This window comes from Phycodurus eques, chromosome 4, assembly GCF_024500275.1.
Source record: "Phycodurus eques isolate BA_2022a chromosome 4, UOR_Pequ_1.1, whole genome shotgun sequence".
In the NCBI taxonomy this organism is placed as follows: Eukaryota; Metazoa; Chordata; class Actinopteri; order Syngnathiformes; family Syngnathidae; genus Phycodurus; species Phycodurus eques.
The window spans coordinates 20,265,324-20,383,875 of record NC_084528.1 but is presented as its reverse complement, the minus strand read 5'-3'; the positions used below and the strand labels follow the sequence as shown (position 1 = coordinate 20,383,875).

General features: G+C 41.3%; 8 protein-coding genes across 20 annotated transcripts; 4 read left to right on the top strand and 4 right to left on the bottom strand.

The window, feature by feature from the left end:
* Positions 1-2,904: 2,904 nt before the first annotated feature.
* Positions 2,905-5,879, top strand: cdc42ep5 (CDC42 effector protein (Rho GTPase binding) 5). 4 transcript variants are annotated; one of them, XM_061674532.1, is made up of 3 exons: positions 2,905-3,051; positions 3,606-3,623; positions 3,823-5,879. In XM_061674532.1, exon 3 carries the CDS (start codon positions 3,825-3,827, stop codon positions 4,662-4,664), a length of 840 nt encoding a protein of 279 aa, XP_061530516.1. In that variant the 5' UTR covers positions 2,905-3,051; positions 3,606-3,623; positions 3,823-3,824; the 3' UTR covers positions 4,665-5,879. The 4 variants fall into 4 exon arrangements, with proteins under 4 accessions (XP_061530516.1, XP_061530514.1, XP_061530513.1 ...); XM_061674530.1 differs by having other exon boundaries at positions 3,820-5,879; XM_061674529.1 differs by lacking the exon at positions 3,606-3,623.
* On the bottom strand, positions 5,787-14,441 carry grwd1 (glutamate-rich WD repeat containing 1). Its single transcript, XM_061674527.1, has 7 exons — positions 14,150-14,441; positions 11,029-11,146; positions 9,615-9,789; positions 9,323-9,533; positions 8,946-9,091; positions 7,704-7,895; positions 5,787-6,533 (listed from the first exon to the last, which is right to left on the bottom strand). Exons 1-7 carry the CDS (start codon positions 14,394-14,396, stop codon positions 6,225-6,227), a joined length of 1,398 nt encoding a protein of 465 aa, XP_061530511.1. The 5' UTR covers positions 14,397-14,441; the 3' UTR covers positions 5,787-6,224.
* Positions 14,442-17,955: 3,514 nt separating this feature from the next.
* On the bottom strand, positions 17,956-25,710 carry zgc:174888 (uncharacterized protein LOC558116 homolog). Of its 3 annotated transcripts, XM_061674525.1 has the most exons (5): positions 25,297-25,710; positions 23,402-23,502; positions 22,053-22,124; positions 21,776-21,922; positions 17,956-20,865 (listed from the first exon to the last, which is right to left on the bottom strand). In XM_061674525.1, exons 1-5 carry the CDS (start codon positions 25,307-25,309, stop codon positions 20,506-20,508), a joined length of 693 nt encoding a protein of 230 aa, XP_061530509.1. In that variant the 5' UTR covers positions 25,310-25,710; the 3' UTR covers positions 17,956-20,505. The 3 variants fall into 3 exon arrangements, with proteins under 3 accessions (XP_061530509.1, XP_061530508.1, XP_061530510.1); XM_061674524.1 differs by lacking the exon at positions 25,297-25,710 and having other exon boundaries at positions 23,402-23,518; XM_061674526.1 differs by lacking the exons at positions 22,053-22,124; positions 25,297-25,710 and having other exon boundaries at positions 23,402-23,518.
* Positions 25,711-30,446: 4,736 nt separating this feature from the next.
* flcn (folliculin) lies at positions 30,447-45,190 on the bottom strand. Of its 2 annotated transcripts, none has more exons than XM_061674517.1 (12): positions 45,088-45,190; positions 43,213-43,416; positions 41,992-42,150; positions 41,658-41,879; positions 40,380-40,546; positions 37,011-37,102; positions 35,172-35,311; positions 34,951-35,064; positions 32,628-32,751; positions 31,546-31,668; positions 31,019-31,121; positions 30,447-30,936 (listed from the first exon to the last, which is right to left on the bottom strand). In XM_061674517.1, exons 1-12 carry the CDS (start codon positions 45,184-45,186, stop codon positions 30,729-30,731), a joined length of 1,755 nt encoding a protein of 584 aa, XP_061530501.1. In that variant the 5' UTR covers positions 45,187-45,190; the 3' UTR covers positions 30,447-30,728. The 2 variants fall into 2 exon arrangements, with proteins under 2 accessions (XP_061530501.1, XP_061530503.1); XM_061674519.1 differs by having other exon boundaries at positions 42,004-42,150.
* Positions 43,892-53,795, top strand: leng9 (leukocyte receptor cluster (LRC) member 9). 2 transcript variants are annotated; one of them, XM_061674521.1, is made up of 8 exons: positions 43,892-43,993; positions 44,122-44,248; positions 45,867-45,984; positions 46,679-46,791; positions 46,870-47,220; positions 47,299-47,500; positions 48,058-48,160; positions 50,526-53,794. In XM_061674521.1, exons 2-8 carry the CDS (start codon positions 44,143-44,145, stop codon positions 51,156-51,158), a joined length of 1,626 nt encoding a protein of 541 aa, XP_061530505.1. In that variant the 5' UTR covers positions 43,892-43,993; positions 44,122-44,142; the 3' UTR covers positions 51,159-53,794. The 2 variants fall into 2 exon arrangements, with proteins under 2 accessions (XP_061530505.1, XP_061530504.1); XM_061674520.1 differs by lacking the exon at positions 44,122-44,248 and having other exon boundaries at positions 43,930-43,993; positions 50,526-53,795.
* Positions 50,957-92,832, top strand: ttyh1 (tweety family member 1). 5 transcript variants are annotated; one of them, XM_061674513.1, is made up of 15 exons: positions 50,957-51,041; positions 61,886-62,051; positions 69,309-69,538; positions 73,253-73,364; positions 76,025-76,362; positions 78,179-78,274; positions 78,346-78,418; positions 83,523-83,598; positions 83,709-83,764; positions 84,189-84,281; positions 84,361-84,453; positions 85,268-85,407; positions 86,200-86,367; positions 88,807-88,885; positions 91,256-92,830. In XM_061674513.1, the coding sequence occupies exons 2-15, from the start codon at positions 61,917-61,919 to the stop codon at positions 91,337-91,339; spliced, it is 1,773 nt and encodes a 590-aa protein (XP_061530497.1). In that variant the 5' UTR covers positions 50,957-51,041; positions 61,886-61,916; the 3' UTR covers positions 91,340-92,830. The 5 variants fall into 5 exon arrangements, with proteins under 5 accessions (XP_061530497.1, XP_061530496.1, XP_061530500.1 ...); XM_061674512.1 differs by lacking the exon at positions 50,957-51,041 and adding an exon at positions 54,007-54,891; XM_061674516.1 differs by lacking the exon at positions 50,957-51,041 and adding an exon at positions 54,007-54,891 and having other exon boundaries at positions 86,200-86,260; positions 91,256-91,347.
* On the bottom strand, positions 92,728-100,469 carry josd2 (Josephin domain containing 2). Of its 2 annotated transcripts, none has more exons than XM_061674522.1 (4): positions 100,061-100,469; positions 98,901-99,026; positions 96,354-96,551; positions 92,728-95,303 (listed from the first exon to the last, which is right to left on the bottom strand). In XM_061674522.1, exons 1-4 carry the CDS (start codon positions 100,180-100,182, stop codon positions 95,132-95,134), a joined length of 618 nt encoding a protein of 205 aa, XP_061530506.1. In that variant the 5' UTR covers positions 100,183-100,469; the 3' UTR covers positions 92,728-95,131. The 2 variants fall into 2 exon arrangements, with proteins under 2 accessions (XP_061530506.1, XP_061530507.1); XM_061674523.1 differs by having other exon boundaries at positions 92,728-95,300.
* A 2,996-nt stretch (positions 100,470-103,465) lies between these two features.
* Positions 103,466-109,009, top strand: ube2s (ubiquitin-conjugating enzyme E2S). Its single transcript, XM_061675675.1, is given in 5 exon segments — positions 103,466-103,644; positions 105,238-105,385; positions 107,471-107,661; positions 107,746-107,877; positions 107,879-109,009. Coding segments are annotated over 5 exon segments (696 nt in total). The 5' UTR covers positions 103,466-103,641; the 3' UTR covers positions 108,101-109,009.
* Positions 109,010-118,552: the final 9,543 nt, after the last annotated feature.

The window sequence follows — 118,552 nt, the reverse complement described above, 5'->3', positions numbered from 1 at the left end:
TCAAAATAAAATGAAGTATAATTATACAGTATATCATAAATGCTGCGATTGTGTTGACACTGGATCTCGCCCATCATCAATAGAGATACATTTCACCTCACCTGTCACCATAAAGAGAAATTACCTACAAAATGGACAGACAAATTCAATAGGTGGTGGTTTGGTGCATATACTGTATTTTTGCTCTGTCTGTGCATTCATAGATATTTATAGTTTATATATGGGCAGTCAGTCTAGTGGTTAGCATACAGTGGTTTATAAGAAGTCTACGCACCTCTATTCAAATGTCAGGTTTTTGTGATATCAAAAATGAGACGAAAATTAGATTTCAAAACATTTTCCATCATTAATGTGACCTATAACCTATATAACTCAATTGATTTCTTTATAATATTTTCGAGAGGGGGGAAGCAATATTGATTTCTTTATAATATTTTCGAGAGGGGGGAAGCAAAACAAAACAAAAAAAACCCAACTGAAATAATGTAGCTGCACAACTTTGCACACCCTCTTGTAACTGGGTGGGATGTCACTGTGTTCACAACTAGTCCCTTTTATTAAGCCCAAATAAAGTTAAGATGTTCTAATAGGCATTTCCTGACATTTTTGTAGTCGTACCATGTTGATTAAATAGTGATGTAGTGTTAATGTGTAGAGATTATATGATTTTAATGTGACAGATTATATATTTTTTAACAGTTTTTATTTGTATTTCCTAATCATAAAATATACCATAGCTACACAAGTAGCATCTTATTAAATCAATATATTTTACTGCTTTATAAAAAGACATTTGAGGTTACTATGTTGGTGCGGCCCTCAACAACCTTTTAAATTTCTCACATGGCCCCTTTGAAAAATTCTTTGCTCACCCCTGGTCCAATTAAACCGCTGGACAGACATATGCTTGGACAACTATGTCCTTGGACAACTGGTCCTCACTATAAAATTACATTATTTTTATTAAACAATTGTAATTACTAATTTATTTTTGTAACAAAAACGAAAGACCATAAATTGCTAACAAATCAATCTTTATTACATCTAAGTATCCATCCATCCATTTTCTGTACTGCTTATCCTCACTAGGGCAGCGGGCGTGCTGGAGCCTATCCCAGCTATCTTCGGGTGAGAGCCGGGGTACACCCTGAACTGGTCGCCAGCCAATTGGAGGGCACATATAAACGAACAACCATTCACACCTACGGGCAATTTAGACTCGTGAAACGCCTATTTTTGGGATGTGGGAGGAAACCGGAGAATCCAGAGAAAACCCACGCAGGCACGGGAGAACGTGCAAACTCCACATAGGCGGGATTTGAACCCTGGTTCTCAGAACTGTGAGGCAGATGTGCTAACCAGTCGTTCACCTTGCCGCCAGTAATAAATATAAATTAGTTAATTATTTTGTATTATAAATAATGTGGCGGCACACTGGACGACTGGTTAGAGTGTCTGCCTCACAGTTCTGAGGAGTGAGGTTCAATCCCCGGCCCCGCCTGTGTGGAGTTTGCATGTTCTCCCCGTGCCTACGTGGGTTTTCTCCTGGCACTCCGGTTTCCTCCCACATCCCAAAAACATGCATGGTAGGTTAATTGACAACTCTAAATTGCCCGTAGGTGTGACTGTGAGTGCGAATGGTTGTTTGTTTGTATGTGCCCTGCGATTGGCTGGCAACCAGTTCAGGGTGTACCCCACCTCCTGCCCGATGATAGCTGGGATTGGCTCCAGCACGCCCGTGACCCTAGTGAGGAGAAGCGGCTCAGAAAATGGATGGATGGATATAAATAATGTTTCACAAAGAAAAATGTCACTTTTTTTTTTTGTTTTTTGTTTTTTTTTTACTAATCACAGATATATTTATCATTATTATATGTAATCTCATATACTCAGGTGTGAGCCTCCTAGTGGAGGTGTGATATAAGTAGCTGTGAATAGTTTTTGAGCAAAGTTAGTTTTATAATTATGAACAGTCCGAAAAAGCAGTCAGTGTTGTTAGCACAAAACTTTAAGTCTTCTACTACAGCAAAAAAAAAAAAAAAAAACACAAAACAAATTATTAGTATTTTGTTTGTTTCTAATCGAGAATTAAAAAAAAAAGTTCTGGTTTTGTGGCCAACTGGCCATCCTATCATTATGCTGATGTAAATTTCAATTTTCAGAGCACCATGTACTTTTTTTCATAGTTGGGTTCAGAATTACGCCTTGACCTCAAAGACAGTAGGGTCAACTCTGTTGCACAGTATTCAAAACAAGCATTATGGATTTCCTGCCACTTAAATTATATATCTTCCACTCATTTACTCATTATCCTCCAAATCCCACAAGAAAACCCAGAACCAGCAGTCACCGTCACTGTGCATGTACAGTATGTTCAGGCATCCAAAGTCTGATGCAGCTTTCCCCCTCTGTATCATATCCCATTGTCCAAAACTATTTTAACAAAGATGTTGTATTGGTTCACTTTTCCCCAAAACATTTTTTTTAATGTGGTGATTTTGAGTTTTATTTTAAGTAAAAACCACATTGACCATCCTGGCTGTCAAGACCAACCCCTTTCTCATTGCAGAGTACAAAAGCCACTAAAGAAAAGGGGGGAATCCCCAAAATACTGTTTGGTCAACATCATAAGTTTAAGACAATTATTTCATTTGGAATTTTTTTTTAGCTTGCTACTTCAGTGCTGGTAAATTACTTGGATAACAATAAGAATAATAAAAATAAGCACAACATACAGGTAAAAACGTCACACAATTCACCACAAATAAAGACCAGCTTTTTCCATAATTAAACCGAAAAGCATGGGGCAAGTAAAACGCTTTTTAAATAGGAGCTGAGAAAGTTTTTTTTGCGGGGTAAATTATTCTCCCAACTCCCCACATCGCGTCACTTCCTTGGCTAGCGCCCATCCCTTTGGAAGGAGAAAAAAACGACGGCGAGGGAAAAGAGACTCGAAAGTCGAGAAGGGAGACAAATATCCAGATGTAAAAGAAAGTCGGATATACAGACGAGAGAGGGTGAAGCAAACAGCAGAATATTATCCCTGTATAAGTAAGTTCTTTTATGAAAACTTCACGTGTTTTTGTGTGCCATGTTGATTGGGGAGTAGCCTTGTGGCTACTAGCTTAAAGTTAATATAGCAGCGGTATTAAAGACTTTATCATCTCTATAATTCTTACTTTATTCGGGATATGTTGGAGGGGTTCCTATTCCTAAACTGAGTAACAACAAAAGTCAAGTACTGTATTTGGTAATGTAAAATTTGTATTTCCCTCAGGGGATGAACAAAGTATCTATCTATCTATCTATCTATCATCTATCTATCTATCTATCTATCTATCTATCTATCTATCTATCTATCTATCACTACTGTACATTATACCTACACTAAGCCTACATTATATACACTAAGTTTATATATATATAAAATACTTAGTCTTGTTTTGCACCCCAAAGAAAAATATAGAACCCACCAAAACTTATTTGACTATAAGAGTCTTTGTTTTTGTTCTAGGGCAATTTAACACCTAGCAAAAGGTTGCGACTTGAGTAATTTGACTGTAAAAGTATTGTTGTCATGTTTTTGTCCACATGCAACTCCTGAGGGCAGAGAAAAGTATGCAGTGAGTGTGTTCAAGTACAAGCCTCAGCATGGCCTTCTTCACAGTGGCAAAATGCTCATTGGCTGCCCGCCGTATTGCACAACACTGTTTGCTTTCTAATCAAGAGAGCATGTTCTATCCTGATATAATCTTTATTTCGCACCGCTTTCACTTATTCAGTGCCTTAAATTGACCCTAACGTCCAATTTTTCTTTAGCAGTCATGCCGCTCCACAAATCAACCCGAGCGTCTCGTTTGGACCCCACCATGATCTCAGCCCCTTTGGGTGACTTCCGTCACACCATGCACATTGGCAGAGGAGGTGACGCCTTCGGGGACACCTCCTTCCTGTCTACGCTGGGTCCAAGCCCACCCATCTCCGACCCGGGGAGCCCGGGGTCTTCGTCTGTGGACTACCCAGCAGCTGTAAACCACAGTGATCTGTATCAAGAGCCTACGGGGAGCCTACAAAACGATGAACACGAGTACTCCGTGTCGTCGTTCACCCTGGATTTGGATCTAGATCTGGGCCCTTCCATGCTGGGGGACGTACTAGGTGTGATGGATGGATTGGGACTGGACTGCAACAAAGAGGATGTGTTCAGTCCCAAAAGCGTTACGTCTCCAGTGGAAACAAAGCCCGGCAAGGAGATGTCTGTTGTGAACAGGCACAACGAGCTGAACGGAAAGAACCTGAATGAGAACCAGACGGGCGATGGCCGAATACCAGATGGGATCAAGCCGAAGGGGCTGCGACCCAAGGTGAGATTCAGTGACAAGCGGGAGGAGATCATTCGCCAGGCCTCTGAGGAGGAAGAGGGTCAAGGGTTCGAATTCCAGGAGGACCTGACGGTGAGTCCGACGAGGGGTGAGACGGAGTTCGCCGCCCACAAAGATCTGCCTCCGAGCCCCGCCTCGTCTCATAGCTCCGACTACGAAGGAGTGAGTGCGCTGGACCGGAGGAGGGTCGGCAGCAGCCACTCGGAGACTGACTCAGAGGAAGAGGAAGTAGGGCGGGGCTATACATTTGAAGATGAGTTTGATGATGAGATTGGACTATAGGACCAGTCAAGTGTGTATCAAGTGTTAGTTATACACCCCTTAAGAAAAAGTTAGGGATATTGGGCTTTCAGTTGAAATTTTGGAATAAACCTAAAATGCACTGTAGCCTTTGTGAACTTAATTTGAGCTTCTCTAAACCTTTGACTGCACATGTTCAACATTTGAGTAATCTTTTCACAACTTGCTATTCTCTAACAAGGAGCTGAACAGCAAAATTCACAACAGGTTTGATCCATGAATGGACCAATACATTTCCAAGGTTTACTTCCATGGCTTTCTGTGACTCTTCCAATCTCTCTGTTGCAACCTTCTGATGACACTGTCAGCTCAGAGGCCACTTCTCGGGGAGAACATACAGTTAAAAGTTCTGAGGAGAGATATAGAGAAGTGGACATCCTTGGAAATATTTGCCATAGAAGAAAGTAATGCAACATTGGACATGCGCAATCAAAATTGGTCAAATGAAGCTCGACTGTGAAAAGATTATGGTGCATTTTAGGTTCACCCTGATCTTTCACTCAGACGACAAATATTCCTAACTTTTTGTGAGTAGTGCACATCTTAAATTACATGACAAGGGGTCAAAGTGATGGATGTGAACTTGATTTTTGTTCTCTCCTGAAAGCTGTACATTGTGAAGACGATGTTGCTCTGCTGGAAAGAGACTTGTTTTATCGACAAGGGTAACATATGCCAAAGACCCATATTATTACAAGCAGCATTTGTTTTTGTACAGTGAAAAAGTTGTAGCACTTCCCCCCACACCCCATTCACCCGGAGGCCTTTTGAATCACAATTTCATCTTTTACCAAATGTTCCATCCATGTTTTTAAGTGCCTTAAACTGAGCAAGTTTAGTATTATTGTAGTATGTGCTGTCTACGGCTTTCCTCTCTACCATTGCATGTTTGCCTCCATGTCTGTCATTCGTTTTGACCGTCGTGGCAGATTTTGTGAACGTGTAACATTCCATGTCTAGACTGAGTTTTCTGGATCAGATCTTGTCAGATCTAACTGCAGAGTGCAGTTTTATTATTATTTTTTGCACGTTTTCATACACTACCAAAGCTTTTTCCTTTTTGGGCTGCAGGGCTGGAAAAAAATGGGACATGCTGAGACAATCAAATATTTTTTTGTGTTTATCCATTGAACTTGCTGGCATTTAATGTCCTGTGGTTTACAATGAAACAATAAAACTATTTGGGATATCAAATGAGCATAAGCTTTGTTTTCTCTATGTTCTTTCACCTTCACACATTTTATCTTAAGCATGCAATAGTGCTTAAAACACATCTGTAAACTACAGTCGTAAGGTTTAGTGGAAAAGCTGACACATGGCAGCTATATTTGGTTGCATCTGTCAAAAATAAGTCCATTATAGAGCATTTCATGTTTGTTAAGAGGAGCTAAGACACTTCCGGGTGGCATAAAAGTGACTACTGCTGAAGTATGTGTGACTTCATAGTGAAAAGGTCTATAGAAGTTCCTCAAGGGCAAGGTACATTGGGAATTATATATTTTACATATGATGAAGCATGTACTAGCCATGCGTCTGAACACACTACACGGATATTGTTCTGAACACGTTGAATCCGGACAGCGCCGTGGAGACCATTATGCCAGGAATCTGCGGGTGCCAGTGGATCTCCTTGATCTCAGACTGGCCCTGGTGCAGGAAGAGCAGCTGCGGGGGTAGGTCTTTCATGCCCGCCACCCTGGTGCCCACGTCACACGACTCCACTGACAGATCCCACTGGCTGACCACATCGTCTGCGCCGGATGCGGCGAACACGCTCGAGTCCACCGGGTTCCACTCCACCGAAGTGATGGGGGCGCAGTGCTGTTTGAAGTTGGCCACGGGGTGCCCGGTCTAAACAGGACCCCAACAAGAAGATTAGTTTACATGGGTAAATTGATTGATTTCTAGTGTCCTAATTGGTAAAATGTATAAATCTCAAATGTATCTTTCTAACAAGAATGCACAGGGATAAACTGATCTGATGAGATTTGACAATGTTAAATTGTGTTTTTCATATTTATATTTCTGCCAACTGCTAAATCCAGGTCAGAGCTGGATTATTTTAAATCTTAAAACCTATTTTTTTTTTTTTTATTAAACAATTGTACATGGCTACACGCATCTATGTTAAATAGGATTTTACATATTACATTGCTGCAGAATCTAGATCAGATATGGATTAATCTTGGTTTGATGTTAAAACTTCTAACCCTTGCAACTACTGTATACCCATCAAATTTGTTCAGGCACTTGAATGTTAAATGTGAGTCTCCTTGTTACATTACTGCCAAATGCACAATCTAACCAGATTGTGCATTTGGCAGTAATGCAGTACAGCTATATTAAAAATGGTTTGACATAGCTTCTGACCTTGCATATACAGCAAATTTTGTTCAGGCATCAGGCTGTGTCAAATGTGATTTTTTCATGTGAAACTGTTGCCAAATGCACAATCTAGATCAGATCTAGATTAAATGTGGTTTTACATTACAGCTTCAAACACTGCAATTTAAATACGATTTGACATGTTACATTGCTACAAAATGTGCAATCTCAGAACAGTTCAAAACATCAGATCAGGTTTGACTTCCATTTTACAGAAATGTAGATTCTTTAAATGAATACAATTTGACAGATTTGTATTTAAAACTTATGTTCCAAAATAATTGTTTATCACATACCTTTTTATGTGGTAAACAATGTGTGGATGCGTACAATAACTGAGAAAGTCATTGGAAGAATACTCATCTTTTATAATAAATTGAAGTTTATATCAAAAAGCTATACATTATCAAGACAAACCACACCATTAAAAACATACCCAATTTAAAGTGTACTCATTTGCCTTAATCTGGTCCACATGGGCAAACAAATAATCCCCAAAAGAAGTGATTATTTCCTGCCGACTACACTTATGTCTAAGTAATCAATGACCAGAATGATGACGAAAAAAAGCAGAGTAATCCGATGATGTCATACACCATTACAGATCTTGACTAAGGCTCACAGTGAAAACCTTACCTTAAACTGCCGGAGGTCCCACACTTTGAGAAGCCCATCGTCCCCCCCCGAGAGGAGGAACGGTTCGGTTCTGTTCCAGCTGATGACATTGATGTCTGACTCATGGGCTTTATTGGCTGACAGCATGGAGGTGGGCGGGGCGCGGATATCCCAAACACGGATGGACTGATCTACTGAGCATGACGCAAAAACCTGGAACAGACGACAAGAATGAATCCAGGTCAGTATGGAAAGCCGTTGGGGCATTTATTCCATATCTTTGATGTCCATCTTAAGGTCCAGGTACTAGTACGCTCTTTGTCCACACTAGTAAGCCAATTTCAGCTCACTAGTGGGGTGACTGTCTTATTTATAATGTTTTTTTCCCCACTACTGTATGACATTATTGCACACTAGGCTGGACACCTTTGGCATACCAGTAAACAGCACTAGTTGACGTCTGTGCCCTACTAGCAGGACTAGTGAAGTGCTAGATGTTAACTAGGACAATTGTATGTCACTAGTAGCACACAGTTGTCAACTAGTGCAGTTTTGCCTCACCAATAACATATACTTTGGTATAAAAAAGTGTACACACCCCTGTTCAAATGCTGGGTTTTTGTGATATATATATATATATATATAATAAAAAAAAAATAGAGAGACCAAGATAAATGATTTTGTGCTAACACTGACTGCTATTTACAACTGTTAATAATTCCTTCCACCATGTCTAAGGCCCCAGTTCCAGATGAAGAAAAACAGCCCCAAAGCGATATGCTGTCACCAAAATGTTTAACTGTAGGTATTTTGTTCTTTTAGTGATGAACAATGTTCTGCTTACGCCAAACATACCTTTTGGAATTATTGGTTTTATTGGACCATAAAACATTTCCCCATGTGCTTGGGAGATTTTGTTATGGTCAAATATATCACAAAAACCTGGCATTTGAACAAGGCTGTGTCAACCTTTTTTTCTTTTTTTTAAATACCTAATGTAATTGTCCTACTCAAGGATATTCTGCTTAAGGTTGTACTAGTAGGCCAAAAATGTAACTGGTGTGGAAATTTTTTTTACTAGTAAGACAGTCGGTGTACTAGTGTGCCGAATTGTTTTACGAGTGAGGACAAAAAGACTACCACTACATGGACCTTAAACTGGATATCAAGAATATCAAACAAAAAATAGCTTTTAATAGGCCGGCTTTCCTGTTCACACAAAAGACTTCAAGTTGCATGTCTCCCAGGATCAAGAAAAAGTACCGTAGTTTCAGTAGGTGACCACTGCAGGTCCTCGACAGACTTGCTGTGCGAGCTGAAAGGCCGCTGATCGATTCGCCACGAGGCTCCACCCTCCTGTGGCTCCCACACGTGGATGTTCTTCTTGCAGTCGCCACTGGCGAGACGACCTGTGAGTACACAGCCAAGCACACTTGCACTGAGTCACATGCTGAAGATTACAGTATTTGACTAAATCTTACAGGAAAAACATACAACTTTAAAGGAGACCAAAAAAAAAAAAAAAGGATCGAGAATTTCTATGGTAGCTTGATAGAGTTTAATTCATTCCATGACCAAGCCTGTAACTTACTTTATTTATAAATCAAATACATTTCACAAGTTGCGGAAACGTCACCCACCAGGTACCATGGGCGACCAGTCAATGGCAAAGCCCTCAGTCATGTGACCTGAGAAGCTGAAGAGCGCTGCGGCTTCCTTCTGCTGCTGCATGAACGTCGCCATGGCCGCAGAACTGTGGACGGCCTCCAGCTGAGGTTGCAGATCAAATATTTCCACCTGTCCCTTCTCGGACCAGACAGCAGCCAGAGACTGGTCTCCATGCCGGGTCACCTGGAAGAAAAAAAATTAATAAATAAAAACTGAATCTTCGGGCGCAGGAAATATTAAAGTTTGTATAAAAAGTCAACATACTCTGACTCTGTTAATGCCGCCAAAGTGAGGCATCATGGCCAGTTCCATCTGCGGCTTTTTATTTTCTTCATCCTCCTCCTCCTCCTCCTCCTCACTGTCTTCATCACTGCTTTCCTCCTCTTCCTCCTTTTCTTTCTCTGTTCCGTGAAGATTGTGCATGCGCATGACCAGCAGTCTGCAGAGAAATAAAAAACATGACTTGATATATTTTTCTGCTGTTGCAGATGCTGTTTAAGCAGGGACGAGCAAAAGATGGATGTCATGAAGAGGAAACGAGAGTCCAGGGGCTCTCTCACTGACATGATTTACTCAGACAGTTTGTGGACCGAAGCCATCATTAAAATTAGTTATTGTTTCCATCTGTGGTTGTGCTGCTTTCAACCCTTGTCTGCTGTGAAAAGTAAATGTTAAACTTACGGAAATAAAGCAAACTACCCCATGAATATGCCTGTAAGTTATTGGTTAGAAATGAAATATGTAGCGCAGAATCAATTGAGATTTATCGATTCTATAGCCTTGACAGATATTACAAATACCATTAGGTCCAGAAGTATTTGAACAACACAGAATTCGTATAATTTTGCCTTCATACACCACGGCACTGTATTGTAACTTGCTCTGCTTTTATTTAAGAAGTTTCACAAAACCATACACCATTCACTATTTAGGAATCACATCCCTTTTATGCAAATTACCTGCATGGGCTCAGAAGTAATTGGACAAAGTGAGACAATACCAGATATAAACAATTGTTTAAATCCTTTGCAGTCAATGAAAGCCATAAATGTGGAAATCTCCAAATTCTGAGTTTCCTCCCTGGGAGATACTTTGCCAGGCCTTCAATTTTTGCTAGTTTGTGGGTCCTGCTACCTTCACTTTTGTCTTCAGTAAGTAAAAATATCCTCTAATGGAATGAGATCAGCTGACTTATCCACTGAAAAGTATTATATTAGTTTTTTCCTTAAGAAGGTCTAGAGGTACTGTCACAGCATGTTTGGGTTCATTATCAATGTATCCTATCAGTTTTGTAGGATGTGAGCAGAGTAGATAATCCCATAGATCTCAAAATTCAGTCACATCAATAAACACCAGTGAGCTCATTCCATTAGTAAGCCATCTTAAATTGAAAACACTCAAAGTTTTCACCATCAGGCTATATTAGATTCACGTTTCCCCCCCCCTTTCTTGCTTGATTTTTCTTCATGTAACAAAGGAATGGATTTGGGGTCAACTGTTCAAATGCTTTAGAGCCCCCAGAAATGGAGGCACTCACACTGAAATACCACTTGTAAATGTTTTTTTTTTTTTTGCATGCATTACTCATACAAGAGATTTCACCACTTACCACTGTATGCAAGTGAGAACAAAGAGCTGTTGTGGCGTGTTTATGTTGTGTTCATGAGACAACACCAACCTGTTGGCCATGGCTGTGTCAGCCTGTGTGCCCGCACACAACAACATGGATAGAGGGAACTCTTTCCTGCCGTCTCCATCAGCGTCTGTCACAACGTCGAAGCTCAAACATGGTGCGCCTGCACGCCAATACGGTATAATTAACCAAAATATAGTAAATGTAGAACGTGAGTATTAGAACATTTTAAAATACTAAATTATGGTACTATGTGCACGATCAACACACTTTGCCCTTTATTGACCTAATATTTCTAATGAGAATTGCTCAAATATTAACAGTGAATAATTCTGTAGATGTCCTGAATAGTTTGACGTTTGGAATGGTTTGAATCAGTTGAGAGATGTGGAAAGGTTATAGGTAGAACACAGTTTTCTCATGACATCACACACTGCCATATTGGAGGTTGATGCGTTGTTTTGTTCGGGTGATTATTGAGTTTGAATACAAATCCTCTCGCTATCCACAGCCAACATGGCGGACAAACACATACTAATCATGGGATTGAAATCTATCTATAGGTAGGATATACAGTGGAGCAAAAAGGTATTTAGTCAGCCACCAATTGTGGAAGTTCTCCCACTTAATAAGATGAGAGAGGCCTGTAATTTTCATCGTAGGTACACCTCACCTATGAGAGACAAAATGAGAAAAAAAGAAATCCAGAAAATCACATTGTCTGATTTTTAAAGAATTTATGAGCAAATTATGGTGGAAAACAAGTATTTGGTCAACTACAAACAAGCAAGATTTCTGTCTCTCTCAGACTTGTAACTTATTTTCTAAGAGGTCCTCTGTCCTCCACTCGTTACCTGTATTAACGGCACCTGTTTGAAATCGTTATCAGTATAAAAGACACCTGTCCACAACCTCAAACTGCCACACTCCAAACTCCACTATGGCTAAGACCAAAGATCTGTCAAAGGACACCAGAAACAAAATTGTAGACCTGCACCAGGCTGGGAAGACTGAATCTCCAATAGGTAAGCAGCTTAGTGTGAAGAAATCAACCGTGGGAGCAATTATTAGAAAATGGAAGACATACAAGACCACTGATAATCCATGCAAGATATCAACCTGTAGGGTCAAAAAGATCACAAGAATGGTGAGCAAAAATCACAGAACCACACGGGGACCTAGTGAATGACCTGCAGAGAGCCGAGACCAAAGTAACCAAGGCTACCATCAGTAACACATTACGCTGCCAGGGACTCAAATCCTGCAGTGGCAGGTGTGTCCAGGCCCGTCTGAAGTTTGCTCGAGAGCATTTGGATGATTCCGAAGAGGCTTGGGTGAATGTCACATGGTCAGATTAAACCAAAACAGAACTTTTGGGTAAAATCTCAACTTGTCGTGTTTGGAGGAGAAAAAATGCTGAGTTGCATCCAAAGAACACCATACCTACTGTGAACCATGGGGGTGGAAACATCATGCTTTTGGGCTGTTTTTCTGCACAGGGACCAGGAGGACTGATCCGTGTAAAGGAAAGAATGAATGGGGCCATGGATCATGAGATTTTGAGTGAAAAAACCCTTCCACGAGCAAGGGCACTGAAGATGAAACGTGGCTGGGTCTTTCAGCAAGACAATGATCCCAAACACACCGCCCGGGCAACGAAGGAGTGACTTCATAAGAAGCATTTCAAGGTCCTGGAGTGGCCTAGCCAGTCTTCAGATCTCAACAACATAGAAAATCTTTGGAGGGAGTTGAAACTCTGTGCTGCCCAGCGACAGCCCCAAAAAATCACTGCTCTCAAGGAGATCTGCATGGAGGACTGGGCCAAAATACCAGCAACAGTGTGTGAAAATGTTAGACCTCTGTCATTGCCAACAAAGGGTATATAACAAAGTATTAAGATTCACTTTTGTTATTGACCAAATACTTCTTTTCCACCATAATTTGCTGATAAATTATTTAAAAATCAGACAAGGTGATTTTCCGGATTTTTTCTTCTCATTTTCTCTCTCATAGTGAGATATACCTTTGATGAAAATTACAGGCCTCTCTCATCTTTTTAAGTGAGAGAACTAGCAGAATTGGTGGCTGACTAAATACTTTTTTTTGCCCCACTGTATAGGACATTTGTAAAATGTCTCCTTCAATTTTATCATGGAAAATGAGAAATACTGACAAATTGGGAACACGAAACTTGTAAATATATTTTTAAATTGGAATAATAAGTCAATAGAGAAATATGGAAGGATGAGTTAGATTTGGATGTAATTTTTTTCATGGAAAATGTGGAATTGTGTGGGAAATTATGGAGAATGTAATAATTCGGTTGACTGGAATTGTTTGAATCAATTGAAAAATATGGATGTTTGAAAAGAACAAAAAAATGCCAAGATAATGGCAACAATTCACAAGGGTCTGAGCCATGAATGTACCATAAATGTCTTTTTCACTGCGTTCATATATTTGATGTCATATGACCAAGGCGAGATCTAACAATTTATCAACAGTACCATGCCATCATTGAGATCTCATAGTCATCAGCAAGTTGCAACAGACTCAAAGAGTGGCAAAAAGGTACAGAAGTGGATGTCCTTGGAAATTAGAGAATAGTAAATCGTGCAAATAGTACTAAAACAAACAGTTGAACATGTGCATGCAATAGTTTAGAGGTCAAATTAAGTTGAACTGTTACAGGTTATAGTGCATTTCAGATTCATTCAGAAATTTCACTGATCAAAGGAGACTTATCTCCAAACAGTTAAGGGTTGGGTAAAGGTAATTATGGTGTATTCTCATTAAAGTAGATTTTCTCTGATTATTTATGATTGTATAATCATTATATTGTTTTTTTTATGTATATGTTTTATGTACAGTTTGTGTACATCACATTGTACAGTTGGGTGTAGAGATCGTTATTTGTATTTACTTTTCACTTGCCTTGTTATTCTGTGCTGTGTGAAGCCAGGTCGGCATTGTAAAAGATAAATCTGTTCTAAATTGCCTTACCTGGATGAATAAAGGTTAAATAGATAAAATGAAACTGTGTGAACACTGAAGAACATTCACACGTTATTTTGCACTCCAAAAATAAAAGGAACAACAAAAACAAACCATAAAATAATAAATAACGTTATCTTGGAGTGTTCACAAAAGTTTTGCTCCCACTCGCCTGTTTGACACTCGTGGTACATGCGGTACGCAGACTGGTCCATCTCCAGCTCCTCTCCCGGCTTCAGCGGCTCGATTCCGGGTACGTACACTTTCTTGTCCCCGTCTCCGTCCCCATCTTCTCCTCCGTCCTCCTCCATGTCCACTCCCTCGTCGTCGTCGTCGTCGTCGCTCACGGCCTCGTCCTCCTGCTGCTCCTCCATGCCGTCCGCGTCCTCGGCAAACGTGTCTTTGTTGGAGGCGGACATATTGGCGAACGAGGAGAAGCGTGCGCACTTCCGGTCACATGGTTTAACTCCCCTTCACGTTTCACTCCCACTTTCTTTTTCTCGTCTCCTCGTCGTCGTTTACGGGAAGTCAGCACACAATTAACTGGCGCCTGCTAAAATATGTCCCGGAAATGTCGTTAAATGTTAAATAACACTTACTCCGTTTGACCAGAAGATTTATTTTAAGGCACATTCATTATGTTCACGTGGTGGAAAAAGTCCTCCCACTCTGTGTGATACTAGTATCAGTGTGAACTGATACTTGCTCAGTTCAGATTCTTGCGTATTTAAAAAAAAAAAAAAAAAAAGCAAGTGCTGACTGCTTAAATATACTTAAGTACAAAAGTAAAAAAATATTTTCACTTCCCAGTTATATACAATTATCAAGAGTCCTGTAATGTTTGTTGCATTAGTTAAGCTGTTTTCCTAAAATTCGTTAATTAAACTATTTATTAATTGTAATATGTTTCATTAAAGTGGCACTAAGCAGAAATCCGTGTTTTGTTTCTAAATATATTAAATATGTTTGAAGATAAGGGCTGAAAACATGCAACGCTTTATTGCAATATAGTGCTGATTTGTTGAGATCTCGCTTAAGCATCTTTTTCACCGTTCCTGATTTGTGGGCGGGACTAAAACACACGGGGCTGGGCCGTACACTTTCTCGCGCGAGTTCCCAAAAGGACAACGTGACGTCACTTCGTTTGGCTATGCTGCTCAGTTGTGAGTTTGCTCTGCTTAGCGTCCATAACAAGGCCCATTTACCACTCCAGCGTGCAGTTAGCAAGCTAATGATGGCTACACCCTGAAAATGCGTCTTCACTGGATGCCTCAATTCACCGAATAGCTTGCTGATGTTATTTAGTCTACCCTCCTCTCAGTATGTTTGATTCCTTTTGGCGCATCCATTCGACACGCCCACAGATGATTGAGGGCTGAGAGGTGGCCCTTATTATTCAGATTTTGAAGCCTTATTCTATATACTTAACGATTTCTAAAAATGATTATTCATTGAAATTTGGCAGGCTTGTTAACATTACTCTTCTCTGTAGTGTGTTGAATTTACATGACAGTTTTTTGGGCCTGTTTAGTGCCACTTTAATTTACTTCCATGAATAGTTTGTTAATTGATTTAGAGGCATGGTATACCCTGAACTGGTTGCCAGCCAGGCACGGTGGACGACTGCCTCACAGTTCTGAGGACTGGGGTTCAATCCCCGTCCCTGCCTGTGTGGAGTTTGCATGTTCTCCCCGTGCCTGCGTGGCTTTTCTCCAGGCAGTCAGGTTTCCTCCCACATCCCAAAAACATGCATGGTAGGTTAATTGATGACTCTAAATTGCCCGTACGTGTAAATCTGAGTGTGAATGGTTGTTTGTTTGTATGTGCCCTGCGATTGGCTGGCAACCAGTTCAGGGTGTACCCTGCCTCCTGCCCGATGATAGCCGTGACCCTAGTGAGGAGAAGTGGCTCAGAAAATGGATGGATGGATGGATGGTTGCCAGCCAATCGCAGGGCACATATAGAAAAACAAGCATTCACACCTACGGACAATATTAAGTCTTCAATTGACATGCATGTTTGCGAGTGTGGGAGAAAACCCACACAGGCATGGGGAGAACAGGAAAACTCCACACAGGAAGGACAGAACCTGAATTTGAACCCACAACCTCTGCACTGTGAGGCAGATCTTCTAACCAGTCTTCCACCGTATATTTAAATTATTATAAATATTTAAATTACAATTTTGAATGATTCTCTATACTGACTATATATTTTTCACGTTTCAACTTCTCTCCAAATGACCTAGCGATTTAGCAATTAAACATTTCGCAATTAAACAGGGTTGGTGTTCCAATAAATTTGACTTCATAAGAATATCTGAGTATCATTGGCAAATTAAATTAAATAGACTCCATGTTCAAATATAAAAGATTGTAAAAATAAAAATTCTAATAAAATATTCAATAGAATAATATAACCGATTTCACAACGTTTCACAAATGTTCGATACGTGCACCAACTGGGACATGATATACGTTTAAAATTTTTGTGCCATATTCAAATCTGCGTTGCACTTTTATTTTTATTGATGCATACTGCAGTTTTTTAAAACTGTTTGAAAATACTATAACACAAAATGTCTTTTCATTGCAAGTGAATGTCATTCTTCCCCTGAAAGAAATATAAAGCATTAAACATTAAACAAACAACAGTTATTTCAGTTTTACATTAAACATTAGTTTTTACTTATCTCTTACAATTTGAGATCATGTAACTTAGATTTGTCTCTCTGTGCCTACATTTCAGCCTTTTGTTATGGTTGACAAGGCAAGTACAGTGGTACCTTGACTTACGAATGACCTAACTTACAAGTTTTTCGAGATACAAGCCAACGCTTGGGCAATTTTTATGTCTTGAGTTGTGAGCAAATATTCAGGTTACCAGTGTTGGCTATAGTGGCAGTAAAATTCACAATTATTGCCACTCCCAGTTGATGGTCACCTAAAAACTAAAGAGAATTCCACATTTTGTATTTACCCAAACACCAGTTAACTTTGTCTGACGAAAGTCTGTGAGCTTAATGCTAACACATATTGCAAAACACCATAGCCAGGCTAGTGAAACTCGCATAGATGAAGCAACGGGTATTTGAACAGTGCAGCAATACATTTAGATAGACAATATAACAATATTTACAAGCATATGTTGTTTATCCTCTGCGAAAATGATTAATATTACTGCAGCTTACTGTGTCTCTTAGTTGTGAAACTCTTTTTGTGCATGTACGTTTGCATGTATTATACTGCTGTCTTGGTGGCCAAGGTGTGCACACCAGAAGGAGCTGCACAATCAAGGTATGAAATCGTGATTCACAAATTGTTTAATTCTTTGTATTCAATTGAATTATATTCTTGTAGTATTCTTTTTAAAGTACAGTACTGGAGAGTGCCTTTTTTTTGTTGGGGTCCTGGAATGGTTTCATGGCATTTCCATTCATTTCAATGGGGAAAGATGATTTGAGATACAAGTGTTTTGAGTTGCGAGAGTAGTCATGGACTGAATTAAAGTCATAAGTCAAGGCACCACTGTAGTTTTTGTCATAAATGATATATCTCGTAACATTTCAAATTAAAAAGTCGGATAAAAAATGAAATTTGCAGAATAAAATAAAAAAAAGAGCCACAAATGGCCCCCGGGCCGGACTTTGGAGAATCCCTGTAGAGTCCTTCGTGCCTTAAACGTTTAGCTTCTCAGTTCTGACTTCGTTGTCTTTAGTGCTGATGTTGTAATATGTTTGACCCGTTCTTGGCAAAAAACAAAACAAATCAATGAAACATTAGCTCCCACAGTGTCCACGGCAACATGCCTCTGCATTGTCAGGCTTGCGAAACAACAAGGAGGGGTCTTGTTAGGACAAGGGTGCACATTACACGTGGGTGTGTACAAGCAGAGGCAAGTACCAGCTGCAAGTTCCTTTTACATGAAGATCCTGATCCACAAAAACACACAAAAAAAGACTCATCCACAACACATTCCTCACTTGGTTATGATTAGTTGTTGGCAGTTTTATTTCTCTATCCCAGACTTACAAAAAATAACTGTAAAACTATTTCTGTCATGGAATGACTTTTTCAGCATGAATAGACTTTGTTTCCTGGAAGCTGACATGTCTAATCATTGACAAAACTCTTCAATTTGGAATTAAACAAACAAACCGACACAGGCCACTGTAAGTCCAACCACATTCTGGTTGTGCAGTTTTTCTGCAGTCCTGTTTACTAACCCAATGAACAAGGAGTGGAGTACAGTGGAACCTCCAAAAGCCCAATGTCCTGAAAGTGGTACAACTAAAAAGTGAGTTCCATCACATTTACTGTACAAAAATGCCTCAAAAGTCAACCATCACGTAATTGTTTTTTTTCCCTGAAAGATTAACAATACAGTGGTACCTTGATTTACCATTTTAATTTGTTCCCTTACCAATATAAATATAATAAAATAATGTAACGAGAATGTAAAGAAATAAACTAGTTATATAAAGTGTAATTAAGCCAAAAGTCTAACTCACTGTAGTATGTGTGTGTTTATGTGTGCTTAAAAGGGGCGTGGTCTTGTGAGTGACATCAGTAGTTGAAGTCTGGCTGGCCAATTGTGAGTGATGTTTGACTGTTTGTCCTGTTCAATAAACGGCTGAAAGTGCATAGGCAACTGTAGCCCTTCTTGCCCACATGTTAGGCCATTACAGTACCTTAATTGCTCAATTATTTTCCCTTCCACTTCACATGAAGCCCTCAAATTTTGGGTCGCAACACAAAACAAAACAAAAAAATCTATCAAGTGAATGCTCTTATCTCAAAGAAATTGTCAGTTGCGGCACTCGTAAGTCAAGACACCACTGTATATTTATCTTTTTCTTTGGCTTTTTTGTATTTGTTCCAAGTACATGATAGCAGCGTCTTATTAGAACGACAGTCTTCGCAGTAGAAAAAAATTCTCACTACTTGTGCCACTTAAGGCCTCCGAGTATGGAATTAAACCTTATTAGTAAACTGTTGTGCTGTGCTAGTTCCACTACTAGGTGTCACACACTAGTGCCCTCCTGGACCCTACTAGTTGCAGCAAAATAGCTTTTGCATCACTAGTAACATGTAGTTGTCCTACTAGTGTGCAGAAGTGCCATACAAAAGTGGAAGGCAGTAGTGGATAAAAAGTTATTAGTTAGACGCAATCATTGTACTAGTGGACCCTAGTCGTTCTACCAGTGTGCTGACTTGTCCTACTAATGAGGACAAAGAGAAACTAGTTAATAGACCTTTAGCTGCATATCAAGGCTATCACATAAATGCTCAAATGACTTTCCATAGTTTGGCTTTAGGAGGTTCAACTGTACTTCAGCAGGCCTCGTCTTGAAAAATCACAAATATATCTAAATGGCTTTAATTCACTTTTTTTTTTTTTAAATACAAAAGTAAAAGTCTACAGGCGTCATATCTTACAGTTACGAAAACAGTAATTGTAAACAAATGTGACAGATTTCATATCAGACACACGCAAAGGCATATTGTGCATTGGCTTGGTCAGCATGTGTCGCTTGTTAGCACAAAGAGCTTAGCTAACTGGAGCTTGGCGGCATGTTCTACCTCGGTAGGCTAGTACTATACTACGCTTATATGTAAGGTGTGTTTGCACCAGTGGAGGGTGGTCACGGCCGGCAAGGCCTTCTCTGCTGGCCTAAACACAATCAGAAGCACTGATATACATTTGCAACCTAAATCCTAATATTTGTTACATGAAATTGTATTCATTTACTCCCACAAAATCTACATTTTGTAGCGTTTCTCTTGGCTACACTGCTTCCTGTATGTTTATTTTTGTCCAATCAGATTTCAGCCTTTGTGTTGCCATGACAACCTTATGTCCTTCAGAATCGGTAATGCTGGCTGTTAAGGATCGGTAGTGCTGGCTGTTGTAATTTAAACTATATTAGCAAAGGGACTGTTTCTTTAACCAATCGCATTCCAAACTCAGCATATTTTCATCTTCTGATTGGTTGGTAGGAACAAAACTTGTTAAAGCCAACAATGACTAGCAAAACACGTCTGTAGCAATATGTACACACTAATACCTTTAATAATCAGCATCTCTGGTGAGTATGATGTATTTTATTTCATTAAGTAATGTTTTTGTCCTGTTATTAGATAAATACTGATTCAGAACTGAACTGTACTTGCAATGTTGTGTAGTATTGATGGTTTCTTGCATGTGTGACGTGATAGTGGTGGTATTAAGAGGTGGATTAAGTGCACACTGAAGGTCCAGGTACCAGACGTACGACCCATCACTGGCTTGCACGGCTTTTGCACTGTCGTAACAGTGAACGTAGCAAAAAACAAACAAACAACAACAACAACAAAACAAAACAAACTTTGGGCCTTAAAAAAATGCAACCTGCGCATGTCACTTCATATCGTAATCCCAGCATACTGCATCACGACACAACACAAATAGAAAGGAAACAATCTTTCAGTGCCAGGAAATCTTGCATTTTGTGTGCATCGTCCAACAAAAAAAGATCCTTTTAGGTTCCTATGGCAACAACCACCAGTAGAGTCTGAACAGAAGAAGGCTCCATGCACAGGCAGGATGCATGGAGAGCGAGGTCGGACCACGGCTGGACGTAGGCTGGATAACGTCTTTCATCCGGGCCAGCTCGGCCTCCTCCATGCGGCGGCTGATGGCCCGGGTCGTCAGGAGTCGGACTCTGGACGGACTGTACTCCTTCTTCTCGGCAGAGGGGGGCAGAGTGGGTAGCTCGCAGATTTCCATGGAGGGGGAGCATCCGACCTCTAGCCACCGGGTGAACAACTCCGACGTGAGCTTGAGGAGCTCCTCAGGAGAGGAGAAGAGTGGGGAAAACTGGGATGGGTCCAACTCATCCCGTAACCTCTACAGCAGACAAATACAGGAAAACATTTAGAGCAGTACTTAAAAAGTGGGAGGTGTAGCAGCTTGTTAAAAATCAAGGAAAGCCAACTCTTTGTACGGTAATTTGTAGTTCCTATGGTGAGAGATAGAAAAAGCAGCACTGTGCACGGTGGCCAGTGATGAATTTTGTAAATTTTTTTAGTTTCAGACAGAAATTTCCCAAAGGCGAGGGCTGACATTGAAAAGATTTGCATACGTTGTTGACAAGGTAATGTGAAATGTATCACTATACACGGTGCACAGCGATAAACTATTTTAGTGTCAGACTCTGACCCCCAAAAATGTACGAATTAAGTTGGTGTCAACCCCTCTTCCATAGGTTAGAAACAATTCTCTCACTTTAAATTTCCCAAAGGCGAGGGCTGGAAAGGGTTTAAAATTTGCATGGTAATACATAAAGTAACATTTTGCACAGTGTGCAATGATGAATTAATTTGATCTCCAACCTACTTTGATGTGTTTAAAAAAAAACAACTAACTTGAAATTTCACCTAGTACGGACAGATTTACATACAATGTTGAGAAAGCAATATTAAAAGTCACACTATGCATGGTGCACTTATTATCACATATTTATTTTGGTGTCAGACTCAGAATCTACTAGGATAGCCTATAAAAAAAAAAAATCAGTCTTGAAATTTCACTAACGCTGCAGTTGATATTTAAAGGGTTGACATGCAATGTTAAGACAGTACGACACAAAAACGGCACTGTGATGAATGATTTTAGTTCTGAACCTACTGTGGTATATTTAAAAAATAATCAGTGACTTCTGATTTCACTGAGCGCTAGGCTTGATATCAAATTGACTCACATCCGATATTGTGACACAAATTCACTTGTTTGAAAGCAAGGGTAAAACAAATCCTACCTCTGTGTTTTTATTCTTTCTGATGATTATATCCAGTGTCTGCTTTAGGTCGAAGATCAAGGAGTGATTTAAGTGCTCATCCCAGAGATTTCTCAAAAGGACATTCCATGATTCTACGAGGACTATTGCCGCAGGGAACACACAACACTGCAGGGAAAAGCAGAGGAAGAGGAAAACCACCACCACAACAACAAGTTAGTGTTTGGTGCGCCAAAATATGCAAGAAATCTCAATTGGAGTCAACTTCGGGTAAATGCCAATCTGAATTGCGGCTCACCGGATCAGTGTCACACAGCATGCTTTTTGTGTAGTGGTGCAACACATAGTAATCTTTGGGAAATACGGTCCGCTGAAAAGGGAAAATCGAGATGAGAAATGGATGATGACATGACCTGCAGTATTGACTTTGGTGGAGCTGCACAATGATGTTGTTTTGCTTTGTCATGTGGTTACATCACACGTTGCAGCTGATCAATTGCTCCGCTTTGCTGTGATGACATCATTTATTTATTTAGCGCAGTTAATCCCAACAATGAGTCATTTTTATGAGAAGATCAATTGTGGGGAAGCTTTTTACTGTCAGAAGCCATTTCGTTTTCTTTAAAGTCCTCCGAGGGCTTGACTAAATGTATGACAAAAATATGATGCAATGTTTATTATTATACAGGGTGTTCCAAAAATCATTTGAGAACTCGAGTGGGTTAACTCAGTTTTTCTTATCTTTAAGTTAAGTACATCAATAAATAGAAAAAAGGAATATCTTTTCGCTAAACACTGGTCGAAATCATTGTCCAGATCTAATTTTGGCATTCTGGCAGTCCTTTGTTGCACTCAGCACATTTCCTGATTCATCAGTGCAACAATGGGCCAACTCCCATTTCCAAGATGGCAGCACCCATGAAAATAGGCTTTACCTTCCGCATAAACATCCCAGAAAGTCAGGTTCAGAGGTTGACAGAAGAGTCAGAAAGTAAGTAGTGATTAAACTTGGGTGCTAGTGCATCTGCATGTTAGTAGAAGTGAGTTGACGGACTTAGACGAAGGTTTTTTGTTTTTTTTCTTCCAGGCAGCCTAGATGATACTGAGCGGGATCCAACCTATGATACTGAATATGATGACAGTAACTCAGTTGTGGAGACGAGTGAAGCCAGGCTTCAGCTTCCGTAAAAACGGTTCAGAGATTGATAGATAACTCAGAAAGTAAGTAGTGCTTTAGCGTGGATGCCACTGCATCGGCATGTTAGCATACATCAATGTTGTCATCTTTCATGCAATATTGACAGATTTGACAAATTTAGACCAAGTATCCAGAAGAAGTAATCATTGCCATATACATGACCAAAACAGAAACCCAGTGCTTTTAGGTTCCTTTGATCCAGAAGTTATTGCAGGCACCAAAGTGTAAATGTAAAAAAAAAAAATGGAGTTAGCCCACTCTGGTTCTCAATGGTTCATATGGTAGTTTAATAATACAGCCAATTCTCTCTCAAATTATTTGAAGTTATAACAGGTTGTCTAAAAACTAAATTTGTTGTTGTTTTCAAACGTTGACCCTCAAGATGCAAGCAGACAAACATAAATTACATTGCAATTACAAGAAAAAAACCTCAAATGTCTAGAACTTACAAATCCGGTGGGGTTTGCGTCGATAGCCGTCTTAACGTTCTTTACCACCTCCCAGTCACATCCACCACATTGGACAGTCAAGAGTGATAGCAAGAGCAAAACTGTCAGAGGACACATGACACTCAAGAACAGGCCGACTTACTAGATCATTATCTGGAAACTTTCTGTGGTTTGTCACCCTGTTTGAGTTAAATAACCAGAGGTGTCAAAGGTACTCACACGCTGCCTTTGAATAGAAGTACAGATAAATTGTGTAAAAAAAAAAGTGCGGACTCTGAAATATTTAAAGGGGAGTTTGTACTTTGTACTTTCCTTCATGTTTGTTAAAACTGTCAGTATCAGTTGAGAGTACTATATGACAAAAATGTGAGGGGAAAACAAAAGTCAACCCTTTCCAGCTCCATTTTGAGCCACTAATTTAATCTGAAAGAAACCACTGCACCTGAGGAAAAACAACCAATCAGAGACGGCAGGCGTGACTTGTATGTTTTTTTCTTCTTCAGATTTGACTGTGAATATTTGAATGCCACAAGTCAGTGTTTTTAGACAATGCTTTTGCCAACAATATGAAAAATTAATCTCTTAAATAGGGCCATGAATTGAGAATATCTTGTTTCCCCAAATCTGTTGTGCCATTGTTTAATTAGTAGTCATGTAGTTTAATTAGTAGTCATAAACATGCAAAAGTGCAATAATAAGCCAATAATAACAACTAATATTTTCTATCCATTTGCGTCTTTTTTACATAATGTTGACGTCCTTTGAGGTTGAAAAAAAACAACCAGTTTATTATGGCATAATCCTCACTCCTCATACACTAAAAAAATAGGACTTCATTTTCTGTTATACATCAAATATGTTAGTTTAACACATTTTAATCATGTGCAACTGATGTACATGTTCAAATTAAGTGATTTCTTTCAGTGAATGAGTACTGATAACTGTTATTTCAAATGTAGTGAGGAAAAGTAAAACATGGTCTAAAAAAATAAATAAGTATGGCCACCTGAAAAATATATTTATGTATTTGTACTTCATTACTTCCCACCAGTGTGACAAACTAGTGAAAACATCATTTTTTTTTTCCACAATTGGGCTATTAAGTTGTTACAATGGCACACAGCAGTTTATTAAAAAAAAAAAAAACTACTACTACTAATAACTAAGAATTTTTATGTCAAAAAAGTAACAAACCTATTTTGACAGCATAACAGATATAAGTACAGATATAATTTTTAAAATTTAGTTATAAAGTAAAAAGCTGTAAAAAAAAATCTCAAGTACAGCTACCTGAACAATATACTACTATAACAACGTATTTTGTACTTCATTCCTTCCCATCAAAGTGACAGATGTGTGAAAAACGACTTTTTGCCACAACTGGGGTATTATTACTGCAGAAAGCAACTCAAAACTCGAGTACATCATTTCACGGAAAGTTGAGTATGTAATGCATACTTATAAACATGCAAAAGTGCAAAAAGCATCATGCAACATTACTGCAGAAAGCAACATGAAACTCCAGTACATCATTTCACAGAAGGTTGGGTGTAATATGTAGTCATACAAAAAGTGCAATAATAAATTCATAACAACAGCTAATATTTTCTTTCTATTTACATTTTTTGTACACAGTGAGGTTGAACAAAGTATCAGGTCTATTATGACAGCGTAAGGACTACAGATATCTATTTTCAAATGCAGGAAGTAAAACTGAAAAGTGGTCAAAAATAAATATAAGTCCAGCTACCTGAAAAATCTACTTAAGTACTCATTACTACCCACCAATGTGAATAACATCACTTCCTACCAGAACATGAAACCCTTGTACATTATTTCACAAAATGTTGTGTACATATACTGTATCGTCCTATAAAGCATGTAAAATTGCTCACCTGGCAGTGACATCCTTTTATCTTTCTAAAAATGGACACTTCTCCATTTCTCTGGTTGACAGCAATCCCTCACATGCCCCACGCGCGCGCACGCACACACAGACAGGCGGGCCTTTCTGTGTCAGTCTGTGAAAGGCAAACTTTGGTCCTCCTTCCGTGCCTTGTGGCGGGGTCTTCGACACCGAGTGCGTTGCTGCGTGCGCTTTCTTCCACTTCAGAGCTTCTCCCCTGGTCCTGCTGACATCCCTATATAGTAATCCTTGCTTTGGTACTTTCCAGCATGGATCCTCTCACGCCATCCTTGGGTTTCCCCCACTGCAACCTTGTCAGAGCTTTTGTTTAAATTGCTGTTTCTCTCTTTCACTTGCCCCCCCCCCTTTCCCCTGCTGACCTAGAAGCTTCCCCGAGCAGCCTAATTTGAATCTGCCCCCCCCCCCCCCCCCACCACCCTTTTGAAAAGTGGCTAATGGATGAGGCAGTGGCCTCCTGTGCCTGTGGCCTTCCTCTACTCTGCCAGCTGCTGTGTATCCTCCGTCAGACAGCTCAAAGTGAAAGTGCTACGGCTGACTGGGGCTGCTGCCTGCTCCCTTTAAGTGGCCGCCCCTCCCACTGTGCACACGTTTTACCTCACTATTGACTGACCCGGCCCCCTCCCCCCGTTGCTCCCCACATTCCCTGACTCCCTCCTATTCTCCTCCTCCTCCGGTGAGGCTTAGTCATGCTGTTGGATCGTATGGTTTTCATTTGGACTCAAACCCCCCTACTCCGACACCTCTGAGCTTTTCTATCCCATCGGGGCCTGCGTGTGCGTAACGTCCGCCTGCTGCATCATCCTCACATGATCGGCAGATTAAAATTGGAATATTTATCCAAAGGAGAGCAGTTGCAACACACGGCATGTGACTGCAATGAAAGGTCATTAATGGAAAGCTGTTTGAGCATTAATTCAGTATCCTTGATTTTACAGCTTAGGGTCCATGTACTAGTACGCTCTTTGTCCTCACTAGTAAGACAATTATAATGACTAATAGGATGACTATGGAAGGCTTGTAGAATGACTGTATCTTACTAGTTACTGTATGATTCCCCCCCCCCCCCCCCCCCACACTTCCAGTGCCACTTTTGGCCTACGAGTGCGACCTTAAGGTCAGTAGCTTTAATATCCATCTTAAGGTCCGTGTACTCATTCACTCTTTGTCCTCACTAATATGACAATTCCGTGCACTAGTAGAACGACTTGGGCAAACTAGTAGAACACCTGTCTTACTAGAATTGTTTTTTTCTACTACTAGTGCCATATCAGGCCTGCGAGTATGACCTCGAGCTCAATACCCTTGATATCCATCTTAAGGTTTATGCACGAGTACAAATAAGACCCTTATTGCATACAAATACAATATAACTTTTTATATGAAACATGCATGGATCGAGAAAATAAATTTACATGTTATGAATACAACTATCAATATATAAACAGTATCAATAGAGTAAAACAGAAGGCCTATTTAGATGCATGCTGAGTACTTTGACTGTTCAACTTTCAGTAGTCCTTCGCACTACCACCGGCACTTTTCTAAGAAAACTAACTTATTCCTACTTTGATATAATCTCAATTTGCAATCGTTGATTGTCAAGCAGTAACGAGACCATTGTCGCTAATTGTCTTGCGTATTGAATGAACCGTTTGGCAAAGAAGAACATAGACGTGGCCATGACTCTCTCCGTCACTTTCTACCATCAACAAGCTAACCTAAGCTCCTCCCCCAAATAAAGTCATCAACAGGTGTAATACTTGACATTGATAACCTCTCACTTCATTTATCAGCAAAATCTTTGAAGACCTCAATGGTCTGCAAATACCCTATACAGATAACCATAATTTATACAAAAATACAATAATTTCATAGAAAACCATTTCACATTGCATTTTTTTTTTTCACAGAGGGGATATTGCCTTCCTCCCTGAAATGCCGCCCTGTGCGGCCTCACATATTGCACAGACCAGAAACAGCTCCTGACTAGTAGAACGACTTGTGTTTTATAGTGACATTTTTCCATAACTACTGCCACTTTTGACCTGCTAGTATGAAATAAACATTACTCGTAAACTACTGTGCTGCATTGCTAACACTACTATGCCCAACTAGTAGGCATGTGTCATGCACTAGTAGCCTTGTGGACCCTATTAGTAGTTTTTCCTCTTGCGTAACATGTAGTCCTACTAGTATGCCAAAGATGTCCTACTAGTGTGAAGAAATGTCATACAGTAGTGGAAAAATCATGACGAGTAAGCCACGGTCATTTTATTACTTCTCATGTACCTGTATTTATTTGATATCCAGCTGAAGGTTCATGTATTACTAGTAACCTTTTTTCCCTCACTAGTAGAACAACTTTTGCTTGCAAAACTGTGCACTAGTTAACATTTAAGTTAATCGCTAGATGTTTACTAGTAGAATTTTATGTCTTTCGTATTACTAGTAGACTGAGTTGTAAACTACTGCACAGTTTTGACTCACAAGTAACGTGTAGTTGTCCTACTTGAAAGCTGCACAACTCGCACCCAGACGCTCACACTGAAAAGCCATCAATATTCTTGATAAGGAAACTACTTGTACATGAAACATGTCTACTAGTTAACATTGAGTTTCACAAGTGTTACTAGTAGCATAAAGATTGTGCAGTTTTGCCTCACTGGAGTAACATTTAGTTGTCCTAGTAGTATTAAAAATTTGCCCTACTGGTTTGCCGACATGTCATACAATAATGGAGTAATAAGTTACTAAGGCACAGTTGTTCTACTATAGTGCAATGAATTGTCTCCTTGTGAGGGAAAATAGCATTCTAGTACAAGGACATTAAGTTGGATAACCAGTATAGGAGTACATGCTCAAACGGCTTTCCACTGCATTGCAGCGCTATAAATCTCTGGTAGCTCACATCTAGTGCTTCACTAGTAGTAGTAGTAGTAATGTGCAGATGTCAACTAATGCAGTTTTGCCTCAATATCAACAGGTAATTGTCCTACTAGTATGCCAACGTTATCCTACTCGCGAGGACGAGTGTACCAGTACATGGGCCTCTAGCTGGAAGTCAATGATAACGGGTACATGCTCAAACGGCTTTATGTAAAGTTATTTAATCATTTATTGGATATCATACTAGTGCGCTAAATTGTCTTACTAGTAGATAACATCTGACACGCTCCAGTTCCCTCTAGGTATCACACCTGAGGCAGCGAGGCCTATTAACAGATTCGAGGAAATCGTCATTTAAACAAAGCATGTTTTCCCCCTCAACAATATGCCTTTAAAAGCAAGAGAGCTTTCCAAAGGCAAAAAAAAAGGAACATGCAAAATTCCCCCAAAGGAATCATTACAGTGCGACCTTTGCACCTACACTGCATCTAAATCATTTGTAAAATATCCCAGCCCTTCTTCCTGTTGGATCAACACATGCATATTTGTGGAGTAAATATGCAACTGATTATCAGAACCAGCGGAAATCCTGACCATGCCTCCCATTATCGACCTCGTTAACCAGAAACAGATCCATTTTTTTCTTTCATGAGTATATTTTCATTCTCTCCCAGTGTTTAAATGCGACACGCAATTTACACAACAGGTACACCCCTGCGCCTCGCTCTCGCTTCTAATTTCAACAGCCCTATGTTTTGACTTATGTTTATTGACTGAATGTGCAAACGTCAGCAAAGCAAAATGACTTGCATTATTAAAAAAATAAAAAACAAAAAACGAAACAGCGGATCAGTGTCCAAGATGTGGCTAATGAAGAGTAGGGCTGCTGGGGGTGATTTAGCTGACAATGTTCCCGTCAGGATTCAAGTAGAACCAGACAAAGCGTCAGCTTAAATCAATTTTGATTTGTGGTGTGTTCAAACCCTTGGGGGGAAAAAAAAGTGCGTGGGAGCATTCCTCCATCATTTCACTCCCTTCGCCCCTCTGCCTTGCCACAAGAGGGCACCAATTGTAAAACAGAAACGACGACGTCATTCAAGGCGGGCAGCATTGTGTACTCGCCTTGGCACGCCTGCCTTACGGTGAAGGTTCGAATCTATGCTCTGGAGTTTGCCTGCTCTTCCTATAGATATTACGGCTTCCTGCCATTCCAAAACATGCATGTTAGGGTCATTTGAAGAGTCTAAATTGTCCATAATTTGAATGTGAGTGGCGGCACGGTGGACGACTGGTTAGCGCGTCAGGGTTCAATCCCCGGCCCCGCCTGTGTGGAGTTTGCATGTTCTCCCCGTGCCTGCGTGGGTTTTCTCCGGGCACTCCGGTTTCCTCCCACATCCCAAAAAACATGCATGCATTGGAGACTCTAAATTGCCCGTAGGCATGACTGTGAGTGCGAATGGTTGTTTGTTTGTACGTGCCCTGCGATTGGCTGGCAACCAGTTCAGGGTGTACCCCGCCTCCTGCCCGATGACAGCTGGGATAGGCTCCAGCACGCCCGCGAAGCGGCTCAGAAAATGGATGGATGGATGTGAGTCTGAATGGTTGTTTGTCTACTGCCCTGCGATTGACTGGCGAATAGTAGAGGGTGTTCTTCGCCTCTCTTTTATTAAATTTTTTTTAAAGAGCACTTTTAATTCTTTATTTTTTGAAATTTGTACATTTTCTGCAGTCAATAATAATGAAATGATGTCCTGTTTTTGAATAAATTAAGGAATGGAAATTTTTAAAAAAAATTTGATTTATGGATTGATTAATTGAAAAAATAATTGTCAGATAAATTGATTAAAATAATCGTAAATTGCAGGCCTAGTTATCAATAGAAAGATATCTTAGTGATTTTTTTATGTTGAATGTTTTGCAGCTTTATATCAGCACATTCTCTTCAAACTTCAGCTTTACAGATGTCATATCTGCTGTGCACAAAGTGTGACGATAGGGTATCAGTCTTTTCACATTCCAGTCAAGCCCACATTCCAAAAACATGCATGCTAGGTTCATTGAAGACTCTAAATTGTCCACAACGTGAGTGTGAGTCCTTGTTTGTCTATATGTGCCCTGCGATTGGCTAGCAACCAGTTCAGGGTGTTGCCCGAAACTCAGTTGGGATAGGCTCCAGCTCACCCATGATCCTAACAAAGACAAGCGCTATAGAAAATCGATGGATTAATGTCATTCAAGTCAATTCAATCATTTTATTACCAAAGCAGTAAACAAGCATTTTGTAATAAATAAAAACTGACATATTAGTACAATTCCAATACAAAAATACAGAAGTCTAATCTCAGTAGGACAATAATCAAAGATAATTCTCATTACTTAGGGGAAAAACCCAGGGGGGCCCTTCATTCATTTCCAGTAAAAGAGGCAAACAGCTAACACATCAGGCCATGAAAGAATTCTTGCTTTCACTTTCCTTTCTCCAGGACAATACTTCTTTGAGTCTTTCAGTCTTTTTCACTGGCTGGGGCTCCTCTCCCCTCCCCGGACGGCGCTCATCAGATGGCTCTTGTAGGTTTTGCTAAGTCCCGTCATCCAGAACTTGAGCAGCCGCACGTTGTCCTCCTCGCCGGGCCCCGTGGTGCCGAGCAGGGCCAGAACCTTGTGGGTGTCCTCCCTGCCTCTCCCGTCCACTTTGGAGAATTTAAAGAGCACTTTGACCTTGCTGAAAAGGAAGTGAGAACAAGGCGTATGAGTTGAGGGATGGCACATTTGAACGGAGAGTCAAAAAAGTTGGGGTGTCTCACTTCATCCACTCCTCCTTCAAACACAGCAGACAGTGAGACACCACATCCACAGACAAGTTCTCGTTGGACAGCGCCACCTCCAGTTTGTTCAGTAATGTCGGACCTAAATGAGAAAAACAGGGATCGTCACATGGTAGTTTTCGGAATTTTAAGAAATGTTGGGGTTCAACATGGATTGATGTTTTAAATGTAATTATGTTTGAAATTGTACCGTATTTATATTTCAGTGTTATTTTATTTATTTAAAAATATTTCAGAAGTATATGCATAATTTTATTTGTATTATATAAATAAAATACACTAATCCGTGAGCACCAGTTTATCACATGTGTTCCAAACCCACCTGCAATAGGTGAAAATAGTATTATTGAGGTGGTTAATTTTGATATTATTCCATAATTGTGGAAAACAAAGAAGCACATTTTGATGTTGGTCTGTGTATTGCTAAGGAATGTGCAAGTCGCCGCAGCTGTGAGTGCAAGTGACACCTGACCCAGTCTATTATTGTCACAACACGGTATGCTCACCTCTGTCTGTGGGCTGTGTGTTTGCACTGCTCATATTTAACTGATAAAGCGAACAGATATTGTCTTCTGTCGACAGGCTTTGACAGCCAGGCTCTGAGGTGACGTCCACCAGCACTGAAAACTCTACAGGAATGAAACACAAGGAAGGCTTTTCATTAAACTTGTGCCAGTGGTGGGCTGTGCATTTGGTACCTCGGCCTTCAGTGGGGACTTACCTTACTTATTCCACCTATAATACAACCAATATCACATCACAAGTTTTGATCGGTAAAGTAATATAATTATCTCGTTCGATGTGACTGTCGCTGAGACAGCCAGGTAGCATTTGTACAACTTGGTCAAATGGGGAAACCACCCCTCTTTGTGGGCCCACCACAGCAGCGGGTTCTCCATGGTGGGAATATGCGGTTGACATCCTGCCCGAGCCCAGATTAAATCAATTATGGTGACGGATTTGGCGGAAGATAGGTTAGCACATCCGCCTCACAGTTCTGAGGACCCGGTTCAAATGCGACCTCGCCTGTGTGGAGTTTGCACGTTCTCCCCGTGCCTGCGTGGGTTTTCTCCGGGTAGTCCGTTTTCCTCCCACATCCCAAAAACATGCATGGTAGATTAATTCAAGACTCTAAATTGCCTGTAGGTGTGAATGTGAGTGTGAATGGTTGTTTGTTTATATGTGCCCTGTGATTGGCTGGCGACCGGTTCAGGGTGTACCCCGCCTCTTGCCCGAAGATAGTTGGGATAGGCTCCAGCACGCCCGCCACCCTAGTGAGGATAAGCGGTACAGATGGATGGTGACGGATTAATTTCATTCTGCGTACTCAGCTGTTGCTACAAGCGCTGTGCCTCCGCTTCAAGCCTAAAACCCATGATTGCCGACTTGTTGATGTCAAGCTCTTTTTCTACTTCATTGTGAAGTAGAAAAAGCAACAAGTCGACTAGTCTGTGTATAGGACAGCCAAGAGAAACGATAACAAATATTCAAATTTAGGATGTAAATGTAAGTCACTTACGAGCTGGCAAATAATGGCCCACTACTGACCTGTGGACATATATGACTAACTACAGTGATTGTCTTTTACCTGAAGAGATGACATGGGCTGGAATGGCCACATCTGGGCTCAGACCCAAGAAGTTGCACTTGTAGGCTTCTTCATAGTGAGCGCTGTAGGGAACTGAACGCACACAGCCTACCGGGAGCAACGACTGATGGGAGAAACAGACATAGACAGACCATTTGTATGCAACACTGTTTGATCTTTTATTCGCTATCCTTTATATCCATCTTAAGGTCCATGTACTATTATCCTCTTTGTTCGCACTAGTATGAGAATTCAATGCTCTGGTAGAACGAGTTTCCATAAAACCATTTGATCATTTACATCCAGATACTGTCCATGTACAAATATGCTCTTGGGCCGTATTCTCCTTTGTAAGAAAAGTCGCGCAGCTACACATTTTTCTGGTTGCAGGGATTCTTCCATCCACTTAAGTCTCATTTACGCACCTTTATGCCAGATACGCCCTCTGGGTGGACCAACGGTAAAATGTGGCCGTTCACTGTAATATTTGCCCTTCCCAAATTCTCCCATCTACTTAATCACTTTTCCTCTTATGTGCTCCAGAGGCTGCAATAAGCAAGGTTAAACATCATCTCTCATAAGGCAAGTCACACGTGGCAACACCTCTTATCACTATGCAACTTAAAAAAAAATCAAGTGGAAGAAAAACATCACAGAAATGTGAATTAGTAAACATCTACTCATATCAAAAGCACCCAATGAGCCAACAACACTCATAAGAGGTAATAGAGAACCACGGAAAGTCAAGTGACTCAGGAAGAACATACTGGAAGTGTGATTGTGTTGTGTGACTTTTAATTTCAATCCTCAAACTCACTGAATAAGTCATAGGAGAAAGCACAGGTGCAAATTCATTTCTCTCCTATTCCGATGTATGTGTCACCAATGTCCATTTAAAGTTGTAAATCCAAGCCAATGTTGCGTGTACTTTACTGAGAAAAAAGAAAATAATAATAATAATGTGCTATAACAGCTGCGTGCTCTGGCTTGTCTCTGTCTCAGGCAGGAGCAAGTCAGTGACACAAGTAGAGGCAAGGAAGACATAAGGGTGCGGAACGGTTACCAAATAATAATAATAATCTTATAGCTACAGGCAGGAATTAAAAACACATTTCTTAACAAATGCAGTCTTGTCTGTCAGTCATCATCTTCGGGGGTTAGTTGTAAGTTTTAATAAAATGTTACAACCAACATCAGTTACATTTACTATCTCTTTCGTATTTGAAAAAACAAATTTCTCCATTGGAAATAATGCAATTAAAATAATGTCGAAATGCAAAGTGTTTAAAGTAATGTTTTAACACACCTGTCATACGAGTGTAAAAAGAAATTAACCGCTGCATAATAGGGCTGGGCGATAAGTCTTTAAAATGAAATCATATTTTTTTCCCCCACAAAATCCAATATCCGATTTTAATGTTTTTTTCCTCTTTCGCTTATTAAAAAAAGCAAATGACAATATTCAAAACAAGTTTTGATTTTTGTTTTTTTTCTCCTTCCGGGATTAGCTTTATTTGTCATATCCTGATTTGTTTCCTTGTTTCCTGTGTGGAATTTTCCTTTGTGTTTGCCGGTGATTCCTGATCAGCAGTGCATTTAGGCATGGGAGATAAAATTATACATTGCTTGTTGCCGTTGTTTTCCTGCCTTGGCTCTCCGTCCACCTTCCTTATTTAGTACCTGTTTGTTAGATTGCTTTCACGTTGGCATCTGTTACGTCACTTCCTGTTAATGGTCGTTTTTTTTCACGTCAGCGTGCTCCTTTTGTTTAATAAAATTTGTAAACCTGCTCCTTCTGTTGTGTTATTTTGGGATCCAAATATTTGTGTGTTGGACGCAGCTGTGACAATTTCTCCTGATATCAAAAAGCTATGAGTTTTTTAAAATATTTTTTTTCTCTGCATTAACTGGCATCAAGTTCCACAGATAATCGAAATAAACATTTATTTTCACGTTTAATAACATGAAAATGAGTGAAATGTCCCTTTTGTCAAAAAGGTGTTTGAGCCACGAAAATTTCCAAGGGACGTCCTTGGAATTTTTCTTTTGAAAAGCTCTCGGAACGATTAATCGATTATCAAAATCGTTAATTTGACAATCGATTAGCTGTTGATTAAGCGGTTAATTGTTGCACCTATACAATAGTGCAATTATGGTGCTTTTTTGCGAGGGGGGGCGTTGGAAAGGATGAATGGGATTTCAATACAGATTTAAAACTGATCTGATATACAAGTAATTAGGAACAAATTAAACTCCTAAAAGAAAGTACCGCTGCCACAATGGTATGACCTTTAGGGGAATTTGACTTGCTCGGCAGTTGTACCTTGAGTACGGTAAAAGCAGACTGGATGAGCTTGGAGTCGACGCCTCTCCATATGACCTGATTTCCCATGAGCACATGCCACGCCACCTGCCGGAACTCAGCAGCCCCAAGCACCTGCACGTACGACAAACCAGACGATGACTCACAAAAGCTCATGGCTAAGAGTCATGTGGTAGTCTATGCAAACATGACCCTACTTTTTAAATTTCTTATTCATCTACCTGTCTCAAATGCCTCAGTGACCTAAACCTGGGACCAGGCGACCCATCGTCGTGACCTAATTCGCTGTCCAACTGATGGCCCCGTGGCTTGGAAATGCCTCCTTCGGCTCCTTCCCAGCAGCTCATTTCCTCCTCTTGTTCTTGTGAAAGCAGATAAAACAGAGATTTAGAATGTGTTATTATGACAGAGGGGATATTTCGCAGTAAATACAAAGACTGGGTGAAATGTATCAAAGTTTATAAAGTGTGTCATGGGAAGCCGGTTGAACATTTATTCAATATACTGGATATCCATCTTAAGGTTCATGCACTTGTATGCTCTTTTTCCTTACTCGAGATAATTTGGCACACAAGTAAGATATCGAATAAATGCTCAAGCAGCTTGTGAGAAAGCATGTTTTAACATTTATTCCATATCCTACTCGTGAGTTGCGAATAAATGCTTAAGAATAAATGCTCACATGAGTTTGTAGCAAGCCGTTTGAGCATTTACTCTTGATCCTCGATATCCTTACTTGGAAGACAATCTGGTATACGCGTAACCCACTTCCGCAGTCGCCAAAACGGGTCTAAGCACTTCCTCCCAGGTCGAGTGAATGGCAAAGGGGGCAGTGACAAAGCAAGCGTAGGAACTTTAAACGTCTACAATGTCTTTTTTGATAGGCGAGATGTCAGGGTTACGCTTCCTTCGTGTTTACATAATTCACATTTGTATAAATGATATACATGTATTTAGCCTCAATACGGCTTGAAAACAGCCTGCCAGAAAGTGGATAGAGGGAAAGCGGATATTTGATATTCTACTAATGGCTGAATTATGAAGGAAAAGTAGTGTGCTGTGAATAAATGCTCAAATGGCTTCATGGCAAGCCGTTTGAGCATTTATTCGATATTCTTGAAATCCAGTTTAAGGTCCATGTACTAGCAACTGTCCTCACTAGTAGGTGGCATACTAGTAGGACAACTGTATGTTACTAGTTAGGCAAACTTTGCACTAGTTGACAACTGTGCTCCTTGTAGTACTAGCGACATTATAAAATTCTAGTGGTTAACATCTGGAACGTGGCACAGTGGTTGACAGGTTAGCACATCCGCCTCACAGTTCTGAGGACCCGGTTCAAATGCGACCTCGCCTGTGTGGAGTTTGCACGTTCTCCCTGTGCCTGCGTGGGTTTTCTCCGGGTAGTCCGTTTTCCTCCCACATCCCAAAAACATGTGTGGTAGGTTGATTGACGACTCTAAATTGCTCATAGGTGTGAATGTGAGTGTGAATGGTTGTTTGTTTATATGTGCCCTGCGATTGGCTAACTACCAGTTCAGGGTGTACCCCGCCTCTCGCCCGAAGATAGCTGGGATAGGCACCAGCACGCCCAGGACCCTAGCGATGATAAGCGGTACGGAAAATGAATGAATGAATGAACATCTAGCACCTCACGAGTAGTAGTAGTATCGTGCAGATGTCAACTAGTGCACAGTTTTGCCTCTCTAGTAAAATGTAGCTGTCCTACCAGTAAGCTACCATAGACCCCAACTCACACGTAGACGCTCACACTGCAGTTAGCGATATCCTCGATAAGGAGGCTGCTAGTGTGTGACACATACCTACTAGTTGGGCCTAGTAGTGAAGCGCTGTAGTTTACTAGTAACATTTAATTATGTACAATCAAGCCAAAAGTGGCACGAGTAGTGGAAAAAAAACAGTACTTGTAAGACAGTCATTGGTGCGCCTTTGGCCTTGCCATAATGTGCAGTCATTTGCATGCTCATCTACTGTATATCCAAAAACTAATCTGAATTCCGATTGATTGCAAAATACGTTGATTCCTTGACATTTGGCACCTGTCTGCCTCTCAATGAGCACCAGTGTGTCCTCAGTGGGGGCTCCTTCCAGCAGCTTCTCTGTCAGACGACTCCCGCAGGCCTTCAGGAGCCTGGAAAGCAAGAAAACCACAAGTTTAACGATTAACAATTAGTCACAGCACTGTCATGGGACGACAATTATGGTGACATGACGCGTCTTTTTAGAAATGTTATTTTGGTTATTCAACAAAATAAAAATACCATTTATCGTCACTGAAAATGTGCTGCGTGTACGGTCATCTCTTTATAAGAGCTGATTTTATTAACCCTTTACTCAAGTGTGATATTGAGGATTAACTCTACTTAACTAATAGTTGACACTTTGGATTCTTTAATATTAGTATTAATATTAAATAGTACTATTACAATAACAAAGTTGCATTTTATGGCAAATAATATGCAATGCAGAACTGCCAACCTATAAAAATTTATTTTCAGAACAATTGTCTGAATTTCCATATTTTGAAAATGTTGTCAAGAACATTTCTGTGTGACAGTCATAATCACAATTGTTAATAAATATAGTTTCAATATTTTTCATTTTAATGTTTTTATTACATCAAACTTGTAATGGTGGATGCAGCTACAGCCTGAATCAAAGTACCAGTATATGAGACTTTGACATTCCATCATCAAAAATATCTGTCTATGGATTAATTCACCTTGGCCAATTCTGTTTTCAACGCTGGTAGAATTGTTTTTTTAAAAAAAAACTTTATTAAAGCAGATTAATCAGATGTCAAAAACGTCAAAATTAAAACTCAGCGCACTATTTTGCAAGCAGAGTAATAACTGGACTTTACACCGATTTGATCGGGCTGATCGGTATCGGACGATATTTAGCATTTTATGATGATCGGCTTTAATGTCATAATTCGCCATTGATCGGCTCTGCAAAAGACATTAACTCTGCGTCGCCGCGTGCACAGTATATTTGAATCCAAAAGCTAGTTTACTTTTAGCCTTGTCGCGTGTCTTTTGATGTAGTACTGTAAATATCTGACGGCCAATGAAGTTATTAAAAAAAAAAAACATGTCGGCGGTGTGGGACAGGCAACACGTAACGCCCGGATCAGACTACAAAACAAATTTGTAATTTCAGACTACTGCAATAAAATCTTGTATTCCGATACCACCGCATCCCGTTTTTTACGATCATTGAGCTTTATCTTGCCACATCTGATTTGGATGGGACCTCTTGTGTTGGAGACCTGGGGAGTTGTAGTGTCCTCCAGAACTGGACTGGTGTTGCGATATCTCATAGATTTTTGTTAATGAATTTTTTAAATCCGTGGTCATGACAGTGAAATATACCAATTTCAGGGGACTTTTATTTTGAAATGCCACATCAGATTTGGATGGGACCTGTTTTGTTGTCAACCTGGGGTGGTGCAGTGTCCCCCAGAACTGGACTGGTGTCCTGATATCTCTCAGATTCTTTTTAATGAATATTTTAAATCAGTGGTAGTGACAGTGAAATATGCAGAGTTGAGGGGACTTTTATTTTGAAATGACACATCAGCTTTGGATGGGACCTCTTTTGTTGTAGACCTGAGGTGGTGTAGTGTCCCCCAGTACTGGACTGGTGTTGCGATATCTCATAGATTTCTTTTTTATGAATTTTTGAAATCCGTTGTAATGACAGTGAAATATACAAATTTAAGGGGACTTTTATTTTGAAATGCCACATCAGATTTGGGTGGGACCACTGATGTTGGAGACATGAGGTGGTGTAGTGTCCCCCAGTACTGGAGTGGTGTTGCAAAATCTCATGGATTTTTTTAATGAATGTTTTAAATCAGTGGTAGTGACAGTTAAATATACCAATTTCAGTAACTTTTATTTTGAAATGTCACATCGGATTTGGGTGGGACCACTTTTGTTGGAGACATGAGGTGGTGTAGTGTCCCCCAGTACTGGACCGGTGTTGCGATAGCTCATAGATTTCTTTTAACAGATTTTTTCAGTCAGGGGTAATGACAGCAAAATATGCAGTTTTCAGAGACTTTTATTTTGAAATACAATATCAGATCTTCATCAAACCTCTTTTAGTGGAGTCCTTGGTGGTCTGTCACACAGATCTGGATTTGTTTTGCGATACCAATGGGATTATTTTAGGGTGGCTTTGGCTCAGTAGGTAGAACAGGTTCGGATCCTTGCTACGACTGTCCGCATGTGGAAGTGTCCTTGGGCAAGACACTGAACCCCAATTTGCTCCAAGTGGGCCTGGCATTGCCTTGCATGGCAGCAGTCGCCCTTTGGTTTATAAATGTGTGTGTGAATGTGAGGCTTTGTAAAGCGATTTGGACACTGTGATGATGTCGATAAAGTGCTATATAAGTGCAGTCTATTTACCATTTATTTTTCATAAGATATCAAATAAACTATATTTTTTAATGCATCTCAAGATTGAAATTAACTTTGCTGGTTGCAGTCCTTAACTGAAGAGCATTGACGTCCGTGTTATTGGGAAGCTTTTATTTTGAAGGTGGCTTTTGCCGCGAATTGGCGACCTATTACCGTAATGCCTAGCATGAACAAAATTAGGGGCGGCTGGCTTGACTGCTACTTTACGAGTGGAGGCTGGCTTGACCGCAGTCACTCCTCGTCCTCCCTTCTTAACACTTGTAAGAAGCATGGTAAGAAGTGTAGCTTATTCGCTACAATGGAGCCGATGATCAGTGATTTGCAATGCGTTGACCCCGGAACCAAAGAAGACTTTCGCCTCCGCGGCTTGGCAGCCGGGGTGTAATCGTGTGGACCAAGCAGCTGTTCAATGTGGAATTTTTTTTTGTCCAATATCCCTAACAATTAGTGTTACGGTCGTAACGAGTCAATGTTCAGTGATTTCCGGAACAAGATACGGACATTCCGTAACATTTGGCAGCTCTGGCAATGATAACTGAATAAACTGGGAATATTAGATCCTTGATCACTGTTGTTCCCTTTTTGGACATACCTGTAGCTTTGGATTGGCTAAAATGGCAAAAAAGTTTGACGTCATTGAGGTGTGGGCAGTAGGATGAGTTTGACATCTGATTGTTTAAAGATTCATAATAGTCCCATTCATAATAGTTTAAGTTACATCAGCCAGCATTAGATTGACATGGCAACACATGGAGGCGAAATCTGATTGGACAAAATATCTAACATCAACACACATTTACTAGAAACAGTGCTGTCAAAAGAAACACTACGAAATAAAGAGAATAGACTGTTGAGAATAAATTAATATAATTTTAGGGAAGTAATATAATAATTTAGTTTGTAAATATACTGTAAGTTAGTGCTTCTGCTGGTGTTTCAGCCAGCAAATTAGGCCTTGCTATATGTGCATAGCTGACTGACCAGCTGAAGGAGGAGTGCAGGGTGGCCCAGAGATTGGGATGTTGCGTGAGAGACGTTAGGGAGCGGGCTGCATTTCCACTCCTCTGGTGCGGGAACACAGCAGGTGAGAACACGCTGTTCATCCTCACTGCTCGCTGGGGGCAAACGCCATGCTCGTTGTCAAACACCTAATGGAGTAGGTTGGAGACATAATAGGCAAGTCATTTGATTGCCTTTGGAATTACAATATTGTTGCTCCTCAAATAGTGGCCAGGTGCACCGTACACGTAAAACAAATGAACGCCTCCCTTTTCCTATCAGGAAAAAAATAGTAGTAAAAACAGGTGAAAGTGTGAATAGTTTCTTATTAATCTATATTCTTTCTTAATTTATTGGTTACTGTCTTTCGGTTTCCAGGTAGCCCACTGGACAGCGGCAGTTTTACGTTTTCTTGTTTCTCAGTAATGTCACTGTGATGATGACGCCGAAGCTGCCATATACAATGCTGCCTTGATTTCCGAGTGCCCCATCTTACGGGTTTGTTTTAATTAGAAGCTGTTGCTGATGCACTTTCAGCTGTTTATGGAATGGTCAAACAAACAAATACAAAATGAGAACATTCGCAAGGATCTGCTGTAGGCCACCACTCACGCACAGATGCACACATGCAGACGACTTCAGCTTCTGATGTCACTCACTAGGCCACGCCCCTTAAAGACACACAGACTCAACACGCAGATTTTTAGAGAACTGGAATGGATTAATGACATTTCAATTACTTTCAATGGAGAAAATTTATTTGATATACAAGTATATTGAGTTACTAGCTCAGTTAAGGAACAAACTAAACACGTAAGTCAAGGTACCACTGTTTGGTACTCGTAAGGTAAAGTATCACTGTACATGTAACATTATTTAATATTAGGGATTTCATTATCACATTTTAGTTTGTAGTGTTTTTTGGTTGGCCCGGACTGTCGGCCGTGTAAGCAAAATTTTTCCACTTCTTATTCCTTGCCTATTTAAAGGTCCCATATTTTGGCTATTTAGAACTCCATAGAGTGACTTTATAAGATGGACTTAGTATGAAAGTGTCAATTTCATAAAAAAAAAACAAAAAAACACCTTGGTTTGGTTCATCCCAAATATTAGAAAAAGGTGGCTTGGTAAAATATGACACCTTTAACGAGCCGCTGATGAGAACGAAAGCTTGCAGCTATTTTTATTCCAAGCTTTGGTGACCAACTATTTGTGAAAATATGGCATTTTAAAAGCTGGAGCGAGCAAACACAAGCCAACCTTCAAGGCGGTGCTTTGCAGACTCTGTATGGTCAGTCGGAGATGGCGTAACAGAAAAGGCCAGGAGTTAATGAGGTAGATCCTGTCCATCGCCACCATGACGATGCTGTACCAGCGCTGGAAGCCTCTGGCGAGACTATCCTTGATGAAGAAGGTATGCGAGAACACAAAACCGTGTTGCTCGTCCCCAAAGAAAATTGGTCCTTCGCGCCCGGGGCACACCTTGCAAACAAATCAGGATGCATATGAGAGGGAATGAGGATACGCAAAGGTGAAATTTCAATGTAGTGGTGCATGAGATGTGTGACTCACACACACATACAGGTAGACATACGTCACCAGTTACCTCACAGCTGAGGCTGCGTACGCAAGCCTGGCGCACGACGCTAAAGAGCTGCGGCTCTCTGGGATGCTGGTGGCTTACAAAACGAATGCCCGTCTCGTTGTCGATGCTCATGAAGCCTGGGTGGGATGCAGGGAGGGAGCGACACCCCTGTCAGACAACAGGAAAACTGTGAGACACATGCTAGAACAGGGGCAGTATCATCCATTACCATCCATTTTCGATACCACTTAGGGTGCTGAGGTGGAGCTTATGCCAGCTGACTTTGGGTGAAAGGCGGACTACAACCTGGACTGGTTGGCAGTCAATGAAAGAGCAGTGCTCGCATCAGCCTTGTGAAAGTAACATACACTCATTTTTTGCTGTTACGCAGTAATGTAACACCTTACTAACAACATTTTGGTAATATTACACAATCTTTGTAATGGTAATTACTGATTTCTGATTCACAAAAAGCTTCCCACTGGCATTTTAAAATCAGGTGAGTGTCCTTTAAACTTAGGCCCACAACACACTGAGGGACGTGGCCGAAATGGACCATTTACATCTACATATACTGTACTTTTGGACAGTGTACAAGACTCTCCATCCTTTGCTTTTTAGCCACAGGTAAATACAGTGAAGTATTATTGGTAAACAATAAATACATAATGTTTATACTTTATTTGTATGGCTTGGACTGACCAGCTGGATGTTGCTTCATACCAGGACACATGATTTTTGTTGTGAAAGCTCATGTGATACGAAGTGGAATTTTTGATAGGCCGTTACATCTGCAACATTTAAATGCCTTTTACCCGTGATTCAAATTTCGAATCGCAGCAAAACTAGTGGCCGATAGTCAACCACTCACGTAAACTAGGGGCAGAACCCGACACACTGCGCGACTGTTCAGTGGCCTTGCTTGATGTGCGGAGTCTTAGTCGACAAGTATTACTCTTCTGGATGTGACTTGGGTTTCTATTTATGTCCGAATGATAGTGGTGGTATTAAGAGGTGGATTAAGTCACGCAAGTCCCTACTGAAGGCCCAGGTACCAAATATATGAACCACCACTGCAAATATTTGTATACAAACATTAAAATCTCAATTCCATAATTTCATATTATGACCCTTTTAAAACTACAATAATTTACTCAATTTATCCCAGAAGTTGCAATAGTTGTGTGACGTATTCATGGAGAGCTGTCCCTCAGCCCTGACTGAGCTCACCTCACACATTTCTCCCCTCTGTGTGGCCGAGTTGTTGGCCCTCATGGTGAGTCCCTCACCGTCCCGGTCAACATCTCTGTCCCCGCCGGGCACTGCGACGCCTGCCTGGGAGGACGGGGACGGAGGGTGCAAAGCCTCGGTGCAGAACAGTGTCCTCGGCCCATGGAGCTCACAGAAATGACAGAGAGCCACCAAAGCGTTCATCTAAATGGAGAGGGAGTTCGAATTACAAGTTAAACATCATTGTTTCAAAAGTAATATTAGCATATGGGGTGATACACGGTTGTTATCGCCGATACTGACAGCTCGCTTCACCCACCTTACACGGACAGAAGTTCACGCTTCACTCACTTTATAGAAATACATCCATCATTCGCCGTGTCCCCAAGATATGTCGCTTAATAATCAGCATTTTGAGTCGGTTAAACCAACAATAAAATGTCTTATTGCTTGCACATATGCTACATTCTATTGTGTTTACATCCGCACTGTTTTGCTTGAGCTAGCATGACGTCATGTGAGTGAGACAGAGTCACGCGCTCGAGCTCAGGTTGCGGTTTTCCACCCCCCCCCCCGCAATTTAAAGACTTCTACACATTTATATCTTTTCATGTCGAACTAGAATGTACTAATATGTTTATTTGTTTGTATTATGACCTTTACACCACGTCTGCAGCGCATCTTTTCCGGCGAAAACAAACGAGTACTACATTACCCATAATCCCTCATGATATGACAAACTTGGGGTCAAAGGGTGAGTTGAGGCGAAGCTGCTACGTAGGTGAGTATGCAGCGAGAACATATTTTCTTTGTCTTTAAAATTAACCACGCCATCCTTTCACGCCACGTACGCGCCAGCCACAGTCGAACAAAACAAAGTTGAAGCCTGTGTCTCGGTATTTTACTCAGGCTTGCCTTTAAATCGACAGCATGGCGTCGGAATGCTCTGGGGTGTCCTCAAGCACAGAGAATGCTGCTGTCCAAATAGACACAAGCAGAGCAGAAGGTCCAGCTCACCCAGAAGATGTCAAAACAGGTAGAGCGATAACAGACTTGATTTGTTTTGGGGGGTATTCTTGAGCTGTGACAATTAAGTACTCACTCGAGTATTTAAGTAGGACTACAGATACGTTTGAAAAATAAAAAATAAAATACAGTACTCTGATAGATGTGTAACTGATTCAGTTATTAAAGTACAAACTCTGAAATGTACTTGAGAACAAAATTAAAACTGAAATTTTACTATAAATTGTATAAAATACTGGTTTTGCTAACTTTGCACAACGGGGGGAAATGTTCGCAAAGTCGTTTCCTTCTTTTGAGAAGAAAAACAGCTGCCTGGAAATGTGTGACTCAAGAGCCTCGTGTGTTGTTCTCACATGAATGTGTCAGTATCTGCTTATCTAACTGGGTTTACATTTTAAAAAAAAACACACACACACACAAGATAGCTCCTCATTTCAGGCAGAATAACTCAAAAGTACAGTGTATCATAGCCTGACTATGTGAACCTTTCACCTTTTTGTGAATTGAGGTGAGTTGTGTGTCATGTTCACTTAATCTGGAAGTTGCATTCCCAGACTTTTACGCTATGCAATTGTTTACAGACAGACACCTCCAATCTCTCTGATACTGACGTCAATGACATCTTACACCAGACATTATACCCCCCATGCTAATAGTAAAAGAATAGTGAGGCTAATTCTTTTAATTTTTGACATCATCTTTAGACAAGAAATCTACTTTTCAGCTTTTATTTCAAAGTATTCAAATCTGGATCTGATACAAAACTAGCAAATTTTGTTTGAATCTAGCCATTTGATTTGGGTTTTCCCTGTGAAGACTACATCAATACTAGTTAGAGGTATAACTTACATGAAAATCTGAGAGCTGTCTATGGGTGAAGAAACAAGCAATCCCGAAGCTGAGAGAAGATGGAAATTCAATCAGAGCCATGGAATAAACATTGGTCATAGCCAGTACAACCATTTGGAATGTCCTGAAAGGGTAAAAAAAAAAAAAAAAAAAAAAGAACACGGATGTATCAAGGGAAACAGCAGTTGGCGACAGAAACATTTTGAGAGCTGGAAAGAAAGACTCTAAAACAATTGTTAGTGACATTAGCAACAATATCCAAGGCCAAAAGACTCTTCTGACATATTCAACTTTTGTTTTCAAACCCAAATGTTTTCGGTCTTCTGCAAAAATAAAGGAATTGTTCTCACAGTTCCAATACTTTTGGAGGGGAGTGTGCATTACGGAGAATATGAATGCTTAACCACAGTAGGACCTCTAAAGTTAAATGCCGATAAAGATGCAGTTGCACAATTTTGGGAAGAAGAGGAATGTACATTGGAGGTTTCGCGAAGTGAACAGTTTCACTCTGGACGATGGTGTCCTGATACTTTTGTCCAGCTACACCATAGACACAGTTAACTTATTTTTATTCATCTTAGTCCGTCCATCCCTCCCTCCCTCCCACCCACATTTTCTATAGAAAATGGATGGATATTTAAATTGTGTCCTCTGTTCCCATCTAGTGTTGTCTGCTTTGTTTGTGTTCCTTTTTTCCCCCATGAGAGAATCAATGTACAGCAGACATAGTGACACGTCCATTGACCTTAGTGCTGTCTCTTTTTGTATGGCTCTGACAGATGAGAAAGGAGTCGACGTGTGCCCGTTCTTCCTGGAAGGGAAATGCCACTTCGGTGTCAGATGTCGTATGTCTCACAGGTTAACACAGCTGATCTGTGAAGTAACCAGCAGCTCGCTGTAAGATTTTCTACTGTAACTTCTCCCCCCCAACTTTTGCGTTATCTTAAATAAGCTCGCTTTGTTTCGCCGTGTCTGATCTCTGTGCTTGTGATTTAAGTCTTATAAATGGCATACAAAGAGATTTGGAAACTTATCACAGTACAGAGGTACCTTGACGTACGAGTCCACCAATTTAAGAGTTTTCAGAGTTACTGTCTGTCGCTAGGTGTATTATTATTCTTTTTTTTCTTCTTCTTCATTATTTGCTTTGTCTTGCAAGCATAAAATTTGAGGTACGAGGGGCTGTCAGCTACGCCGCCGCCCACCACAACATCCGCCCAGCAACCCATAATTTGAGATACAAGCTTAGGGAGGTATGAGCTCTGTCACGGAATGAATTAAACTTGTAAGTCAAGGTACCACTTTACTACAATTTGCCTGGCAGCAGAATAGAATTGGTTGTAGTTTGCAGGTATATCTTGTACCAACCCCAATTCCAATGAAATTAGGGCGCTGTGTAAAATGTAAATAAAAACAGAATACAGTACAATGATTTGCAAATCCTTTTCAACTTACTGTATAGTCAGTTGAATACACTATAAAGACAAGATATTTAATGTTCAAACTGATAAACTTTGTTTTCTTGCAGATATCCACACATTTTTAATCTGATGCCTTTACACGATGATGCGTTTGTTCCTTTCCTTCACAGTGACCCAGCTATGGCTACTGCAGACGTTCTTCTTCACGACCCGGAGGAAAAACGTGATGAAGAAAAACAAAAGAACAAAGACCATAGGCACAAAACCTCTAAGCCTAAAGAAAGTGAGGGAAACGGTCATTCTTAATTCATTTGTTTCCTACAAGGATTCATATATTTTGTTATTCTCTTAACCTCAATAGTCTCTTGGTACCCTGTTCTCCCCCCAGATGTCAACAAAAAGTCTCGCATGCGGACAGCTGATGATGTAATCTCTCGGATTCTCTGGGACTCTTCGGTGGACGTGTCCCAATTCGTAGTGGGATACGTGGACCGTTTCTTGGGCGTGATGGAGCGCCCCTTCTCTGACTTCAACTGGGACACTAACCCACGTGACTGCGACTACACCGAGATTGCCCTCCCCAGACACAGGATCCAGTACTTCACCTACAGAAGTCACCGCGTCTGGGACCGGCACAGCAGGACTGACAGGGTGTTTGGGTCCACCGGTCAATCTCTGGCTCCCCCCTTTGGAGGGGAGGAGGAAGTAGGAGGTAAGCAAGGAGGACCCTGTGTTGCTACACATACAAAGAGTAAGTGGACTGACCAATTGCCATCCTTTTTATGAAAAGAAACACAGCCTGACGACCAAGAGCAAAAAGAGAGAGTAACTTTGGATCACCCAGAATCAACAAGAGCGCAGCCACCTGCCGCTGTCGGGCAGAGAATGGAGTGTACTCAGGCTGAGAACACACATCTGGAAGAAGACAAGCACAGTGAGATGAACGCTTGCACCTCTGAGTCGGCATGTGACGTGGAAGAGGCTCCAAATAGGTCTGTTTTTCATTGAAAATAGATGACACATCCCATCCATCGCCGTTATCTTCAGCCCACATTCTTTGCTAAAAGTGCCAACTTTATGTCACTCACTTAAACGTCTCAATTTTTACCCATTGTCTCAAGACTGCTACTCATTTTTACTGTGGATGTTATGCACCTTCTAAAACAAACAGAACAGCCCAGTTGCAATTAATTCAATGCCCTGTGATTGAAATGACTTGGATAAATGCGACTGTTCACAGGCAACCTTTCAGGTGATGTTAAATTTAGTATAAATTCCAATGTAGTGGTTTTGAAAACAAAACATTTTATAGGGGTGCGGCATGTAGAACAGGTTTGTGAGCTTCTGTTTTACCTGGAGGAGGAACTGCATTAATCAGTCCTTGTTTCGAAACCAAATTTCCAAGCACAGCCTCCACAATCAAGATTTAGAGTAACAGACAAGAGGTCAAACATAGTGTTATGTAATCTGTGGTTTGCTCCAAATTGTGACGTTAAGAAAATCCTGAGAGGCTCTCTTGAGTTATCCTATGTTTTGTTTCTCATTTCAGCGTGAAGGCCTTGACAGATAAAGTAGGGCTGGGATTAAAAGACGGAGACACCAATGAGAAATTGGCCAACGGGGAAGAAAGTTTTGAAGGCCAGAACAATTTGGTAGGTACACCAGCGTTCACTGCCTTGCAATCTCACAATGGCCTCTGCTTTAATAGATGCAGTGCCCAATTAATCGCTGTGTGAGTCATCTACTTGAACAAATAAGTGTGTGAGACACTGGTGCTTCAGGAAAAAAAACAGCCCAGTCAGGGTGTGCCACTAAGATAGTGTAATAACCTTTATGTGATTGCCAAACAAATATGAGCGTTCATCCAAAGAATTCCATACCGGATCGGTCGTGGCCCAGTTCAACAACGTCTGCAGGGCGCCGGTGTAAATTCAGCTACTGAGGGTCGAAGTCGAAGAAGAAGAAGAGGTGGAAAGTGGGTTCTTCGGCAGAAAGAGAAGAGGAAAGCACAGAGCCTAGAACTGAATGTGGGGACTTTGAATGTTGGGACTATGACAGGAAAGTCTCGGGAGTTGGTTGACATGATGATTAGGAGAAAGGTTGCTATATTGTGTGTCCAGGAGACCAGGTGGAAAGGCAGTAAGGCTAGAAGTTTAGGGGCAGGGTTTAAATTATTTTACCATGGTGTACACTACAGGAAATAATACAAGGAAAAAGGTTAGCTAAGAAGAAGTGGGACACTGAGAGGACAGAGGAGAGGCGAAAGGCATACATTGAGGATGTATACAGGTTGGCCAGACAGAGGGATAGAGATGGGAAGGATGTGCAGCAGGTTAGGGTGATTAAGAAATGAGCTCATCAGAGGGACAGCCAAGGTTCGATGTTTTGGAGACAAAGTTAGAGAGAGCAGACTTCGATGGTTTGGACACGTCCAGAGGAGAAATAGTGTGTATATTGGTAGAAGGATGATGAGGATGGAGCTGCCAGGCAAGAGAGCTAGAGGAAGACCAAAGAGAAGGTTGATGGATGTCGTAAGGGAAGAAATGAGGGCAGTTGGTGTTCGAGAGGAGGATGCAGGAGATAGGCTTACATGGAAAAGGATGACGCGCTGTGGCGACCCCTAAAGGGACAAGCTGAAAGGAAAAGAAGATGATTCAAGGGGCAGCATGGTTGCCGATTTGTTAACACTTCTGCCTCACTGTTGAGAGGTTCTTGGTTTGAATCTCACCTCCGTCTTTCCTGTGTGGAGTTTATATGTCTTTCCCGTGCTTTGTGGGTTTTCTTCGTTTACTCTGGCTCCCTCCCACATTCCAAAAACATTCATGCTAGGTTATTGAAAGACTTATAATTGCCCTTAGGTGTGAATGTGAGAGAGACTGCTTGTTTTGTCGACAGTATATGTGTCCTTCCATTGGCTGGTGACAAGTCCAGGGTGTATCCCGCCTCTCGCCCAATATCAGCTTGGATAGGCTGCAGCTCACCCGCAACCGTAATAAAGAAAGCACAGTAGGAAATGTCCAAATTGTACCCAGAGTGTCAATATTTTGTTTGGCCACCATTATTTTCCAGGACTGCATTAAGGCATTGAGTTTGTGAGAGCTTCAAATGAGCACTTAGGGCTGTACTTCTTTTTATTGCCAGCGATTTAGACATTAATGGTTGCGTGTTTAGTTATTGTTACGCAAGCTATAGACTGACTGATCGTAGCAGAGTGTATTTTCTTTAGTGTAGCCCCATGAAATATTAGAGGCGTACACAGAGGTGGGTAGAGTAGCCACAAATTGTTCTTAAGTGTACTGTTAATTGAGAGTAATATGACTCAAGTTGAACTAAAAAGTATCCCTACCAATAATTACTCAAGTATTCAGTGAAAACAAAATACTTGTTGAGTAACTGGTGAGTAATCTTTGATTTGTTTTAAATCAAAGCATGAACGTCAACTAGACAAAAATATAAACAGCAGGCAGCATTTACATCACTGGTTTTTTTTTCTCTGTTGTTTTTACCAGGTTTCATGGAAATTAGTCACTTTGAAAACTTAGCTTATGTGTGAGGCGGTGGAGGCTTTGTGTGAGGTCATGTGACTGCCTGGGATTGGTCAAATGGAGTCAGACGTTGGTTACTACCAGTTCCGTTGGATGGGTGAAACAGCTATGTGATAGCCTCCAAGGCGAAAGTTTTTCTGACAAACCAAAACATAGATTGCACAAGCAGTAATAGATAAATAAAAATAAAGATGGTGAACCGAATGTAACACAAGGTAACGGCGTAAAAGTACCGTGTTTCTTCTGAACAAAAATACTCAAAAGTAAAAAGTATGTTGCGTTAAAACTACTCTGACAAGGTCTATTTATCTCCAAAGTTACTTAAGTGAATGTAATTGAGTAAATGTAGTGCATTACTACCTGTCTCTGTAGGGGTGTATTCATTTTTGTGAAGTATATGAGCAATATTTAAATTCACTTGGGTTCTTATTAATTCCAGCTGATATTTGATTATTTTATTTTTATGTCCTAGAATCTCTCGGCACCTCTCAAGCAGCGAGAAGAGAGGTGCGGTCATTATCGCCCTAAAAAGAAACCCACACACTTCATCACGTTCAGGGCCAACACTCCTGCCATCCTCAGCTGTTTCCAGCAGCTCCAGGAGGAGATCTGCGCCCTTCTCCCGTCATCCGCCCCTCACTGGCAGGACTCCGCCAGCCTGCACGTCACCCTGTGCCTCCTGGTCCTGCCGGGCCCGGCCGAAGTGGAGGTCGCAGAGGAGATCCTCCGACGCTTTGCCCACTTTGATCGCAACCCCCCGGTGACCGTGAGCTTCCCCGTAAAGCTGAAGCATTTCAACGGCAGGGTGCTGTACCTGAGCCCCCAGCCTCAGCTTCCGCTCCAGCAGCTCAATGGTGGCCTGCAGGAAGCCTACAGGAGCAAGGGCTTGCTCCACAGGAACTCCTACAACCCGCGCTATCATCTCACCCTGGCCAAAGTAAAGGACAGGGAGGGAGAACGCATCTTCAATGACGTGGGCGACCTGAAGGTGGGCAAAGGTTTAAATTTTGGCCGTTTGCCTGTGAACTCCTTGCACCTTTGCGTCATCGACGGTGCCGATGTGGACGATTTTTACGAGACTGTGTGCACAGTAACGCTTCGATAACACTGGGGAACAAAATATTTGTTGAGTTAGGTCTGACAGCTGTTTTTAACTAATTTTTGAGTGTGGAATCCAAAACTGATCTCAGTTTTTCTCCATCACGTCAAGTTTTTGAACTATAGATCCCCGTTTTCTTAAAACATATGAAAAATGCTGTACTTAACGGATATGTGCTTGCTTTATAAAACCTTTCAAATATTAATGTCAATGAAATATGAAGGAAACAGGCATGACTGCAGTGTTTATTTAACACTATTATGTTTTACAAAGAATGTGTTACAATTCCTCTTAATTCCTACTATGCGAGCTTCCTGTTTGCAGATATTGATAGTACTGACCTATTGGGAGCTGCACACACCTCACCGCACTGTCTCAATTGCGACTGCACAAACAAGTTGCAACGTAGCTCTAGAGTCTTACTACAGCTAATCAGTGGAATTGTGCTTATCTGGAGGGTAAGCTGTGGAGAAAAAACATGAAGTGCTAGAAAATAACTGACTGCAATTTTGGAATCAGCGTTCCAATTTTATTTTAATCAGCATAAAAATCTAACTCAACAGAATTTTCTTTTCAAATTGTTCCCCAGTGTAATAGATAGCTCACGTGCAGTGACTTCATGCACTCACTGGACGCTTCACCCGGACAACACAGCAACATCTGATACAGGACCTGTATCATAAAGTCTGCCTTCACAAAAATAATCATGCTCAGTTTGAGGTAATTATTCAGCATTATGTTTATGGTGGACTACTGCACTGCATTACTCAGATTTAGGGGCGTAAAAGATGACAAACAGCTCTCAGTATGATTTAGTGCACTGTAAAATGCATCCACAATAATAACCATATTCTTAAACGAATTCCTCTCATAACTGTATTTTTATCATTGTAGCAGTGGAATCATTTAAACAGCCATTGTATTGGATCTCATTAATTCATTAGTATGTAATGTTGTGGTCGATCAATATTTGTATAAGGATGTTCTTATAACTTACAGATCACTGGATACAAGAACATGGGGATGTGAGAGAGCAGATTGCCTGAATCAATCATTTTTGGGGCATATAATTTATATGAGTTGTAAACTTTTAAATGGTCTAATAACAAGTCTATTAAAGGGTGGACATGAGGAAACTATATGCTAGGCATCAGGACAGGCTAGGGTTTTAAAGATTAATCTGTTAGATATCTGAAGATGAAACAGGGTTACCAGATAAATTATGTAGGGAATTTGCGTTCAAAATTATTATTTTTTTCATTGAAAAGTATTTTATTTAGGTGGGATAAACTCCTTCAGATTTTGGATCTCCTGGCAGAATAATGTCTGGAACTCAGGAATGTGTGGATGATTTTAATTAATATTTCACATGTAGGCGGCACGGTGGCCGACTGGTTAGAGCGTCAGCCTCACAGTTCTGAGGACCCGGGTTCAATCCCTGGCCCCGTCTGGGTGGAGTTTGCATGTTCTCCCCGTGCCTGCGTGGGTTTTCTCCGGGCACTCCGGTTTCCTCCCACATCCCAAAAACATGCATTAATTGGAGACTCTAAATTGCCCGTAGGCATGACTGCGAGTGCGAATGGCTTTTTGTTTCTATGTGCCCTGCGATTGGCTGGCAACCAGTTCAGGGTGTACCCCGCCTCCTGCCCGATGACAGCTGGGATAGGCTCCAGCACGCCCGCGACCCTAGTGAGGAGAAGCGGCTCAGAAAATGGATGGATGGATGGATGGATGGATTTCACATGTATACTGAGGCACCATAGAGCCAATATTACATCCCAAATACTAGAAAAAGTTGGTTTGTGAAATATGGACCTTTAAATAGGGTTAGGGTTAGGTATGTATTTTTGTATTTGTATTAATTTTAATCAGAACTTGCAGGAATCAAAAGAGATTTTACATATTGATCATTTGGCATATTCACCTCACTTTACTGTGAGTTTATTATTCAATATTTACACTGCTTCATTATTACATGCAGTACTTTCAAAGAAGACCAACCGTTAGGCACACTTTCTATGCGATACCTTTTGGTAAACAGCTCTTGTATGGGATTACAATGTGGAGGTCTACTTACTATGATGGCTTGTTGGTGTAAAGCAATGTCAAATCCCTAATGGAGACCATGTTAGGCACAGTAGTATTCATATGCTTCTTTCTTTCTCATAACCATAGTGCTTCTGAGATACACTTCATGGTGCTATGTACAATCAATGTACTGTATTGACACAGTATATGCACCTGCAATAAATGTTTATGTGCGGCTCATAAATCGTTTGAGGCGAAGAAATTGCGTTTATTTTACATCAATGACTTAGCCAAAGTGCTTGTATTGCGTGGCTCATCATTCCAGGATTTATACAATTTCTTTTCGATGAATATTGAATGGACTATGTTCCACAAGTGTAATTCTTTTTTTGGGAGGTGGGGGGGGCAAGACCAATTAAAATCAATATATCGTCAAGGTTGTTCATTATTTAGCTGTGAATGCGAGTGGTGGTATTTTATGTGGTTGATGAGCTGTATTGGGTTGTGCTGTGGTCGAGCATGAGGAGCAACTCTTGCATACATAACAACATTTTCTGTCTTTGCCGTCTTCTTCCTGGAGACACACACACTTGCACACTATACATAGACTCCAAATGAGTCAGTGGGCATGCTCTGTGGCTCGCTACTGTTTGCTCGCTCGCATTATCTCCCTTCCCCCACTCTCTTTCAGTGACACAGAAAACCAGCCCCCCCCATTCTCACTCCATTTTTTTTTTTTTTTTTTGGCATATTCGCTTCTCCCACCCCCTTTCCCCACCTTTTCAATGCCCCTCTCCTCAATTCTCCCACCTCATCACTTCACCCATATGGTCACATGTTCTCCTTCTTGTTACTCTTGTGCAGCCTCCATGCCAAACTGCTTTTGCACCCCCCTGTTCCCTCTATTCATTGTTCGCTCCATCTCTCTCAGCATCACTCCCTGGGATCCCCCCCCCCAAACCCATGTTTGCCAGAGTGCTTAGCTGCCACTTTCACTCATTTAATGTGCATCTCTCGAGAACATTAGCTCTCCTGCTTGACCAGGAGCGGACTGTTTTGTATCCCTGCATGTGAGTGGATTGCTAAAATGTCCCGGACCTCTGTAATCTAGTCAAGGTTCATTCCGCTGCTCTGGATGGAGATTGGTCAGGTTGATGTGGAGTGGGGGTCGAAATGAGAAGCAGTCCACCACCCCCTCTCGCCTACCTCCTTCCGTTAAATCCCGGTTAACAGATTAATAATCTTTGGGCAACATCGTGCCGGGTGTGAACAAACGGAGGGCAACAATGAAATGATAGAGTCCCTGTGGGGTGTCTCCTCAATCTTAATCCCTTTTTCCATCCCTATCTCTCTTGCTTTCTCTCTCTCTCCTTCTCTTTCTCTCTCGCTCACTCGCCCTCACTGAGAGCTCCTCTCCCATCCATCAACACGAGCGGCTCTCCACTGTCACTTGACAAACCTACAATTATTGGCTATTTAATATTTCAGGAGCTGCAAGAATTACTCTCTCTCTCTTGCGCTCCTCCTGTCACATTTTGACTTATTCTTTGGCATGTCCCCAAGCTTTTTTTTTTCTCAGCAGGATGTTTTTAAAAGAGCATCAGGGGTTGATTGCTGGCAGTATACTTCTTTGAGTGGGTAAATATTTCACGAGCGGCGGCGAGAAGCGGCAGAACACAAAAAGAGAAGCCTTCCAACACAACTGTCAGAGGTAAGAAATGGATCAATCTTGCCGTCAGGCTTCTTTTGTGGCTTTTCATGTATGACTTGGATGCAATGAATATGAATTCTGTTGTGAGATCTTGCATTTATGCATATTTTGCACCCGTCACATCCAATACATGGCTCTTTATATCATCGAAATGAGTTGCAGTAAATGCTGCAATGATGCTGATGCTTTCATTGCATCCATTTTTGGTGGGGAGGTGGGGGCTATTTTTTGTCTGTCAACTTGCCGTGTCGTACTCTCGCCCACATCCACTGCACTGATTTGCACCGACTCACTGATGGCACTCACTCACCTTTGGTCAGCTGCACTCACTTTTAGAGGCGAGTGCGCAGCGCTGTCAGGAGTCCACGTTAATTACACAGATGAATGTCAACTGAAAATGGACTTGGAGGTATTCGGATGCCGTGGAGGCTTTGCATACTTGATGAAGCATGTAAACACACAAGATGTTAATGAATTTTCCCCAGATGATGGAGTGTGTCATAAGCCTTTAATGCCCTCCTGTAAATTCCAGTCATTAAAGGTTGTTGTTAAGTGCTGGTTACTATTTCTATGAGTGGGCTAATGTGAATATGAGGTCAAGTGCATGCAGATTATTACAGAGGGATATATATTTTAAAAGTATACACATTAATTCTGCAAATATATTATTAAATGGTATACCCTCTGTCATGGGTTCAAATGCTGTGTATCTTTTGCGATAAATTTGATAAAGGCTGTTTTCCATGTTGCACTGCCCCATCTTCACAAAATGGCCCTTTTCTCCCTACCCGCTGTACATTCAGACATCATGGAGTCTCAAAGAATGTGAAGCCATGGATTTGCGCGCACACGTTTCCTTAGGCGTCCGTCATTGGTCAGCGAGCAGGCTCCAAATCACATTTATTCGCCTTCACTTATGCAAGAGGCAAGATAGCAAGCTGACAGGGGACAAGCGTTGAGTAACTGCTGTGACCAACCACACACCGCCACCCCTCGCTTCAATCATAGCTTGTCCCAATAACTTTCCTAAATGGAGCAAATGGGTGATTTCTCTTTCTTAAAAAAAAGTAATATTTTTTTATGCTCGACTGTTTAATAATGGCTTTTAAATGCCTCATTTGTCACATCCTCTATTGGATTGCACTGAGTTGAGTGCTGTCATCCATCACTGGAAACGCTTATTTGCTCACTTTGCTAGGCAGTCATGTAAATGGACAGCCTCTGCTTTAGTTAGTGACACATTCCTTTAGTTCACTATGTAAACAGCTTTTCTCTACATGTACCCAATAATGTAGCGCGTGTGCCTAAGAATGTTAATATCGATGGACTCAAAAGCTTCTTCGTATCGACTGAGAACAGGTTGGTTTTAGACAATAGATGTATAGATTACAGGTACACATTGGAATTGCAAACTCACCATTGTAAAATGGACATGCAGGAATACAACCACAATGTATCCCACTGAGGAGTCTTCCAATTGCTTGGGCCATAAACGTTTTCCAACACAATCAATTTCAAATAAACTCAAATAAAACTGTCAATCTAAGTGTAGAAAATCCATCCATCCATGTATTTTCTAGATTGTTTATCCTGTTTAGGGTCATAGGTGAGCTGGAGCCTATTCCCAGGACTGTCAGTCAATCACATGAAACAATATAGAGACAGACAACCGTTCACACTCACATTCACAACGTCACTGAATGGGAATCTGCACATCTTAAAGTCAGGCGAGGGGACCATTACACCATCAGTGACCTAAGTGAAGAACTTAATCAAAATGAAAGATACACTCACGGGGGACAAATAAAACTATGACCTGTGTTGTGCGCACAATAAATCCTTGTTGTGGTTATTGTGGGCAGACAACCATAAATTATGTGTTTCCGCACAGTTTCCCCAGTGTGATACAATAATAATATTACAGATCTGAATAATTACTATATACATCTAAGCACTCCTGATGTAAAACGGGAGTAGTCACAGCTTAGCACTATAAAACATGAAAATATTGACATTCATTGCCAATACCGGGCCCTGCAATTGGCTGGTGACCAGACCAGGGTGTACCCCGACTCCCTCTGCAAGTAAGCTGGGATAGGCTCCAGCTCACAACGGGCCCCCGATGAGGACAAGCACAAAAGGAAATGGATGGATTGATGCAAGTAACAGGACGGGCTTTTACAGACCGTCTGAAAGGAGCTTTTGACTTGCACAATAGTCTTTTAGAATATGAAAACCAGTATTTATATACTTTTGTAGGATAGTATCAGAGCTGAAACATAAGTGGGACTTGGGCGAAAACCATAGTTGCTGTCTGACAACTATTTTGTACACCTACATTATCCACACCACTATCCCAGGTGACTTCGGGCGAAAGGCGGACTATACCCTGAACTGGTCGCCAGTCAGTCTAATTTTTACATAAATCGTTTCGAGAGGGGAAGTACAAATGAGCTAATTAAATTTGTGTAACCCGTAATTATAAAAGAATCTCATAGGGCCTCACAGGCGCACAATTGACAAAGATCGGCAGCACCCCTTGGTATAAACCACCTACTGAGAGAATGTGGGTGCACAAGTGTGAAAACACTCTGGGGATGTGGCCTCTGATTACCCAAATAGAGTTCAGATGTTCTACTAGTGTTTTCCAGACATTTTTTTTCTCCTTTCTATCAGAAGCCTGAAGGTTTTGTGCTAACAATGACTGCTCTTTCAAACAGATCGTGATTCCGTCTACCTTTTCTAAGGCCCTAGTTGCAGTTGAAGAAGCATGATGCTGTCACCACCATGCTTTACTGTTGGTATTGTGGTGATATGGCAGTGTTGTGTTTGAGCAAAACATAACATTTGAAATTATGGCCCGAATGTTTACCTTGGATTCATCAGACCATAAAACATTTTGCTGCATCTGTTTTGTAGAGCTTTTGCCACAAAACCCTAAGGGTTCTGATAAAAAGCAAAAATCAAATGTCAGGAAAAGCCTGTTACAACATAACTTTTTTAAGGGGTTAATCAGTGGGGCTTTAAATGGTGGCAGGTCTTTGCTGACTCCCATTTAACATAAATTTGAATGTGATTGGTTAATTTACAACACACCCACATCCCTGTTTCAAAGGGTGTGCACACTTATTCAACCACTTTATTTCAGTTGGGCTTATTTTTACTTCCACTCTGGAAAAGTTCACATTTGTTTTCTCCAACTGAGTTGTACAAGTTATAGGTCATTAATTGTGTAATTAGTTTTGAATTGACGTCTTTTGGTCTCATCTTTTATATCACAAAAACTGGCCATTTTAACAGAGGTGTTTAGACTTCTTATATCACCGTACATGGAAAAAAAAAACGCGTGAAATGCATTTCACGCATCACACCAGATGCCTGTCAATCGAATCACAGTATTACATGGAAATATGGTTGTTGTTTTAAAACAGATCTGAGTGGCTCAACTGTAAGCACTCCAAAGTTTGATAAATAATGCCCAGCTTTGTAGAGCTTGGATAAAAGTTACGCCGCATGTGCGAAAAATGATGTTCAGCTTCCATTTTAATAAGCGAAATGGAGCATTGGCAACAATTTGATTTGTGACAGTTGGGCTGCCGGAACCATTAGGACCAACAAGCTTATTGAGATGTGCTTAGAGCTGGCCCCATCCGGCCTGCGAGCGAGCTTTTCAACTCATCTATGGCCCATCATACAATTTGAATGTGGAAATTGTCTGGCCTTGACGTTTGGATGAATTCAAACTTTTATCTTTGACTGTAATTAACACAACGACCCGCTGTGTGGATCAGCAGGGAGGGTGAAAAGCTTCCTCTGTGTTGAATATTGACTGTTGTGTTGAATGAATAATAGCCGTGTTAAATGGTTCAATCAAACATTTTGTTTGAAGCAAATATTCTAAAATTCCGAGTTGCATGAATACTCTATGTAATCATTCACGTTCTGTGCTGTCGTAAAATGTGCCTTTTCATACATGGTGCCGCTCGTATCAGACGCCTACCAGGCTGTGTCTCATCCCCTGGCCACCTCTCCTCCCTCATTGGATCCCAGTGTGTGTTTTGGCTAACCAGATTTGCCTTTTGTATTTACCCTACTTTCCAGCCCACTTGGGCGGCTTTAAAGACACTAATAGCTGAACAGTAGGCAACAAGAGAGTCGAAACGCCGTTTTCTGGTATCATCCTCTGGTTACATAAAATATTGTTCTTCCCCTTGTTAATACAATTGCTGTGTCCCCGCAAAGACCCCGTACTAGCCCCTATATAAGCCATGCTACTCCATATGGCATACAGTCTGTGCAAAAATAACAAAAGCTGTCATGTATTGTTATATGATTCAGTGGCTTACTATTACTTTTCTCATCTGTTTTCATAAACCACAAATTTAATTTATTCATTTGTAACATAACTGGACATGAATCCATATTTTGATGTTCAATCCTCACAATAACCATATCACTGTAGAGCTATGTAATGTCTCCCAAATCAGGGAGATCAACATGACCTCAGCTATGGGAACTTGAACTACATCCATGCAGACCTCTGCTATGCCTAACCTCCATCGAGCAGCCATATTCTTCTCACGGTGAACCCCTGTTTATCATGGTGGATATGTTCCAGACCCTCCCGTAATGGGTGAAAATTTGCGCTATAGAGAGAGCATATATGGTAATAATAATACAAAAGAAATCCTTTACTGCTCACACAAGCTTCAAACATATCAAAACATACTTTTAAAAGTATTCCTTAGCACCTGTTCTCACGCTCTCACTCGTACAGTTCTCCAAATAAGAAGCATGTTTGCTTCAAGCCCTTTGTCACTCCCAGCTGAGTGACAAATAAAGTGAGTTTGAGATCACTATCACGTCGCTGCTTTTCGCAGATAATGTGGTTCTGCTGGCTTCATCAAGCCGTGATCTCCAACTCTCGCTGGAATGGTTCGCAGCAGTGTGTGAAGCGGCTGTAATGAAAATCAGCACCTCCAAATCTAAGGCCATGGTCCTTAGTCGGAAAATGTTGGAGTGCTCTCTCCGGGTCATGGATGAGATCTGCCCCAGGAGTGAGTGAAGAATGGTGCGGGAGACCGCTCGGTCATCCGGGAGGGGCACTGAGTCGAGAGACTCCTCCGAGTACGAGAGGAGCCAGATGAGGTGGCTCGGGCATCTGGTTAGGACGCCTCCCAGACGCCTCCCTGGTGAGCTGTTCCGGGCACGTCCCACTGGGTGGAGACCCCGGGGACGACCCAGGACACACTGGAGAGACTACGTCTCTCGGCTGGCCTCGGGTCCCCCTTGGAAGAGCTGGACAAAGTGGCTGAGGAGGGGGAAGTCTGGGCTTCCCTGCTTAAGCTGCTACCCCTGCGCCCCGACCTCGGATAAGCAGAGGAAAATGTATCTATGTATGTATGGATGGATGGGATAGTCAGCTAGCTTAATGGTAATTTATAATACAAAACCCCATAGACAGGCTAATGTAAATTAACATGTTTTATGGTAGTTATATACAACGTATCTTCAACTAACTACTACTTTCACACACGGAGCTACAAAAATACTCACTGGCATATATTCTCTCTGCTCTATGGGAACAACGATTATTACTATAGCTTGAGGGTCGGGGACCTTCTTTGCCTCTTATTCTTGCTGTTAACTATGCTTTCTTCCAGTAGACCTCGGTGCTGCCCGTTGCGACACAACGAGGTACTACACTGTATACTGTAAAGCCCATAAAAATGTTTGTTTAAAAAACCTATATCAATATAGCAGGAGCACGAATGATGAATCGTAATATAGCGGGGCTCCACTGTACATCAGTGCTTTGGTACAAGTGACTGGACTTGAGTTTTTTGAGAAACAAACTGTCTTGTTTGGCCGTTTTTTTTTGTGTGTGTGTGTTTTTTTGTTTTGCTTTGACTTTAGAGCAAACATTTGAGATATGTGCACTGTATGGTGATAGTGAACTCAACTCCACAACAAGCAGCAGTTTGGCAGATAGTGACCAATTCTTCAAAAAGCTGTTTATTGCCACTCCAGTTGACGTTTACTGTCAAACTAAACCTCAAACAAAGAGAATTACATTTTGTGTATTAAAAGCAACCACATAGCTTGGCCATAGCATAGTCTGTTCATTGAACTGAAGCAAAAACTGTTTAACTCATTCAGTGCCAGCCCTCCCAGTTAACATGGATATTTGACTTCTAAAGCAGTCAGTGGCACTAAATGTGTTAATAAGTTTCATTTCATGTAATTATGTAATTACTGAATGTTTTTATTAAGTACAACACTATAGAGTGCTATTTTTCTTAATTAAACGGGCACCACTCTAAAGCCAAATTCCCATCCTGAATCCATCCAGCCATCCATTTTCTTAACCGCTTATCCTCATTAGAGTCGCGGGCGTGCTGGAGCCTATCCCAGCTATCTTTGGGCGGGAGGCGGGGTACACCCTGAACTGGTCGCCAGCCAATCGCAGGGCACATAGAAGCAAACAACCATTCACATTCACACCTACGGGCAATTTAGAGTCTTCAATTAAACCCACGCTGGCACGGGGAGAACATGCAAACTCCACACAGGCGGGGCCGGGATTTGAACCCCGGTCCTCAGAACTGTGAGGCGGATGTGCTAACCAGTCGCCCACCGTGCCGCCCCATCCTGAATCATTGCTCATATTTCGACTTAGTGTTGCCATGAGTGACATTGAAGGTGAAGATGAACATCTCAGCAGCCTTCACTCTGGAAGAGTGTCTCCCCCTCGCGCAAGTTACTTCCCTGTAACTACAGTTGACATGTTGACCCCGGCATCTCTCAGGTGGTGATGCTCTTAAATTATCTGTACTGTGCGCCGCGTGGAGGAGGGGGCCACGGTTGCCGTAAAAGCTCACCGATACCTCGTCGTCCTCTCGGCTCGGCGGTGCCCTCAGGGGGACCTTCAAATCCGCTCGCGCTGCTCGTACTTAACATCCCAGCGACTCTGACACCTCTCTCCTTTCCATAGGGTGGAGGAGGGGATCGAGTGACGGTGGACAATGGCTACCATGACGACGGTGCCCAGCTATACCCCTTCCCTTTGGGTGCGGCTGTGTCATGCTATCCCCCGGCTAGACCTCACCATGCAAATGAGGGACAACCTCTTTGCCCCTGACAGCTGGGAGTACCAGCAGGTAACACGCACACAACTGTCACTAAGTCACACACCCAATGCTGCACTGAAATCAAGTTTGCACATAGTGTGGTTTCAAGTGACGTTATGCAATTTGTGTCATGTCAAGCTAGAGTAGAAGTCCCGAATGAAACTGTTGCTTTCAAGTCAAGTTTATTTGTTTCGCCCTTAATCACAAAAGAGTTTATATCTAATTTCCAGGGGAGACATGCTTGTTTTTATTGTGTGCTACATCGTAGTTATGGTAGTAAACTACCACTGCTAGTTATAACGAATTGTAATGCGAAACAGGTGTTATAGATAGAGGGAGGATGGAAACAGCTGCTGGGGCTCTTTCAATCGCTTTAATAAACAAATGGAAACAAAAATAAAGTGATCAGAAGCATTCTTTTCACACCTGCCGGTCGCCTTAACTGACACAGTCACTGTAAACCACAGTGGCTAATGCTACAGCCAGGAAATAGTGGACCTCCAGTACATAATTACGTACGTTCCCTTCCATGCCACTCACCAGAGCCGACCCACCTTCTAAAGGGATACACACATTCACAGTCATCTTTTCTATGGTGAGGAGTGTGCGGATAGAGATCCCAAGCGGATAAAAATAATACCTGCACCCCACGTGGATATATTGTATTGGTTGATGATGGTGAAAAAATACTTTCAACTATGGATAAATACTTGGTCGCTACTTAATGGATTTCGTCTGTGGATGGGTGGTCTGGAACGTTACCCTCGTGATAAACAAGGGATTACTGTATACTTACTGAAATGCCCTTGCATATGGGAAAGGAGAGGCACTCTTGCCAATACACTGAAAAAAAGTAAAACATATACAGACCTTAAGCAAACTTCATGCAGAAGCTGCTGTCGGCCACAGCTCACACCCAGAGTCTCACATGCAGACTTACCGAGGTCACCGGCCACCCCACCAGGCTCCACATCTTAAAGGGACATGCATGTACACAGCCACTACAATTGGTATTTTCTTCCATTTTATGCTTATAATAATGTGTTTGTGTTCAAATAAGTGTGTTTTGTTTTTTTTAAAGTGTTTTTAATGTGTTTAAATGTGTTTAAAGTGTGGATGAGGGGTAAAACTATATTAAAAGAAACCGTTACATTCTCTCCCTATTTTGCAGATTTTCACCTATTGCGCGTGAGTGGAATTTATGTATCCCTTGCGATACAAGCGGGTTCACTGTAAATGTGTAATCGTCAGCAGTAACGGTTAGCCAAAAATCACGTTTCGGCATGTGCTTTGGTTTTAAGTTCACGGTTTGGTTCACATTCGGTATAGTAAGGGAACAAAATGTAAAAGAAACTGTACTGTACTCTTGGTTCTTTTTAAACAGGAATCGATTTCATGACATTTAAAATGAAACATCAACAGCTTAAATATTGGCTTTTTAGGAAAGTGCAACATCACTAGTTGCGTTTGTACAGCACTACAACAACAACATATGGCTGTCCTAAATCTATGTTAGCCAGAAGCTGAGCAGCACTGTGTTTGTTTACAAACTAGGTGTGTGGCCAAAGCCCGTGGCAGATACGCATCTTGTCCCTTACCTAATATAATCTAAGTGGGAACCCCAATTATATATTATACACATCATATCACATAATTGCCCCTGATTATACTGTTATCATTTTTAAGATAGATAACATAATTTGAACAGAAAAAAAGAAGAAAATTGCAACAGGTTTTCACGGTTCTTAAGTTTGATTTACACCATTATCTTTTTTTTTCCTTTTTTTTTTTTTTTTCTTTCAAACTGTCCTTTTCTGCTGCTAGTCATGCAGAATGCTGGATTTGTATGCATTTTTATGCTGGAACAGTTTTGCTTGCTTTTGCTTTGACTGAAAATTTTAAAATATGAGCGCAAGATGGTGGCAGCAAACTTATATCAACTCACTTCCCAGCAAGCATCAATTTGGTACATAGTGAACAATTCTTCAGAAAAAGAGGCTCCAAGCTGTTTATTACCACTCTCAGTTGGTTTACTGTCAAACTAAACATAAAACAGAGAGAATGTTAAATGGTCACCATCTACATGTGCAGCAACAGACAGACAATATGACAACACTCATAGGCATATAATCTTTATCCTCTGCAGAAAAAAACAGACTAATATTACTGTACCTTACTAAGGAGTTGTGAGCGTCTTCATTTATATCTTTATAATACACTGCCCCTTGGTGGTCAATGCACACACCCGAGGAGCCACACAATGAATTTATCATGATGCACAAACTTTAATTCATTATATTCTATTTAATTATGTTATTTATGTAAATGTGTTATTAAGTACAATAATAGGGTGATATATTTTTATTAAATAACATTTTACAAACATATTCATTGGTGCTTTATTCGAGATCTGGAGCACGTTAATGGCATTTCCATTAATTTCAACTAGTTTTCAGTTAAGACCGTACTCACGAAACAAAAAAAAACGTGTGAGTCAAAGGACCTCTGTACGATACCTTTTATGGTTATTTGGAAATGCAGTCGGACAGAACGAGGTTTGAAAAGTCACCGACAGGCTGAGAGAAGAGAGAAAACTGGGCAAAAACAAAAAACAGTACAAAACGGTTTATGCCTTGACACATTCTCCATCTTGCATAGGATTTTTATTTTTTAATGCTCCTGTACTGGGTCACGGAGTTGCACCTGCTCCTGTGCGTGCATGCAACCTGCTATGAACTTGTGTGTAAAGATCCAAATTGCGGATGGCTGCACGGATCAGATTTATTTTGCACATTGCGATGCAAAATAAAAGGCCTCACTCGTTTTAAACAAACTCTGTTTTACAGTGCGTGCTTGTGACTTTTCTGTGGCACAAAAGGGAGGATGTGGGTGGTGGTGGTGGTGCGAGAGGGGGGAGGGGCGGGAAGACAGAGAGTGTGCAAGTTATCCTGCAGAACACAAAGACAAAAGTGATTTAAAGTGCTGGGAGAAGGCAAAGAGAGAGGGAATGAGTAATGCGAGGAGGTTGCTGAGGAGAAGTCCGGGACTGGGGGAGGCTCACAGCGAGTCGGCCAGCGGCGGCAGTGAGCGAGAGTCGCACTGAATGTGTTTAAGTAGGTCACAGATTATTAATAGAGATTCAGGCAGCATGGATAGATAGAAAGAAATGAGAGGGTAGAGTGGGGGAGAGAGAAAGGCAGTGGGAGCGTGGGGAAAGCTGCATGGTGGGGAAGGGGAAAAGGAGGTGAGACAGAGAGTGTGGATGTGAAGGAATGGGTGAGAGTGACAGACGGGCAGATGGATGAGAGGATAATACGCAGAGATGCGCGCGGAAAAATGCATTTCAGTAATGTTGACTTTTTGACACACAGGCCGATCAAATGCCTGATATGGCTTAGTTCCGTCCGCTGTCTCTGTGTGATAGCTGCTGTGAGTGAGCCGCTGGTCACAAGCACGACTCACTTGACATGAGATCATATTTAATGTGTCTTTTGCAATTTTGATAATGCACCAACCACTTTGGCAGGCTGCATGCCAGGAAAACCATATGACTCACTTTTAAAGTTTGATGTGTCACAACTGAAAGAAATTTATATATACAGACCCTTTCCAAAAAATTTTAATATCATGGAAAAGTTGATTTATTTCCATAATTCCTTTCAAAAAAATTATCTTTCATAGATTATACATTCAGGGCCCACAATTTAAACCATTTCAAGTATTTATTTATTTATTTTTTACATAATTTGGGCTTCCAGTTCATAAAACCCACCAAATCAGGAATTCAAAAAATTTGAATAATGTGAAGAAATCTTCTCAGTTTTTATATGAAAAAAAGAAAGAAATTAGGGTCACATTAAATCAATCAAAATATGGTACTTTCAAAATGATATGTTAATCTTTAGGACTTGGTTGGGAATCCCTTTGCTTTTATCACTGCCTCTATGCGCCGTGGCATTGAGGCAATCAACCCGTGGCATTGCCTGGGAGTTATGGAAGCCCAGATTTCCTTAATGCTTGCTATCAGTTCTTATTTCTTTTTGGGTCCGGCGCCCCTCATTTTCCTCTTGATAATACCCCATAGATTCTCAATGGGGTTTAGATGGGGCGAGTTGGCTGGCCAGTCAAGCACTGTGATGGCATGGGCATCAAACCAGGTTTTGGTGCTTCTGGCGGCATGGGCAGGGGCCAGGTCCTGCTGGAAGATGAAATTTGCATCTCCATACAGATCCTCAGCAGAAGGAATCATGAATCCTCTAAAACATTCTGGGAGACTGTTGCGGTGACCTTGGATTTAAGAAAGCAGAGTTTACCAACACCTGCACTGGACAATGCACCCCAAATCATGACTGACTGTGGATATTTCACACTGGACCTCAAGCAGCTTGGGTTCTGTTCTTCCTTGATTCCCGAATGAAAGGCACGCTTTACTTTCATCGGAAAAGAGGACCTTGGACCACTGGCCGACAGTCCAGTCCTTCATCTCCATGGCCCAGTTGATACCCTTACTACGTGGGCTCAGCAGTGTGCTTGACTTGAGGAACCCGACAGTTGTAGCCCATCTCCTGGATGCGTCTGAATGTGGTGGGTTTTTTTTAAGCTGTGACTCCCGTCTCATTCCACTCTTTCTGGATCTCTGCTAGATTCTTGAATCTTCTCTGTTTGATAATCCGCCAAAGCCCACGGTCATCTCTTTTGCTGGTGCATCTTCTCCTGCCACATTTTGTCCTTCCACTAGACTTTCCATTGATATGCTTGGACACAGCACTCTCTGAACAGCCAGACTCCTTAGCTATGAACCCTTGTGGCTGACCCATCCTATGGAGGGCATCAATGATGGTCTTCTGGCCAGATCTCAAGTCTGCAGTCTTCCCCATAGTGAACCCAACTGAGACAGTTGAACCAAACTGAAGCAATTTAATGACACCAGGGGAAACCTGTGCAGGTGCTTTGAGATTAGTAGATGGTTAGTGTGTGACACTCTGTTTAAAACATTTGTGGCCTGCAAAAGTTGAGCTGATTTCTTCACAGTACTCTTCTTCTTCTTTTCCTTCCGGCTTGTCCCTTTAGGGGTCTCCAGCGCATCATCCTTTTCCATGTAAGCCTATCTCCTGCATCCTCCTCTCGAACACCAACTGCCCTCATGTCTTCCCTCACGACATCCATCAACCTTCTCTTTGGTCTTCCTCTAGCTCTCTTGCCTGGCAGCTCCATCCTCATCATCCTTCTACCAATATACTCACTATTTCTCCTCTGGACGTGTCCAAACCATCGAAGTCTGCTCTCTCTAACTTTGTCTCCAAAACATAGAAACTTGGCTGTCCCTCTGAGGAGCTCATTTCTAATTTTATCCAACCTGGTCACTCCGAGAGCGAACCTCAACATCTTCATTGCCGCCACCTCCAGCTCTGCTTCCTGTTGTCTCTTCAGTGCCACTGCCTCTAATCCGTGCATCATGGCTGGCCTCACCATTGTTTTATAAACTTTGCCCTTCATCCGAGCAGAGACTCTTCTGTCACATAACATACCTGACACCTTCCTCGACCCTTTCCAACCTGCTTGGACCCGTTTCTTCACTTCCTGACCACACTCACCATTGCTCTGGACGGTTGACCCCAAGTATTTAAAGTCCTCCACCCTTGCTATCTCTTCTCCCTATAGCCTCACATTTCCCCCACCACCCCTCTCATTCATTTATTTATATTCTGTCTTACTTCGGCTAATCTTCATTCCTCTGCTTTCCAGTGCATACCTCCATCTTTCTAATTGTTCCTCCACCTGCTCCCTGCTTTCACTGCAGATCACAATGTCATCTGCAAACATCATGGTCCACGGGGATTCCAGTCTAACCTCATCTGTCAGCCTATCCATCACCGCTGCAAACAGGAAGGGGCTCAGGGCTGATCCCTGATTCAGTCCCACCTCCACCTTAAATTTGTCTGTCACACCTACAGCACACCTCACCACTGTTCTGCTGCCTTCGTACATGTCCTGTATTATTGTAACATACTTCTCTGCCACTCCAGACTTCCTCATGCAGTACCACAGTTCCTCTCTGGGTACTCTGTCGTAGTCCTTCTCTAGATCGACAAAGACACAATGTAGCTCTTCTGACCTTCTCTGTACTTCTCCATCAACACCCTCAAGGAAAATTATGCATATGTGTTAACCTTTCTAGGCATGAAAGCATTATGTTACTCGCAAATACTCACTTCTTTCCTGAGTCTAGCCTCCACTACTCTTTCCCATAACTTCATTGTGTGGCTCATCAACTTTATTCCTCTATAGTTCCCACAGCTCTGCACATCACCCTTGTTCTTAAAAATGGGTACCAGCACACTTTTCCTCCATTCCTCAGGCATCTTCTCACGTGCTAGAATTCTATTCCGGCCTAGAGTTTGCACTGGCTTGTGCCCCCCATAGGGCTGCATTATTTCTTCACAGTTTTCTATTTTTTTAATTTCTGATTTCATGGGTTTTATGAGCTGGAAGCCCAAAGTATGTAAAAATAAACAAATAAATACTTGAAATTGTTTAAATTGTGAGCCCTGAATTTATAATCTATGAAATTTTAACTTTTTGAATGAAATTACAGAAATAAATTTATTTTCCATGATATTCAAATTTTTTGGAAAAGGATCTGTAAACCAGCTAGCAGCTGCTAATTATTTTTCCTTGACCTGTCACTTGTTGTCACTTGACCAGCCACTTGTTGCTAGGCAGAATTAATGGGGCTCGAGCTTGTTTATTTTCATTTTTTTCTTTTACCCCGAACTCTTTGACTTTGTTCTTTTAAAATTACAGCTTCAGCTCTCTAAAAACTGTGTTGGACATAAGTTCAATAAAAAAATAGTCTAAATGTTTGGAAACAAACACTTCTAAAAGATATTAAAATGCAAATGTATTGTACTTGAAAGTTAAATATAACTGAACCGTACTTAACAAATGTTTAAACCACTGTAACATTATGCACAGTTTGAACATAAGAATCCCCGGTCTAATGGATTGTATCATCAGATGGAAGATAAATTATTAGTATGATGATGCAGGGATTCAGGAGGAGACATATTTATTTATACAGTAAAATGAGCTGAATTTTTGAGTGTGTTAAATTACAGAGCATTATGTTCCCTTAAATCACTGGGGCCTGGTGCTAATGAAGGCCATAAATTACAGCATAGGCCACGCAAGATGACTTAATACTTTAATATCATCTAAAAACACAAAGAGACATTTTTTCAGAGCCACCCCGCTCACATTTTCTTTTATTCCGCCTCTCTCTGTCAGACCCTGCTGGTTTTGTCCAGTTTATCGGCCATCGCCCTCGTTATCTCCCTCTTGGTGGTTCTGTCCTTCCTCATACACTACTGCTGCTGTCACCGCGGTGACCGCGGCGAGGGATCCGAGGAGGAGGAGGAGGATGAAGACGGCAGCACGGGTCACGGCTACAGCGGGAAGAAGGGGCGAGGGATCTGCTGCGTCACGTGGGTGGCCGTGGCGTCTGTCACGCTGTGCTGGTGAGGAGGCGGATGCACTTGTCATTTTAAAACAGCGTTACCAAGGCGAAGCGATCATGACCACTTAGCTGCGGAGGAAATTTGAATGTAGAGGAATTGTGGTTTCATTGTGGGTCCAACATTAGGTCCACCTGCGCAATCACTTCACAAAACATTTGACTTTTCCTGTCAGGGATCACTACAATGAGATTTCTATAAAATAGTTAAATTGCATCATACTGAGGGGAGAATCATGATAGTGTTACTGATGCCTTTTTTCTTCAACAGTAATAATCTTTCACAATGTTTTTGTTTTACAAAATCCTATCCAAACCAAAAAAAGAATTATTGGTGACTAAGTGTAGTTAGTAGAGCATTTGCCCATAAAAAGAATCCAAAGCAGGATGTGACATTAATGTCATATATTGGCGCGTTGATGTCACCAGCAACAACAACAGCAGCACAGCCGTGGGCAATTATTTACTGTATTTTCACGACCATGAGGCGCACCGTTACAGGGTCTATTTCTGTATTTAACACATAGATAAGGCGCACCGTATTATTGGGCGCAGGCATGGTACAACATACGCTAGCTTAAAACATACGGTAGCATGCATGCACGCTAAAACAATGTTTTTAAAAAGGCAGCAGGAGCAAAACTGAGTTCGGTTGTACTTTATTAAAGTATTTAACAATGTACTCATGTTATTTTTTGATCAATCCTCATCCACAAATCCATCAAAGTCCTCATCTTCTGTATCTGAAATGAACAGCTGGGCAAGTTCTCCATCAAACATGCCGGGTTCCCTCTTGTCATTGTCGGAGTCAGTCTCGTTGCCCGGGGGCTACTTAGCAATGATGCCGGCGTTTTCCTCCTTCCTCCACTTGCGAACCATGGATTCGTTGATCTCGAATTCTCTCGCAGCTGCTCGATTCCCATGTTCCTCCTCGTAACTGATAGCTTGCAGTTTAAATTGTACTTCGTAAGCGTGTCTCTTCGTAGGTGCCATTTTCGGGGGTCTTTAGCCAGACCGATGTCGTTTTGCACAATGCACATACGCTATATACCTACTGGGGGTGTGCCTTTAGCGTCCTCTTTCACGCGTACCCTTCCCCCTTTAACGTCCGCATGCTGTCCTCAGTCACGTCCGCTTTTCCTCTATATAAGCAGCGTGTCAGCAGGAAATGCTCCCAGTCAGTCAAGCGGAGCGCTCATCAAAGTCACACAACATTTACAGATTTTGGAACTCGGTGCACACATAAGGCGCGCCGCATTATAAGGCGCCGCTTCCATTTTGGAAAAAAATTAAGACTTTTAAGTGCGCCTTATGGTCGTGAAAATACGGTAAGTTGAGCGGCAGCAGCAAATCGTCATCATCATCCTCCTCATGTGCTTTTTAGTCACCAAATGTCACCAGAATCAAGGGGCGGCCGACTTGACATCTGACTGTCATGTTGTGCTGCTGTTTGCAAACCTCGCCCCATGACAACACACATATTTATCTGCTTATTAACACTGCTCCTGTCTCATCTGGCGATCATCATCAGTTACTGTTTCAGAAGGAAGCAAAAGTCATGTCAGAGTTGTGTAATAATAAGACTAGAGTTCATTTAAGCCTTTGAGGAACCTCTTTTTACATGAATCCACAAGATTAGTGAATCTCTCGTGAAATTGTATGTGCCAATCGCAGGGCACATACAAACAAAGAAACCATTCGCGCACACATTCATTTTAAGACCAATCAAGTGAAATTGTATAATTTGTGGTTTGGAATCACTGATCTACAGCATTCTAATCATCTAATTGTTAACTACATTCGATACGCATCTGTTAGACACTTGGGGCCTCTTTGGAAAGTCATATCTCCTACTCTATATTGCACCTTTCCTTAACCTCTGTGGGAAAACGTCAAGGGGTCAAGGCGATATTAAAATGTGCTTTCTATCGCACGAAGGATACTGTATCACTGTTTCAAATGAATTTGAGTCCACATTTCCTAACCGACGTCATCGCGCTATACTGTGTTTATGTGTTTAAGTCGCCAGTGTAAGTATTATTTTCTGATAGACTACAAAAAGCGCTCTTTTAATCCATACGTGGTTGTTGTATTTATTTAGTTGGCAGTTTATTTTCTTATTGTGTAAATTATGGACTACGAAAATAACTATTATGATGTTATCTAATACTAATGTCGTAAGTTATTGTGGCGCAACGGTAAGTTATTTGCGATTTGTCGCTTCTTGTCCGTAGGTGTTTTCTTTTGCTTCTGTACTCTCGGGCATCTTCGCCTTCGAGTCAATACACTTCGTCGGTGGCCTGTTGTTTTAAATATCGCTGCTGTAATAATTGGTCAGGAGTAATCTACTGTATGGTAAAAAGGTGGGTGAAAGGTTTCTTTTTTTTTTTTTATTCAAACAACCTTTCTCTCCCAGTTCTTCTGGGTCATCTTGCTTGGATAGGAAAGGAAAGTTCCTATGCAAAAAGCACAATCCTAAAAAAGACATTGGAAATTATACACGTCGGGTAGGAATAATTTTGACATTTAACTTTTTTGTCCCCCCCAAAAATATGTACAGTAGTTTGCCAATTTCCTGTGTCATTTCCAGCTAAAAGCCAGTTCAACAAATAAAAATTCACTTTAAATTGTATGCAGCAATTTGGCCTTAAATATATAACAATTCCACAGATAAAGTGTACAGAAAGAACAAAGATGATGTGTAATGATTATGATGATTTAATGATGCCTTTAAAATCAGTTTTGATGTTGACACTGTCAGAGATTATTTACTAATTACTATTAATGTTTATTCAGTTTGCACTGGGTATAACCACTGCACCGCATACTGCTGATGTGTCTCTAATATTTTGCCCCTCTCGTGTCTGTGAATGATGTAACCGAAACTGCAAACTACAACCACAATACAAAACATATTGTTAAATGAATAACTCCCTGAACGATTTTGACTACACGCTTCAACTGAGCTGTACTGTAGTATTGCAAAGTAATCCTGCTATTCTAGTCTGGCCCATTGCCTGGACATACATGTAAATTGATTGGAGCGCATCACAGAACATGATGTACTGGGTCCGTGTCTCCCCCTTATGGAACGTGCTATAATTGTATTCAGTTGTCATCCTACGTGCTAGACGATTAACGGCAATGTTTACATCAGGTTGGCTTCTTTGTCCAGATGGTGGCCTTTTCGTCTCCACTATGGAAAAACGGCCAACGTGATTTGAAGCGACGTTCACATTCGGCAGCCTGCAACGCACAAAACACACACAGACACACACACACACACACACACAGACACAAACATTACTCCGTCCGTCCCCCCTGCTTTCTAATCTGGGTCACATACTTATATGGGAGATTGGGTCATACCATTCCTCTCTGGTCAGAGGGGATTTGATGAACATCTGGCCCGGGTCTTAATCTGAATATTTGAATAAGAGAATGATATGTAAACATGCAGCTATGGTTAACATTTCCAATGCGCTTCTTCAAGAGTCGGCTTTGTATTCTCTCTGTCATCTGTTTAATCCTCCCTCCGCGCTCTGCCGTTATTCAAAAAGGACATATCGCATCCTTGTCATCGCACTCGTTTCAAATGTACAATCAAACGTTACACTTCACGCCTCTGCTATCTGCTCTCCAATGCGTGCACACCTCCCACAGTCTTTTCACCTTTTTGTTTCCCCCCACCCTTCTCCTCTCCCTCCCTCTTTTGCAGTGTTGCCATAGGCATCGGCTTCTATGGCAACAGCGAGGCTAATGATGGGATGTATCAGTTGACCTCGTCTCTTCTCACAGCCAATTACACGCTGGCTTCCATCGATTTGCTGGTGAGTGGCGCTCTCCCCAAGTAAAATGTCATGTAGAATCCCTGCTTGACTGCTACTTGCGTGTTTGTGTGCGTGCATGCGTATGTGTGTTTAGAGTGAGAGAAAATGGCATACACAAACTCTGATTGATTTCCCCCCCTGGTCAAACAGTGGTTAGTGTGTCAGCCTGCTAAGTGCCCTCCTTCCGAAGCACTCTGTTAATGTTACAGGTCAGTCAAATCCAGTAGTGAGCGGTGCATTTGGGCTTCTGGGCCTTCAGTGGGGACTTACCTGACTTAGTCTACCTCTTAATACAACCACTGTCACGTCGTAATAATAGAAACCGTCAGTATTGTACAAAAATGTGATATACGTGCATGCAACTGTGCCAGATACATTGTCTGGAGCAGTATATTTCTCAAATAACATGATAAAAATATCCTACTCACCAGAGATGCTGATTATTAAATGTATTTATGTATGTATTTTGCTAATTGAACAGTTTTGCTCTGACCAACCAATCAGAGGATAGAAAAATGCTATGAATAATGATATTGAGCGGATGAATTTTAAATCTAATAGGTTAAACGAAACATTCCCATTGGCAATATAGTTTAAAGTCCCTGTAAAGTGAAAAACAACAACAATGTATCTTCTGAATGATTAAAGTGCCCGTCCATCAAAACGCATAACATAGGTCAAATTGAGACTGTGAGATGTTTTAAGTTTGACATCTATGGGGTTTGTCGATTGAATGCAAAAGGCAATAAATGGCATCTGGCTTGCAAAGCAACGGATCTGATTTCTGTGTGTTTATGACATAGAAAGTTAGTAATTATTCAAGTAAAGTTAAAGTTAGTAATTATTCAAGTACTTGTGCTTGGTACGGCAACAAGGTGCTTCAAATAGGCCATGGTAACGCCAAACTGTCGTCTACAAACCGGCTGTCACGTTGGACGGGTCCCCCCCCCCCTCACTCTTCCGCCTTTCGCTCTGTGACTTAGACGCACTCTCTGCTGACAATGAGGCACTCTAAAGTGATCATGCCAGTGGACCATCCGAAGGGAAGATGCATTTTCGGGGTGTAGGCATACCTATCCAGCTAACTCCTCGGATAACCTCAGATGCGAACAAAGGCGCTCAAGTTCATATGTAGCAGGGGAGGGGCCGAAATGCGTCACTGGGCCTCGTTTTAGCCACGCCCATAAAATCAGGGAAACCGAAATGCTGAAAAACAGTTTAATGCTACATCTCCACAATTCCGTACCTTAACCTCCAACTGAAAATTACAGTCCAACCACAATAGTAAACGTCAGGTCCAAAGTCAATATGACACCATGAATCAACGTTTAGATAATTCATTGCGATAAAAGCGTTTGTCAAAATAGTGAGTAAGGCATGTGCGAACCAGCTACAGTTGCACGGAAGAAATAGAAATATGCTGAATGTTTTATGACCTTCAGAACCACTGAGTCCAGGTGCTGTTGATGTGATCTGAGCTGCGCTATTAGGAAGGACCGTCTGCTCCACTTAAACACACGCACAAGTGCGCGCACACACACGCTGAGGTAAAAAGTTGACTTGTTCATTAACTGTGTTATATAAACACTTTGATGCACCCACACATAAAAAAGAGCTTTCAGATTTAAAAATATATATATTTAAAAATCAGCTGTTTCTGTTGTGTATTATAGTATCCTATATTGTGAATTATATAACTCAAGGTGAGTAGTTGACATGCAATAAATGTGTCAGAATAACACTGACTTGTGGGTCCAAGGAAAAATATTTGGACACCTATTCAGGAAGTGAGAATGGCAGTATACATTGAGATTTTGGACTGCCTCTGTGTGAATTTTTGCCTATTTGCGTACCTAAAAGTAGAAGTACAGATACTTGGGTAAAAAAAAAAAAAAAATACTCTGGTAAAAGCTGAATCACTGATTCATTTCCTTTACTTTAGTAAAAATAAAAAAGTACTACAGGTTGCAAAAGTACTCACACTCTGTCCCCAAGTAGAAGTAGTGCAGATAATATATACTCAGGTAAAAGTAGAAGTACTGATTCAACTTTACAAAAGTAAAAGTAAAACAAGTGCCAGAGATGGAAAATGTACTCACACGCTGTACTAAAGTAGAAGTACAGATACTTGTGTAAAAAAAGACTACTGAATTGACCTCTTTCAGTGAGTAAAAGTAAAAAATTACCAGAGGTGGAAAAGTTACAGTACTTGCACTCTGTACCTAAGTAGCAGTACAAAACCTAGTACTGATTCAACTCCTTTACTTGAGGAAAAGTTAAAAAGTACAAGGTGGCAAATGTACTCACACTCTGTACAAAAATAAAGTACAGATTCTTGTGCAAAAAAAAAAGACTTAAAAGTAGAACCACTGATTCAACCTCTACTCATGTCAAAGTAGCGTATCGCACTGTAAGTGGGAAGCAAACAATTGTCCGTAAGGTCATCAGGGGACACGAAAGTTGTGTCTCAAGACTTTTGTCCATATCCTGTGGTGAATGTGTTAAACAACTTACTGGACTACTTCAGGCACACTTGCGGTTCAGAGAAAGGAGAATCATCACTTGTCTGTCCCAAATCCAACCACATCTTTATGGCATCCCAAATTTGCGGTTTCCTTCCATCAGCGACCCACTCAGATCCTCCTCCTCCTCCTCTCCAGATCTCAGACACAATCAACGGGCTGCAACTGTCTGTCTCTGGTCCGCTGACCACAATGGAGGAGATGTTTACGGGCAGCAAACCCTTCCTGGTTTCCACGCGGAACTGCCGCAGGTTATCTGAAAACGTGATCAACCTCCTCTCCTCCATCTCTGTGGCCCGGTCCGGCTTGGATGCGGGGCCGGGGAACGATAGCGGCGTCAGCGGGGCCTCCATCATACCTCTGACCCCGGTGCCGCCCTCGGTGGCCCCCACGGTGGCGCCTTCGGGGGGCTTGATGCCCGGCCCCTTTTCACCCGGCTGGGCGGCCAACACGTTAATGATGAATGAGGACTACAGGTGAGGAGGGCACCCCAGTATTTGGTTTCTTAAATGCATATCAAGGTTATAATAGCGTGGTATTTTTCATTAGTTTTAGTTTTTACTTTGTTTTCACTTTTTATTTTTTCAAATTCAGTTAGTTTTCATTTGTTTTTCGAGTGGTTTTGCTGGTTCATTTCAGTTTTTTTTTTTTTTTTTTTGTAAATGCTTGGTTTTAGTTTAGATTTACTTGCATATTTTCGCTCTGCCCCTATGTGCAGGGTATTTCTCAGGTGCGAAATTAAAAAGTCACAAGTATACCGTATGTTGTAATAAAAAAAAAAAAACAACAACAATATACAATTGAAAAAAAAGTTATTCAATTAGGACAGATGAACAACCATTGAAATTTTAGCTGTAATTCTAGTTCGTTTTAATTAGCTTGGGTAACACACAATGCCATTTCAGTTATCTTTTATTTTCAGTGAACTAACATATTTTGTAAATTTGGGGGGGGGGGTTGCTCATTTTTGTTAACTACAATAACTTTGATGAACAAGAATACAGCCTCTCTGGCCACAATATTAGGTACTCTGGCATAATCGTAACATCAATAATAATTCGATCCACAACATCCAGAAACGCTGCCGGCTTCTCTGGGGCCGAGCTCATCTAAGATGGACTGATGAAAAGTGTTTTGTGGTCCGACGAGTCCACATTTCAAATTGTTTTTGGAAATTGTGGACGTCGTGTCCTCCGGGCCAAAGAGGAAAAGAACCATCCGGACTGTTATGGACGCAAAGTTCAAAAGCCAGCATCTGTGATGGTATGGGGCTGTGTTAGTGTCAATGGCATTGGTAACTTACACATCTGTGAAGCCACCATTAATGCTGAAAGGTACATACAGGTTTTGGAGAAACATAGGCTGCCATCCAAGCGTCTTTTTCATGGATGCCCCTGCTTATTTCAGCAAGACAGTGCCAAACCACATTCTGCACGTGTTACAAAAGCATGGCTTTGTAGTAAATGAGTGTGGGTACTAGAGTGGCCTGGCTGCAGTCCAGACCTGTCTCCCATTGAAAATGTGTGGCGCATTATGAAGCGTAAAATACGACAACGGAGACCCCAGATTTTTTATTTATTTTTTATATTTTTAATTTATGTTTAACACAACGTCCCAACTTTATTGGAATTGGGGTTCTACATAAACAAACCACATACACACCATAGGGGAGAAATGATAGACCTTAAAGTGGGCATATTTCGCCAAATCAACTTTTTCTAGTATTTGGGATGTAATATTGTCTCTATGTTGTCTCAGCAAACGTGAAATATGAATTAAAATCGTCCACACATTCCAGAGTTGACGTTTTTGTGCCGAGAGGCCTGAAATAAAGGTCATTTAAATTTCTTAACCTTATCTACCTCACTAGCAAAGATTTCCGCCTACCTCTCCGCTCTCGTGCCAGCGCTGTCAACATAACCAACACGTGTGCTCTCACAAGTGGGTCTTCTACACAGAGGCAACCAATCAGAGGAAAGGGGGCGGGCAAATATCGACAAAGCAGATGCAAAACTGGGTCAACAGGAAGTAGCTGTCAAAGGGGGCCTTTTCTGGACACTCATAAAATGAAAGTGGAATGAAATTGACACTTTTATACTAAGCCCGTGTTAAAGAGTCACTCTATGGAGGTCTAAATAGCGAAAATATGGGACCTTTAAACAACACTTTCCACAACATAACCACACAACATTCCTGACCTCAGGAAGTGAAGTGCTGTGTTTGCATGTCTTATCTAAAACTTTGCGGGGGGGAGGGAAAAAGAAAAATCTTTTGTTGTTTCTTGTTTTTTAGGTGGTTGTCATACGTCATGCTGCTGCTGCTTGACCTCGTTGTGTGTCTGTTCATCCTCCTTGGACTGGCCAAGCAAGCTCGATGGCTGCTCATTTTGTAAGTAAACACAAGTTTCCATCTTCATCCACACGAGTGTCCTCCTGATGTGTTTGTGCTATTCCCTTCAGGATGACAGTGCTGGCGTGGCTGGCTCTCTTCCTAAGCTGGGGCTCGCTAGGCTTGGAGACGGCCACTGTGGTGGTGAGTACGACCAAATAAAGCTGCTCTGGTGAAAAATAGAGGTTGAGAATGGAGAAAGTGGGGAGATAATGCAGACAGGGGTAGAAAAAGTACTCACATGCTTAAGTAGAAGTACATGTACTTGGTCAGAGGTGGTAAAAGTACTCACACTCTGTTCTTACAACCCCAGTTCCAATGAAGTTGGGACGTTGTGTTAAACGTAAATAAAAACAGAATACAATGATTTGCAAATCATGTTCAACCGATATTTAATTGAATACACTACAAAGACAAGATATTTAATGTTCAAACTGATGAACCTGATTGTTTTTTGCAAATAATCATTATCTTAGAATTTTATGGCTGCAACAGGTTCCAAAAAAGCTGGGACAGGTGGCAAAAAAGACTGAGAAAGTTGAGGAATGCGCATCAACACCTGTTTGGAACATCTCACAGGTGAACAGGCTAATTGGGAACAGGTGGGTGCCATGATTGGGTTTAAAAGGAGCTTCCCTGAATTGCTCAGTCATTCACAAGCAAAGATGGGGCGAGGTTCACCTCTTTGTGAACAAGTGCGTGAGAAAATAGTCGAACAGTTTAAGGACAATGTTCCTCAACGTACAATTGCAAGGAATTTAGGGATTTCATCATCTACGGTCCATAATATCATCAAAAGGTTCAGAGAATCTCGAGAAATCACTGCATGTAAGCGGCAAGGCCGAAAACCAACATTGAATGCCCGTGACCTTCGATCCCTCAGGCGGCACTGCATCAAAAACCGACATCAATGTGTAAAGCTTATCACCACATGGGCTCAGGAAAACTTCAGAAAACCAATGTCAGTAAATACAGTTCAGCGCTACATCCGTAAGTGCAACTTGAAACTCTACTATGCAAAGCAAAAGTCACTTATCAACAACACCCAGAAACTCTGCCGGCTTCTCTAGGCCCGAGCTCATCTAAGATGGACCGATGCAAAGTGGAAAAGTGTTCTGCGGTCCTACAAGTCCACATTTAAAATTGTTTTTTGAAATTGTGACTGTCGTGTCCTCCAGGCCAAAGAGGAAAAGAACCATCTGGACTGTTATGGACGCAAAGTTCAAAAGCCAGCATCTGTGGTGGTATGGGGCTGTGTTAGTGCCAATGGGATGGGTAACTTACACATCTGTGAAGGCACCATTAATGCTGAAAGGTACATACAGGTTTTGGAGAAACATATGCTGCCATCCAAGCAACGTCTTTTTCATGGACGCCCCTGGCTTATTTCCGCAAGACAGTGCCTAACCACATTCTGCACGTGTTACAACAGCGTGGCTTCGTAGTAAAAGAGTACGGGTACTAGACTGGCCTGCCTGCAGTCCAGACCTGTCTCCCATTGAAAATGTGTGGCGCATTATGAAGTGAGTCACTGATGGTGTAGTGGTACACTCGCCTGACTTTGGTGCGGGCAGCGTGGGCTCAGTTCCCACTCAGTGACGGTTTGAATGTGAGTGTGAATGGTTGTCCGTGTCTATATGTACCCTGCGACTGACTGGCGACCAGTTCAGGGTGTAGTCTGCATTTCGCCTGAAGTCAGCTGGGGTAGGTTCCAGCACCCCGTGACCCTAACCAGGATAAGCGGTGTTGACAATGGATGGCATTATGAAGCGTAAAATACGACAACGGAGACCCCGGACTGTTGAACAGCTGAAGGTGGACATCAAGCAAGAATGGGAAAGAATTCCACCTACAAAGCTTCAACAATTAGTGTCCTCAGTTCCCAAACGTATATTGAATGTTGTTAAAAGAAAAGGTGATGTAACAGTGGTAAACATGACCCTGTCCCATCTTTTTTGGAACGTGTTACAGCCATAAAATTCTAAGTTAATGATTATGTGCTAAAAACAATAAGGTTTATCAGTTTGAACATTAAATATATTGTCTTTGTAGTGTATTCAATTAAATATAGGTTGAAAATGATTTGCAAATCATTGTATTCTGTTTTTATTCATGTTTAACACAACGTCCCAACTTCATTGGAATTGGGGTTGTAAGTAGAAGTACAAAAACTTACAAAGACTGGTAGAAGTAGAAGTACTGGTTCTACTCCTTTGCTTAAGGTCAAGGTAAAAAATAAAAGCCTCTGAAATGCACTTAAGTACAAAAGTAAAAATGTATTTTCAAAAATTTGTATGGGAGAATCTGTCCTCCATTAATTGCTTAAAACTACCTATTCATTGTTTTTGTGCTCAGGCGGAAGCCATGTGTAATTGATATTGCTTTGATGCCATCTTGTTGCCAATAAAGTATGTTGAAGTGAACGAAGAGCTTCATTGAGACAATTTCTTGCCAATTCTAATAGAAAATAAGTCCTTTGCCACCATCTTGTGGCATCTGTAGGCAATATAATTTTAATCTTTTTTTTGGGGGGGGCATCAGTAACTCATGAATTTTGGCTATTCATGGAAAGGCTTGTTCCCTGTGAAAAGAGGGGCCAAAACGGTACCGGTAACTATTTTGATAACTTGGCACAAAAAACTTCTCTACACACAAAATTGTTTCCCTCTTTTATTAACTTTCATAGTTCTCATACTGAGAAGAAGAAAAATGCTAAATGTCTTGTTTACTTGGAGGTTGAAAAAAAGTAACCAGCCTATTTTGGCAAAGCAAGGAGTAGAAAGTACAGATGTCCATTGTTAAATGTAGGGAGAAACATTTTAAAGTCATCAGAAAACTAAAGACAGTGGTACTTTGCAATACGAGTGACTCGATTTATGAGTTTTTGGAGATACGAGCACTTGTTCGGCCGATATTTTTTTTGCTTTGACTTGCGAACGCACACATGCAGTAAACTCAATTCACTTCACAATGACGAGTTGAAATTTACTTTCAAACTAAACACAAAACAAAGAGAATTATACATTGCATATTTAAAACAACCACGTAGCGTAGCCTTTTAGTCCGTTAGCTTAATGCCAACGCTAAATCCCATCTATGTTGCGGTGTGATAACCCTTTGAGTGATGGGTTGAACACAAACGGTGCAGCAACACTTGTAGACAGACAATATAACAGTAATCACGGTCATATATTCTAAATCTTCTGCGAAAAACGACTAATATTAGTGCCGTACGGATGAACTGAGAGGAGTTTAGACACCTCAGTAAGCAGTACATCCATCTGTCTCTCCTATACTGCTCCCAGGTGTCCAAGGTGGTCACAGCAGAAAGAGCAGCACAATGGCCATTCCATTGATGGAGTATGACAAAAACTGTTTAATTCTGTTTAAATATGTTACTACTGTATGCTTTTATAAAGTAAAATACTGTGGAATGCTATTTTCTATCATTAAATCAGAATCAATTTATTGCCATTGTCAGTGAGATTACAGTTTTTTGTGGGGGTGAGGGGGGGCGGCTGGAACGGATTAATGGCATTGCCATTCATTTCAATGGGAAAAGATGATTTGCGTTACAATCACGATCATGGAATAAATTACACAAATTTCGCAAGCGTGTAAGCTCTCCGCACCCATTGTGTTGAACTGAAAACCTCCGAGGGAGCGCCGCAGTGATGGCAGAGCCCCAAAAAGGCAAGAAAATTGGGGCAGAGATTAAAAATTCAATGCGCGTGTGCACAAGCAACAACTGTGAACAAAGTGTGCGCCGGCGGATGCGTGGGCGTTTGGCTCAGAGTCATAACGATAGAAGATGAAGGGCGGTGTGCCTCTGAGCGGGAGCGAGGACGAGTTAGAACGATGGCGGAAGACGAGAAGGAGAGGCTGCAAACCACCGGCGGCTTCCCATCTCTCTCTTCGGGCCCTCTGGGGATTCCAGTCTGATCAAACACCAAAGTGGCAAAAGTGGATTCTAGTAAGAATGAACCTCACAAAAAGGAAATGGTCACCCTTTTGACATTTGTTGGTAACCGCGCACAGAGAGAGCGTTTCATGTCGGCTTCCAGCTTTCCCCGTCAAAGAATGTGTAAAGAGGCCAAATAGTGGCTGTTTTTCTGCTCTGCTGCCTGTTTTGTGTCATGCGGAGCTGGTGGGAGACGTCCCAAAGTCCACACAGAGACGCTCTATTCCTGGCTAGTGATAAGGAAACAAAGGGTTCGCTGTGGGCCGGATCAGTTTTCCCTGTCCTCAGTGGCCACTTTTACTTTCACTGTTGTTCTCTGCGGGACTATGACTCCATCTTCTGGTGAGCGCATACAGCAGGGTGAAGTGCTTTACAGCCATGTTTTCCAACCTTTATTGAGAGCCCAGGCACATATTTTACATTAGAAAAATCTCACGCCACCCCACCAAACAAAAATGTCACCCAAAAAAATCCAAGTTGTTTATTAATGAAAATAGCACTGTTGAGTTCAGTTAGAGATAAGAGTTTAATTTGTTCCGTGAACATGTTTGTAACTCAAATGACTCATTTCTTAAATCAGCTGTCCACATTGAATTGAATTGAAATGCCATTAATTCAAAAATGTTTTATTGTATTTTTAATAGCAAAATAGCACTGTATAATATTGTACTTTAAAAACAATACAGTAATGACATGAAAATAATTAAACATTTTTTGCCACATTTTTTGCTCAATTCAATGCATATTCTGCTGCTCATTCTGGTGTTTTCGCCTTGGCCATCTGGGGGCAGTACAATGCAGACATCCCCGCTAAAAAAAGAAATAAACAAAACAAAACAAATTTAAAAAAAGTTTGTCCAAGTTGAAATTGTTAATTTTTTTAAATCCCCCCCAAAAAAAGAAAAATCCACTGATAGGTAAATCCACGGTACAAGTATGCGGGGGTCCGCTGTAAACTAGTACTATTTCACGGAACAAATATTACAATTTAGTTTGTAAATGTTGGTCAGTGCTTCTGATAGTGTTTTAGGCCAGTAGAGAAGTCCACTCACATACAGTGCTCTATATTGACGATATGATGGGCTCGTGCGAATGGAGAGACATGAGAGGCTCGTGCAGATTTATTGAGGACAGCAGCATTGGGTCAATCTGTGGCCGCGTGCTGTCTGCATCCTGTTAGATACGCGAGGCGGGCAGTATGTCACTCGGTCAGTGTGTCTGCTAACGTCTCCCTTACGCTGCCCGTTCGGCTTCCTTGTTTGATCCTCTTTCTTTTTCCCCTGTCAGGCCCTCAGCGACTTCTGCACCGATCCAAGCATGTTCGTGCTCAACTCCACTAACTTCAATACGGGAACCAGCTCAGGTAGTTGGTGGTTGTTGTTGTTTACCCTCTCTGCCATGCTACTGTGCCCACATCAGCAGATAATCCCACATGACGTCCTTTTGTGTTTTCGCTCTTTGTTCACCGCTCAGATGTGCTGGATTATTACCTGACCTGCAGCCGACGGATGAACAGTCCATTCCAGCAGGTACCATGACCTCCTTATTCGTAATGGAGTGTTACTGTAACACAGAATGCTGTCAGTTTTGAAGTAAAACATTTTTGCGAGGCTGTGCCTGCGATGAGTGTGCAATAAATGATTGGCACCTTGTAAATCACGCCCTCTGTCTAATGCATTAGAGGGGGTCAGAGAGCAGATTTTGTTTTTTTTTACACATCATATTTATCACGAACAGTAGATCTCCACATACTCGCGGATTCACCTATTTGTGGAGTTTTTCCCCTCCAAATCTGTTTAATTTGAATCTTTTTCAATTTTTCTTTTTCTGAAAATGCCTTTTGCGGGGGTTTAAAATAAATAAATAAATACATGTTTAAAAGTTTCTAATCAATGTCATAATGAACTGTTTGAGTGCAACACTCATCGGTAAATCTTCATGCTCTGTCTTCAGCTCCTCACCCAGTCACAGAGGGCGCTGTCAAACATCCACACACACCTTTCCAGTGTGGAACGTAACGCTCTCACACAGTTCCCCAAAGCCGAGGTGGGTTAGCGTCATCCTCGAGAACACGGTCAGTCGCATATTTGTGTTGATTTTCCCGCATGTGACATTCTACCTGCAGAAATCTCTCAGGGATGTTCAACAGATACTCAACAGCACAGAGGGCAACTTCCATCAGCTGGTGGCGCTTCTGAACTGCCGAGGCCTCAACAAGGTAAGAAGCAGTGGCGGGCCATGGATTTGGTAACAGAGCGTTCGGTGGTGACTTACCCGGCTCAATCCACCTCTTAGTACCACCACTAGAAATCATCAGTACTATCCAAAAAATGCAATATAACAGCATACATCTGTGCCACGTATGTCATCTGGAGCAGTTCAGAGTCAATATTTGTCTAGTCATTTGACAAAAACAAAAATATAGATAAAATACATCATATTCACCAGAGATGTTGATTACAGATGCATTTTGCTTGTTTAAGTTTTGTTATGACCTTTAAAACTTTCCATTGGAATTAACAGGAATTTACGAGACTTCACCAAATTTAATGTTGGCTCTTCGTAGTTGTTAGCTGTTATAAGTTTTGCTCTGACCCAGAGGACTTAAAAATGCTGATGTCGAGGGCCAGCGCTCTTGTCCTGTGAGGACAAATTTGAAACAGTCCCATTTCTAATATAATTTAAGTTACCATCGGCCAGCACTACTGATTGTGAAGGCCTCGGGCAGAATACATTGATGCAGCAACAGCCTGAAATCCGATTGGACAAAAACATCCAATCCACATACACGTAGTCGAAGCAGTGCAGCCAAGAGAAATGCTACAAAATGACGAGAACAGACCACTGGGAATCAATGAATACAATTTAATTGAACAAATATTATAATTTAGGTTTTACATGTGGGTCAGTGCTTCTTTTAGTGTTCAGGCCAGCGGAGAAGGACTTCCCAACCCCTGGTAAGATGCAAACTCAAAATGACAGCAATCTACCGCTGTACTTTCTAATTTGAATTGAACATGTCTGTCCTGCAGGACTACATGGACTCACTGAAAGGCCTGTGCTACGACGGGATGGAGGGACTGCTCTATCTCTCTCTTTACTCGTTCCTCTCGGCTCTGGCCTTCACTGCCATTCTCTGCTCTCTGCCCGGTGCCTGGAGGAGCTTCCCCAGGTGAGGGAGGAAGACAAAAACAAGACGGCAACTTAAGGGCCTATCTCACTGGCCTGAAGACTAGTCGGCGACTTGATGGCGACTCGAGTCTCCGCTGGATGCGGAGATATCTACGCGGCGTCTCCTGGAGACTAGCCGGGTCGCCAGGCAGTCGCAGTGAATTTGAACATGTTCGATTTCATCGGAGGCCTTTTGGAGGCGCTCACTATAGAGAAAAAGTTTAATATCGCTTTAAGTCTGAAAACTGCGATCAGGTCCCCCTTCTGAGAGTTAGATAGCAAAAGAAAAGAATAGCGACTTGTCTGGAGACGTCTCCGAGACATCGTGCTGGTGAAATCGCAAGCAATATTTAGATCTCCAGGGCCGCCGCGATTCATCAGTCTCGGCAGTAGCGGCGACGTCTCCGCCAGTGAGATAGGCCCTTTACTGTTACCCCAAATGAGAAGAGCTGTTACTTTACACAATTTCAGCCTTCTTCTCTACTGCCGTAGAATGTGAATGTGTGATCCTCACCCACAGGTTTTGGTTGGATTAATGTAGATCTTTTGTCCTCGTTTTAGTTCAGGTCAATGGTAGTCAATCAGTGGCATCGTTATTTGGTCTGCTGTCACACTGAGTGCTTCTTTGCTTGTTTAAATCAACTCAAAATAAAATGAGATGAAATAATATACATGCAAAACCAAAGTCGCCAAGACTTTATTTACTGTTACATCTTTATCCCCCTTCTCTATGTTAGCCATCCATTCTCACACATCTCCATGTCTTTCTCTTCCATGGGCGCCGTTTCGCCAGCGATTCGGAAGAGTACGAGGACTCGGACAGCGAGAGTGAGGACCCCTTCACCTCCCATCAGGCACGTAGACAGGCGGCCTCGGGGTCTCAGCGCGGGGCCATGGCCCCCTTCTATAATTACCCGGGGGCCGGGTGGACACCCCCCTTTTCTAGTGCGCCGCCCCTCCCGTGAGTAACACCGGACACACGGACACGCAGACAGACAGACAGACAGAAGCTTCCAGATATTGCAGGAGAGTCCAGAAAGCTTACAAATCATATGTACATTCACATATTGTATACTGACCAGACAGAATATTAGGTACGCCTGCACAATCTAATGAAATCCAATAAGAGAGTTGTGTCAAAGGTTGGATGTAGTTTGTAGTGGTGTACAATTCTATCTATCTATCTATCTATCTATCTATCTATCTATCTATCTATCTATCTATCTATCTATCTATCTATCTATCTACTTACCTGTTTATTTATTTTATTGACAGTAGGAGTCGTAATAGTCATATAGAGAGTGGTCGAAGTAGTAGTAAAAATTGTACATGTAAAAGTGGTAGAAATAGTAGTCGTATAAATGTCATTGGATATAGTAGAAATAGTAGTTGAAGTAGTAATACGGGTGGTAGAAATAATAATTGAGGACGAAGTAGTAGAATTTGTTGTAGCAGAAATAGTATTGGAGGTAGTAGAGGTAGCCGTAGTGGTAGTCGGAAGAGTATTGGAGATAATAGGTAATAGAAATAGTAGTGTAGGTAGAAGTAGCAGAAATTGTGGTAGTAAAAATAATAATGGCGGTAGTAGAATGAGAAATAGTAGGAGTAGTAATAGTGATGGGAGAAGTAGTAGTTGAGGTAGAAGTAGTAGAAGTTGAAGTAGTAGAACTAGTATTGGAGGTCGTAGAAATAGTCATGGTGATAATAAAAGTAGTAGAAATAGTAGATATGGATCTATCTTTCTATCCATTCACGTGACTGATTGCAGTTTTACACCACTGCGAACTACAATGATAATAAACATTTATAGCTTTGAGCGTTATTTGTTTTTTTTAAAGGCCCGACTTTTTTCATCCAGCTCCGATTGGATTGTTCAGGTGTACCTAATGTTGTGTCCGCTCAGTCTGCACCTCACGTCCACATTGCGCCTTGATAACCGCCAAGTACGTAATACGACACACGAGAGGCAGTCAGCGAGCGTTTGGCTCACACGCACGACTAGCTGCTGCCCGTCCGCAGACAGACACGCAGACAGGTCAACATGGACGAAAGTGTAGACAGAGGAGCGGACACAACTGCAGAGGCCTGTCTGTCTGTCCGTCCGTCTGTCTGCCCGTGTGTCTGTCCATCTGTCCGTCTGTCTCGAGTGTTTTCAGGACAGACCACGCAGGCCCGTTTTTTTTCCCTACCCTCTCCTCCCCGACTTGAAATTACGGATCTCCACCTACTGAGGCTGTGTGTGTGTGTGTGTGTGGTTTTGTTTGTTTGTTTGTTTTTGGTTTTGTTTTTGAGAAGGGTATTCAGAGGTGGTGAATTGGCAAGCAAAACCCGTGGAGGTACCTAGCGCCCACAACCTTTTCCACCCTCCGCATCACTCTTCATCACTTGTCTCCTCACTGTGATCACTCCTGGGTTTTTTTTTCTCTCTCTTCATGACTACTCACACTTCTTACATCTTATTTTAAGATTAGTACCACTATAAAGCCAGTTGAGCATTTCATCTATATCCTTGATGGCTATCTTAAGGTCCATGTACTAGTACGCTATTTGTCCTCACTAGTAACACAATTCATCACACTAGTAGAACAACTGTTTTTTAAATGCTCAAACGGCTTTCCAAGAAGCCAGTTTAGCCACACTACAGTAGTAGTAGTAAAGTTTTTTGTTTTTTTTTTCAATTATACTGAAAAAAGTCCTTTGTTTTGAATTTACTTAATTCAAACATATACGTTACTTGCACATAATTAAAACGTGTTAAAATAACATTATTTGTTTATTTTCAAGGAAAATTCCGTCAGTTTACCACATTTTAATCTCATGCAAATTTTCTTTGGAAAAATAAGAACATTCGAAGTGACTCCCCACTTTTGAACGAGATTGTATATGCAGATTCATCTCAATTAATTGGAATACCATCAGCCTTATGCAACTGGCGCCGCCCCAACCACAGACATCTTGCGTTGTCTCACAGCAAAGTCTACTTTATCTCGCATTTAAACAGAAGTTTTTATGAGGTTATAATTGACATTGGAAATCAGTGGCTTGTTTAGGTGTACCTAAGTGGCACCAACACATTTGTCCACTCCTCTGCTAAGTGGGATGTACTTGGCCGTGCTTTAAAAAAAAAAAAAAGCTTTCTGGGGCGAATGCATTGATTAGGACGGCAACATTATGGCATTAAGTGCATGCAGATTAGCGCACCTCCAGTCAGGAGTGGAGATGCACACGTACTGAAAGTGAGAACGCTCTAACCACTGATTCTCCCTCTTCCCTTTTTGACCTGCCCTCGACTCCTGTTCCACCACCGCCACCGTCTGCCGTCTTTCTCAACGTGTCTTCTTCATCCTCCATCCCTCCTCTCCTCCTCGTCCCCTTGTCTCTTTCTCCTCTCTCTACGCAGGACTCCAAACGTTTCCTCCAATGGCAACCCTGGCTATGAGAGCCTCCCCTTGACTGACAGGCAGTCCCCACCCCCCTCTGTGAGTTCCTCTGTTCTTGTGTGTGCCATTTTATCATCATGCTCATCACTAGTGCAGGACGGGGGACCATCTGTTCTATCACGGATCATTAATTATTATTAGTTTTTAAAAACACTCAATTGGACCCCGTTATTTGTGGGGGTTAGGGACCAAGCCCAGCCTCAGATAGCGACTATCCACGAGTGATTGGCGCCCCTTATATGTCGGAAAATGGCAGCAAAGCACTACTTTTGTCTAAATGAAGGTCCTCAACTCACTTCAACATACAGTAGTTCCTTGGCAAGGTGGCTGCAAAGCAATTTTTATATTGCTTTGTTCTGACCACAAAAAAAACAACAGATAAGTGTGTTTTTTTTTCACCAAATTAAAGAGGATGGGTTAAAAAAAAAAAATCTCCGACTATGTGACGGTGAATGCCTGACTGCGAATATTTTGGGGTTCGCTGTGTTCGCAAAAGAGTCAGGGATATTCAATTTTCTGTTAAAATTTCAGGATGAACCTAAAATCAGAGGTGGGTAGTAATGTGTTATATTTACTCAGGTACATTTACTGAAGTAACTTTTTGGATAAATTGTACTTGTAAGTCTCCCCCCCCCCCCCCCCCCCCCCCCCCCCCCCCCCCCCCCCCCCCCCCCCTGTGCCCGCCCCCCACCCACCGAGTTTGATGGGAGAGAATGACTGATAAAATGATTTCATGATGCACTGGGGACAGGAAGCAACTAAATGAAATCATGAAATAACTAAATATTGAAATAATTAAATACATGCTGAAATAATTAAATGCATGCTGAAATAATTAAATAACTCAGACACATTTAATCATTTATTTATGTATTTATTAATTTAATTTGGGCACTGGTCCTCCATACAAATGTCATTGATTTTCTAATCTATAGCTTTTCAGGCTCTAGGTTCCCCATCCCTGCATTAGTAGACTGGTATGGCAGTGGGGGTCTTGCCTTTAGCTCTTTCTCATGTACAAAGTTGAAAAAAATATAATATCACATCAAAGGAAATAATCAGTGCGTTCTGTTGGTTATTTACTTAATATTAGAGCCAAAATGATCACACACCTGCCAAATTTGGAGTTGAAGTGAGTTTTTATGTGTTGAATGTGTCACCCAGACTGTATAAGTACTCGTGACATATTTACGAAAAACATTTGCCATTTTCGGCGGCACGGTGGACGGCTGGTTAGAGCATCTGCCTCACAGTTCTGAGGACCGGAGTTCAATCCCCGGCCCCGCCTGTGTGGAGTTTGCATGTTCTCCCCATGCCTGCGTGGGTTTTCTCCAGGCACTCCGGTTTCCTCGCACATCCCAAAAACATGCATGGTAGGTTAATTGACAACTCTAAATTGCCCGTAGGTGTGAATGTGAGTGCGAATGGTTGTTTGTGAACTGTGAGGCAGATGCTCTAACCAGCCGTCCACCGTGCCGCCGAAAATGCCCTGCGATTGGCTGGAAACCAGTTCAGGGTGTACCCTGCTATCTGTCCGAGGATAGCTGGGATAGGCTCCAGCTCTAGTGAGGAGAAGCGGCTCAGAAAATGGATGGATGGATGGATGGATAAAACTGAAGTGGATTCACAAGTGTGCACACCCTCTTTTAACTGGGGTGTGGCTGTGTTCTGAATTAACCAATAAAATTCAAACTCACGCTAAATGGGAGTCAGCACACACCTGCCACCATTTAAAATCCATCGACTGTACCCCAAAATAAATGTCAGCTTTTCTAGGAGGCTTTTCCTGACATGTTTTGCTTTCTAGCCAAGACTAAAGGTTTCTGTGCTATTGACTGACTGAGACTGGTATTTGAAACTGTTCATAATTCCCTCCACCTTGTTGTTCAGCTGTTCTGTTTATATCCACTGTACACAAAAATGGTTTTCCATTTACCATGGAGAAGTGGGTGATAAAAATATTTAAAAACATTACATTTAATATAAAAATATGTAATAAATACAATTGTTTGTATTAATTGTTTTGTTTTTATGAATCAATCTCGCTCATTTTCAAAGAATTATTAATCATAAAAATGTAAATTGAAGAATTTAATTTCCAAAACATCTTTGACTCCCGACCACCCTAATCTGGCTCTGCGTGGGATCTCTTGGTAAACAACAGTTCATAAACCACTGCAACTTAAATGTTTTTTTAATACACTAAAAAATAAATCATTAAAATAATACTACTGTAATAATGTCAATAAATATTGAGCGTTATTAGCTCTGTAAAGATGTTTAGATGCAGCTCTTGTATGGGATGTCATTAGATAGTGCAGGTGTAACTACACTACAGTACAGTACAGTACTTTGAATCCATATGACTTTTCCATGTTTGAATGACACATTTGTGCTCTTCTTCCGCAGTACTCTCCCAGCATGCTGACTGGTTACGGGGGAAGTCAATCACACCCCAACCCTGCCCATTCGAGGAACCTGTATTCACGTTGATAACTATTTTTTCTTTTCTTAGGAAATGTATAGAAGAAAACAAATGTTTACTTTTCATATGAATGGACACTTTAAAATGAACGGAAACTAATCTAAAACAAAACAACAAAGGCTTTAGTGTTGCGTATAACGTCGGTACCACTGAGTATTATTGTTCTGACAATTCTGATTATTAAAAGCACTTATAAAAAAGAAAAGGCGGAGTAAAAAAAGACTGTGGACACGCTGGTAGGATGTGAAACCAAACTCTCCCTTTGTTTGTCCAAACTGTGTAAACTGTGAACAGTGGTGAGGCAAGTGGAGAATGGTATTAATGTGACTACGTTATGTAGTTTTGTATTCTTCAATGTATCACCCATTTATTTGAAAGTTGTTTTATATACATATATATATATATATATATATATATATATATATATAAATATGAAATTGTTGTAGAAAAAGCACTGGCACGTAGCAACAAAGCACATTTTTTTTCTGTCAATGGTTATGCAGTTCCCCCCTCACTTGATATATATTTTTTATTATTACTTTTTATAGGTGGTAATTCTGTATTTTCTGTGTATTACCTTATGGTATTCTGTATATGTCACTGTCTATATCTAAATAATAATCATTTCTCTTAAAAGAAAATAACCATGGTTATATAACCATGGACAGCCTAGTTTGAACAGAGAACCCCATGCAGCAACAGCAGGTACATAGCAATAAACCAATGTACAGTGGATATGAAGTGGACACACCCCTGTTCAAGCGGCAGGTTTTTGTGATATCAAAAAAAGAGGCCCAGATAAATGGTTTCAAAATGTTTTCCACCATTAATGGAAACTGTACAACTAAAAAAATAAAAGAGAAAATTCAATCTTTTCAAGAGAAAACAAACAACTGAGATGATAGGGGTGCTCAAGTGTGCACACCCTCTTATAACTGGGGATGTTTATCACTTGTACATTTTTACTTGCCCTCTCGAACTAATTTAATTTTGTTTTCAATTGGTTATAATTATAGGTCACATTAATTGTCAAAAAAGTTTTGAAATTATTTATCTTAGTCGAATTTTTTTTTCATCACAAAAACCTGACATTTAAACAGGGGTGTGAAGACTTTACATATCCACCATATAGCACAGCATTGGGTCTCCGGGATGTTTTTGTGTGGATTACGGTACGTTGGAGATTTCCTTGAATCCTCCCACCCTCTCTCCTAACTGACCATCTTAACCCCGCCAATTGAGTTTGTACTCTCAATGCTCCTTTTGAATGGCATCCTTTTACACTCAAGAGTCTAATATGAATAATAATAATAAATAATAATAAAAAAATAACTACAAAAACCTGACGCTCAATCTGTTTTTGCCAGTCATTGAACTCAGACAATGCAAGTTTAGAACAACAAACATTTTATTATAAATACATTTCAACGTTATAAACTTGGGTCTCCAGTCAATAAGCCACGAGTGTGCACAACAGACAACTCTAATTGGATATGCATATATCAACAGGAAACATGAGGGTTGGGCATTTGACTTGATTTATTTTATTTTTGATGGAATGAGAGAATCAGAATGTTTTTAACTCCCATTTCTCCCTAGAGCAGTATAACGGTGAACCTAAAATACACTATAACCTTTACAAGTGAACTTGTCTAAACTTTTGAATGGCCCAATACATTTCCCAGTTCAATTTGAAATGGAATTTAAACGTCTTTTTTTTTTTTTTTATGCTGTTCACATTTTGACATCCTGGGACCGAGACGACGACTAATAATTGATCAACAGTACCTCGCCATTGATGGGCTTCAAACAGGATGAATTGGAAACCGAGCTTCGAGTGCTACAGAGCCATCAGCAGGTTGCAAGAGACATACAGAGAGACTGGAAGAGTCACAGAAAGGCATAGAAGTGGGTGTCCTTTGAGGAGGGGGAGGGGCGGACACCTGCTTAGAATTTTGCACCCAGTTGAGAGTAGAATACATTTCCTTGATTGACTATGGGAATAATGATACATTAATCGATGGTTATTTTTTTAACCATTGGTAACACATTCACTGCCATTGACGGCTTTAGAAGTCAAATATCCATGTTAACTGGGAAGGATGGCAGTGAATGAGCAATGGGAGAATCTCTCTGCATGTTCTGAACTCCCGCTTTATTGAGCAAACTAAAGCTGGACTTGAAGTGCACATCTGCTGGTTGCCGTCAAGTAGTTATAACAAGCTGTTAGAGCAGGTCCACATACTAGTACGCACTTTACGACTTTTTAATGTGGAAAAGAATTTCAATCAAAAGCTTCACACGCACACACGACAAAACAGTGCTACCAAGTAGAACTGCGCTGCATAGAAAGTTAACAGAGGTGCCTGACACATTTAGACAGAACAGACACACACGAGCTATCGGTTATTATTAGGATTATTATTCCCATTCCAGTCATCCGTGCACTTTGTACCAAGAAATCGTTCAAACGCTCATAACGCCAATAAGACCAAAGTGGCTTCACACGTTAGCTTAGCTTTGGCTGAAAAGTTACAATCATCGGATAGTCATGTCATGTCACGAGTGTACAAGCTGATGGAAACCCGGGTTGAGAATTTAGTGGACGCCCTTGATATCCATCTTGAGGTCCATGTGCTAGTACACTCTTCATCCTCACTAGTAAGACAATTTAGCACACTAGTAGGACGCCTGAGTCTTGTTAGTTTTTAATCCACTACTAGTGCCACTTTTGGCCTACTAGTATGTGATAAAGCCTTACTGCTAAACTCAACTGTACGGCATGAGTAATACTACTACATCCAACTATTGGGCATGTGTCACACACAAGTAGCCTCCTTATCAAGGACAACATTGGCATACTAGTCGGACAACTACATGTTACAACTGAGGCAAAAACATTGAGCTAGTTGACAACTGTGTGCTACTAGTGCCATTAAAGACTATTATTATACTATTTAACAAATAGTTTGTTAGTAGCACACAGATGTCAACTAGTCCACAGTATTGCCTCACGAGAAACGTAGTTCTATGACTAGTATGCCAATGCTTTCCTACTATTGACATTATCACTCTCTACTAATTAACATCTATCATCATGCAGATGTCAACTAGCGCAGTTCTCCCCCACTAGCAAATTGTAATTGTCCTCGTATGCCAAAGTTGTCCTACTAGTTAGGACAAAGTGTGTACTAGTATATGGGCCATGAGCTGGATATTAAGGATATCAAATAAATGCTACCAAAGGAAAGCCATTTATTCAATATCTCTGAAAGGGAGGCGACTAGTGCATGCCACATGCCTTCTACTTGTAAAGTGTTGCTAGTCCAGCACAGTAATTAAGGTCTGTTAAGGTTTGTATGAGGTTTATTGCATACTAGTAGGCCAAAAGTGGCTCGTCTAGTAGCAGGCAAAAAAACTTTACGACTACTAGTGAGACAAAACTGTGCACTAATTAACAACTGTCTACTTTTGATATTACTATTGGCATTATAAAATTTTACTAGTAAGCATCTAGTTCTTCACTAGTAGCATGCGGATCTCAACTTGTGCAGTTTTGCCTCAGTAGTAAAATTTAGTTGGCCTACGAGTGTGCTGAAATGTCAGACAGTAGTGGAAAGCAGGAGTGGACAAAAACGTTACTAGCAAGACACAGTCGTTCTACTAGTGAGGACCAAGACCGTACTAGTACGTGGACCTTAAGATGGATAATTCAACCAGCTTTCCGTACAAGCTTCTCTTTGGCGCGTGTGTGGTCATTAAATGTTTTGTTCCCTGAAGACTTTTCTGCCATGAGGTGTTTAAAAAAAAAAAAAAAGAAAAAAAGTCCTTAGTTTTGCTCTCACGGCAGTACTGTTGGCCCCGTCACCGGCGGGGTCGGGGTTCAGCCAGGAGCCGTCCTCCTCCACCTCCCGCCGCACCACCAGGAGCATCTCGGCCACGTCCTGAGAGAGCTGCTCGCTCAGAAACCTTCTGGGAGACACCACAAAGGATGTTACATTTTTCGTCCAATCAGATTTCTGCCTTTATGTGTTGCCGTGTAAATCTAATCTCGCAAGGGCCTTCACAATCAGGAGTGCTGGCCAATGTCACAGCAATTGGACTACGTCTGTAACCAATCAAACTTTCTACGTCTGTAACCAATCAAACTTTCTATGAGAATTAACTCGGAATTGAGGGTAATTTAATTGAAAGGTATTACATTCAAATAGGGCTGCTACGAACGAGTATTTTAATAAATCGATTAATCGGTCAATTATTTTTTTGATTAATCGGATGAAAACACATTCAAAAACAGGGCATTATTTCAAATTGACAATCCAGAAAATGCACAAGCAAACTGATTATGATTCAAGTATATGGTGTGGTTCGTAACTTCTCAGAAATTTGGCAAACGAACGTTGGTTTCCAATGTAAAATGTTTTCTTTTGATTAAACACAAAGATAATCAGTCTGCTTTCATGGAGGACTACAGAAATCCGAAGATTTGGACAATTAAGTTAAACGATGTCTCTAAATGATTAATCGATAATCAAAATAGTTGTCAATTAATGTGATAATGGATTAGTTTCCCATTAATCGATCCATTGTTGTACTTCTAGTCAGGATTATGCTAAATTATATTTTCGCCAATAATATTTAAATTCCCTTTTTTAGAGACAACCTTCAATTTTGTACATTCTCATAAATTCCCGTTAACCCCAATGGAATGTTTCCAGTTTTGAAAAGTCAAGACTAAAATTTTGATGGTCAGAGCAAAACTTGTTGCAGCCAACTCAGACAAAAGACAAGCAAAACAGGTCTGAAGCAATCTGTACACACTGATGATGTACACTACGTGGCACAGTTGCATGCTGTTATGTTGCGTTTTTTGTATAGTATTGATAGTTTCTATAACTGCGACGTAATAGTATACTATTAACAGGTGGATTAAGTCGGGCAAGTCCCCACTGAAGGCCCAGGTACCAAATGCACAACCGGCCACTGCTAGGACACCTGTGAGCAAAAGTCCCTCTCCCTTACTGTAGTTCCGCCTCCCCTCCGATACACACGGGATTCTTGAGCTTGGAGTCCAGGTTGTAATACTGCCCGTTGACTTGTCGGACGGCGAGCCAGTGGCGCCGCCGCGGCAGCGGCAGCGACAGGATTCCGAGCGACACGCATGAAGGGACGTTGAGGATGAAGCCCTGCACCTTGGAGATGCAAAGGCTCGCGACCGTCCTGTAGGAGAAGAAAACGTGACAATTACCTTTAGATTATAGTGGTGGGATATTTTGTTTTTTTGTGGCACGTATTGGACTGCTGCAGAAATTTCTTCCATATTGTGGAAATCTGATTATAGACAGACCCCTCAGAACCACCACAATTGTTTTGTGACATGACTTTAATGAAGAAAAATAGTACTGTATTGTATAAAACAATAAGAGAATGTAAAGCAATAAACTGGTTTTATAAAGTATAATTACAGTGCACTGGAACGAGCCATGTCGCGACAACAGCAACTGTAGTGTTGGATGTCTGCATATAAGGGGCGTGGCCTAGTGAGTGACATCAGGAACGTGGCCACCTGATTTTTGTTGTGACACCTCTCGTGCATTTTACATTTTGGCGACAGAAACTCTACATGCCTTGCTTTTTAGCCACAGGTACATGTGAAACTATAAATATACAGTCCCCTTCAAAAGTACTGGAACGGCAAGGTCAATTCCTTTGTTTTTGATGTATACTGAAGACATTAGGGTTTCAGATCAAAAGATAAATATGAGACAAAAGTTGAGAATTCCAGCTTTTATTTCATGGTATTTACATCTAGATGTGCTAAACAAATCAGGACAGAGCACCTTTTGTTTGAAGCAACCCACTTTTCAAGTGAGCAAAAGTATTGAAGCAAGCCTGCGACCCATTGACAACAGCAGACTGTTGCATTCTTCATTTGAAATGCTTTTCCAGGCCTTTATTGAAGCCCATTTTAGTTCTTCTTTGTTTCTGGGGGTTTCTCCCTTCAGTCTCCTCTTCAGGAGGTAAAATGCATGCTCTATTGGGTTAAAGTCCATTGATTGACTAGGCCAGTCTAAGACCTTCCACTTCCCCCCCACTTCAGAAAAAATAACATCATACCAACAGTCAAACATGGTGATGGCAGTGTGATGGTCTTGGGCTGCTATTCTCCTTCATGACCTGGACAACTTGCTGTGATTGATGGAACCATGAATTTTGCTCTTTAACAGAAAATCCTGAAGGACAATGTTCAGCCTCAGAGTTTGTGACCTCAAGCTGAAAAGGACTTTGGTTCTACAGCAGGATAACGATCTAAAACACACCAGCAAATCAACTTCTGAATGGCTTAACAAAACAAAATGAAGATTTTGGAGTGGCCTAGTCAAAGTCCAGACTTGAATCCGATTAAAATGCAGTGGCATGACCGTAAAAAGGCCGTTCATGCTCGAAAACCCTCCATTCTTTGCTGAATTCAAATAATTCCTGCAAGGAAGAGTGGGCAAAAATTAAACTTTACACCGATTTTATCGGGCTGATCGGTATCGGCCGATATTTAGCATTTTATGCTGATCGGCTTTAATGTCATAATTCGCCGATGTAAATAGACACATTCCTCCATCTTCTGATCGGATCTGTGATCGGTTATCGTTTTTTTTAAACTCCCTGATTGGTGATCGGCCCCAAAAATCCTGATCGTGTAAACCCAAGCCAAAATACCTCCACAGAGATGTGAAAGACTCATTGCCAGAGAAAGGCTTGATTTCAGTTGTTGCTGCTGAGGATGGCCCAACCAATTAAGTTTAGGCGGCCATTACTTTTTCACACAGGGCCAGGTATCTTAATAAATTAAATCACCATTTTCAATCATCCATCCATTTCCTGTACCGCTTATTCCCACTAGGGTCGCGGGAGTGCTGGAGCCTATCCTAGCTATCTTCGGGCGAGGGGCGGGGTACACCCTGAACTGGTCACCAGCCAATTGCAGGGCACATAGAAACAAACAACCATTCGCACTCACATTCACACCCACGGACAATGTAGAGTCTTCAGTCAACCTAGCATGCATGTTTTTGGGATGTGGGAGGAAACCCACGCAGGCACGGGGAGAACATGCAAACTCCACACAGGCTGGGCTGGGATTTGAACCCCGGTCCTGAGCACTGTGAGGCAGATGTGCTAACCAGTCTTTCACCATGCCGCCAGTTTAAGTTCACATGGGTTATATCTGTCTGAGTTTGATGATCTTAAACAAAGTGGGTAATCTATGCAAAAATATAAGAATTTGAGAAGGTGGCCAATACTTTTTCACACCACTGTATATACTGTATTGTACTGGTGTGGATTGACGGCAGCCAACTGGTTGTCGCTTCACACTCAGATTTTTGTTTTGAAAGCCTTTTTGACTGGCCGTTACATTTTCAATTAAAATTTTAAATTGTAGCAAAACTACATCGCCACTCCTGAAAACTACAGTAGTTATATGCTTTGTATAATTTCCTTCGGGTAACTTTGAAAATCTGAATGGAAATCTGCAGTGTCCCATCACATTATTTGCTTGTTCTTGTTACCCACCTGCGTTTGTCCCACCACACGGCTGCCAGCTCCCTGCTCTGTAGGGCAGCCATGATGACGTTAACGTCATAGTTGCCAGTGCCTAACACAGAGCGATGGGGGTTGACCACACACTGTGGAGCCAGCCTACAAACACAGAAATATTTTTTGGTAAATTCACAGTTCTGATTCAGACATGCGGAATTTCCACCCCCAAAGATTCACTCCAGGATGTGGCCACACAAGCGCTATGACTGATTCATTGCCATGAGAGGTATTTATGTGACCACAGAAATTCCATGGTCAAGACAGTAAACAACGCAGATGGACAATGATGCGTCTGACGGTCACTTTGCCTGCATGCCAACATCCTTCAAGTGACTGGTGTTTTTTTTTTTTTTTTCTTCAAACTGGAAGCTTGATTTTTAGCCACCTCATGACTTTTGTGTTGTTTCCGCGTGAGTCTCGGAGTGTGTCATTGAGAATTTTTTTATTTTTTTTATTTTTAGAGAGTTTTACAGGGTAACAACAACATAATTTATTTCCAAAAAAGTGAGTGCTACATATTTTAATTATATTTTGATGCCCGACTTGTTGACTACAATCCAAAAGTACTCTAACATATGAAAGCATATTAGAACAGAGGAAAATAATAATTTAAAAAAAATAATAATCACACTACAAGATTAGAGTTTGGGAATAAATTTGTATATTTTCAAGATAAAAAGTTGTTAATTTTCAAGACAAAAGTTATGATTATGACAACTATAAAATAAATTAACCTTTCGTCTCAAATAATTTACAACTTTTGGACAACACGTTATGACAGCAATTTCTAAAATATATTTTTTTTCTCTGAAATGTTACTAGAGTGGAACCCCCAATTTAAAAACTTAATTGATCGGGGTTTGTAAATTGAAAAGTTCATATATTGAACACAATTTTCCCATAAGTAATATAAACAAGAATAAGTGGTTCCAGCTCCAGATATCAGTTACCGGGCTCCATGACTACTAATAATCTGAATTGGCCCTGGGAAAAAAATACATCGGTTCATCCCTAGTAATTTCTCTCTACTAATTATTCTTTGCGAAAAAGACGAAACAAAAACAATGTCAATGTGGTGTTTTTTTTTTTTTTTTTTAGGGCTGTGCTGTATCTATAATAATTTGTAGTCATACCGTTTGCAGATGTCGTCGGCCGTCTCTTTGGTGAACACCCGCTCCTGGAGCACGTTGTTGAGCGCATGGATGGCGCACAGCTCCAGACGCTGCTTCTCGTGGAACACTTCCCCTTCACTCATGATAAGAATAAAATAATAACAATAATAGCAAACCTTTACGGCAGCCGAGTGACATACAACATCAGCAGCACATAGCTAGCTAGCTAACATTGCTACTACGGCGCACGCCAAGCAAACAACTATTAAAAATATTAAAACACTGAGTGAAATGTTTGGCGTGTTTCTCCAACGCGCGTGCAGTGTTGTTGCGAGCGAATAAAATAAGCCGCTGACCAAGCGATTCCCAGCCAAAAACAAGAAGGTAGTGAGTGTTATACGGGAATGACAGCTACATCCTCAACCCGGAAGTGCCCTCTTCTTGTTGGTGGCGCTCACGAGGATTTCAAACCATTCAAAACAACAACAACAATTTTACATGGTTGTATAGTAAATTACTTATACACTTAAAATAATAATAATAATAATGAAGCAAATTCCTTTATTTATACAGACTTCATTTCCATACATTTATGGGATTGGTAGAAAGTAACATTGAAATATATTAGATTTTTTTCTGGTATCGAGTTTACTTGAGTATTTACTTTTTTGACAACTTTTACTTTTACTGCATTAAACAGCAGATAGCTGTACTTTGTTACATATTTCAGCCCTTTTTCCCCATTGTGCCAAGTTATCAAAACGGGTTTTGTTAATAATTGACAAGTACATCCTCTTTAATCTACTGTAAAAAAGGAGGAGCTCCCTGCAATCTTGTTAGACTTTTAAAAGAAAGATGCATATTGTCCAACATTAAAAAAAAAACTAACATTTTGCAAACCCCAAAAACTTTTTAATAAACATAAGCTTAAAGGCATTTAAACGAATTGTTGGAGTTTGTATTATTCAAAATTTTGACACCAATATTTTTTCTTTTACAGCTAATGAGTATTGGCTCCAAATAATGGTTATCGGCCTCCATGACTACCAATAATTGGTATTGACCCTAAAAAAAAAAAAACATAATCTACTTTTCTTTTTATTTTATTATTATGATTTTTTTTAATTTTATCCTAAATTCATGAGTTGAATCGGTAGTTCTACTTTTACCGGTTTCTGTAATCTGTATTTCTACTACAGAGTGTGACTATTCTTGCCACCTCAGTTTGTTGTAAATATCTGGAGTTACCATGCCATGATTCTGTAGTAACTTGGTGGTCTGAAAAAAACACGTGAAGTGAATAAATTTTAACTAATCTTCATCCATTTTGCAGAGACGCGCGTTTATTAGATTTTGAAACTGTTTAGGAGCGCCCTCTGGTCCTCATTCTTGGTTGTCTTCTTTTTCTTCTTCTACATCGGTTTGCAATCAGGCGTTCAAGTACATTACCACCACCTACTGGACTGGAATGTGAATGAGTAGAAATGCAGGAACTAGTAAATAAATGTTCACAAATGTTGGTTATAACGGTCAAAAATTCCCAAACCACAAAAAGTATAATCGCTGGAGGTGTACCGGTATGCCCAAATTCACAACTTTGTACCCTACTTTTTAAATTCATAGTTCTGTTCACATTCTATAAAATACATTTTCAACTCAAAATATCAATACTTTTGATATAAATATATATACATAAAAACGTAACTGCCTTGTGGAAAAGTCTACAAGGCACAGAATCTCAATTAACACCCAGTATATTCTCCCAATCTGTCATAATTCAGATTTTGAGATGAACAAAACACCTATTCATTTTAATGCATAATGCACGTACAGAGGGAGAAAATGTGGAGTTTGAAGCGGCGCTACACACTGTTGCTGTTGGAATTCTTCAAATTACTAAATACGGTTATGAAATGAGTAACGAAATAAATACATGCTTCAACAAATAGCTGCATGAGTTATATTAGAGTATGAGTATATTACACTGAAATAATCTCACATGGGCTAAAAAGCATGGATTTATTCAGGTAGAAAGTTTCCTAAATTACTGAGCATTTAAAGTGGATCACAAAGACTAGGTGTCATCAGATTATATTGAGCAATTGCGATAAAATAGCCATGGCGAATTTGGAAAAAAAATACACGAGAAAAGATGGATTAAAAACCATTTTGGTTTAGAAAATATATACATTGTTATTTAAACACAGTTGTATTGGCTTTCACTGCTACATGAATATCGTAGACACACGTGGGCAGCTCCTAGACAGACTCAGAGACAACCGTGGTTTCGTTGGCGCTCGCTGCGTGGCAGGGCGCAGGGATGATGGCGCCCCAGTGCAAGCTTGCCCATATTTGGAAGTGGTTGCTTAGCAGCCTACCAGGAAGTAGCATGGATGCTTTTCCCACAGGTTGGTCTGTTGCTGCTGGCACTCTGAAATCCCTCCGCCAACCCCTCGCCTTTTGGATGCGCAGTCTGAGGTCGCTCCCGAGTTGAACATGACTCAATTGGAGGTGCGGCGCCGAGACTACAAATGCCCAGCTTGTGTTTTGTGCCGTGACACGATAAGGCGTTCCGTCGTCGCGACCTCGCAGCACATACACGACACACACATACACAAGGTTTGTCGACGGTGCACTGCAAGTTACTGTTGCGGTGTGAAAAGGCCTTCAGACACAGACATTGGACTCACAAGACTCATAGACATCCGCGGCGACTCGTAGACACTCATAAACACTCGTGGACGAGTGGTAGACACTTGTGGACACCCACGGGTGGCTTGAAGACACCTGAGGGCAACTCCTATACTTGTCGACACCTGTGGGCGACTCATATACAGTACAGAATTGAAGACAGACTCAAAGACACCAGTGGGAAACTTGTAGACACTCATAGACTCCCGTGGGCGACTTGTAGACAGACTCATCGTCAGACTTGTACAATAGTCATGGGCGGCTCGTAGACTGACCCGTTGACACCTGTCGGCCGCTCCTTGATGGACTGGTAGACACCTATGAGCAACACATAGACCAAAGTCAGCTGGGCTAGGTTCCAGCACACGTGACCCCTAGTGAGGATGGTGGTGTGGTGAAGATCTCATTTCACCCCCCTTTTTAAATGTGTTTAAATGTTTTATTTTCTCTATTGCATTATTTCCATTCATATGTGATTATGTGTACATTAGTTTCTATTTTAGTTTTTTTGTTTACTTTATTAATCTTTTTTATTTATTACTTTTGTCATTTTCCTAATTTCTTTTTCCATGATTTTTCGTGGATTTGCGTCTTTTAAACGGGCCAATGACCGACAACTATCAGCCACCTCCAAGCGGATGGTTGGGCTCCTCTAGATGACGTAAAGGACAGCCTCCTTGCGAATGGTGAAATTCAAATAACGCAACTCGCTGACACAATCCGATTGGCCCATAGTGTCAGGTTAACCGAGCAACGTATTTTTGTTCCTGTGTCAACGAAAGAAGAAGAAAAGAACAGCAGCTAGTGAGAACCTGAGAAGTTTCCATCACTTATTTTTTTCATCACCCATAAACGGAAAGGCCCCATCACGTAATCCACAATCCGTTGCCTTTGAAGAACTCGTTTTGAAGATGGTAAGAGGGACGTCAGGGCTCGCTTGGACGGCTAGCTACAGTTAGCCATTAGCTTGCCTGCGTCGAGCTTTCTCACTCCGATATAGTCATATTAACACGAGTAATGGCGTCATTTAAATGTCCTGACGAGTTGTTTTTATTTTGTTTTTGTTTGGTTTGTGTATCGGTAAGAATAAATATCTCACTTCAAGTGTGATACGCGTTTTATTTGCGCTAGCGTAGCTAATGTGACGTCAATTTTAAAACCCAGTCTGATGTTACTACGCTCGTTCAAACGTTTATCTTGGCTTTATTATGTCTATAAACGACGACAGCTTGGTGTATTATTAACCCCTACTAGAAGAGATTGATCTTGATGGTTATTTTAATCGTCCGTGACAGTAAAATACGGCATTTTGGTTCCAGAGAAAGTTCTAAGATAAAAGGGTTGTAATTGTCACGATGTACTGTCTTTTTGTTTTGTTTTTTTAAATTCTGCAGGGACAAAATGTGGGTAAATTGTGACAACCTTTCAAACAATTCATAATGTCCAATTATTGAGTGAGACTTTAGAGCTGCAACTACTCTTTATTTTTTATGAATCTGTTGATTGTTTTTTGATGAAACTGATTTTAAAAAAATAATAATTTTAAATTTTCATCCTATTATTAAAAATAACATTATTTCAAATTGACAGTGCAGCAAATGCACAATTTATAAATTATAAATTAATTAATTAATTAAATTGATAATGATTCAGTTACTGGTTTGGTCCGTAACGTCATAAACTAGGGAGAAATGTTGATCTTCCTTTCTCAAAGTAAAAGCAGATGTTTGCAAATGTATTATTTTAATTAAACACAACGATAATCCGTCTACTTTCATGGAGGACTCTAGAAAGCTGGGAATATTTACTGTTTAAAGGGTGAAATTCCAAGGATTTGGTCAATTTAGTCAAACAAGGTCTCTAAAAAGATTAATCGATTATCAAAATAGTTGTTAATTAGATAATTGATTAATCAGTTAATTGTTCCACCTATACTGGTTTTGTTAGAGCGTGTTTGTAATGAATCGGGGTTACAGCACACAAAAAAAAGTTTTACCTGTCCCATACACTTTAAATGCCTTTTAAATGTATAAAATCACACCTTCATACTCATTGTAAATATATTTGAACAGAGACAAACAAGTTGCAAGCATAAAATGCATGGAAAATACTGTACACATTGTAGTGTGGTGAAGGGTAGTACATTTGTGAGCCTTTTAAGAGGCGTGGCGCCGTGTGACATCGGTGACTCTTGCGTCAGTGTGTGCGAATGAGAGCTGTGGTCAACAACAGCTTCTGTATGAGTGTGTTCTGTGCTCGCTGTGTTTTACTGTACTTGCAGCGTTCAATAAACGGCTGAAAAGTGTATCGGTGACTGTGGCTCCCCTTTCTCACATGGGAGGGCATTACAGTACATAAGTATACTCCTGAAAACCCATAAAAAAGGATCGCTTAAAAATATGTGCCATAGCGAGGCCATGAATGGTAAACTGCTATATAGTGGGGCAACACATTACTGCTACTCTCAGGTGTTATGTGACTCTGTTAACTTCCCTGTCTTCCAACAGAACTCCAATGTGGAGAATTTGCCCCCTCATGTTCTTCGCTTGGTGTACAAAGAAGTTTCAGCTTTAGCCGCGGATCCACCGGAGGGCATCAAGATCTACCCCAGTGATGAAGACATAACGGAACTGCACACAGCCATTGAAGGGCCTGGTAAGAAAACTTTTATACTGGTAGTAGTGATGTTTCAAATAGAGCATAACAGTAGCTTATTCAATATTGCCATGTGTATTCATTTAGACTCACTTCTCTCTCCATGATGTAATTGTATGTCTGTAAAGAAACTACTTAACCACACCAGGCACAACTAACTGTTTTGAAGACAGAGCAAACCCTCTGTCTGTCCTCTAAAAGCCTTTTTTGTCCGGCTGCAATTTCAATAAATTCGCAATAATTAAAAAATAACCAGAGGGAGTATTTAAAACTCCCCTGTTGCACAGAAAAACTGTTAAAGCACAAAAGGCATACAGATCCACCATTCTGCATGGCCATGCAGCTGAACAGGACAGGTTAAAAAAAAAAAAAAAAGACAGAGAAAACCCTATTGATGACTTCCTAGATATTTATTGCATCCTTCACAAGATTAAATCGAGGGTATTCAAATATTGTTGATTAAGAGATGGCATTTTTTCCTCTGGTCATTTTATTGAGCATGTTAATGGTTAGGGTCCACACTTTTTTTTATTTTCAGAAGCGCTCCGGTATAAATAAATAAATATGAATCTCACAACAAGAAAGTTTGACACTCAAACCTAAGCTCAGGTGCATCTGATTTCCACTGATCATCCTTGAGATGCTTCTACAACTTGGATGGAGTCCACCTGTGGTAAATTCAGTTCATTGAATATCATTTGGAATAGCACACACCTGTCCATATAAGGTCTGATAGTTGGCAGTACATATGAGAGTATATATACCAACCAATGAACTCTTAAGGAATTGTCTACAGACCTCCGAGCCCGGATTGTGTCAAGGCATAAATCTGGGGAAGGATACAAAAGAATTTCAGAAGCATTGAAGGTCCCGAAAAGCAGTGGTCTCGATTATTAGGAAACGGAAGTTTGGAACCACCGGGACCCTTCCTAGATCTGTCCGTCCGACCAAGCTGAGTAACTGGGGAAGATGGGCCTTGGTCAGAGAGGTGAACAAGAACCCTATGGTGACTAAGGCTGAGCTCCAGTGTTCCCTTGCGGAGATAGAACCATCCAGAAGGTCAGCCATTGCTAATGCACTCCACCAATCAGGCCTTTATGATAGAGTGGCCAGACGGAAGCCACTTCTCACTAAAAGGCACATGGGACCCTGCGTGGAGTTTGCCAAGAAGCACCTTAAGGATACTCAGACCTGCAGAAACAAAATTATCTGGTCTGATGAAACCAAAATAGAACTTTTTGGCCTGAATTGCAAGTGTCATATCTGGAGAAGAGGCACTGCTCATCACCTGGCTAACACCATCCCTACTTTGAAGCATGGTGGTGGCAGCATCACGCTGTGGGGCTTTTTTTCTGCTGCAGGAACTGAGCGACTAGTCTGCATAGAGGGTAAGATAACAACTGCCAAATAAAGAAATTCTTCAAGAGAGCTTGCTCCAGAGTTCTCTGGAACTCAGACTAGGGTCTCAATTCACCTTCCAACACGACAATGACCCAAAGCACACAGCCAAGATAACAAAGGAGTGGCTTCAGGAACAGCCTGTGATTGTCCTTGAGCTAGAGCCCGGAGTTGAATCCAGTCAAACATCTCTGGAAAGACTTAGAAATCGTCAATGTCCAGCGACGCTGCCCGTCCAACACACTGACTGACAGAGAAGAATGGGAGAAAATGCCCCAAAACAGGTGTGCAAAGCTCGTAGAGACATACCCAAGCAGACTTGATGCTCTAATTGCTGCGAAAGTTGCTTGAAAAAATATTAAGCCAAGGGTGTGAATACTTATGTACCGATTATGTTTAAATGTTTACATTTTCAATAAATTTGCCCAACTGTCTGGAAATGTTTTTACTTTGTCATTACGGGATATTGTCGATTTAAAAAAAAAAAATAAAAAAAAATAAAACCAACTACTCATATCAAGTTTGTAACAGCAAAATGTGTAAACCGTTAAGGGGTGTGAATGCTTTCTGGTGGCACTGTAAATACTGTGTTTTGAATAGAACAGGGTTTGATGCTCGCTGACTCAGCTTATTGAGTACAAATGGCAGTGGTCCACTTCATGTGATGAATTGTTAATGTGTTGACAGAGGGAACCCCGTTTGCCGGCGGCGTGTTCCGAATGCGCCTGGTCCTTGGTAAGGACTTCCCTGCTGTTCCACCCAAAGGGTATTTCCTGACCAAGATTTTCCACCCTAACGTGGGCCACAAAGGGGAGATCTGCGTCAATGTCCTGAAGAGGGACTGGAAGGCAGAACTCGGCCTCCGACACGTCTTGCTCGTAAGATTGAACGTCCCGTCTTTTCTTAGGCTTCTTCCCCTCGCGCGCTGTCTAATCTGCTCAAATGTCCCTGCCCTCCCGTAGACAATCAAGTGTCTCCTCATCCATCCCAACCCGGAGTCGGCTCTTAACGAGGAGGCGGGGCGCCTGCTCCTGGAGGACTATACGGAATACGAGGCGCGTGCCCGCCTGCTCACAGAGATCCACGCCATGGCGGGGTCCCGGCAGCTCCTCAGGGTCCTCGCAGGACCCAAACGACGGGCCACAGCCCAAGAAGCACGCGGGGGACCTCGCTAAGAGGGCGGGAGCCAGCGCGGCCGCCGTGCCCGCCGCTCTCGGGAATGGTGCCAACGGACCCAGCAGCAGCAGTAGTAGCTCTATTAATAACATATCAGTTAAAAAGAAAGCAGATAAAAAGCGCGCATTGAGGCGCCTTTAATGCCTTGAATGCAACATTTTCAGTGTGTTTGATTGCGTGTGTGTGTGAGCGTGGAAAAGTGTAAATACAGATATCCAAGTTGTTCCTTTTAAGTTGTTCCCTCTTTCGACCACCATCCAGACTGTCCACTTTGTACTGTAGCGTTTGACTTGTCAGAATTAAAGACAGAATTAAAATGATGACAGATAATGGGTTTCTCCCCTTTAAAGAAGAGAGAACGCGCACAAAAATACTCATTACCAGAATCTTCACACTGGGCAAATATAGAATGCCCTTTGAACATTTATTCATGATTTATATAATCCATTCTAAGGTCCATGTACTAGTACACTCTTTGTCTGAACAAGCAAGACAATTCCGTGTGCTAGTAGAAGGACGAGGCGCACTCGTGCCACTTTTGACTTACTGGTACGACCTTAAGATGGATATTAAATTAAGGACATCAAACAAATGGCTTCAGGCTATGTCAAAACCGTTAGAGCATTTATTCGATATTCTTGTTAAGTCAAACCATGCTCAAACAATATTTAATATCAAATAAATGCTCAAACAGCTTTGGTATCCTTGAAATCCATCTTTAATTCCATGTACTAGCATTTGTCCTCACTACTAAGACAATTCAGTGCACTAGTAGCATGACTGTCTTCGTGGTAACTTTCCCACTGCTAGGACCTCTGTTGGCCTACACGTACGAGCTTAAGTTGGATATTGAATGAACATTGAAATGGATGCTAAAATGATCCTTGACAGTTTTGACATCCTATTAGAGTGACCGATATTAGAGCCACACTGAAAAGATGAAAACCGTAAATTGTGAGAATAAAGTCAAATAAATTGTAACGTTATGATTGATTGTCAAAATTCCCACAAAATTAAATGCAATTCTCATAGAATGACTTTATTCTTGTCTATTGTCACAAATTCCAATTTATTTTAATAGGATTTTATTTTATTTTGGGGATTTTTTTTTTTTTTAGTAAAAAGGCTATTCTCGTAATGTGTAGTTTACTGTCATAAAGTGAAACATTTTCTTCATTTGACAATACTTGCAGATTACACTTTGAGAGACAAATTTCCACTTAAACAATTTTACATTTAATCTTTACTCAGACTTTGTTAGGAACGACGGGCTTTGGTGTGAAATTTCGGGATGAACCTAAAATGCAATATAGCCTTTACAGGTCAACCAAATTTGGCCTTTAAACTTTTGAAAACAGGCCAACAATTCAATCTTGTAGTACTTTTTGTACAATTTGCTGTGTTTGATCCATGAACGGACCAATATATTTTCTGGTTAAATCACAATTGATATTTAAACAGTCCTCTTTGTCATGGTTTTTACATTTTGACATCATGTGACCATGATGACACTTAATGAAATGAAACCATGAAATACCAGTAGTTTCCTCACCTGCAGGTTGATTTCCATCTCCTCTAGGAGTGTGCAGGGCCTTCATTTCCCAAGGAGACATTGAACTTGGATTTGGACAGAAAAAAATGCTAAGGAAAAACTGCTATGTGCAAACTGCAGGGGTGAGACTTTTCATGTCAGTTAGACATTATTTGAATTAATATGAAATTGGAATACACAGTGAAATGAACAATATTCCTTCCTATTTTGGGTTTTAGTGTGATGTTTGTTTTGTCAGGGAGTGGAGCTGCTGGCAGCACGGTGGATAAGTAGTGTGTCTGCTTTACAGTTATGAGGTTCGATTCTAGGGCTCTGGCCATCCTGGAGTATGCATGTTTTCCCTGTGCTTGTGTGAGTTTTCTTCAGGTACTCTGGCTTTCTCACACATTTCAAAACCTGTTGGCTCATTGAAGACGAAGTCACAGGTGTTAAACCTGAGGTTACTACTTTGTTTCTTAATCCTTTCATATGATACAGTGCTGCGACAAAGTATTTGCCCCCTTTCTCAAAATTTTTAGCTTTACTTTCCACACTTTAAGATCACTAAACAAATATAAAAATCAATTAAAAGATTATGCAAGTAAATATAAAATGCAGTTTTGAAATGTTGATTTTACTGATGGGTAAAAAAGTATATTGAACGCTAACTGGCCCTGTGTGAAAAAGTAATTGCCCCCCTTGTTAAGTCATGAATTCACTGTGGCTAATCACATATTTTGGAAAGCTGAGTTTATTTTCACTGAACCCGCAAGCTTGATTACCTCCAGACCTGTTCAATCCAGAAATCACTTTCATAGAACCTGTCTGACAAAATCAAGTCAGTGAAAAGATCTCAAAAAGCCGTATAAAAGTGCCACAAACGGAAGAAATTTAAAAACTGATGAAAAGTAATCAAGTCAAGTAATTGACGTCTATCAGTCTGGGAAGGGTTACGAACGACTGCCCCTCAACGCACCCAGCTGTCAAACTCCTGAAGTTTGTCGACAACACCACAGTCATCGGCCTCATCAAAGACGGTGACGTGTCTGCGTATCGACAGGAAGTGGAGTGGCTGGAGCTTTGGCACGGCCGACAACCTGGAGCTGAACACGCTCAAGACTGTAGAGATGATTGTGGACTTCAGGAAGCATCCTTCGCCACAGCTGCCCCACACGCTGTCCAACTGCCCTGTGTCAACCGTCGAAACCTTAAACGTTCCTGGGAGTTACAGTCTCTCAGGACCTCAAGTGGGAGACCAACATCAACTCCATCCTCGAAAAGGCCCAGCAGAGGATGTACTTTCTCCGGCTTCTGAGGAAGCACAGAGTGCCACAGGAGCTGTTGAGGCAGTTCTACACAGCAGTCATCGAATCAGTCCTGTCTTCGTCCATCACAGTCTGGTTTGGTGCTGTCATAAAAAAGGACGAACTCCGACTGCAATGGGCAATCAGGACTGCCGGAAAAATCATTGGTACCCCCCTACCCACTCTTGAGGACTTACACGCTGCCAGAATTAAGACAAGAGCATGCAAAATCCTCTTGTACCCTCTACATCCTGGTCACCACCTCTTCCAGCTCATTCCTCCAGGTATTGATCAATGCAAACTAAAACCAGCAAAGATTCCAACAGGTTCTACCCTCTTGCCACTAAATTGCTAGAAACTAAATGACCCTCCGTAGTGTGTTTTTATGTCTCAAACATATTTATTGTCAAACTGGCTGTCTACTGTTGTACTAGAGCGGCTCCAAATTCCTTGGCAAATAAAGAGGATTCTGACTCTGATAGCCAGTATCCACAAGTGAAGAAAACATGGAACAGTGCTGAACCTTCTCAGGAATGGCTGGCCAACAAAAACTGGCCAAGAGCACAGCAACCACTCACAAAGGTCACAAAGGAACCAAGGACAACATCTAAAGAACTGCAGACCTCCCTTGCCTCAGTTAAGGTCAGTGTTCATGACTCAACAATAAGGAAGAGACTGGACAAAAATGGCATCCATGGCAGATTTCCAAGGCGGAAACCACTGGTGACCAAAAAGAACATAAAGGCTTGTCTTTCTTTTGAAGAAAACAAAAAATCCAAATGATTCACTTTATCAATATTTTATGGACTGATGAGACGAAAGTTGATCTTTTTGTAATGTGTGTGTCTCGTTACATTTGGCATAACTATAACACAGCATTTCAGAAAAAAAACATCATACAAGCAGTCAAACATGGTGGTGGTAGTGTGATGGCCTTGGGCTGCTTTTCCCATTCAGGACCTGGACGACTTGGTGTGATTGATGGAGCCATGAATTCTGCTCTTTACCAGAAAATCCTGAAGGAGATTTTTTCACTCAGGGCCAGGTAGCTTTGAATAGTTGTTTTCCCTTAATAAATAAAATCATCATTTCAAAACTGCATTTCATGTTTATTTTGGTTATCTTTGGTATTTACATTAGTTTGATCTTAAAGTGGCAAAACCTTTTTTTATGGCACTGTAAATTGAACGATAGTCGTACAGTGGCTATAGTAAGTCTTCACACCTGTCAAATGCCCGTTTTTTGTGATATAAAAAGAACGAGGGATCAGTCATTTCAAAGCTTTAACCACCATCAATATGACATACTGTATAACCCATACAACTCAATTGGAGGAAAAAATGTAATCTTTTCGAGAGGGAAAGTAAAATTAAACAACTGAGATAAATGTGGTCGCACAATTGTTCACACCCTCATATAACTAGGATGTGGCTGGACCAAGGATTAACCATTCACATTTAAAGTCAATGCTAAATGGGAGTCAGCACACACCTGCCACCAGTGCCTCGGATTAACCCCAAATAAAATTCAGATGTTCTAGTATGGTTTTCAATTTTTTTTGTTTGCTTTCTCGTAGGAGCCTGATGGTTTTGTGCTAACACTGTTTTTTGAACTGTTCATAATTCTGTCCACCTTGACTAGAGTCCGAGTTCCAGCTGAAGAAAAATAGTTCAACCTTGGTTTTTATCACCCCATTACACATTTTCTCACATGGGTTTGGGAGATTTCTAATGTGTTTCTGCAAAAATTTGAAACCAATATAGGACGATTTTTCTACAGATGGCATTAGTCAAGGTGGTGGGAATTATGAACAGTTCCAAATAGTGGTCGATTTTAGCACCAAATCTTCAGGCTTCTGCTAGAAGAAAAAAAAAAAGGAAAAGCTTACTAGAACAGGTGACATTTATTTGCGGTTAATCTGATGCACTTTAAATGGTGGTTGACATAACATGACTTTTTAGTGGAACATTTGCCTGACCTCCGTCCAGGCAGCATGGGTTCAGTTCCCACTCAGTGACGGTGTGAATGTCTGTGCGAATGGTTGTTCGTGTCTGTATGTGCCCTGCGACTGACTGGCGACCAGTTCAGGCTGTAGTCTGCCTTTCGCCCAAAGTCAGCTGGAATAGGCTCCAGCACCCCACGACCCTGAACAAGACAAGCCGTATTGAGAATGGATGATAGGCAATGAAAATATGTAAATGGATTTTGTTGATACCTGTTTCTTATGTTTAGGTAACCTGTGATTGACAGTGTCAATCAAAACTGTGCATGATTGCCTTTGTAAAGGGCTGATTTATGATCCACTTTTGGCGTACCTGATTTTGTGACCGAGGGGGTATACACGAAGCCTGTCACCATTCAATTTGTTTATAGTGGTCTCCTGATCTGCTGTGATAGAATAACCATTATGAGGCAGCCAGTAATTGCATCCACCCCAGCAGCAGAGTCGTGAGTGGAAAAGCACACCCCGTAGAGCGTCACTGGAGGGCATCTAATGACGGCCTGCGCCGGCCTCCCACCCACCTGTGTGGAAATAGCAGCCTGACATGCAGGTAATTATACCGAGCACCCCAAAACCCACATCCCAACCCCTTCTTTTAGACTCTTCTGGCGAAGCCATATATACCTTTGGAAAACCCAAGTTTGACAGCACAATTTGGAAAAAACATTAAATCACTCAAAATATGATACGGTAATGAATTGGACTAAAATCATCAATGATTCACCACCATATCTTTTTAGTGCTAATATCAGCATTAAGGCCACATTGGAATTATGGCCGCAATTTTATTTCTGTAGTTAAAAAAAAACTACTGTATATTGATACTATGTTTGATATTTTTCATGTTTTTACCATATTCATTCTATGGGTCTGCTTTTCCTTGTGTTGTTTTCATTGTGGAGACTACTGTAGCGGTGAATTTCCCTTGTGGATGAATAAAATATCTGTCTCTATTGTTCTATATCACCCGTCCCTAACTATCTCTCTATCTCGCTACTGTTCTCTGTTGCTCATTCTATCTACTATATTTATATGTCTGTCTGCCTATCTTTCTATTTCTATTGCTGTCTATTTTTCTCTATCTCTCTTTTGCTCTCGATTGCTCTATCTCTCTATGAATCCGTCACTCAATTGCTGTAGCTCTATTGCTCTAGCCCTAACTATCATTCTCTCTATCGTCTTTCTATCATCTTGACTTTGTTTCTCTTTTGCTCTATTTTTCCATTCCTCTGTCTATTCTGCTCTCTATCTGTCTGTCTTTTGCTCTCTAGCTCTCTCTCTATCATTTCCGTTGCTCTATTTATCTCTCTTGCTCTATCCACAGCTTTATCTCTATCCCTCTCTTTCAAGCCATCGCTCTATTACTTTCTGTTTCTGTATTGCTTTCTCTCTCTCAGAGGGAAAAGGTTTTTATGGTAGAAACTCTTAGGTATGTGCACTGAAAAAAAAAGTCGCTTTTAATTGACTTAATCCGAACATGTACATTGGTTGCACAAAATTAAAATAATACACTATTTGATTATTTTTTTGACTTTACACCGATTTTATCGGCCTTATCGGTATCAGCCGATATTTAGCATTTTATGCTGATCGGCTTTAATGTCATAATTCGCCGATCCAATCTATGACGTCATTAATCGGCTTCGCAAAAGACATTAGCGCCGCGTCGCCACATGCACAGTGTATTTGAATCCAAAAGCTAGTTTATTTTTAGCCTTGTCACGTGTCTTTTGACGTATTATTGGAAATATCTGACGGCCAATAAAGTTATTAAAAAAAAAAAAACATGTCGGCGGTGTGGAACAGACAACACGTCTGAGACAGACAACACGTAATGCCGGATCAGACTACAAGACAAATTTGCTCTTTCACAATTGCACTGTCTGACAACTGCAATAAAATCGTGTTTTCCGATACCACCGCATCCCGTTTTTTTACGATCATTGGGCTTTATGTTGTCAACTCAAAAGCGACCAGATACACTCGTTACCGTGGCGACAACAAGAAGAGTGAAGCGAGCCGACGGTATTATAAGGACAAAATTGGGAAAAACGTGTGTTGGTGGTCACTGGTTGGTGCTCAGGACAGGAGTGGACGTTCGTTTAAGGCTTGCTTCAGGTATGTTTACGCACTTTTAATACGATACAGCTCGCAAGCAGGCAACAAAACGTTATGTAGCCTAGCAATCTAGTGGTACCATGAACGGTTGGACGTAAACCTGCCGCCGTTCTGTCGAATCATGCTCTAAAGTTTCGGTGTGGGTGAAGTAATTTAATTAAAAATAAAGTAATTTAATTACAGTAAGTTAGCACCCATTATTTCTGTTATGTAATGTTGGTTTGACCTATAGATTGTATTGCAGTAGTCTGACATACTGCAATCGTGAAAGAGCAAATTTGTCTTGTAGTCTGATCCGGGCATTACGTGTTGTCTGTCTCAGATGTGTTGTCTGTTCCACATCGCCGACATGTTTTTTTATTTTTTTTAAATAACTTTCTTGGCCGTCAGATATTTCCAATAATACGTCAAAAGACACGTCACAAGGCTAAAAATAAACTAGCTTTTGGATTCAAATATACTGTGCACGTGGCGACGCGGAGTAAATGTCTTTTGGGGAGCCAATCAATGAGGTCATTGATCGGATCAGCGTATTATGACATTAACGCCGATCAACCGATCAGCATAAAATGGTAAATATCAGCCGATACCGATCAGCCCGATAAAATTGGTGTAAAGTCTAGTTATTTTGAAGGAGAATTGGGGAAATGATGTCACTTTAGCACATTTTAGTCATTTGCAACCGATGTGCACATATATTCAGTTTGCTTTCACTATTATTATTGTTCTGGCAGTCTCTCTGAAACAAACATACTAAAATACATTATGTATTGCCATAACATTGGCATGAACTTACATTAAATGGAAAACGTGTATTTATAACAATGAAATTCAGTGGCTATTGTCCATATGTAATCAAATGAAGTGAGTGAATGATGATGTGAGCATAGATTATATGATTTTCACAGCCCTGCCATTGAATGGCAACCACTCCATGGCGTACCCCGCCTCTCACTGGAAGTCAGCTGGGTCAGCCTCCAGCTCACCCATGACAGAAAAAGAATAGATGAATAATTTTCAAATGCTCTGAGGGAAACCATAATGTGGCCTGTCATGAAAACAAGTTTTGACACTCCTGATTTAGAGTCTTCAATGAACCTAACATGCATGTTTTTGGAATTTGGAAGGATGCCGGAGTACCCGCAGAAAACCCGCATGCAAACGCCACACAGGAAAGCCCAACCTCAAATTGGAACCTTGACCCTCAGAACTGTGAGGCAGACGTGCCAACCACTAGGGCATCACATCGCACATACTATTCACTTGGCGGTATTTGAGCTGCACCCATCCTTGCGAAAGCGCTCCATGCAGTTCTGCAACAACAAATGCACTGAAGGAGCACACAAAAGCACTTTCATTCATGCGCCATTAAAGAGACCATATGCGACACGCCATGTGCCCCCCCCCCCCCACACACACACACACAAACAGCACACATTCGTCCATCTCAGTCTCCTGATAATTCATCCATGCAAGTGACGAGTGTATTCACGCTTTTTTTTTTTTTTTGCGCCAATCTTCTCCCCCTTCCCTCCCTCCCCTGGTTTCATCGCTTTCATAATTGCCACCAACATAATGACACTGTTGCCTTGGCAACCATGTTTCTATGTCTCCTCCCCCCCTCCCCTCCTCATCTTCTTCCTCTCTTTCTCTTTGCCCCCTCTCACATTCACTGGAGGCTGATCACGCTTCTACCGGCTGCTGTTTCAATCAAACTTCTTTTCCGCTTCTGCTTCTGGGTTGGGCTCGCACTTTCAGTGATTAAACAGGAGGGATGAGAAGGGGCCTAATCAGCTCGGAGGAGAGTTGAGAGTCTCTTCAGCACCAACCGGTGAGGGTCCAATTAGAAGCGGCAGCATCTCTGTGAGGATCGGGTTTCCTATTTTATTCTACAAAAGTTGCATCGTAACCCCGCTGTGGTTTTCTTCTGCGGCGGCTCACGGTTCGGAATGTTCCAGCTGATGTGTGAGAACATCTCAGAACATCTCGTCCGGTGGTGCTGACCCACCCTCCCCCCGCTTAGCCACACACCCCAACGCCCCATCCCCCCCCCCCCCCCCCCCATCGTCGTCCCTATATGTCGTGCATGTACGTGGATTTATCAAGAGTGAGGACGATGGAGACCTGCGACACTTGTTCATTCTAGTTAAACAATACAAACTAAACAAAAAAAAAACAAACAAAAAAAACAGAAAACAAAACGGGTAGTATAGATCCCAATCCAGATCCAGGATCCGGGATTCCAGGATCCGGATCATCTGCAGGTCCAATAACAACAGGCTGCCTGTCTGAGTGAGAGACGCGGAGGTTGAGTGCGCAGACTCCAGCGTTAAACCTCAGAGCGGCGCACAGGTAAGACACGACACTGCACTTTTTCTTTTTCTTTCCCCCCAAATGAGCATATTTAATACTGGAGCGCATGTTTCTGTAAGTTTGTCATGTTTCATCCGATGCATCACCTTTTTCGTTTGACTTTTTTTTTTTTTTTTTTTTGCAAACACGTGCGAGCTTTATTTTCAAGACTAATTCAATTTAATTGTATAAAAAAAAAAAAAAAAAACAGGGCCAAACTACCGCAAGTGCACGCACATAATGAGAATAACGATATTAAGAGCACTCGTGAAGCAGACACACACCGGCGAGGATACACCCACGCACTCGCAAGCAGCAAGCAAGCACGCAGCCCTTCAGCTACATGCAAGTCATGTCCATTTCCCCGTTACAAGTTCCGACTAATTAATGTGTTGGTGCAGGGGGGGTTAAAATCAATGTGCACGTCACTCATATTGCGCAGTTTAAAAAAAAAAGAAACACGGTGCTACAGATTTTCATGAAATATGTCACGCACTCGTGTTTTTAATATCCCCTTGTGTTTATTGTGGCTTTTCCCGCAATGCATTTTCTCGATTCCCGACAAACACCTGTTGCAACGCACTCGCGTCAAAGTAACGCTCGGTGGGTGTGGCTGACTCACGCAGTAATTCACCAGGAATTGTGTACATTTCACCCCCTTTTTGGTTCTTTTCGTGTGGGGTGGGTGTGTGTGTGTGGGGGGGGGGGGGCTCCCCCCCAGCGGCTGCTCGTAACTGTATGTTCGCACTTGTCAATGTGTGCCATTCACTTGTCTCACCCACCACCCCTCCCCTCTTGCTGCAATGCCTCAGTGGCACAGTGTCCTTTTTGTTGGAGGCCGCTGGGCAAGTGATTTTGATTTTTGGAACTAAATGTGATTAGAAATGAGGTCTTGCAGAAAATTCACATGAGGCCACTTTGGAAAACAAGTCGAATACTCTTGCAAAAATGTAGTTTCCCTTTTTTTTTTTTTTTCCCAATGGGTTCCAATTGTATTCCCTTCCTTTCCCTTCCCTTTACGCAGACAGCTCTGCAGTGCTATTCTGAGAGAGTTAGCTGCCTCAACCCACGCACAGAATCTGAGAAAGAAGCGAGAGAAAGTCAGAAAGAAAGGGGGGGGGGGGGAGAGAGGAAAGGCAGACTGAAAAGAGATGTGGAGGAATGGCCTTTCACTTTACCACCAAAACGCCACGGCCATTATTTGGCCATCCATACGTGTGTCCCTAATGTTGCGGCTGTGCTGTGTGCTGTGCCGCTAAGTGCCGGGAGAAATGTACTTGATTCTG

What these genes read in the sequence shown, in the direction of transcription:
- cdc42ep5 (XM_061674529.1), top strand. Translation starts at nt 3,825, where the DNA reads ATGCCGCTCCACAAATCAACCCGAGCGTCTCGTTTGGACCCCACCATG.
- grwd1 (XM_061674527.1), bottom strand. Translation starts at nt 14,396, where the DNA reads ATGTCCGCCTCCAACAAAGACACGTTTGCCGAGGACGCGGACGGCATG. An exon ending in GCGGCATTAACAGAGTCAGA is followed by an intron (nt 9,534 to 9,614) that starts GTATGTTGACTT and finishes TTTTTCTTCCAG; the next exon opens with GTGACCCGGCATGGAGACCA. An exon ending in CTGGTCGCCCATGGTACCTG is followed by an intron (nt 9,092 to 9,322) that starts GTGGGTGACGTT and finishes GTGTACTCACAG; the next exon opens with GTCGTCTCGCCAGTGGCGAC.
- zgc:174888 (XM_061674524.1), bottom strand. Translation starts at nt 23,518, where the DNA reads ATGTGTCCTCTGACAGTTTTGCTCTTGCTATCACTCTTGACTGTCCAA. An exon ending in ACGCAAACCCCACCGGATTT is followed by an intron (nt 22,125 to 23,401) that starts GTAAGTTCTAGA and finishes TTCCCTTTTCAG; the next exon opens with CGGACCGTATTTCCCAAAGA. An exon ending in TGCTGTGTGACACTGATCCG is followed by an intron (nt 21,923 to 22,052) that starts GTGAGCCGCAAT and finishes TTTTCCCTGCAG; the next exon opens with TGTTGTGTGTTCCCTGCGGC.
- leng9 (XM_061674521.1), top strand. Translation starts at nt 44,143, where the DNA reads ATGGCGTCGGAATGCTCTGGGGTGTCCTCAAGCACAGAGAATGCTGCT. An exon ending in CCCAGAAGATGTCAAAACAG is followed by an intron (nt 44,249 to 45,866) that starts GTAGAGCGATAA and finishes TGGCTCTGACAG; the next exon opens with ATGAGAAAGGAGTCGACGTG. An exon ending in GTGGAAGAGGCTCCAAATAG is followed by an intron (nt 47,501 to 48,057) that starts GTCTGTTTTTCA and finishes TTCTCATTTCAG; the next exon opens with CGTGAAGGCCTTGACAGATA.
- flcn (XM_061674517.1), bottom strand. Translation starts at nt 45,186, where the DNA reads ATGACCAATGTTTATTCCATGGCTCTGATTGAATTTCCATCTTCTCTC. An exon ending in GCTGTGAGGTAACTGGTGAC is followed by an intron (nt 41,880 to 41,991) that starts GTATGTCTACCT and finishes TTTGTTTGCAAG; the next exon opens with GTGTGCCCCGGGCGCGAAGG. An exon ending in CACACAGCCCACAGACAGAG is followed by an intron (nt 31,122 to 31,545) that starts GTGAGCATACCG and finishes TTTCTCATTTAG; the next exon opens with GTCCGACATTACTGAACAAA.
- ttyh1 (XM_061674513.1), top strand. Translation starts at nt 61,917, where the DNA reads ATGGCTACCATGACGACGGTGCCCAGCTATACCCCTTCCCTTTGGGTG. An exon ending in CAATACGGGAACCAGCTCAG is followed by an intron (nt 83,599 to 83,708) that starts GTAGTTGGTGGT and finishes TTCACCGCTCAG; the next exon opens with ATGTGCTGGATTATTACCTG. An exon ending in ACTGCCGAGGCCTCAACAAG is followed by an intron (nt 84,454 to 85,267) that starts GTAAGAAGCAGT and finishes TCTGTCCTGCAG; the next exon opens with GACTACATGGACTCACTGAA.
- josd2 (XM_061674522.1), bottom strand. Translation starts at nt 100,182, where the DNA reads ATGAGTGAAGGGGAAGTGTTCCACGAGAAGCAGCGTCTGGAGCTGTGC. An exon ending in GTGTGGTGGGACAAACGCAG is followed by an intron (nt 96,552 to 98,900) that starts GTGGGTAACAAG and finishes CTTCTCCTACAG; the next exon opens with GACGGTCGCGAGCCTTTGCA. An exon ending in GGAGGGGAGGCGGAACTACA is followed by an intron (nt 95,304 to 96,353) that starts GTAAGGGAGAGG and finishes GGTGTCTCCCAG; the next exon opens with AAGGTTTCTGAGCGAGCAGC.